The sequence below is a fragment of the Sphaeramia orbicularis genome, chromosome 8 (assembly GCF_902148855.1).
Source record: "Sphaeramia orbicularis chromosome 8, fSphaOr1.1, whole genome shotgun sequence".
Lineage (NCBI taxonomy): Eukaryota > Metazoa > Chordata > Actinopteri > Kurtiformes > Apogonidae > Sphaeramia > Sphaeramia orbicularis.
Genome location: NC_043964.1, coordinates 8,758,576 through 8,879,581, shown reverse-complemented (window position 1 = coordinate 8,879,581; position 121,006 = coordinate 8,758,576). Strand labels below are relative to the sequence as shown.

At 36.1% G+C, this 121,006-nt stretch overlaps 10 protein-coding genes, 4 pseudogenes and 3 gene segments (V, D, J or C); 12 read left to right on the top strand and 5 right to left on the bottom strand.

Moving 5' to 3' along the window:
- Window positions 1-5,840: 5,840 nt before the first annotated feature.
- LOC115424020 (immunoglobulin lambda variable 3-21-like) lies at window positions 5,841-8,475 on the top strand. The segment is given in 3 exon segments: window positions 5,841-5,917; window positions 7,879-7,948; window positions 8,039-8,475. Coding segments are annotated over 2 exon segments (378 nt in total).
- A 1,641-nt stretch (window positions 8,476-10,116) lies between these two features.
- On the top strand, window positions 10,117-10,634 carry LOC115424194 (Ig kappa chain V-VI region NQ2-6.1-like). The segment is given in 2 exon segments: window positions 10,117-10,206; window positions 10,297-10,634. Coding segments are annotated over 2 exon segments (378 nt in total).
- Window positions 10,635-12,496: 1,862 nt separating this feature from the next.
- On the top strand, window positions 12,497-41,788 carry LOC115424015 (immunoglobulin lambda-1 light chain-like). Of its 6 annotated transcripts, XM_030141086.1 has the most exons (5): window positions 12,497-12,601; window positions 12,692-12,778; window positions 26,329-26,558; window positions 40,401-40,434; window positions 41,285-41,788. In XM_030141086.1, exons 1-5 carry the CDS (start codon window positions 12,562-12,564, stop codon window positions 41,611-41,613), a joined length of 720 nt encoding a protein of 239 aa, XP_029996946.1. In that variant the 5' UTR covers window positions 12,497-12,561; the 3' UTR covers window positions 41,614-41,788. The 6 variants fall into 6 exon arrangements, with proteins under 6 accessions (XP_029996946.1, XP_029996942.1, XP_029996939.1 ...); XM_030141082.1 differs by lacking the exon at window positions 26,329-26,558 and having other exon boundaries at window positions 12,692-13,017; XM_030141079.1 differs by lacking the exons at window positions 12,497-12,601; window positions 12,692-12,778; window positions 26,329-26,558 and adding exons at window positions 14,741-14,855; window positions 14,946-15,271.
- On the top strand, window positions 20,266-22,810 carry LOC115424019 (immunoglobulin kappa variable 3-15-like). The segment is given in 4 exon segments: window positions 20,266-20,332; window positions 20,423-20,744; window positions 22,510-22,579; window positions 22,670-22,810. Coding segments are annotated over 3 exon segments (429 nt in total).
- LOC115424013 (targeting protein for Xklp2-like) lies at window positions 28,432-38,645 on the top strand. 2 transcript variants are annotated; one of them, XM_030141077.1, is made up of 15 exons: window positions 28,432-28,653; window positions 29,644-29,772; window positions 30,363-30,480; window positions 30,684-30,746; window positions 30,886-31,002; window positions 31,079-31,188; window positions 32,629-32,777; window positions 33,724-33,895; window positions 34,210-34,348; window positions 34,526-34,748; window positions 35,015-35,185; window positions 37,176-37,322; window positions 37,417-37,528; window positions 38,235-38,401; window positions 38,485-38,645. In XM_030141077.1, exons 1-15 carry the CDS (start codon window positions 28,545-28,547, stop codon window positions 38,593-38,595), a joined length of 2,037 nt encoding a protein of 678 aa, XP_029996937.1. In that variant the 5' UTR covers window positions 28,432-28,544; the 3' UTR covers window positions 38,596-38,645. The 2 variants fall into 2 exon arrangements, with proteins under 2 accessions (XP_029996937.1, XP_029996936.1); XM_030141076.1 differs by having other exon boundaries at window positions 38,217-38,401.
- A 768-nt stretch (window positions 41,789-42,556) lies between the features above and the next one.
- On the bottom strand, window positions 42,557-44,881 carry LOC115424017 (immunoglobulin lambda-1 light chain-like). The gene is made up of 4 exons (XM_030141088.1): window positions 44,773-44,881; window positions 44,367-44,689; window positions 43,917-43,950; window positions 42,557-43,047 (listed from the first exon to the last, which is right to left on the bottom strand). Exons 1-4 carry the CDS (start codon window positions 44,810-44,812, stop codon window positions 42,719-42,721), a joined length of 726 nt encoding a protein of 241 aa, XP_029996948.1. The 5' UTR covers window positions 44,813-44,881; the 3' UTR covers window positions 42,557-42,718.
- A 1,209-nt stretch (window positions 44,882-46,090) lies between these two features.
- LOC115424193 (immunoglobulin lambda-1 light chain-like) lies at window positions 46,091-48,463 on the top strand. The gene is made up of 5 exons (XM_030141310.1): window positions 46,091-46,208; window positions 46,302-46,570; window positions 46,998-47,006; window positions 47,048-47,078; window positions 47,951-48,463. Exons 1-5 carry the CDS (start codon window positions 46,169-46,171, stop codon window positions 48,277-48,279), a joined length of 678 nt encoding a protein of 225 aa, XP_029997170.1. The 5' UTR covers window positions 46,091-46,168; the 3' UTR covers window positions 48,280-48,463.
- Window positions 48,464-49,315: 852 nt separating this feature from the next.
- Window positions 49,316-51,727, bottom strand: LOC115424016 (immunoglobulin lambda-1 light chain-like). The gene is made up of 4 exons (XM_030141087.1): window positions 51,619-51,727; window positions 51,213-51,535; window positions 50,761-50,794; window positions 49,316-49,819 (listed from the first exon to the last, which is right to left on the bottom strand). Exons 1-4 carry the CDS (start codon window positions 51,656-51,658, stop codon window positions 49,491-49,493), a joined length of 726 nt encoding a protein of 241 aa, XP_029996947.1. The 5' UTR covers window positions 51,659-51,727; the 3' UTR covers window positions 49,316-49,490.
- A 3,021-nt stretch (window positions 51,728-54,748) lies between these two features.
- LOC115424023 (immunoglobulin lambda-1 light chain-like) lies at window positions 54,749-57,111 on the top strand. The gene is made up of 4 exons (XM_030141091.1): window positions 54,749-54,857; window positions 54,941-55,263; window positions 55,683-55,716; window positions 56,605-57,111. Exons 1-4 carry the CDS (start codon window positions 54,818-54,820, stop codon window positions 56,931-56,933), a joined length of 726 nt encoding a protein of 241 aa, XP_029996951.1. The 5' UTR covers window positions 54,749-54,817; the 3' UTR covers window positions 56,934-57,111.
- An 853-nt stretch (window positions 57,112-57,964) lies between these two features.
- Window positions 57,965-60,327, bottom strand: LOC115424014 (immunoglobulin lambda-1 light chain-like). The gene is made up of 4 exons (XM_030141078.1): window positions 60,210-60,327; window positions 59,790-60,116; window positions 59,340-59,372; window positions 57,965-58,468 (listed from the first exon to the last, which is right to left on the bottom strand). The coding sequence occupies exons 1-4, from the start codon at window positions 60,247-60,249 to the stop codon at window positions 58,140-58,142; spliced, it is 729 nt and encodes a 242-aa protein (XP_029996938.1). The 5' UTR covers window positions 60,250-60,327; the 3' UTR covers window positions 57,965-58,139.
- Window positions 60,328-65,733: 5,406 nt separating this feature from the next.
- On the top strand, window positions 65,734-68,081 carry LOC115424018 (immunoglobulin lambda-1 light chain-like). The gene is made up of 4 exons (XM_030141089.1): window positions 65,734-65,842; window positions 65,923-66,245; window positions 66,665-66,698; window positions 67,569-68,081. The coding sequence occupies exons 1-4, from the start codon at window positions 65,803-65,805 to the stop codon at window positions 67,895-67,897; spliced, it is 726 nt and encodes a 241-aa protein (XP_029996949.1). The 5' UTR covers window positions 65,734-65,802; the 3' UTR covers window positions 67,898-68,081.
- An 851-nt stretch (window positions 68,082-68,932) lies between these two features.
- LOC115424189 (immunoglobulin lambda-1 light chain-like) lies at window positions 68,933-71,363 on the bottom strand (annotated as a pseudogene).
- Window positions 71,364-73,990: 2,627 nt separating this feature from the next.
- On the top strand, window positions 73,991-76,352 carry LOC115424188 (immunoglobulin lambda-1 light chain-like; annotated as a pseudogene).
- Window positions 76,353-77,386: 1,034 nt separating this feature from the next.
- On the bottom strand, window positions 77,387-79,673 carry LOC115424021 (immunoglobulin lambda-1 light chain-like; annotated as a pseudogene).
- Window positions 79,674-80,937: 1,264 nt separating this feature from the next.
- On the top strand, window positions 80,938-83,340 carry LOC115424022 (immunoglobulin lambda-1 light chain-like; annotated as a pseudogene).
- A 5,973-nt stretch (window positions 83,341-89,313) lies between these two features.
- Window positions 89,314-95,483, top strand: mpv17l (MPV17 mitochondrial membrane protein like). The gene is made up of 4 exons (XM_030140323.1): window positions 89,314-90,177; window positions 91,489-91,559; window positions 94,084-94,113; window positions 94,877-95,483. The coding sequence occupies exons 1-4, from the start codon at window positions 89,871-89,873 to the stop codon at window positions 95,090-95,092; spliced, it is 624 nt and encodes a 207-aa protein (XP_029996183.1). The 5' UTR covers window positions 89,314-89,870; the 3' UTR covers window positions 95,093-95,483.
- Window positions 95,484-98,956: 3,473 nt separating this feature from the next.
- Window positions 98,957-118,179, top strand: crlf3 (cytokine receptor-like factor 3). The gene is made up of 9 exons (XM_030140322.1): window positions 98,957-99,072; window positions 104,741-104,868; window positions 110,005-110,212; window positions 110,939-111,026; window positions 111,116-111,293; window positions 111,531-111,759; window positions 112,790-112,922; window positions 113,790-113,902; window positions 114,526-118,179. Exons 2-9 carry the CDS (start codon window positions 104,752-104,754, stop codon window positions 114,789-114,791), a joined length of 1,332 nt encoding a protein of 443 aa, XP_029996182.1. The 5' UTR covers window positions 98,957-99,072; window positions 104,741-104,751; the 3' UTR covers window positions 114,792-118,179.
- The last annotated feature ends 2,827 nt before the right edge of the window (window positions 118,180-121,006 follow it).

Here is a 121,006-nt window from a genome sequence, read left to right as displayed (position 1 = left end):
ATGTCATTAGAATCATGAAATGACATTCACCTGATTCATTAGTGACATTCCATTTTATCAAACGATCAGTTTTGTATCATAAAATAGTTCATTTATCTTCAGCTGACGATTCATTTCAGTGATGCTTCATCTTCACCTAACAAGTCATTATATTTACCCAGAGTCTCCATTATTTTTAATCAAGTCTATGATGTGACCTGAAGAAAATACTGGACACACAAAACAGCTAAAAGGTGATGTATATTCCATATATTTACTTATTTATTTTTATTCATTTATTTCAAAAATGCAAAGAAACAAAGTAAAACAAAACACAGCAAAATAAGACAACAACAAAATAACATTTCAATGAACAGAATCTATCTTCAAGTACGTGTATGAATGTGCATGGTCCAAAAGGAGTAGGAAGAAGTATAAATTTATTTAATCCTAACCCTCAAGTGCTTTTACACCTTTATCAATAACTTAATACATGAATCAAACAATACATTTTGCTAATTTAGCATTCAACCCACAACTAATACATATTACAGTAACTGAATTATGCACAACACTGTGATCATGGTAGTACAGTCATACAAACAAACATCAACAGTTCAACAATTTTCTTCAATAATTACAGCATATTTCTATTTTTTTCTTCTGGGTACTTCTTCTCAGTTAAACTGGACTGGTTCAGGTCTTTTGAAAACGTTTCATCTCTCATCCACGAGACTTCTTCAGTTCTCTTGGATGAGAGATGAAACATTTTCAAAGGAGCTGAACCAGTCCAGTTGAACCGAGAAGAACTACCAAGCAGAATGATGACCTGAGCAAATGAGAAACTACACAGACATTCTATTTATTCAGTCCCTTGGACCATATCAAACATGAGTAATCCCCCCTAAAAAAAAAACAAATTGTATAAATGTAATAAATAACTTGAGAAGTATTTAAGACTTTTTGACCTATGCAAAAAAACACAAGGTGAATCTGCATAATTTACATTATTTATGGGTGGTAATTGTTGAAATGTGAAACTCCTCCTTCTCTGCTTCTCTCTTTATAAGTTTCACTCTCCATCCTTTTGTCTCATCTGAACAGTAAAGGACATTTATTCCACATCCTGACAAGATGTTGGTGACCCTCTGCACTCTCATCACTGCTCTAACATGTAAGGAGTCTGATTTACTGCAGCTTTGACCTCATATTGGATCCATCAGTGTGTGTTTATCTTCACTTCATGTCATGTTGTTGTTTCCAGGTGTGAGTGGTGTGACGGTGGTGACACAGAAACCTCCTGCTGTGACGGTGGTGAAAGGAGAGACAGTCACCATGGACTGTAACTTAGGCAGTGTTACTGGCGATAGTTCTCGCTGGTATAAACAGAGTCCAGGAGGAGTTCCTCAGTATATACTCTCAAATTATCATGGCTGGAGCAACCCAAGATATGGCTCTGGGTTTTCATCACCAAAATTCACATCTAATCATCAATCTCAATCAGATTATCGATTGATCATCAACAATGTGCAGGAGGGGGACTCTGCAGTTTACTACTGTAAAACATGGGATAGCTCTGTTGATGAGTACATATCACCGTGATTTACACCATGACAAAAACCTCCTCACTTCAACTTCTGCTTTTTGGTTTTTTTCACTCTCTCTGAGCATGAGTTAACCACAGATAAAGCTGCTAGGGTATGGCTTACTCATGTCTGTCTGTGTCATCAATTACATATTTACTTATGTTTCCAAACTAATTTTATTATTTTTGCTATTTTAATTATTATTATTCCAGTTGTATAACTGTTGTTATTTCTATAATTGCTTTTTATTGTAATTGCAAATCTATACTTTGGCATTATTATCCATTACATTCCTTGCAAAGAAAGACAGTTGTAGGCCTATATCTCACCAACAAATAAGTCTATATCAATCTTTATCAAGCTTGTTTTTCCAACATCAGATTAAATTGAAATCCACTGTTTGTGAACCTTAGATCTTGCAGTAGCTCATTCAAGGAATCTATAGTTTATAGCTATACTATTGGATGAGACTATTTATGACATTATATAATCACGTTCATATATATATATATATATATATATATATATATATATATATATATATATATATATATATATATATATATATATATTTGGACTGTAGCACAAATTTTGTAATTTCACCTCTGTATGCCACTAGAGTCAATCTGAAATGAAGCAATAACACTGTGATGAAAGTGTGGACTTTCAGCTTTAATTTGAGGGGTTTAATAAAAACATTGCATTAATTGTTTATGAATTACAACCATTTTTATAATGATGGATCTGCCTTTTATCTCATTAGAATCATGAAATGACATTCACCTGATTCATTAGTGACATTCCATTTTATCAAACAATCAGTTTTGTATCAAAAAATAGTTCATTTGTCTTCAGCTGATAATTCATTTCAGTGATGCTTCATCTTCTTCTAACAAGTCATTATATTTACCCAGAGTCTCCATTATTTTTAATTAAGTCTATGATGTGACCTGAAGAAAATACTGGACACTCATACAACAGCTAAAAAAGGTGATTTATATTCTATATATTTATTTGTTTTTATTAATGTATTTATTTCAAACATGCAAAGAAAAAAAATAAAACAAAACAAAGCAAAATAAGACAAAAACAAAATCACATTTAAATTAACAGAATCTATCTTCAAGTACATGTCTGAATGTGCATGATCAAAAAGGAGTAGGAAGAAGTATAAACTTATTTAATCCTACCCCTCAAGTGCTTTTACACCTTTATCAAAAACTCAATACATGAATCAAACAATATATTTTCCAAATTTAGCATTCAACCCAAAACTAATACATATTACAGTAACTGAATTATGCATAATACTATTATCATGGCAGTAAAGTCACACAAACAAACATCAACACTTCAACAATTTTCTTCAATAATTACAGCATATTTCTATTTATTGTTCTTGGTACTTCTTCTTGGTTCAACTGGACTGGTTCAGCTCTTTTGAAAATGTTTCATCTCTCATCCAAGAGACTTCTTCAGTTCTCTTGGATGAGAGACGAAACATTTTCAAAAGAGCTGAACCAGTCCAGTTGAACTGAGAAGAACTACCAAGCAGAATGATGACCTGGGCAAATCAGAACCTACACTGACATTCTATTTATTCAGTCCCTTGGACCATATCAAACATGAGTAAGTCCCCCTAAATACAATAAATTGCAAAAATGTAATAAATAACTTGAGAAATCTTTAAGACTATTTGACCTATACAATAAAACACATGAAGTGAATCTACATAATTTACATTATTTATGGGTGGTAATTGTTGAAATGTGAAACTCCTCCTTCTCTGCTTCTCTCTTTATAAGTTTCACTCTCCATCCTTTTGTCTCATCTGAACAGTAAAGGACATTTATTCCACATCCTGACAAGATGTTGGCGACCCTCTGCACTCTCATCACTGCTCTAACATGTAAGGAGTCTGATTTACTGCAGCTTTGACCTCATATTGGATCCATCAGTGTGTGTTTATCTTCACTTCATGTCATTTTATTTCCAGGTGTGAGTGGTGTGACGGTGGTGACACAGAAACCTCCTGCTGTGATGGTGGAGAAAGGAGAGACAGTCACCATGGACTGTAACTTAGGCAGTGTTACTGACAGTGCTGGTCGCTGGTATAAACAGAGTCCAGGAGGAGTTCCTCAGTTTATACTCAAGTATTATCACAAGATGGACTCCCCAAGCTATGGCTCTGGGTTTTCATCACCAAAATTCACATCTAATCATCAATCTCAATCAGATTATCGATTGATCATCAACAATGTACAGGAGGGGGACTCTGCAGTTTACTACTGTAAAACATGGGATGACTCTGCTTCTGAGCACGTATCACAGTGATTTACACCATGACAAAAACCTCCTCACTTCAACTTCTGCTTTTTGGTTTTTTCACTCTCTCTGAGCATCTGTCTGTGTCCTCTTTCACATATTTACTTCTATTACTAAACTAATTTTATTATTCTTTCTATTTTAATTATTATTATTCCAATTGTAATACTATTGTTATTTCTATAATTGCTTTTAATTGTAATTGCAAATCTATACTTTGGCATTATTATCCATTACATTCAAGACAGACAGTTGTAGGCCTTTATCTCACCAACAATTAAGTCTATATCAAACTTTATCAAGATTGTTTTTCCAACAGTAGTTTAAACTGAAATCCACTGTTTGTGAACCTTAGATCTTGCAGTAGCTCATTCAAGGAATCTATAGTTTATAGCCATACTATTGGATGAGACTAATTATGACATTATATAGTCAGATTCATATATATATATATATATATATATATATATATATATATATATTTGGACTGTGGCACAAATTTTGTAATTTCACCTCTGTATGCTCCTAGAGTCAATCTGAAATGAAACAATAACACTGTGATTAAAATGTGGACTTTCAGCTTTAATTTCAGGGGTTTAATAAAAACATTGCATTAACTGTTTATGAATTACAACCATTTTTATACTAATGGATCTGACTTTTATCTCATTAGAATCATGAAATGACATTCACCTGATTCATTAGTGATATTCCATTTTATCAAACAATCAGTTTTGTATCATAAAATAGTTCATTTTTCTTCAGCTGACGATTCATTTCAGTGATGCTTCATTTTCACCTAACAAGTCATTATATTTACCCAGAGTCTCCATTATTTTTAATCAAGTCTATGATGTGACCTGAAGAAAATACTGGACACTCACAAAACATATATGAAAGGTGATTTATATTCTATATATTTACTTATTTAGTTTTTATTTATTTATTTCGAGCATGCAAAGAAACAAAATTTAAAAAAAAATACAGCAAAATAAGACAACAACAAAATAACATTTAAATGAACAGAATCTATCTTCAAGTATGTGTCTGAATGTGAATGGTCAAAAAGGAGTAGGAAGAAGTATAAACTTATTTAATCCTACCCCTCAAGTGCTTTTCAACCTTTATCAATAACTTAATACATGAATCAAGCAAGACTTTTTTCCTAATTTAGCATTAAGCCACAACTAATACATATTACAGTAATTGAATTACGCTCAACAATATGATCATGGTAGTTCAGTCATACAATCAGACATCAACAGTTCAACAATTTTCTTCAATAACTGCAGCATATTTCTATGTATTCTTCTTGGTAGTTCTTCTCGGTTCAACTGGACTGGTTCAAGTCATTTGAAAATGTTTCATCTCTCATCCAAGAGACTTCTTCAGTTCTCTTGGTTGAGGGACGAAACATTTTCAAAAGAGCTGAACCAGTCCAGTTGAACCGAGAAGAACTACCAAGCAGAATGATGACCTGGGCAAATGAGAACCCACACAGACATTCTATTTATTCAATCCCTTGGACCATATCAAACATGAGTAATTCCCCCTAATTAAAATAAACCGTAAAAATGTAATAAATAACTTGAGAAGTCTTTAAGACTTTTTGACCTATGCAATAAAACACATGAAGTGAATCTGCATAATTTACATTATTTATGGGTGGTAATTGTTGAAATGTGAAACTCCTCCTTCTCTGCTTCTCTCTTTATAAGTTTCACTCTCCATCCTTTTGTCTCATCTGAACAGTAAAGGACATTTATTCCACATCCTGACAAGATGTTGGCGACCCTCTGCACTCTCATCACTGCTCTAACATGTAAGGAGTCTGATTTACTGCAGCTTTGACCTCATATTGGATCCTTCAGTGTGTGTTTATCTTCACTTCATGTCACGTAGTTGTTTCCAGGTGTGAGTGGTGTGACGGTGGTGACACAGAAACCTCCTGCTGTGACGGTGGAGAAAGGAGAGACAGTCACCATGGACTGTAACTTAGGCAGTGTTACTGGCAGCAATTGTTACTGGTATAAACAGAGTCCAGGAGGAGTTCCTCAGTTTATACTCGTGTATTATCACAGCTGGGGCTCCCCAAGCTATGGCTCTGGGTTTTCATCACCAAAATTCAATTCTAATCATCAATCTCGATCAGATTATCGGCTGATCATCAACAATGTGCAGGAGGGAGACTCTGCAGTTTACTACTGTAAAACATGGGATAGCTCTGCTTCTGTATCACAGTGATTTACACCATGACAAAAACCTCCTCACTTCAGCTTCTGCTTTTTGGTTCTTTCACTTTCTCTGAGCATGAGTTAATCACAGACAAAGCTGCTAGGGTATGGCTTACTCATGTCTGTCTGTGTCATCAATTATATATTTACATATCTGACTGAAATAATTATATTATTTTTGCTATTTTAATTATTATTGTTCCAGTTGTATTACTATTGATATTTCTATAATTGCTTTTTATCGTAATTGCAAATCTATACTTTGGCATTATTATCCATTACATTCAAAAAAGACAGTTGTAGGCCTATAGCTCAACAAAAAATAAGTCTATATCAATCTTTATCAAGCTTGTTTTCCAACAAAAGATTGAATTGAAACCCACTGTTTGTGAACCTTATATCTTGCAGTAGCTCATTCAAGGAATCTATAGTTTATAGCTATACTATTGGATGAGACTAATTATGATATTATATAGTCAGGTTCATACATATATATTTGGACTGTGGCACAATTTTTTTAATTTCACCTCTTTATGCCACTAGAGTCAATCTGAAATGAAGCAATAACACTGTGATTAAAGTGTGGACTTTCAGCTTTAATTTGAGGGGTTTAATAAAAACATTGCATTAACTGTTTATGAATTACAACCATTTTTATACTTAGGGATCTGACTTTTATCTCATTAGAATCATGAAATGACATTCACCTGATTCATTAGTGACATTCCATTTAATAAGAGTTTTGTATCATAAAATAGTTCATTTGTCTTCAGCTGACGATTCATTTCAGTGATGCTTCATCTTCACCTAACAAGTCATTATATTTACCCAGAGTCTCCATTATTTTTAATCAAGTCTATGATGTGACCTGAAGAAAATACTGGACATTCACACAACAGCTAAAAGGTGATTTATATTCTATATATTTACTTATTTATTTTTATTCATTTATTTCAAACATGCAAAGAAACAAGGTAAAACAAAACAAGCCAAATAAGACAAAAACAAAATAACATTTAAATGAACAGAATCTATCTTCAAGTACGTGTCTGAATGTGCATGGTCGAAAAGGAGTAGGAAGAAGTATAAACTTATTTAATCCTACCCCTCAAGTGCTTTTACACCTTTATCAATAACTTAATACATGAATCAAACAATAAATTTTCCTAATTTAGCATTCAACCCACAACTAATGCATATTACAGTAATTGAATTATGCTCAACAATATTATCATGGTAGTACAATCGTACAATCAGACATTAACAGTTCAACCATTTTCTTCAATAATTACAGCATATATCGATTTTGTCTTCTTGGTTGTTCTTCTCAGTTCAACTGGACTGGTTCAGGTCTTTTGAAAATGTTTCATCTCTCATCCAAGAGACTTCTTCAGTTCTCTTGGATGAGAGACAAAAAATTTTCAAAAGAGCTGAACCAGTCCAGTTGAACCGAGAAGAACTACCGAGCAGAATGATGACCTGGGCAAATGAGTACCTACACAGACATTCTATTTATTCAATCCCTTGGACCATATCAAACATGGGTAATTCCTCCTAAATAAAACAAATTGTAAAAATGTAATAAATAACTTGAGAAGTATTTAAGACTTTTTTACCTATGTAAGACAACACATGAAGTGAATCTGCATAATTTACATTATTTATGGGTGGTAATTGTTGAAATGTGAAACTCCTCCTTCTCTGCTTCTCTCTTTATAAGTTTCACTCTCCATCCTTTTGTCTCATCTGAACAGTAAAGGACATTTATTCCACATCCTGACAAGATGTTGGCGACCCTCTGCACTCTCATCACTGCTCTAACATGTAAGGAGTCTGATTTACTGCAGCTTTGTCCTCATATTGGATCCATCAGTGTGTGTTTATCTTCACTTCATGTCATTTTGTTGTTTCCAGGTGTGAGTGGTGTGACGGTGGTGACACAGAAACCTCCTGCTGTGACGGTGGAGAAAGGAGAGACAGTCACCATGGACTGTAACTTAGGCAGTGTTACTGACAGTGCTGGTCGCTGGTATAAACAGAGTCCAGGAGGAGTTCCTCAGTTTATACTCTCAAATTATCATGGCTGGAGCAACCCAAGCTATGGCTCTGGGTTTTCATCACCAAAATTCACATCTAATCATCAATCTCAATCAGATTATCGGTTGATCATCAACAATGTGCAGGAGGGGGACTCTGCAGTTTATTACTGTCACACATGGGATAGCTCTGCTTCTGAGGACGTATCACAGTGATTTACACCATGACAAAAACCTCCTCACTTCAACTTCGGCTTTTTGTTTTTTTTCACTCTCTCTGAGCATGAGTTAATCACAGACAAAGCTGCTAGGGTATGGCTTACTCATATCTGTCTGTGTCATCAATTATATATTTACTTCTATTACTGAACTAATTTAATTATTCTTGCTATTTTAATTCTTATTGTTCCAGTTGTATTACTATTGTTATTTCTATAATTGCTGTTTTATAGTAATTGCAAATCTATACTTTGCAATTATTATCCATTACATTCCTGGCAAAGAAAGACAGTTGTAGGCCTATATGTCACCAACAAATACGTCTATATTAATCCTTATCAAGGCTGTTTTTCCAAGAGAAGATTAAATTGAAATCCACTGTTTGTGAACCTTAGATCTTGAAGTAGCTCTTTCAAGGAATCTATAGTTTATAGCTATACTATTGGATGAGACTAATTATGAAATTATATAGTCAGGTTTATACATTTATATTTGGACTGTGGCAAAAATGTTATAATTCCACCACTGTATGCCACTAGAGTCAATCTGAAATGAAGCAATAACACTGTGATTAAAGTGTGGACTTTCAGCTTTAATTTGAGGGGTTTAATAAAAACATTGCATTAACTGTTTATGAATTACAACCATTTTTATACTTATGGATCTGACTTTTATATCATTAGAGTCATGAAATGACATTCACCTGATTCATTAGTGACATTCCATTTTATCAAACAATCAGTTTTGTATCATAAAATAGTTCATTTGTCTTCAGCTGACGATTCATTTCAGTGATGCTTCATCTTCACCAAACAAGTCATTATATTTACCCAGAGTCTCCATTATTTTTAATCAAGTCTGTGATGTGACCTGAAGAAAATACTGGACACTCACACAACAGCTAAAACAGGTGATTTATATTCTGTAAACATTTATTTATTTTTATTTATTTTTGTCGAACATGCAAAAAAGCAAAATAAAACAAAACAATGCAAAATAAGAGAAAAACAAAATAACATTTAAAGAACAGAGTCTTACCTCAAGTATGTGTCTGAATGTACATGGTCGAAAAGGAGTAGGAAGAAGTATAAACTTATTTAATCCTACCCCTCAAGTGCTTTTACACCTTTATCAACAACTCAATACATGAGTCAAACAATACATTTTTCCTAAATTAGCGTTCAACCCACAACTAATACATATTACAGTAAATGAATTATGCACAACAGTATCATCATGGTAGTACAGTCATACAAAAAGACATCAACAGTTCAACAATTTTTTTATATAACTACAACATATTTCTATTTATTCTTCTTGGTAGTTCTTCTCAGTTCAACTGGACTGGTTCAGGTCTTTTGATAATGTTTCATCTCTCATCCAAGAGACTTCTTCAGTTCTCTTGGATGAAAGATGAAACATTTTCAAAAGAGCTGAACCAGTCCAGTTGAACTGAGAAGAACTACCAAGCAGAATGATGACCTTGGCAAATGAGAACCTACACAGACATTCTATTTATTCAAACCCTCGGACCATATCAAACATGAGGAATTCCGCCTAAATAAAAGAAATTGTAAAAATATAATAAGTATTTTGAGAAGTCTTTAAGACTTTTTCACCTATACAATAAAACACATGAAGTGAATCTTCATAATTTACATTATTTATGGGTGGTAATTGTTGAAATGTGAAACTCCTCCTTCTCTGCTTCTCTCTTTATAAGTTTCATTCTCCATCCTTTTGTCTCATCTGAACAGTAAAGGACATTTATTCCACATCCTGACAAGATGTTGGCGACCCTCTGCACTCTCATCACTGCTCTAACATGTAAGGAGTCTGATTTACTGCAGCTTTGACCTCATATTGGATCCATCAGTGTGTGTTTATCTTCACTTCATGTCATGTTGTTGTTTCCAGGTGTGAGTGGTGTGACGGTGGTGACACAGAAACCTCCTGTTGTGACGGTGGAGAAAGGAGAGACAGTCACCATGGACTGTAACTTAGGCAGTGTTACTAACAGCCCTGGTCGCTGGTATAAACAGAGTCCAGGAGGAGTTCCTCAGTTTATACTCTTTCATTATCATGGCTGGAGCAACCCAAGCTATGGCTCTGGGTTTTCATCACCAAAATTCACATCTAATCATCAATCTCAATCAGATTATCGATTGATCATCAATAATGTGCAGGAGGGGGACTCTGCAGTTTACTACTGTCAAACATGGGATAGCTCTGCTTCTGAGGACGTATCACAGTGATTTACACCATGACAAAAACCTCCCCACTTCAACTTCTGCTTTTTGGTTTGTTCACTCTCTCTGAGCATGAGTTAATCACAGACAAAGCTGCTAGGGTATGGCTTACTCATGTCTGTCTGTGTCATCAATTATATATTGGCCTATATTACCGAAGTAATTATATCAATCTTGCTATTTTAATTCTTATTGTTCCAGTTGTATTACTATTGTTATTTCTATAATTGCGTTTTATTGTAATTGCAAATCTATACTTTGGCATTATTATCCATTACATTCCCTGCAACGAAAGACAGTTGTAGGCCTATATCTCACCAAGAAATATGTCTATATTAATCTTTATCAAGCTTGTTTTTCCCAAGAGTAGATTAAATTGAAATCCACTGTTTGTGAACCTTAGATCTTGCAGTAGCTCATTCAAGGAATCTATACTTTATAGCTATACTATTGGATGAGACTAATTATGACATTATATAATCAAGTTCGTATACATATATATATATATATGTATATATATATATATATATATATATATATATTTGGACTGTGGCACATATTTTGTAATTTCACCTCTGTATGCCACTAGAGTCAATCTGAAATGAAGCAATAACACTGTGATTAAAGTGTGGACTTTCAGCTTTAATTTTAATAAAAACATCGCATTAACTGTTTATGAATTACAACCATTTTTATACTAATGGATCTGACTTTCATCTCATTAGAATCGTGAAATGACATTCATCAGATTCATTAGTGATATTCCATTTAATAAAAGACTTTTGTATCATAAAATAGTTCATTTTTCTTCAGCTGACGATTCGTGTCAGTGATGCTTCATCTTCACCGAACAAGTCATTATATTTACCCAGAGTCTTCATTATTTTTAATCAAGTCTACAATGTGACCTGAAGAAAATACTGGAAACACAGAACTGCTAAAAGGTGATTGATATTCTATATTTTTATTTATTTATTTTTATTGATTTGTTTATTTCAAAGATACAAAGAAAAAAAATGAAACAAAACAATGCAAATTAAGACAAAAAAAAGAAATAAATAAATCAACAGAATCTATTTTAAAGGACATGTCTGAATGTGCATGGTCGAAAAAGAGCAGGAAGAAGTATAAACTTATTTAATCCTACCCCTCAAGTGCTTTTACACCTTTAGCAATAACTTAATACATGAATCAAACAATACAATTTCCTAATTTAGCATTCAACCCACAACTAATACATATTACAGAAACTGAATTATGCACAACAATATTGTAATGGTAGTAAGTAAGTAAGTAAATTTTTTTTATAGAGCACTTTTCACAGACAGAGTCACAAAAGTGCTTTATCAATTCAAATCAGAATCAAATTAAGTTTACAGAGAATGGTAGTACAGTCATACAATCAGACATCAACAGTTCAACTTTTTTTTTTCAATAATCACAGTGTATTTCTATTTATTCTTTTTGGTAGTTCTTCTCGGTTCAACTAGACTGGTTCAGGTCTTTTGAAAACATTTCATCTCTCATCCAAGAGACTTCTTCAGTTCTCTTGGGTGAGAGACGAAACATTTTCAAAAGAGCTGAACCAGTCCAGTTGAACCGAGAAGAACTACCAAGCAGAATGATGACCTGGGCAAATGAGAACCTACACAGACATTCTATTTATTCAATCCCTTGGACCATATCAAACATGAGTAATTCCCCTAATTAAAATAAATTATATAAATGTAATAAATAACTTGAGAAGTCTTTAAGACTTTTTCACCTATACAATAAAACATATGAAGTGAATCTCCATAATTTACATTATTTATGGGTGGTAATTGTTGAAATGTGAAACTCCTCCTTCTCTGCTTCTCTCTTTAAAAGTTTCACTCTCCATCCTTTTGTCTCATCTGAACAGTAAAGGACATTTATTCCACATCCTGACAAGATGTTGGCGACCCTCTGCACTCTCATCACTGCTCTAACATGTAAGGAGTCTGATTTACTGCAGCTTTGACCTCATATTGGATCCATCAGTGTGTGTTTATCTTCACTTCATGTCATGTTGTTGTTTCCAGGTGTGAGTGGTGTGACGGTGGTGACACAGAAACCTCCTGCTGTGACGGTGGAGAAAGGAGAGACAGTCACCATGGACTGTAACTTAGGCAGTGTTACTGGAGATAGTGGTCGCTGGTATAAACAGAGTCCAGGAGGAGTTCCTCAGTTTATACTCCGTTATCATCACAGCTGGGGCTCCCCAAAATATGGCTCTGGGTTTTCATCACCAAAATTCACATCTAATCATCAATCTCAAACAGATTATCGGTTGATAATCAACAATGTGCAGGAGGGAGACTCTGCCATTTACTACTGTCACACATGGGATAGCTCTGCTTCTGAGCACGTATCACAGTGATTTACACCATGACAAAAACCTCCTCACTTCAACTTCTGCTTTTTGGTTTTTTCACTCTCTCTGAGCATGAGTTAATCACAGAAAAACCTGCTAGGGTACGGCTTACTCATGTCAGTCTGTGTCATCAATTTCATATCTACTTATATTAACAAACTAATTTTATTAATCTTGCTGTTTTCATTACTATTGTTCCAGTTGTATTACTATTGTAATTTCTATAATTGCGTTTTATTGTAATTGCAAATCTGTACTTTGGCATTATTATCCATTACATTCCTTGCAAAGAAAGACAGTTGGAGGCCTATATCTCACCAACAAATATGTCTATATTAATCTTTATTAAGGCTGTTTTTCCAACATAAGATTAAATTGAAATCCGCTGTTTGTGAACCTTAGATCTTGCAGTAGCTCATTCAAGGAATCTATAGTTTACAGCTATACTATTGGATGAGACTAATTATGACATTATATAGTCAGGTTCATACATATATATTTGGACTGTGGAACAAATTTTTTAATTTCACCTCTGTTTTCCACTAGAGTCAATCTGAAATGAAGCAATAACACTGTGATTAAAGTGTGGACTTTCAGCTTTAATTTGAGGGGTTTAATAAAAACATTACATTAACTGTTTATGAATTACAACCATTTTTATACTTATGGATCTGACTTTTATCTCATTAGAATCATGAAATGACATTCACCTGATTCATTAGTGAGATCCCATTTTATCAAACAATCAGTTTTGTATCATAAAATAGTTCATTTGTCATCAGCTGACGATTCATTTCAGTGATGCTTCATCTTCACCTAACAAGTCATTATATTTACCCAGAGTCTCCATTATTTTTAATCAAGTCTATGATGTGACCTGAAGAAAATACTGGACACACAAAACAGCTAAAAGGTGATGTATATTCCACATATTTACTTATTTATTTTTATTCATTTATTTCAAAAATGCAAAGAAACAAAGTAAAACAAAACACAGCAAAATAAGACAACAACAAAATAACATTTCAATGAACAGAATCTATCTTCAAGTACGTGTATGAATGTGCATGGTTGAAAAGGAGTAGGAAGAAGTATAAATTTATTTAATCCTAACCCTCAAGTGCTTTTACACCTTTATCAATAACTTAATACATGAATCAAACAATACATTTTGCAAATTTAGCATTCAACCCACAACTAATACATATTACAGTAACTGAATTATGCACAACACTGTGATCATGGTAGTACAGTCATACAAACAAACATCAACAGTTCAACAATTTTCTTCAATAATTACAGCATATTTCTATTTTTTTCTTCTGGGTACTTCTTCTCAGTTAAACTGGACTGGTTCAGGTCTTTTGAAAACGTTTCATCTCTCATCCACGAGACTTCTTCAGTTCTCTTGGATGAGAGATGAAACATTTTCAAAAGAGCTGAACCAGTCCAGTTGAACCGAGAAGAACTACCAAGCAGAATGATGACCTGAGCAAATGAGAACCTACACAGACTTTCTATTTATTCAGTCCCTTGGACCATATCAAACATGAGTAATCCCCCCTAAAAAAAAACAAATTGTATAAATGTAATAAATAACTTGAGAAGTATTTAAGACTTTTTGACCTATGCAAAAAAACACAAGGTGAATCTGCATAATTTACATTATTTATGGGTGGTAATTGTTGAAATGTGAAACTCCTCCTTCTCTGCTTCTCTCTTTATAAGTTTCACTCTCCATCCTTTTGTCTCATCTGAACAGTAAAGGACATTTATTCCACATCCTGACAAGATGTTGGCGACCCTCTGCACTCTCATCACTGCTCTAACATGTAAGGAGTCTGATTTACTGCAGCTTTGACCTCATATTGGATCCATCAGTGTGTGTTTATCTTCACTTCATGTCATTTTATTGTTTCCAGGTGTGAGTGGTGTGACGGTGGTGACACAGAAACCTCCTGCTGTGACGGTGGAGAAAGGAGAGACAGTCACCATGGACTGTAACTTAGGCAGTGTTATTGGCGATAGTTCTCGCTGGTATAAACAGAGTCCAGGAGGAGTTCCTCAGTATATACTCAGATTTTATCACAGCTGGGACTCCCCAAGATATGGCTCTGGGTTTTCATCACCAAAATTCACATCTAATCATCAATCTCAATCAGATTATCGATTGATCATCAACAATGTGCAGGAGGGGGACTCTGCAGTTTATTACTGTCACACATGGGATAGCTCTGCGTCTCAGTTCGTATCACAGTGATTTACACCATGACAAAAACCTCCTCACTTCAACTTCTGCTTTTTGGTTTTTTTCACTCTCTGAGCATGAGTTAATCACAGACAAACCTGCTAGGGTATGGCTTACTCATGTCTGTCTGTGTCATCAATTATATATTGGCCTATATTACCGAAGTAATTACATCAATCTTGCTATTTTAATTATTATTGTTCCAGTTGTATTACTATTGTTATTTCTATAATTGCTTTTATTTGTAATTGCAAATCTATACTTTGGCATTATTATCCATTACCTTCCTTGCAAAGAAAGACAGTTGGAGGCCTATATCTCACCAACAAATAAGTCTATATCAATCTTTATCAAGCTTGTTTTTCCAACAGAAGATTGAACTGAAATTCACAGTTTGTGAACCTTAGATCTTGCAGTAGCTCATTCAAGGAATCTACAGTTTATAGCTATACTATTGGATGAGACTAATTATGACATTATATAGTCAGGTTCATACATATATATTCAGACTGTAGCACAGATTTTGTAATTTCACCTCTGTTTTCCACTAGAGTCAATCTGAAATGAAGCAATAACACTGTGATTAAAGTGTGGACTTTCAGCTTTAATTTGAGGGGTTTAATAAAAACATTGCATTAACTGTTTATGAATTACAACCATTTTTATACTTATGGATCTGACTTTCATCTCATTAGAATCATGAAATGACATTCACCTGATTCATTAGTGAGATTCCATTTTACCAAACAATCAGTTTTGTATCATAAAATAGTTCATTTGTCTTCAGCTGACGATTCATTTCAGTGACGCTTCATCTTCACCTAACAAGTCATTATATTTACCCAGAGTCTCCATTAGTTTTTATCAAGTCTACGATGTGACTTGAAGAAAATACTGAACACTCACACAACAGCTATAAAAGGTGATTTATATTCTATATATTTACTTATTTATTTTTATGTATTGATTTCAAAAATGCAAAGAAACAAAATAAAACAAAACAAAGCAAAATAAGAAGAAACCAAAATAACATTTAAATGAACAGAATCTATCTTCAAGTACGTGTCTGAAGGTGCATGGTCGAAAAGGAGTAGGAAGAAGTATAAACTTATTTAATCCTACCCCTCAAGTGCTTTTACACCTTTATCAATAACTTAATACATGAATCAAACAATACATTTTTTTTAATTTAGCATTAAACCCACAACTAATACATATTACAGTAATTGAAGTATGCACAACAATATTATCATGGTAGTACAGTTATACAATCAGACATCAACAGTTCAACAGTTTTCTTCAATAATTACAACATATTTCTGTTTATTCTTCTTGGTAGTTCTTCTCGGTTCAACTGGACTGGTTCAGGTCTTTTGAAAACGTTTCATCTCTCATCAAACAGACTTCTTCAGTTCTCTTGAACGAGAGACGAAACATTTTCAAAAGAGCTGAACCAGTCCATTTGAACCAAGAAGAACTATCAAGAAGAATGATGACTTGGGAAAGGTAGAACCTACACAGACATTCTATTTATTCAATCCCTTGGACCATATCAAACATGAGTAATCCCTCCTAAATAAAACAAATTTTAGAAATGTAATAACTTCAGAAGTCTTTAAGAGTTTTTGACCTATGCAATAAAAAACATGAAGTGAATCTGCATAATTTACATTATTTATGGGTGGTAATTGTTTAAATGTGAAACTCCTCCTTCTCTGCTTCTCTCTTTATAAGTTTCACTCTCCATCCTTTTGTCTCATCTGAACAGTAAAGGACATTTATTCCACATCCTGACAAGATGTTGGCGACCCTCTGCACTCTCATCACTGCTCTAACATGTAAGGAGTCTGATTTACTGCAGCTTTGACCTCATATTGGATCCATCAGTGTGTGTTTATCTTCACTTCATGTCATTTTATTGTTTCCAGGTGTGAGTGGTGTGACGGTGGTGACACAGAAACCTCCTGTTGTGACGGTGGAGAAAGGAGAGACAGTCACCATGGACTGTAACTTAGGCAGAGTTACCGGCAGTAGTTGTTGCTGGTATAAACAGAGTCCAGGAGGAGTTCCTCAGTTTATACTCCATAATCATCACAGCTGGGGCTCCCCAAACTATGGCTCTGGGTTTTCATCACCAAAATTCACATCTAATCATCAGTCTCAAACAGATTATCAGTTGATAATCAACAATGTGCAGGAGGGGGACTCTGCAGTTTATTACTGTCACACATGGGATAACTCTGCTTCTGAGAACGTATCACAGTGATTTACACCATGACAAAACCTCCTCACTTCAACTTCTGCTTTTTGTTTTTTTCACTCTCTCTGAGCATGATTTAACCACAGACCAAGCTGCTAGGGTATGGCTCACTCATTTCCGTCTATGTCATCGATTACATATTTACTTATATTACTGAAGTACTTTTATTAATCTTGCTATTTTAATTGTTATTGTTCCAGTTGTATTACTATTGTTATTTCTATAATTGTTTTTTACTGTAATTGCAAATCTATACTTTGGCATTATTATCCATTACATTCCTGGCAAAGAAAGACAGTTATAGGCCTATATCTCACCCATAAGTCTATATCAATCTTTATCAAGCTTGGTTTCCCAACAGAAGATTAAATTGAAATCCACTGTTTGTGAACCTTAGATCTTGCAGTAGCTCATTCAAGGAATGTATAGATGTATAGCTATACTATTGGATGAGACTAATTATGACATTATATAGTCAGGTTCATACATATACATTTGGACTGTGGATCAAATTTAGTAATTTCACCTCTGTATGCCACTACAGCAGTGGTTCTTAACCTGGGTTCGATCGAACCCTTGGGGTTCGGTGAGTCAGTCTCAGGGGTTCGGCGGAGGTCAAGACACACTCGACTCATTAGTCGGGTGTGTGTGTCGGGCTAGGTCCGTGTATGTAAACCAACGGCTTCGGAGACTCTGTTTCTGATTGACATCCAATATACGCGGTGTATTATTGTTGCTTATAGCACTACAACACATCCAGAAGTGTTTATAATCTCTTCCACTCGTCTGATGATGAATTATTTGAGTATTTTCCACATCGTTGTTATGACTTTTGTTACTTCCTGTTAACGACGGAGGCAGCCATGTGTAGCGTTTGTTTACATTTTTCGGTCACCGCACTGGTCAGTTACAATCATGTGACGGCCGACGCACCGTCGCGGATGGAGAAATCGTATTACGCTAAAGCCGAGCTAGTGCCGTAATAAGGATGCTGGACATGAAAACGAAGAAAAGGAACAGACTTTGCTGTGAAAATGACATGAGAGTGGCACTTGCCAAGGTGAAGCCACGCATTTCTGAACTGGTCTCTCAAAGGCAACAGCAGAAGTCACACTGATTTGCAGTACATATTCATTATTATTGTAGCCTGATGGAAATTAGGTGATGGGTGTGTGTTAAAATGTTAAAAATGATAAATAGCATAAATACAAAAAGTTCATTATTGGAATACAAAAATTAAAACCATTTCAGTGTGGTAGTATTAAAGAAGGTCATGTCTTTGTGAAAAGGTATGTAATTTGTTGTGAGTTCATGCATTGTATTGGTTTTGTTCTTTGAACACAGTGATGTTAATGCACGGTTCATTTTGTGCACCAGTAAAACATATACCTGTGTCTTGAATTTGGAAAAAAATCATATTTTATTTTTTTAATAAAGAAGGGTTCGGTGAATGCGCATATGAAACTGGAGGGGTTCAGTACCTCCAACAAGGTGAAGAGCCACTGCACTAGAGTCAATCTGAAATGAAGCAATAACACTGTGATTAAAGTGTGGACTTTCAGCTTTAATTTGAGGGGTTTAATAAAAACATTGCATTAACTGTTTATGAATTACAACTATTTTTATACTGATGGATCTGACTTTTATCTCATTAGAATCATGAAATGACATTCACCTGATTCATTAGTGACATTCCATTTTATCAAACGATCAGTTTTGTATCATAAAATAGTTAATTTGTTATCAGCTGACAATTCATTTCAGTGATGCTTCATCTTCATCTAACAAGTCATTATATTTACCCAGAGTCTCCATTATTTTTAATCAAGTCTATGATGTGACCTGAAGAAAATGCTGGACACTCACACAACAGCTATAAAAGGTGATTTATATTCTGTAAACATTTACTTATTTTCATTTATTTGTTTCGAACATGCAAAGAAACAAAATAAAACAAAACAAAGTAAAATTAAGACATAAAACAAAATAACATTTAAATGAACAGAATCTATCTTCAAGTACGTGTCTGAATGTGCATGGTTGAAAAGGAGTAGGAAGAAGCATAAACTTTTTCAATCCTACCCCTCAAGTGCTTTTAGACCTTTATCATTAACTTAATACATGAATCAAACAATACATTTTTCCTAATTTAGCATTCAACCCACAACTAATACATATTACAATAACTGAATTATGCTCAACAATATTATCATGGTAGTACAGTCATACAATCAGACATCAACAGTTCAAAAATTTTCTTCAATAATTACAGCATATTTATATTTATTTTCTTGGTAGTTCTTCTCGGTTCAACTGGACTGGTTCAGCTCTTTTGAAAATGTTTCATCTCTCATCCAAGAGACTTCTTCAGTTCTCTTGGATGAGAGACGAAACATTTTCAAAAGAGCTGAACCAGTCCAGTTGAACCGAGAAGAACTACCAAGCAGAATGATGACCTGGGTAAATCAGAACCTACACAGACATTCTATTTATTCAATCCCTCGGACCATATCAAACATGAGTCATTCCCCCTAAATAAATCAAAATGTAAAAATGTAATAAATAACTTTCGAAGTGTTTTAGACTTTTTGACCTATGCAATAAAACACATGAAGTGAATCTCCATAATTTACATAATTTATGGGTGGTAATTGTTGAAATGTGAAACTCCTCCTTCTCTGCTTCTCTCTTTATAAGTTTCACTCTCCATCCTTTTGTCTCATGTGAACAGTAAAGGACATTTATTCCACATCCTGACAAGATGTTGGCGACCCTCTGCACTCTCATCACTGCTCTAACATGTAAGGAGTCTGATTTACTGCAGCTTTGACCTCATATTGGATCCATCAGTGTGTGTTTATCTTCACTTCATGTCATGTTGTTGTTTCCAGGTGTGAGTGGTGTGACGGTGGTGACACAGAAACCTCCTGTTGTGACGGTGGTGAAAGGAGAGACAGTCACCATGGACTGTAACTTAGGCAGTGTTACTAATGGTAGTGCTCGCTGGTATAAACAGAGTCCAGGAGGAGTTCCTCAGTTTATACTCAGATTTCATCGCAGCTGGAACTCCCCAACCTATGGTTCTGGGTTTTCATCACCAAAATTCACATCTAATCATCAATCTCAAACAGATTATCGATTGATCATCAACAATGTGCAGGAGGGAGACTCTGCAGTTTACTACTGTCAAACATGGGATAGCTCTGTTAAAGAGTACGTATCACAGTGATTTACACCATGACAAAAACCTCCTCTCTTTTACTTCTGCTTTTTGCTTTTTTCACTCTCTCTGAGCATGAGTTAAAAACAAACAAAGCTGCTCGGGTATGGCTTACTCATGTCTGTCTTTGTCATCAGTTACATATCTACTTATATTAACAAACTAATTTCATTAATCTTGCTATTTTCATTACTATTGTTCCAGTTGTATTACTATTGTTATTTCTATAATTGCTTTATAATGTAATTGCAAATCTATACTTTGGCATTATTATCCATTACATTCCTTGCAAAGAAAGACAGTTGTAGGCCTATATCTCACCAACAAATAAGTCTATGTTAATCTTTATGAAGCTTGTTTTTCCAACAGAAGATTAAATTGAAATCCACTGTTTGTGAACCTTAGATCTTGCAGTAGCTCATTCAAGGAATCTATAGTTTTTAGCTATACTATTGGATGAGAGTAATTATGACATTATATAGTCAGGTTCATACATATATATCTGGACTGTGACACAAATTTTATAATTTCACCTCTGTATTCCACTAGAGTCAATCTGAAATGAAGCAATAACACTGTGATTAAAGTGTGGACTTTCAGCTTTAATTTGAGGGGTTTAATAAAAACATTACATTAAACAGTTTATGAATTACAACCATTTTTATACTTATGGATCTGACTTTTTTCTCATTAGAATCATGAAATGACATTCACCTGATTCATTAGTGACATTCCATTTAATCAAACAATCAGTTTTGTATCATAAAATAGTTCATTTGTCTTCAGCTGACGATTCATTTCAGTGATGCTTCATCTTCACCAAACAAGTCATTATATTTACCCAGAGCCTCCATTATTTTTAATCAAGTCTACGATGTGACCTGAAGAAAATACTGAAAACACAGAACCTCTTAAAGTTGATTTATATTCTGTATTTTTATTTATTTTTATTTTATTTATTTATTTCGAACATGCAAAGAAAAAAATTAAACAAAACAATGCAAATTAAGACAAAATTTTTTTTAAATGAACAGAATCTATCTTCAAGTACATGTCTGAATATGCATGGTCGAAAAGGAGTAGGAAGAAGTATAAACTTATTTAATCCTAACCCTCAAGTGCTTTGACCCCTTGAGCAATAACTTAATACATGAATCAAACAACACATTTTTCCTAATTATGCATTCAACCCAAAACTAATACATATTACAGTAACTGAATTATGCACAACAATATTATCATGGTCGTACAGTCATACAAACAGACATCAACAGTTCAACAATTTTCTTCAATAATTACAGCATATTTCTATTTTTTCTCCTTGGTACTTCTTGGTTCAGCTGGACTGGTTCAGGTCTTTTGAAAACGTTTCATCTCTCATCCAAGAGACTTCTTCATTTCTCTTGGATGAAAGATGAAACATTTTCAAAAGAGCTGAACCAGTCCAGTTGAACCGAGAAGAACTACCAAGCAGAATGATGACCTGGGCGAATGAGAACCTACACTGACATTCTATTTATTCAGTCCCTTCAACCATATCAAACATGAGTAATTCCCTCTAAATAAAATAAACTGTGTAAATGTAATAAATAACTTGAGAAGTCTTTAAGACTTTTTGACCTATGCCATAAAACACATGAAGTGAATCTGCATAATTTACATTATTTATGGGTGGTAATTGTTGAAATGTGAAACTCCTCCTTCTCTGCTTCTCTCTTTATAAGTTTCACTCTCCATCCTTTTGTCTCATCTGAACAGTAAAGGACATTTATTCCACATCCTGACAAGATGTTGGCGACCCTCTGCACTCTCATCACTGCTCTAACATGTAAGGAGTCTGATTTACTGCAGCTTTGACCTCATATTGGATCCATCAGTGTGTGTTTATCTTCACTTCATGTCATGTTGTTGTTTCCAGGTGTGAGTGGTGTGACGGTGGTGACACAGAAACCTCCTGCTGTGACGGTGGAGAAAGGAGAGACAGTCACCATGGACTGTAACTTAGGCAGTGTTACTGGCAGTAGTTGTTACTGGTATAAACAGAGTCCAGGAGGAGTTCCTCAGCTTATACTCAAGTATTATCACAGCTGGGGCTCCCCAAGCTATGGCTCTGGGTTTTCATCACCAAAATTCACATCTAATCATCAATCTCGATCAGATTATCGACTGATCATCAACAATGTGCAGGAGGGGGACTCTGCAGTTTACTACTGTAAAACATGGGATAGCTCTGCTTCTGTATCACAGTGATTTACACCATGACAAAAACCTCCTCACTTCAACTTCTGCTTTTTGGTTCTTTCACTCTCTCTGAGCATGAGCTAATCACAGACAAAGTTGCTAGGGTATGGCTTACTCATGTCTGTCTGTGTCATCAATTATATATTTACATATCTGACTGAAATAATTATATTATTCTTGCTATTTTAATTATTATTGTTCCAGTTGTATTACTATTGATATTTCTATAATTGCTTTTTATCGTAATTGCAAATCTATACTTTGGCATTATTATCCATTACATTCAAAAAAGACAGTTGTAGGCCTATATCTCAACAAAAAATAAGTCTATATCAATCTTTATCAAGCTTGTTTTCAAACAAAAGATTGAATTGAAACCCACTGTTTGTGAACCTTATATCTTGCAGTAGCTCATTCAAGGAATCTATAGTTTATAGCTATACTATTGGATGAGACTAATTATGACATTGTATAGTCAGGTTCATACATATATATTTGGACTGTGGCACAAATTTTTTAATTTCACCTCTGTATGCCACTAGAGTCAATCTGAAATGAAGCAATAACACTGTGATTAAAGTGTGGACTTTCAGCTTTAATTTGAGAGGTTTAATAAAAACATTACATTAAACAGTTTATGAATTACAACCATTTTTATACTAATGGATCTGACTTTTATCTCATTAGAATCATGAAACGACATTCACCTGATTCATTAGTGAGATTCCATTAAATAAAAGAGTTTTGTATCATAAAATAGTTCACTTTATCTTCAGCTGACGATTCATTTCAGTGATGCTTCATCTTCACCTAACAAGTCATTATATTTACCCAGAGTCTCCATTAGTTTTAATCAAGTCTATGATGTGACCTGAAGAAAATACTGGACATTCACACAACAGCTAAAAGGTGATTTATATTCTATATATTTACTTATTTATTTTTATTCATTTATTTCAAACATGCAAAGAAACAAGGTAAGACAAAACAAGCCAAATAAGAAAAAAACAAAATAACATTTAAATGAACAGAATCTATCTTCAAGTACGTGTCTGAATGTGCATGATCAAAATGGAGTGGGAAGAAGTATAAACTTATTTAATCCTACCCCTCAAGTGCTTTTACACCTTTAGAAATAACTTAATACATGAATCAAACAATACATTTTCCTAGTTTAGCATTCAACCCACAACTAATACATATTACAGTAATTGAATTATGCTCAACAATATTATCATGGTAGTACAGTTATACAATCAGACATTAACAGTTCAACCATTTTCTTCAATAATTAAAGCATATATCGATTTTGTCTTCTTGGTAGTTCTTCTCGGTTCAACTGGACTGGTTCAGGTCTTTTGAAAATGTTTCATCTCTCATCCAAGAGACTTCTTCAGTTCTCTTGGATGAGAGACGAAAAATTTTCAAAAGAGCTGAACCAGTCCAGTTGAACCGAGAAGAAGTACCAAGCGGAATGATTACCTGGGCAAATCAGAACCTACACAGACATTCTATTTATTCAATCCCTCGGACCATATCAAACATGAGTAATTCCCCCTAAATAAAAAAAATTGTAAAAATGTAATAAATAACTTGAGAAGTATTTATGACTTTTTGACCTATGCAATAAAACACATGAAGTGAATCTGCATAATTTACATTATTTATGGGTGGTAATTGTTGAAATGTGAAACTCCTCCTTCTCTGATTCTCTCTTTATAAGTTTCACTCTCCATCCTTTTGTCTCATCTGAACAGTAAAGGACATTTATTCCACATCCTGACAAGATGTTGGCGACCCTCTGCACTCTCATCACTGCTCTAACATGTAAGGAGTCTGATTTACTGCAGCTTTGACCTCATATTGGATCCATCAGTGTGTGTTTATCTTCACTTCATGTCATGTTGTTGTTTCCAGGTGTGAGTGGTGTGACGGTGGTGACACAGAAACCTCCTGCTGTGACGGTGGAGAAAGGAGAGACAGTTACCATGGACTGTAACTTAGGCAGTGTTACTGACAACAGTTGTCGCTGGTATAAACAGAGTCCAGGAGGAGTTCCTCAGTTTATACTCCATTATCATCATAGCTGGGACTCCCCAACCTATGGCTCTGGGTTTTCATCAGCAAAATTCACATCTAATCATCAATCTCAATCTGATTATCGCTTGATCATCAACAATATGCAGGAGGGAGACTCTGCAGTTTACTACTGTAAAACATGGGATGGCTTTTTTTCTGAGCATGTATCATAGTGATTTACACCATGACAAAAACCTCCCCACTTCAACTTCTGCTTTTTGGTTTTTTCACTCTCTCTGAGCGTGAGTTAATCACAGACAAAGCTGCTAGGGTATGGCTTACTCATGTATGTCTGTGTCATCAATTATATCTTTACTTATACTACTGAACTAATTTTATTATTCTTGCTATTTTAATTATTATTTTTGTTCCAGTTTTACTACAATTGTTATTTCCACAATTGCTTTTTTTTGTAATTGCAAATCTATACTTTGGCATTATTATCCATTACATTTCCTTGCAAAGAAAGACAGTTGTAGGCCTATATCTCACCAACAAATAAGTCTATATCAATCTTTATCAAGCTTGTTTTTCCAACAGAAGATTAACTTGAAATCCACTGTTTGTGAACCTTAGATCTTGCAGTAGCTCATTCAAGGAATCTATAGTTTATAGCTATACTATTGGATTAGACTAATTATGACATTATATAGTCAGATTCATACAAATATATTTGGCCTGTGACACAAATTTTGTAATTTCACCTCTGTATGCCTACTAGAGTCAATCTGAAATGAAGCAATAACACTGTGATTAAAGTGTGGACTTTCAGCTTTAATTTGAGGGGTTTAATAAAATCATTGTATTAACTGTTTATGAATTACAGGCATTTTCATACTTAGGGATCTGACTTCTATCCCATTAGAATCATGAAAGGACATTCACCATATGAAGTGAATCTGCATAATTTACATTACTTATGGGTGGTAATTATTTGAATGTGAAACTCCTCCTTCTCTGCTTCTCTCTTTATAAGTTTCACTCTCCATCCTTTTGTCTCATCTGAACAGTAAAGGACATTTATTCCACATCCTGACAAGATGTTGGCGACCCTCTGCACTCTCATCACTGCTCTAACATGTAAGGAGTCTGATTTACTGCAGCTTTGACCTCATATTGGATCCATCAGTGTGTGTTTATCTTCACTTCATGTCATGTTGTTGTTTCCAGGTGTGAGTGGTGTGACGGTGGTGACACAGAAACCTCCTGCTGTGACGGTGGAGAAAGGAGAGACAGTCACCATGGACTGTAACTTAGGCAGTGTTACTGACAGTGGTGGTCGCTGGTATAAACAGAGTCCAGGAGGAGTTCCTCAGTTTATACTCACATATTATCGCACCACAGCCTATGGCTCTGGGTTTTCATCACCAAAGTTCACATCGAATAGTCAGTCTCAATCAGATTATCGATTGATCATCAGCAATGTGCAGGAGGGGGACTCTGCAGTTTATTACTGTCACACATGGGATAGCTCTGGTTCTGAGAACGTATCACAGTGATTTACACCATGACAAAAACCTCCTCACTTCAACTTCTGCTTTCTGTGTTTTTTCACTCTCTCTGAGCATGAGTTAACCACAGACAAAGCTGCTAGGGTATGGCTTACTCATGTCCGTCTGCGTCATCAATTACATATTTACTTAAATTACCAAACTAATTATTTCAATCTTACTATTTTAATTAATATTGTTCCAGTTGTATTACTATTGTTATTTCTTTAACTGCGTTTCATTGTAATCGCAAATCTATACATTGACATTATTATCCTTTACATTCCTTGTAAAGAAAGACAGTTGTAGGCCTATATCTCACCAACAGATACGTCTATATTAATCCTTATCAAGGCTGTTTTTCCAAGAGAAGATTAAATTAAATTAATTGCCACGCTGGTAAGCATTAAGTTTTCATCAACGGTGAAAGTGTCGATATTAGTTATTGTTCGGCCATTTTGAACTGAAAGCTACTGAAAGAATATTTCGGAGTTTGATCATTTTACCTACTACTACTCTTTGATTACATGTTTACGTCACCGGAAGTTTCTTTGTTTCCGGTTTATTTGAACCAATAGCTGGTGAGCAGATGAATCCGGCCTCAGCTATTGGCTAGTTCAAAATTCAGCAAGTAATTGAACGCTGGTTAAAAAGAGAAAAGGCGTTGGCGATTTCAACGGTGACTGGAAATAGACGGTTGTGGTAAGCGAACAACTATTATATAATACTGCTGTGGGTATTAAGTTGCTAAGTTAAGTTGCTAACTGTTATGATGGGGCTGCATTGGATGTTGTTATATTTTAGCATTATGTCACTACATTAGTGTTTATCCCAAACATACTTAAATAATCTAGACTTCCATTTGTTTTTTTTTAATGACAATTTATTGTAACATTATCCTCTGTATTTCAAGTGAAAAACGAGCTTTTTCTGATGGTAATATTCACAAAAATCTTCAGTAAATTCAAAGGTCATTATCAAAGAACCAAAAGTGACTGCAAAATAAATCCTTAACTGAACATAAAACCAAGCATTTACACCACTGTCAACTACATCCATGTTTGTGATGGATTATTGTGGAACATGGTGGTTTTTCCATGTTGACCTCAGAGCTTCCAAATGAGGCACATAATACTGCTGAGAAACTGCATTTCATCTGAATTATTTAAGCATTATTGATGGTACTTCAACTTTCAACTTTATTTATCCTTAGGAAAGGAAATTCGGTGTGCAGCAGGGGTCATAAACACATACACAGAAACAGCACCCCTATAAAATTACACAATACAGGACAACACACAATGGAGCCACTCCCCTTCCCAACACAAGTTAAAAAAAAAAAAAAAAAAAAAAAAAAGGTCCAATAGGGCAGTACACAAGTTAATTGCCATAATGGCCATGAGCCTTAAAAAATAAATAATCACATAAAAAGATTTTAAAAATTGACATATGAAGAAGGAAAAAAAAAAAAATCTAGATATCAGCTACGTGAATTCAGATTCCTAATAGCTGCAGGAATAAAGGAGTCCATAGCCCGTCTGGTTTTCAATTGAGGAAGCCTTAAACGGTGACCAGAGGGGAGAGGGAGTACATGTAGATATTTGTAGACGTTTGCAGTTGCTTGGGTCTTTGAAGGTTAGCAATACTCTACCAGGTATTTTACATTTCAAATAATGGGCTCTATGCACAGCCCCACTACTTCCTGAACTTAAGGCAGCTCCTTTATTTCCTGTCTTTCATTATTGGACACACTGATTAATCCAGGTGTGTCTGCTACGTCTTGTTGTGACTACTGTGGTCAGACACACCTGGATGAATCAGTGTGTCAGTTAATGAAAGACAGGAAATAAAGGAGCTGCCTTAAGTTCAGGAAGTAGTGGGGCTGTGCATAGAGCCCATTGTGCAAGAAAAATAGGTTTACCTGGTGGACGTGTCCATTAAGGTGAGTTTCAGCAGTTACTTGTTTAGGGAGTTCCTGAAATTATGGCAGAAAACGACATGGGTGATGCAAACCTCTACGAGTTCGACGCCCCCTCCCATGTTGTGGACCTCAAAGAACTAGAAGATGACAAGAGTCAAGACAAATGGTTTGGTACGTGTACAAATTAAATATAACAGACTGATGTTAGTTACTCACTCTTTTTCTTGCACTTACATTTGGTTAATATTATCATTTATGTTAAATGTTTTCAGCAGCCCATCATGAAATATCAGGGTTTTAGATGTTGCTGTGGTGAGATTATTTTCATGTTAAGGTTACTGGTAAAATCGTGAATGTAGCCTACTCCTCTGAAATCATGGGCTGTGGTGTTTTGTATTGGAGAGAGCCTCTTTATCCTCTATATCTTGGTTTGTCCTTCAGAATGCCATTATATCAAGTTTTAATAATAATCCAAACCCAGAATTACTACATTACACTTTATTTCTTTTCATACAGTAGATAAATGTTTACAAGATAATGCAATGAAACGCCTCAAATGAAAATGCTGTATACAGTCATGGAAAAAATTATTAGACCATCAAAAGTCATCAAAAGCAATGGTTACGCAATCAAGTACCAACTCCTGTGTGTATCATGTGACTAAAACGGACAGAAAAGAAAACATGGAATGCCTAAAAGCACTGTTTTTTGCAGTACAAGGCCATAGATATTGATGTAAGAACTGAAGTGATTTTGGTTATCAAGAAAACCATTGGAAATGGATAGATATCAGCTCTTAAATTAAACTCTAATGAGCTATTTTTGTTGTTGTCATTATATTTAGCCAAACAAATGTACCTTTAGTCGTACCAAGCATTAAAATGAACAAGAAGCTGAAGAAAACAAGGGTGGTTTAATAACTTTTTCCGTGACTGTATGTGCATTGTTTTTCTGTACATGGTGACAACTCTCAGGGCTATTATAAAATTTAATTTGCTAGTCTTCAACCAGATTACAGTCCATTTACTGCATGCAAAACAATTCTTGCCCAAGAGGCAAGATATAGTGTACCTTTCTTTTTGCTGACACGAGATTGTATTATTTTGTAATTTAAATCTACGTCTTTTTTTTTTTCTTTTTTTTTTTTTTTTCTATAAGCAGAAGAGCAGGCTGCCAGAGATTGTCAGCTCTTCACACCTTTAAGACCTGACCCACTGTTTGTGAGAAATGATAAGGACAAGTTGCCAAGAGCTGCTGTACCCCCTCATGTGAAGAGAGATGTGGAATCTGGTTAGTTTAAGTGGATATGGCACTGCCACGATACACCAAAGCTTCTCATGAAGGCTGTTTAACTGCTGCTTCAAGAAATTATAAGGTCTCATCAGTTATAATTTGTGGTATTTTGCCCATAAATAAGGCCTTGTTCAGACTGCCAGACCAATTTTTTTTTATATTTATATACTTTTTTTTGTTTGTTTTTTTGTTAGAACCACATTAATTTTTGAAGTCTGTACAGTGAAAGCTTTGACTTTTTGCACCAACTGGATTTCTGGATGACATTTGCATCATGTGTGCAACGATAGTGTCATTTTCCAGAGTGATAGAAGTGCTGAGCAGAATCCATGCAGCAACTTGCAGAGCTTAATAAAGATGCAGCATAAATCGTTTGCTGTCATGTTAGGGACAGTTTCTGCATGAGGAAAGTTGGGTCGCAATGATGTGACCAGTGATTCAAGTAGGAAGTATTATCTGAGCACTTAAAAATAAGAGCATGGAAAGTCAAAAGATCTAATTTGACAGACATTCAGTTTATCGACTGTCTATTTGTTAATGCTTCACTTCTCTTCAAGGTAAAAGTGTGAGTGTAACTGCTCTTGCAGGTCCTTCCACGTCTCCACTTCCAAACATAGTCACATCATGGGGCACTGGTGCTTCTGTTGATGTTGCTGGTGCCCGACCAAAGCAGACCACTGGTCAGCCCCCTGCCCAACCACGCAGGTACAGTCCTAGTCCAGTGTGACATCAGAGTAAAATACAATAAACAAACATGTACAAAGTGGAAGTCTTTTAAACTGTACATTGCATCAAAGCTCTTGTGTATTAGTTCATATTTGTCACTTAGGTCTCTGTTACTTAAAGAGAAACCCATGTTTTTGTAGGTGAAATTAGAAAAAGTTTGTTCTTTATTTTTTTATATTTAGGGTTTCAAAACGTAAGAGTGCATCCAGTGTTCCAGCTGCTCCGCCTGTCAAAAAGTACAAAAAGTATGTGATTTACCAGGGTTTGCTTCTCAAATGAGTAACTATTATAAGGTAGTTCTGTATTCCTGGTCTTGGTTGGCACCGTGCTATCGAATGTATTGTTGTACTGTGGTGTTTTGCTAACTCTAGCAGTCTTCTCTAGGACTCCAGTCACACAACGAGCCAAGAAGTCTACTGTTGCCTCCAGGAATGGACAGCCAGGTCAGACTACCAGGAACCCCTCTAGAAACAGAGCGGTGGCATGTTCCACTAACACAGGGTGAGTCTTCTGCTGTTGATTAGAAACCAGTGTTGTGACATGAATTAAAACTTGGCTGTTTGTCATCTTCTAACAGGCAGAGTACCTCTGAAGAACAGGAGCTTGAGAGGATCCGAAACCTCCAGAGAGAAGTTGCTTTACATCGCAAGAAGAATGAAGCCAGTTACAAAGCAGCACTGGCTGGAAGTAAGTGTGGTTCATCTGAGTTTATAAAGAAACTGAACACACTAGATACTAGGTTTAAAATGGATGACAGTGTAGAATCAGACTCTTGAGACATGGGTGAGAGGAACCAGGGTAAAGATGTGTCCACTCAGTCATCATTTGAATGTATTTTCAGAGTTTAGATTTGAAACTCATGACCTAAGATGACAGTAATCCAGCACTACTGTTAATAATCCGCTCTACTATGTACTTCTCCTTTTTGACAGTCTGTGGAGTTAGGCCACTAGCTACCTTCTATTTTAAGACGTAGAAATTAATTCAATAATCTTTAAAGCTGCAGGAACTGAAATCACAGGGATGAACACCAAGTCTGGAAATACACACCTTCACTCTGAAGCTCTCTCCTCTCAGACAAAACCTAGACCAGGGGTAGGCAACCTGTGGCTCCAGGGCCACATTGGGCTCTTGGGCCCTCTTTTCTTTTGGCTCCATGTGGCTTTGTCAAAAAAAAAAAACTTGGAAAAGAAGAAAACTAAGGCTTTTTTTTTTTTAACACAGTTTGCTATTATTGTCAGAACCATGAAGTCAATCTGACATTATGCAGCTGTAAAAATGTAAACTATACTCCAAATTAATTGAAAAATGGAAGTAGTAATGGTAGAGTACTTTTTATTTTATGACACTGATGGTATTTTCCATTGCAAAGAAAGTATTCGCATACCAGCAAATTTTTGCTACACAACAATAGCATTTTCTTTAGTGTAGTTCTGAAAATGCACCAAAACTTTGATTTATTCTCAACGTATTTCATGCAAGCTAATCCTAAAGAGCTTCTTAAACAGTCACCACTTTGAGGTAAAACATATACAGATATGTTTTGGCTCAAGACAATTTTGTTTTTCCATTCCTGTTCTAAAATGGCTCTTTAGATAGTAAAGGTTTCCGACTCATGACCTAGACTCAGGGACTTCCTGACACTTATTGCAGAGACAAAACTTTCCAAACCCCACAGTAGAGGAGCACAGTCATGTAGCTGAACAATAGGTTCATTTTTATTGTCATTTATCTTTTTATTGTTCCGGACACATCATCTGTCCTTATTGAGAATTCTGGTGAAAATAGCTGCAACAAATAATTTGGAAAACAGTTTCACATATAAAATGAATATAAACTCCACATAAAAAGATAGGAACCAGTGAAATCCATAATTCACACATTCTAAAGAGATTACAGCTTTTAATTATGTATTTAACTGGACTACCTGCCTGAAAACTAATTATTGGCCAACATCTGGATCATTGGTTCTTCTCACTGCTTGATTTGCAAAATGCTGTCAGGTAGTTGGAGAATTTCTTTATGTTGACATAATTTTTCTATCAGGAAATTTAAATGCTTCCATATATGTAGCATCTTTTGCCTCTGTTATGAAAGACAAAGAGGTTGCTCCTATTTTCTTTTTAGACCCTCCACCAAAGAAGACGGCCATGTCCACTACTGTGCCTAAAGAATTCCGTTTCAACACAGACACTCGTGTAAAAGCATCCTCTGCAGCAAGTAATGACCACAAGGAAGTGGACTTCATTAATCTGCTTCGCAAGCCCTCCTCCCCAGTGAGTAAATGCAGGCAAAGATATGGTAGAGCTGGTGGGAGAAAGCAGAAATACCAGTGTTTGAGTTTCTGTATGAGGGTGGTTAAATGAGATCAGCTGGACTACTGTAAAGATGTTTCACTAATGTAATGGTGAGCTGAAAGGAAGTATTAAATTTGAGTCAAAAGTAGCTAAATGGAAAGAAATTGAGTGTAAGACTGATGGAATCATTCAGGAAATGGTCAAAATTGGTTAAAGACAACAAGGAATCCTGCTTGAGGATTAGATGGATAGCATATGATAAAGATTTTATCCCAAAGAAAGTGGATAAAAGAAAAATAGAAATGTGGATCGAAAAGTTTAGTATAATACAGTGACTTATACCTTAAAGGTTGTCTGAGAAGCTTCGAAGATATAAAACAGATTTACAATCTTGATAATAAAGATTTCTCTAGGTTTTTACAAATCTGTCATTATTTAGACAAAACAAAGAATGAAGATTCAGACAGTCCTATATCCTGAATCATCCAAATTTTCCTAAAATCATACCAATCAAGTCCAACTAATGAACTAATCTCAAAACTGTATAATGAGTTGCAAAACATTTTGGGGGGGGGGAGACACAGTGTATATCAAAGAAAAGTGGGAAAAGGAGGGTAATATCTTGCTGCATATTGATAATTGGGTTAAAATCCTAGAGAAGGGAGAAGAAATCAAGAGGTGAAAACACTGGAGATATAAACAGGAAAACGATTGTAGAGATAGCTTGTTTTGCTCTTTTCTGAAAAGAAATATAGAAAAACAGCACTGAAAAATGTTATATGTGAATGTAAAACATGTAAATTCTCCAAAATACAAAATCAAATAAAAACTTGAATTGTAAATTTGAGTCAAAAGTTCACAATGTGCAGGTGAACCATATGCAGTAGAAATCTCTTGCATTTGTTAAGCTTTGAATTTTTCTTAGGCCAAAGCTGCAAAAGGTGCCACAGTGCCCAAGCCTTTCAACTTATCAACGGGCAGTAAAAGAAAGCTGGAGGAGCCGGGCACTTATGTACCAGTGGCACAGCAGGTTGAGCTCTTCTACAGAAAAACACCCGAGCGCTACCATTTGCGCAGTCGCCAGCATCAAGAGAGAGGTGAGTTGGGAGGGTGATGGTGAGATGGTCACTAAATGATATCTTTGAAGGAAATGTCTACAATCAGGAGTGGGATATGGGGGGCATTTCACCTGGAAAGAATTATAATGTAACATATCTTGTATATCAAAATTGACAGTACTCTATTGTTTTTGTAATTTTTAGTTTTTTGTGAGTGTGTTTTTGTGGGGGGTTTTTAACATTGACTTTTCATATTTGTATTGATGATGTTTTAATGGGTGAAAGGAAAAAACAAAAAGTGAGTTATAAAAAAGGAGTGGGATATGGGGTCACTCCTCAAATGTGTTTGTCAGGGCCGTCCCCAGTGAAGAGGGAGAATCCAAAGCTCACCCAGCCTCAGATGCCTCACTTGCTGACCCAAAAACGGAGCCGTCTCTCCACTGCCAAGAGCAGCACTGACCTGGAGGCTGAAGAGGCAGAAAAACTTAACCAGTAAGAGTTCAAGTATTCTGGGTACAACACAACTGGCCGACTGTCACCCTTTAAGTTCTTGTTTTGTTACTAGTATTGAATATAAACGTCTGCTCTAGTCACTGGTTTTCATCATCCACTCATGTTCAAGGATGACCGTGGAAGCGGGTTGACCCTGATGTCCTGTATAAATTACAGGTTTAAGTTCAAGGCTCTGGAGCTCAACAGGAAGATTCTGGAAGGCACAGAGACTCTGAAAAAGCCAGCAGTGAAGGAACCAACTGTACCTGAAGGCTTCGAGCTGCAGGTGGTAAAAAGGCTCAAAGAGAAGCAGACCACCAAGAAATCTCAGGATACCGAAGAGAAACTGCACACTTTCCACGCACAGCCACTGCCCAAGAAGATCCTGGAGGGAGTCGTAGTGAGTTGTGTTACCAGCAGAGAATGTGTGTCTTTGTAAATGTGAATGTACACTGATATCTTCTGTTTGCAGGGTTTGCCAGAGAAGAAAGTAGTGCATCCAACTGTACCAGAGTCCCCAGATTTTGTTCTAAATAAAAGAACTGGTACCGAGCCCAAAGCTGAAGTAGTCAGGATACTTGTGTTTAAAATTGCCACCCTTCCAGTGCGTAACTATACCAAGAAGTGTTACAATCGTACCTTTTTATTTTTGCGTCTCCACCCTAGGAAAAGCAACCATCACCAGTTAAGGCCCCACCGGTCCCTCACTTTGGCCTGCCCTTTCAGCCCCTGCTTTCACCGAGACACCATGTGGGAGTTTGTCCCTTCTCCTTTGAGGAGAGGGAACGAGAAAAGAGAACACTAAGAGAGAAGAGGCTAGAGGAGGAGAGAAATGAGGTGAAGCCACTGATTTAAAATGAATCTGCACAATTGTTGACTGTCGGTAGGATAGATCTGCACGTATGCCATTATCTAAGTCAGAGAGATTACATTTAGCTCTGATGGTAGACTTAATTGTAGATACTCAAAGTATTTATTTGATACCATACTGTATGACTAAATTGTGAAATGGGATGAAATTGTGGTTTTGAATGACATTTTCCAGGTACGACGCCAATTACATGTACAACAATAATTGATTGTCATAGGGGTGTGTATTGGCAAGACTCTGGCGATACGATATATCATGATACTGTTAAAAAGGCAATTTTTTTCTTTCTTTCTTTTTTAAAATGATTATTTCCTTGAAGAACTGAATTACACCTGAAATCTGCACAAATACTAAACACATTTTTATTTGATCACAACAGGATCTGATGCTATATTACAAAATTTTCCTGTTAAAACTTAAATTCTATTTTACAGACATTACAGTTTAAGATCCTGCTCAAATGTTCATATTGTATTAGTTCATAACTAACATCATAACATTATTTTTGTGCAATCCCAACAAAGGAACTAACATCTGCCTCTCACACAATAAAACATGCTTTTAGGATGCTTCAAATAGCCATTATTTATTAAAGCGGTGTTAAATAATAATAAATAAAATATTAACAAAAAGAAAAATGAACTTTCGCAATATCTGTGTTTGAATAAATACCTAAAAAAACTACCAATACAGTACTTTCATATATCGATGCAGTATCATGAAATGAAATACCGCGATATATTGCAGAACCAATATTTTCTAACACCTCTAGACTGTCAGTAAGATAGATATGCACGAATGCCATTATCTTAATATTTCTTCATTTGAATTGGTGTATACATCCTGACTCGCTAGTTACTTGTGATTGTACAGCTCAAATACTCCAATTTAATCGGCCCCACATTAAACATGCAGCTGTTTCACACATGGCATGTGTTCAACCCTTCGCCCAGGTGATCAAAGCACCTTTCATGTGAACTCTTTTCTCTTAAATTAGTAGTTCAGCCTCAGATCTCTACAGAAAAGTGACCTGTCAAACCTATAAAACTGTACAAGTTTGAGTTGCAGATTTCTCTAGAATACAAAAATGAATATTAGAAAATGCTAATATTAAGATTTAAGGAAGCCTATTACCATTTTGTTTTCTGAAACCAGTCCTGAATTACTTTTGGAGCGTCCTTAAAGCTGTTGGATCCAAAATCAGGGGGGCAAAATCCCAAGAAATTTGAAAATGCACTCCTTTCTGTGGCACTCCTCTTAGTCTAAGACTAAATATAAAGGTACATCTCAAAAAATTTGAATATCATGAAAAAGTTCAATGTTCTTTGTTACTCATTTTACAAAGTGAAACCCATATATTATATAGATTTATTTGACAGAGTGAAATATTTCAAGCCTTTATTTTTTGAAATTTAGATTATTGTGGCTTACAGATGATGAAAGCCCAAAATTCAGTGTCTAATGAGTCTATATAATACATGGATTTCACTTTAAATGAGTAACAAAAAAACGTATTTTTTCATGATATTCAAATTTTTTGAGATGTACCTGTAAATGCAACTAATCTGACAGTTCATGCTGCTGGGGGGTAGAGGTGTTGCATCCACTCAGACCCCTTGAGTGACTATGGATAATGTTGCCTTAAAAAAAAAAATATTGAGCACGACAACTATAACCTGCAGATACGTGTCATATCTGAGCTGTGGAGGGAGAAATTTTAATGTAAACGGTGAATAATATTAAAACGGTTGATTTAGGACCTTAAGGACAATTCCTTCATGTCTGAAGAGAGTAACTCCTCCGCTAACCACTGCCTTTTCATCACTGAGTAAAGGATGAAATGTTACTGCAAAATGTGGTGCAGCTAATTTGTATTAAATATTTAATCTCCACTCAAATCTAAAAATATTTCCTCATTACCTCGTGTACTGGTAAATGGATTACTGAACTCAACAGGCGCCAAAATTCAGGGCCCAGCCGCTGCCAGACTTCAGCGTAGTGGTCCTACCAGAGAAGAAGAAGCTGGAGCCCACAAAACCAGAGCCCTTCAAGCTTCTCGTGGATGAGCGAGGAGCGATGAAGAACCGTCGCTTGGAACAGATAGTATGAACTGATCACCAACCACAACTTCTGTTATTACAAACACCAACAGGCTTTGTATTTCATGTTGGAACATTTCACCTCAATTCCCTTGCAGATACAAGAGGAGAGGAAACATCAGGAGGAAGTGGCGCTGTTTAAAGCCAGACCCAACACTGTGATTCACAAAGAACCGTTCCAGCCCAAAAGAGAAGGACGCAGCACAGTGGGTAAGACTGAGCTCCACCACTGAGCACTCTGAACATTTCACCTACCCATCCAAAACTCATACATTTAAAGTCTCCTTTCTGTTATCACACTGCAAAAATCAAAATCTTACCAAGTGTATTTTTCTCATTTCTAGTCCAAATATCTCATCACATTTAAAATAAGACGATCACTTAAAGAGCAACTTTTCAGTGAGATATAAGAACTTATTTTTAGACACCAGGTCTAGAAAATCATATTTCAAGAAATCTTACTAAGATATTTTTCACTTGTTCCATTGGCAGATTTTTTTTGCTTGAATGAAGCAAAAAAAAAAAACTGACTTAAAATTACAATGTCAGTTTTTTCCAATATCGTGCAGCCCTAGTTTATAGCGTAATACAATGTACATCGTTGTGTTGAAAAGTGAAAAAATAATCCTGAGTATATGTATTCCTGTAGATATGCATTTTACCCCAGCAGTAAGGTGCTGTGCTGGGAAAAATTTGAAAACGACCCATAAAAATGCTTGAATTTGACCTTGAAAAAAATGTGTATGAACCCTGTAGACCTGTTCTCTGCCTGTATGTTCAGTTTTCCCCCTGAACCACGCTCCAGCCTTCATCTTGAAAAGCTGAAGCGTTCATCAGGATGTGTGACTAGTTCTTCACCTCTTGCTTTCTCTACATCTGTCGTGGCACTTTCTGGAAGGTCTTCATTCTTCCACAGCCGTAGAGGCGTTCGAGCTGTCCACAGAGCGGAGGGCCCAGGAGCGGCAGGAGTTCGAGCGATTGGCCAGCGAGAAGGAGGCGCTGAGGGCACTAATGGAGGAGGAACAACGGCGTGAAGAAGAACAACGGGAGAAAGAGGAGATCGCCAGACTACGACAGGAACAGGTGACTGTGAAACGTCACCTGACTGCAGAGAACTGTCACTGTCAAAGCTTTTATTTATTTTGATTTGTTTTTGTCTTCTGCAGGTCCACAAGGCCCAACCAGTCAGACATTATAAGACTCTGAAATTAAAGAAGAGTGAAGTTCCTCTCACTGTTCCACTGTCACCCAACTTCTCTGACCGTTTCCGCTTGTAATTATTTTATTATGTAATGCATTTTTACACTTGTTTATATTTTACTAATTGTCTGTCAATAAAGCTTTTATTTTACAATGAAGCTTTTCATCCATGTTGGGTTTAATCTTTCTCAGGCCTTTTTTTTTTTTTTCTCCCTCAAAGGTTTTAAACCCAGTCAATGCATGTGAAATATAAAATACAAAGTCCAAAAGATGTCACTACAACTGGTGTTGACTATGTACACTGCAAAAATCTAAATCTTACAAGTGTGTTTTTCTCATTGCTAGTCCAAATATCTCATCACACTTAAACTGACAATCACTGAAAGAGTAACTTTTCAGTGAGATGTAAGAACTTATTTTTAGACAATACATCTTCAAATCTTACTGCAAGCAATCTTACAAGATCATTTTCACTTGTTCCATTGGCAGATGTTTTTGTTTTTGCTTGAATTAAGCAAAAAAAAACAATTCCATGAAATGCATCTGCTTTTTTCAGACTCATCTATGTTCTAAGGTATACAACAGGCAACTCCTCACCAAGTTCATGCTTTTTCCAAGATTCCCACTTGAATCTTAATCATTAAAAAATAAAAGTAAAACGCAAAAACATAAGAAAATAGATATGTATATGGAAACTATTTTCAATATCAAAAAAGGAATTATTGGAAGAATTGTGATGTTCATTTAATAATAAAATGACAGGCTTAAAAATATTAATGAGGCCTCAAGTGACATAAAAAGAATATAAACAAAGAACTATTTAAATATAAATGACTGAAATGAAAGAATGATACTTAAGTCATGTATTTGTAAAAGATGATGTAAGTCAAATAAATTGTAATGGGTTGTTGTAACTCCTCCTCCTCCTCCTCAGTCTCTTTATAAACTTCAGTCTCTGTTCTCCTCACATCTCTGTTGTCGTCTCATCTGGACAGTAAAGGACGTTTACTCCACACACTGACAACATGCTGGTGACCCTCTGCACTCTCATCACTGCTCTAACATGTAAGATATTCTCCTGCTTCTGTCATTCACACATTATCAAATTTCAACCATTCATTCATGTATTTTTCTATTATTTGACAGATGCTGATGCAGTGAAAGTGCTGACTCAGACACCTGCTGTCCACACAGTTTCTCCAGGACAAGAGGTTGTTCTGAAATGTAACGTTCAGACAGATTATGACTATGTCAGCTGGTATAAACAGGTTCCTGGTGAAGCTCCTCAGTTTGTTCTGAGATTTTATCATAGTCACAGTTCACCCAGCTATGGAACAGGATTCTCATCTGATCGATTTAACTCTAAAACTACATCAAACATCGATTACCAGCTCATCATTAAAAATGCAGAGGCAGGAGACTCTGCTCAGTATTTCTGTGGGGGATGGAATAATTCTCCTCGTGTAGCTGTATCACAGTGAATCACACCATGACAAAAACCTCAGTGACAGAGTCAATACAGTTCGGAGCAATTATGAAAAAAGGAAAAAGCTAACCTTCCACAGATTAAGAAAAGTTACTTCAAACATTGAAAATGAAAGTAATTAACAATTTAATGAACTCTCCTGGACTTTCTGAATGATGAACATATGCAGACCAGTGTCACTACAATCACACTGAATTCAATGGTCATTAAACATAAGAGTTAAATTCAAACAAACTGTCAAATATTCACAGTCAGTCCTCATGTGGATCAGTGTTATGGATCATAAACACACAGGAAACACAGAAATGAGATGTTTTGAGTGAAAGTTTGTCTTTAAAGGAGGTTTCAGTTTCAGGAGGTTTTTGTACGAGCGTGTACACAAACTGAATCACTGTGGTATTCGGACCAGGCACCAAGCTGACTGTGACAAGTAAGTACCTTTAAAATCACAACTAAATCACAGAGATTTTATCTTTTTTTGTCTGTAATGTATTAGGCGAAAAAATATACATTTCGAATATATTTAATACCATGTTAATGATAAGTTTGTACTTTTGAGTCTATGTTGAGTTTTCAATACAAGAAACATTTTCCACAATTCATTTCATAACATGTACTTTTATAATTTCGTATTCATAAGTTTTTCCTCTTCATTATTACTTTTGGATTAATGACCTTTTAAAAGTTATGTTTATTAATTTTCACAATTTCTACCAAGTTTTTTTAATTCCGTAAAAATATCTGCCAAATTTTATTGTGATGTTAATTTACATTATTCTACTAAAACTTATTCCAAATCATTATATGTTTTAAATTCATGACATGTATGAGGTGATTGAACACATGTTTTTAGTTTTAGTCACTATAACCTGTACAGAATACTGGTACTGATATAAAGAAATTGTAATGTTTATATTAATCCTTTTTACTGGGGATATGAAAATAGAATAGTGTGAATTCATAGAGTAAAATGTTTACGAAGATCTTTTTGTCTAATACTGAAATTAAATGAAATTCACTGATTATATTTCTTTAAACGTTAAGAAAAAAGTCGTATAATTACATCTGGTTTGTACTAGTAAAATAAATGAGGCAAATAAATGTACAAACAAAGTAAATAATCATGAGTAAACTTATTTGTTCAATAAACACCAGTGAGTTCAAATAAGTAAACACAACCATCATCCTGTTGATGTTTGTCTCCTGGTTCCTTTATGTTTTTCATACATGTCATTGTTGTTCATGTATGATGTATGTTGGTGTGGTGGGTGTATTTTCAGGCTCCAGCGTCCCTCCTCCTGTCCTGACAGTCTTCCCTCCGTCCGCTGCTGAGCTCCAGTCCAACAAAGCCACTCTGGTCTGTCTGTCCAGTCAGTCTGGGCCTTTTGCACATGTGACCTGGTTGTCTGCTGGGAGTCCGCTGAGCACTGGGATCTCTACCAGCACCGCTGTTCAGCAACCAGACCAGACTTTCCAAATCAGCAGCTACCTGTCCATCCAGACGTCAGACTGGAACACAGATCAGGTTTACACATGTAAAGTGTCTGTGGGCTCCCACACTTCAGAGAAACACATCAACAAGTCAGCGTGTCCCACTGAGCAACAGTAGAGGACCAGAAGCACCATCTGAAACCTGCTTGTGCACTGTTTGAGCTGTGTGGTCTGAACAAGGTTTAGATGATACACAACATGTGTCTGCATGCTTACAATCAATGTTGGAACAGATGGAGAGATTTACATTCTTTGTATTAAATGATGCATTCAATAAAACTGCTTTGATTCAGCTTGTTTTGTATTTATTTTTTCCCATGAAAATAACACTGTTATATACAGACAGTCAGGACATAAATGACATGTTTCCTAAATTCTTAATATTTTTATGCTGTTTAGGTCTCCAGGTCTCCCCTCATTACTAATAACTTCATGTAAATGAAGGGGTCAAAGGTCAACTCTTTATGAATGAAAAGGTAATGCTACTTGTTCTGTCAAAACATTGTGCATTTGTGATGTCAATGATATCTTGGTTTGGAAACTTTATACCGGACCAAACTGGACAAAAATAATATGATTTAACAGTGTTTTATAATCAACACAGATCAGATTCTCTTGAAGTTGTGGTTCTGAAAATGTTATTTTATTTCATACATATAATATAAGAGATAATCACCTAATGACAGTTTATTCTCTGTCCAAAGATCAGACATATTATATTTAAATGCAGTTCATTTACATAGAGTTAAATATAAAGTCAGGCGTGCAGGTGCATCCTGGGAAAGAAGAGAGGGCGGAGCAGAGAGGAGACGCTTCACTGATGAAGGATGAAAATACAGTTTCATTTCATACAGTTCATTTGAACTGACTTGGATTCAAGTCACATCAATCACTTTTCTTTAATGTTTTTATTGTTGTGATTCTGAAATGTGAGATCCTTTGACTATCTATAAATTCATATTTTATTAGATTATTTAAATTTCAGGAAATGAGATTCATTTCATTTACTCACTTTATAAATAAACAAACTCAAACTATATTTGATCACAAAGATTTTATTGGATTGAAAATGTAGCGATATCAAAGCTGATACAGTATCTCCATCTAACTGTTCCAACATTGATTGTAAGCATGCAGACACATGTTGTGTATCATCTAAACCTTGTTCAGACCACACAGCTCAAACAGTGCACAAGCAGGTTTCAGATGGTGCTTCTGGTCCTCTACTGTTGCTCAGTGGGACACGCTGACTTGTTGATGTGTTTCTCTGAAGTGTGGGAGCCCACAGACACTTTACATGTGTAAACCTGATCTGTGTTCCAGTCTGACGTCTGGATGGACAGGTAGCTGCTGATTTGGAAAGTCTGGTCTGGTTGCTGAACAGCGGTGCTGGTAGAGATCCCAGTGCTCAGCGGACTCCCAGCAGACAACCAGGTCACATGTGCAAAAGCCACAGACTGACTGGACAGACAGACCAGAGTGGCTTTGTTGGACTGGAGCTCAGCAGCGGACGGAGGGAAGACTGTCAGGACAGGAGGAGGGACGCTGGAGCCTGAAAATACACCCACCACACCAACATACATCATACATGAACAACAATGACATGTACGGAAAACATAAAGGAACCAGGAGACAAACATCAACAGGATGATGGTTGTGTTTACTTATTTCAACTCACTGGTGTTTATTGAACAGATAAGTTTACTCATGATTATTTCCTGTATTTGTACATTTACATGCCTCATATATCTATTTTACTTGTGCAAACCGGATTTAAATACATTACTTTTTTCAGAACATTTAAATAAATTCAAATAATCTGTGAATTTCATTTCATTTCAGTATGAGACAGAAAGACCTTTGCAAACATTTTACTCTATAAATTCACACTTTTGTGTCTATTTTCATATCCCCAGTAAAAAGGATTAATATAAATATTATAATTTCTTTCTATCAGTACAAGTATTCTTTATAGGTTAGGGCAACAAATGCTACAAACATGTGTTCAATCCCCTCATAATGTGGTGAATTTAAAACTTGTAATAATGATTTGGAATATGTCTTTGTAGAATAATGTCAATTAACCTCAAAATAAAATTTTGCAGACATTTTTAAGGTATTAATTTAGTATAAATTTTAAAAAATGAAAAACATAACTTTGAAAATGTCTTAAATCCTAAAGGAATAATGAAGAGGAAAAACTCTTAATTATTGAATGGGAAATTATAAAAGTACATGTTATGAAATTACTTGATGAAAATGTTTCTTGTACTGAAAACTCAACATAGACACAAATGTAAAAACTTATCATTAACATAGCATTAAATACATTGAAAATGCAGATAGTTTTTCTTCTAATACGTAAGACACAAAAAAATAAATGAATCTCTGTGATTTAGTTGTGATTTTAAAGGTACTTACTTGTCACAGTCAGCTTGGTGCCTGGTCCGAATACCACAGTGATTCAGTTTGTGTACACGCTCGTACAAAAACCTCCTGAAACTGAAACATCCTTTAAAGACAAACTTTCACTCAAAACATCTCATTTCTGTGTTTCCTGTGTGTTTATGATCCATAACACTGATCCACATGAGGACTGACTGTGAATATTTCACAGTTTGTTTGAATTTAACTCTTATGTTTAATGACCATTGAATTCAGTGTGATTGTAGTGACACTGGTCTGCATATGTTCATCATTCAGAAAGTCCAGGAAAGTTCATTAAATTGTTAATTTTTACTTTCATTTTCAATGTTTGAAGAATCTTTTCTTAATTAATGGAAGGTTAGTTGCTTACTTTTTTAATAAATGATCCAAACTGTATTGATTCTGTCACTGAGGTTTTTTTCATGGTGTGATTCACTGTGATACAGCTGCATTAGCAGAACCATCCCATGTCCCACAGAAATACTGAGCAGAGTCTCCTGCCTCTGCACGTTTAATGATAAACTGGTAATCAATGTTTGACGTAGTTTTAGAGTTAAATCGATCAGAGGAGAATCCTGTTCCATAGCTGGGTGAACTGTGACTATAATAAAAGTATAGAACCAATTGAGGAGCTTCACCAGGAACCTGTTTATACCAGCTGACATAGGTATTATCTGTCTGAACGTTACATTTCAGAACAACTTCTTGTCCTGGAGAAACTGTGTGGACAGCAGGCGTCTGAGTCAGCACTTTCACTGCATCAGCATCTGTCAAATAATAGAAAAATACATGAATGAAAGGTTGATATTTGATAATATGTGTGAATGACAGAAGCAGGAGAATATCTTACATGTTAGAGCAGTGATGAGAGTGCAGAGGGTCACCAGCATGTTGTCAGTGTGTGGAGTAAACGTCCTTTACTGTCCAGATGAGACAACAACAGAGATGTGAGGAGAACAGAGACTGAAGTTTATAAAGAGACTGAGGAGGAGGAGGAGGAGGAGGAGGAGGAGGAGGAGGAGGAGGAGTTACAACTATCATGAATAACTTACTTGACTTAAATCACTTTTTACAAATCCATAGCTGAAGTTTCATCCTTTTAACTTCAGTCTTTTATATTGAACTAGCTGTTTGTATATGTTTAATAAATTTTTCTAGTAGTTTTATCTGTCTTTGTACTATTCTCTGTAAGTTTTAATATGTTTCTTGGGCAAAATTAATATCTTTATAGAAATTTTACTTCATCTGTATTAAAAATGAACCACTGTATAATGACAATAATTTCTTATCCTACTTAATGAACTACCTTTGCACATCAGGCAGGCTGACTTTTTAAATCCTCTCTTAAAACATATTTTTTTTTCTAATTGGCTTTTAACTCTGTGAGAGGTTGGCTTTTATTTTTTAATGTATCATTACTTTTATTGTTCTTATTAATTCTTTTTTGTGCTTTATTTGATTTCATTTGTTTTTATGTCAACTCCAGCTTTGTTGTCCAGCTCTTTTAGCAGAAGTTGAACCCGTATCTGTTTATAAACCAGTTCCAGTCTGTGGTCCACATGTTTATTCCATCTCCACTGGATTACTGGAATTCTTTGTACTACAGGTTGGACCAGCTCTCTGTGAACCAGCTACAGATGGTCCAAAATGAACCAGAACCAGAACCAGACCACAGGAGCACATCAACTTCTTATCTATGTTATTTTTTGCATCTGTTTTGTTTTTCTTCAGCTTTAGTACATTTTTATATTTTACCATTTTATCATATTATGTAGTTTACTTTCTCTATACATCACTTTGGGCAGCTTGTGGTGTTTTAAATGTGTTATATAAATAAACTTTTCTTTGACGTTCATAGTCTAAGTAGGAAATGGGTGAATGAATCTTGTTCAGTTCACATTAGAACATAGACATCACTTACAAAAGGATTTATTTAATATTAGACAATATTTACTGCAGGAGCACAGATGAGTTTATAACACACTGAAGTAGATGAAAAAAGAAATTAAAGAGGAGGAAGCAGCAAAACATAAAGGATTTACTATGAAACAGAAGAATATCATTTATGTACAAATGTGTAATGAATAGTGAAACTCCTCCTCCTCCTCCTCCTCCTCCTCCTCCTCCTCCTCCTCCTCCTCCTCCTCCTCCTCAGTCTCTTTATAAACTTCAGTCTCTGTTCTCCTCACATCTCTGTTGTCGTCTCATCTGGACAGTAAAGGACGTTTACTCCACACACTGACAACATGCTGGTGACCCTCTGCACTCTCATCACTGCTCTAACATGTAAGATATTCTCCTGCTTCTGTCATTCACACATATTTTGAAGCAGGAAGATGTCATGATTTCTCATCCATTTATTTTTGTGTTTGTTGACAGATGTTGATGCAGTAACAGTCCTGACTCAGACGCCTGCTGTCCACACAGTTTCTGCAGGACAAGAGGTTGTTCTCACCTGTAAAATGGACAGATTCGAGTCATATGTTGTCAGCTGGTATAAACAGGTTCCTGGTGAAGCTCCTCAGTTTGTTCTGTACTTTTTTCATAGTCACAGTTCACCCACCTATGGAACAGGATTTTCCTCTGATCGATTTAACTCTAAATCTTTATCAAATATGGAGTACCAATTGATCATTAAACGTGCAGAGGTAGGAGACACTGCTCAGTATTTCTGTCAGAGATATGATGCTTCTATTAATGGAGCTGTATCACAGTGAATCACACCATGACAAAAACCTCAGTGACAGAGTAACTGAAGTTAATAGAAATTAAAATGACAATTAACCAATGAACCTGCAGTAAATTAAAGAAAGTTATTTCAAATATTGAAAACAAAGGTAAAAACTGGCAATTTAATGAACTTTCCTGGACTTTCTGAATGATGAACATATGCAGACCAGTGTCACTACAATCACACTGAATTCAATGGTCATTAAACATAAGAGTTAAATTCAAACAAAATGTGAAATATTCACAGTCAGTCCTCATGTGGATCAGTGTTATGGATCATAAACACACAGGAAACACAGAAATGAGATGTTTTGAGTGAAAGTTTGTCTTTAAAGGATGTTTCAGTTTCAGGAGGTTTTTGTACGAGCGTGTACACAAACTGAATCACTGTGGTATTCGGACCAGGCACCAAGCTGACTGTGACAAGTAAGTACCTTTAAAATCACAACTAAATCACAGAGATTTTTTTTTTGTGTGTGTCTTACGTATTAGAAGAAAAACTATCTGCATTTTCAATGTATTTAATGCTATGTTAATGATAAGTTTTTACATTTGTGTCTATGTTGAGTTTTCAGTACAAGAAACATTTTCATCAAGTAATTTCATAACATGTACTTTTATAATTTCCCATTCAATAATTAAGAGTTTTTCCTCTTCATTATTCCTTTAGGATTTAAGACATTTTCAAAGTTATGTTTCTCATTTTTTTAAATTTATACTAAATTTATACTTTAAAAATGTCTGCAAAATTTTATTTTGAGGTTAATTGACATTATTCTACTAAGACATATTCCAAATCATTATTACAAGTTTTAAATTCACCACATTACGTATGAGGGGATTGAACACATGTTTGTAGCATTTGTTGCCCTAACCTATAAAGAATACTGGTACTGATATAAAGAAATTATAATATTTATATTAATCCTTTTTACTGGGGATATGAAAATAGACACAAAAGTGTGAATTTATAGAGTAAAATGTTTACAAAGGTCTTTCTGTCTCATACTGAAATGAAATGAAATTCACAGATTATTTGAATTTGTTTAAATGATCTGAAAAAAGTAATGTATTTAAATCTGGTTTACACAAGTAAAATAGATATATGAGGTATGTAAATGTACAAATACAGGAAATAATCATGAGTAAACTTATCTGTTCAATAAACACCAGTGAGTTGAAATAAGTAAACACAACCATCATCCTGTTGATGTTTGTCTCCTGGTTCCTTTATGTTTTCCGTACATGTCATTGTTGTTCATGTATGATGTATGTTGGTGTGGTGGGTGTATTTTCAGGCTCCAGCGTCCCTCCTCCTGTCCTGACAGTCTTCCCTCCGTCCGCTGCTGAGCTCCAGTCCAACAAAGCCACTCTGGTCTGTCTGTCCAGTCAGTCTGTGGCTTTTGCACATGTGACCTGGTTGTCTGCTGGGAGTCCGCTGAGCACTGGGATCTCTACCAGCACCGCTGTTCAGCAACCAGACCAGACTTTCCAAATCAGCAGCTACCTGTCCATCCAGACGTCAGACTGGAACACAGATCAGGTTTACAAATGTAAAGTGTCTGTGGGCTCCCACACTTCAGAGAAACACATCAACAAGTCAGCGTGTCCCACTGAGCAACAGTAGAGGACCAGAAGCACCATCTGAAACCTGCTTGTGCACTGTTTGAGCTGTGTGGTCTGAACAAGGTTTAGATGATACACAACATGTGTCTGCATGCTTACAATCAATGTTGGAACAGTTAGATGGAGATACTGGATCAGCTTTGCAATCGCTACATTTTCAATCCAATAAAATCTTTGTGATCAAATATAGTTTGAGTTTGTTTATTTATAAAGTGACTAAATGAAATGAATCTAATTTCCTGAAATTTAAATAATCTAATAAAATATGAATTTATAGATAGTCAAAGGATCTCACATTTCAGAATCACAACAATAAAAACACTAAAGAAAAGTGATTGATGTGACTTGAATCCAAGTCAGTTCAAATGAACTGTATGAAATGAAACTATTTTCATCCTTCATCAGTGAAGCGTCTCCTCTCTGCTCCGCCCTCTCTTCTTTCCCAGGATGCACCTGCACGCCTGACTTTATATTTAACTCTATGTAAATGAACTGCATTTAAATATAATATGTCTGATCTTTGGACAGAGAATAAACTGTCATTAGGTGATTATCTCTTATATTATATGTATGAAATAAAATAACATTTACAGAACCAAAACTTCAAGAGAATCTGATCTGTGTTGATTATAAAACACTGTTAAATCATATTATTTTTGTCCAGTTTGGTCCGGTATAAAGTTTCTAAACCAAGATATCATTGACATCACAAATGCACAATGTTTTGACAGAACAAGTAGCATTACCTTTTCATTCATAAAGAGTTGACCTTTGACCCCTTCATTTACATGAAGTTATTAGTAATGAGTGGAGACCTGCAGGTGCATTCTGGGAAGGAAGGCGAGTAGAGACGTGATGTTTCACTGATGGAGGATGAGACATCAGTTTCAGTTACTGTTTATTCAAACATCTCTTAATGATTCATTTAATTTTAAACAGCATAAAAATATTAAGAATTTAGGAAACATGTCATTTATGTCGTGACTGTCTGTATATAACAGTGTTATTTTCATAGGAACAAATAAATACAAAACAAGTTGAATCAAAGCAGTTTTATTGAATGCATCATTTAATACAAAGAATGGAAATCTCTCCATCTGTTCCAACATTGATTGTAAGCATGCAGACACATGTTGTGTATCATCTAAACCTTGTTCAGACCACACAGCTCAAACAGTGCACAAGCAGGTTTCAGATGGTGCTTCTGCTCCTCTACTGTTGCTCAGTGGGACACGCTGACTTGTTGATGTGTTTCTCTGAAGTGTGGGAGCCCACAGACACTTTACATGTGTAAACCTGATCTGTGTTCCAGTCTGACGTCTGGATGGACAGGTAGCTGCTGATTTGGAAAGTCTGGTCTGGTTGCTGAACAGCGGTGCTGGTAGAGATCCCAGTGCTCAGCGGACTCCCAGCAGACAACCAGGTCACATGTGCAAAAGCCACAGACTGACTGGACAGACAGACCAGAGTGGCTTTGTTGGACTGGAGCTCAGCAGCGGACGGAGGGAAGACTGTCAGGACAGGAGGAGGGACGCTGGAGCCTGAAAATACACCCACCACACCAACATACATCATACATGAACAACAATGACATGTACGGAAAACATAAAGGAACCAGGAGACAAACATCAACAGGATGATGGTTGTGTTTACTTATTTGAACTCACTGGTGTTTATTGAACAGATAAGTTTATTTATGATTATTTCCTGTATTTGTTCATTTACATGCCTCATATGTTTACTTTAACTACACAAACTACATTTACTTATTTACTCATATTATTGCAATTTTGCATGTTTAAACAGAAAAAAAATATTCAGTGACTTTTATGTTTCTACCAAGAGACAAAAAGACATAAATAAATATTTCATCCTTTATAAATGATCCATTTATTTATATTTTCTTGTTCCCAACTTTAAAAAAAAAAACAAAAACAAAAAAAAAACATTAATATAAATATGACCTTTACTTTATATCAGTACCAGTATTTGCTTGAGGTTAAAGTGACTAAACAGTAAAAAGATGTTTTCACTCACCTCATACATTATGCCAAGAATTTCAGTCATTTATGATATATAATATGTAAATCATAAATCACATATAATAATGATTTGAAATAAGTTTTGGTAGAATAACGTAAATTAACGACATAATAAAACTTAATAGATGGTTTTCAGGTGTTAAAAAAAGTTGTTATAGATTGTGAAACATTATGAACATAAGTGTGAAAACCTGTTAAATCCAAAAAACATATTACTACGTAAAAAAAAAATCTAATTAAATAATGACTGTGAAATTATTAATGGTATATGTTATAAAAATGAATTGAGGAAAATTAATCTTGTATATAAAACTCAACATTAAAGTAAATATACAAACATACCATAGTATCAAATATATCAATAATTCAAATATTTTCTCCTCTAATGCCTAAAAGACAGAAAATCTGTCTGATTTAGTTGTGATTTTAAAGGTACTTACTTGTCACAGTCAGCTTGGTGCCTGGTCCGAATACCACAGTGATTCAGTTTGTGTACACGCTCGTACAAAAACCTCCTGAAACTGAAACATCCTTTAAAGACAAACTTTCACTCAAAACATCTCATTTCTGTGTTTCCTGTGTGTTTATGATCCATAACACTGATCCACATGAGGACTGACTGTGAATATTTCACAGTTTGTTTGAATTTAACTCTTATGTTTAATGACCATTGAATTCAGTGTGATTGTAGTGACACTGGTCTGCATATGTTCATCATTCAGAAAGTCCAGGAAAGTTCAATAAATTGTTAATTGTTACATTCATTTTCAATGTTTGAAGTTACTTTTCTTAATTTATGGAAGGTTAGTTGGTTACTTTTTTTAAATAAATGCTCCAAACTGTATTGACTCTGTCACTGAGGTTTTTGTCATGGTGTGATTCACTGTGATACAGCTACACGAGGAGAATCATTCCATGTCCCACAGAAATATTGAGCAGAGTCTCCTGCCTCTGCACGTTTAATGATAAACTGGTAATCAATGTTTGATGTAGTTTTAGAGTTAAATCGATCAGAGGAGAATCCTGTTCCATAGGTGGGTGAACTCTGACCACGATAAAAGTACAGAACAAACTGAGGAGCTTCACCAGGAACCTGTTTATACCAGCTGACAACAGCATAATCGGTCTGAACGTTACATTTCAGAACAACCTCTTGTCCTGGAGAAACTGTGTGGACAGCAGGCGTCTGAGTCAGCACTTTCACTGCATCAGCATCTGTCAAATAATAGAAAAATACTTGAATGAAAGGCTGATATTTGATAATATGTGTGAATGACAGAAGCAGGAGAATATCTTACATGTTAGAGCAGTGATGAGAGTGCAGAGGGTCACCAGCATGTTGTCAGTGTGTGGAGTAAACGTCCTTTACTGTCCAGATGAGACGACAACAGAGATGTGAGGAGAACAGAGACTGAAGTTTATAAAGAGACTGAGGAGGAGGAGGAGGAGGAGTTACAACTTCTGAGAATAACTTACTTGACTGTAATCACTTTGTACTAATACGTAGCTGAAGTTTCATCCTTTATATTTCAGTCTTTTTTTTTTTTTTCTTATTCTTGTTTCTGTTTATTATCTGGAAATCTAGTTTTATCTGAACACCGCTGAACTGTTTTGTTCTACTCAGTATTAGTCTGGTGTGTTTCTTCAGGCAACATTAATACCTTTACATAAATTTCACTTCATCTGTATTATGGCAATAATTTCTTATACATGTCTTATTTTCTTAAGCTCGCTCAACATATGAAACTGGTTTGTGGGTCTGTGTGCTTGTTGTTTATTTTTAGCTACTAATTAGAAAAATTCAAGTGGAAATCCCAGATAAAAGTATTTGTAATAAACAATAAATGGCTGAACATCTGAACCTACCCCAGATCATAACACTGCCCTCACAACTGGAGCTGGATGAATTATGTTTTTATGTTTATGCATTTGGCATTTGGCAGACGCTTTTTTCCAAAGTGACTTACAGGGGAAAACCAATCAAATCACTCAATCAATCAAATTTTATTTATATAGCACCAGATCACAACAAAAAAGTTATCTCATGACACTTTATATATAGAGTTGGTCAAAACCAGACTCTAAGCCAATTTACAGAAACCCAAAAGAATCTCTGAAAAAACACATACTTCGTTTATCTTTATCATACATGTGACCACTGATTAAATAGTGGTCAGAAATTTAGTAAAGAATGACTTTTTAATCAATCTTTTATATTAAAAAATAACCATGCCATGTGTCATGGCCAGTGAGTCAGTCAGTTGCCATGACAACATCTATGCCCAGGTACAAGAAGGTGAGAGCAGTTGTCAGTTAATTGGAGGCATCTGGGCCCACATCTTCCACTGGTGTTTAAAAGAACTGCTGTTCCTCATTTCAATGGGACTGTCTGATGCCACATCCAGACATTTCGCTTTCTTGTTGCAGACCTCAATCCAAATATAAGATCTGTTAGCTTGTATTGTATAGACTCTATGCATACATTTACATAGTCTATACTATAGAGAATGTAAATAAATAGTGAAACCAGCATTTCTCATCTCTTTTGCTGCGTCATGAGCCAGATGTAACAACATGCTTTTTTGATCATGCTTTTAAATTTGACATACAGATTTCTTCTGTTGTCAGCTCCAGCTTCACCGTCCAGCTCTTTTAGCAGAAGGTGAACCCATACCTGTTAATAAACCAGTTCAAGCCTGTACACTGCAAGAAATGATTTCTAAGAAACTGAAAAAAGCCTTATTTCTCAAACATTTGTCTTTTTTTTTTATCTAAATAGAAAAAAAGCTTGCCAAGAAATTTTTACATATGCTTTTAAAAAAAAAATCTAACTTTTTCTTGATAAGATTTTATAGCTAATATCGAGCCGGATGTTAGTAACAAGGTATGACAATATTTAGCAAATTATCCCAGCAAAGCATGCAGATTGTTTTCCTTATTTAAGACTTAAATTGAGAAATTGTGTAAGTGCTTTCAACGTCTCAAGAAATGACTTCAGCTAACTTTAGTTTTTACCATTTATTGTTATTTACAGGCTTAAAACATGACAAAAACGATAACACAGTTTAATATCATCATTCACTCCTTTGAAAAATAGCTGAAAAATTCCTACAGCGAGTTGGAATGTCGTTGAGACATGGAACCAAAGCCATTTATGTATTTGTTTATTTATTTATTTTTTAATTTTTAAGACTTAAATTCTTACAGCCAACTCTGTCAGAAACCAAAATTCCTCATTTAAAGTAATTTTGTCTTAAATGAGCATGATTTTATTTCTTGTTTGAAGGACTGTTTGCAAAAATTCTAGCAGTTTTGTCTGGTTTTAAGGCTTATTTCATAGTTGATAGAATTCTAGTCAAGAATTTTTCTCTTACCTCATTGGCAGATTTTTTTCTTTGCTGTATATAAGCCAATTTAACTGGATTTAGGAATATTAGTCTTGTTTCTAGCAGGACATTTTTTGCAGTGTGGTCCACATGTTTATTCCATCTCCACTGGATTACTGGAATTCTTTGTACTACAGGTTGGACCAGCTCTCTGTGAACCAGCTACAGATGGTCCAAAATGAACCAGAACCAGAACCAGACCACAGGAGCACATCCACCCCTGTGCTGGTTTCCCTTCACTGGCGTCCTGTCACTTACAGGATCCAGTTCCAGATTTGACCGTATGTTTTGAAGTGGCTCAATGGTTTGACATCCCTGTACCTTTAAGAGCTTTTAACTCTGCTCACTCACACTAGAAAAATGCAGTCCTCAAATCACCTGATTTTAGACGTTCTGTAGCAGGTTCAAGGTTCTGGAACACAGTCCACTGAGCACTTTAAATGTCTTTGACAGATGCAACGATTTGAACTGGATTTTAATATCATGTGTGCCTTTAATTTATGTTTTTATCATATCTATCTCATTTTTTGCCTCTGTTTTTTTTTTTCTTCAGCTTTCGTATATTTTAATTTTTTTACCATTTTATCATATTATGTAGTTTACCTTCTCTATACATCACTTTGGGCAGTTTGTGGTGTTTTAAATGTGCTGTATAAATAAACTCCTTTTGACATTCATAGTTTGAGTAGGAAATGTGTGAATGAATCTTGCTCAGCCTAGTTCACATGAACATACATTAGAACATAGACATCACTTACAAAAGGATTTATTTAATATTAGACAATATTTACCTCAGGAGCACAGATGAGTTTATAACACACTGAAGTAGATGAAAAAAGAAATTAAAGAAGCGGAAGCAACAAAATATAAAGGATTTACTGTGAAACAGAAGAATATCATTTATTTATAAAATGTTTATTGAAAAGTGAAACTCCTCCTCCTCCTCCTCCTCCTCCTCCTCCTCCTCCTCCTCCTCCTCCTCCTCCTCCTCCTCCTCCTCCTCCTCCTCCTCCTCCTCAGTCTCTTTATAAGCTTCAGTCTCTGTTCTCCTCACATCTCTGTTGTCGTCTCATCTGGACAGTAAAGGACGTTTACTCCACACACTGACAACATGCTGGTGACCCTCTGCACTCTCATCACTGCTCTAACATGTAAGATATTCTCCTGCTTCTGTCATTCACACATATTATCAAATATCAACCTTTCATTCATGTATTTTTCTATTATTTGACAGATGCTGATGCAGTGAAAGTGCTGACTCAGACGCCTGCTGTCCACACTGTTTCTGCAGGACAAGAAGTTGTTCTGAAATGTAACATTCAGACAGATTACACTGATGTCTACTGGTATAAACAGGTTCCTGGTAAAGCTCCTCAATATGTTCTGAGATTTTATCATAGTCACAGTTCACCCAGCTATGGAACAGGATTCTCCTCTGATCGATTTAACTCTAAAACTACATCAAACATTGATTACCAGCTGATCATTAAACGTGCAGAGGCAGGAGACTCTGCTCAGTATTTCTGTGGGACATGGAATAATTCTCCTCGTGTAGCTGTGTCACAGTGAATCACACCATGACAAAAACCTCACTGACAAAGTCAATACAGTTTGGAGAATTTATGATAGAAAATAAACAACTATCCAGGCATGAATTAAAAAAACTAACTTCAAATGTTGAAAATGAAAGTAATACTTAACAATTTAATGAACTTTCCTGGACTTTCTGAACGATGAACATATGCAGACCAGTGTCACTACAATCACAGTGAATTAAATGGTTATTAAACATAAGAGTTAAATTTTTTTTTAAAAAGTGAAATATTCACAGTCAGTCCTCATGTGGATCAGTGTTATGGATCATAAACACACAGGAAACACAGAAATGAGATGTTTTGAGTGAAAGTTTGTCTTTGAAGGATGTTTCAGTTTCAGGAGGTTTTTGTACGAGCGTGTACACAAACTGAATCACTGTGGTATTCGGACCAGGCACCAAGCTGACTGTGACAAGTAAGTACCTTTAAAATCACAACTGAATCACAGAGATTTTCTATCTCTGAGGCATTAGAGGAGAAAATATCTGCATTATTATTGTATTTAATACTATGATATGTTTGCAAATTTGCTTTAGTGCTGAGTTTTTCTTACAAGATTAATTTTCCTCAACTCATTTTTATAACATGTACCATTAATAATTTCACAGTCATTATTTAATTAGATCTTTTTACTCAGCAGTATGTTTTTGGATTTAACATGTTTTCACACTTATGTTCATAATGTTTCACAATCGTTAACAACTTTTTTTTAACACCCGTAAACCATCTATTGATTTTTGTTTTGAGGTTAATTTAAATTATCACACCAAAACGTATTCCAAACTATTATTATATGTGATTTAAATTCTTGGCATAATGTATGAGATTACTGAAAACATCTTATTACTGTTTAGACACTTTAACCTCAAGAGAATACTGGCACTGATAGGAAGTAATGATTATATTTATGTTAATGTTTATTTTTTAAATTGGGAATAAGTAAATAGAAACAAATGGTTCATTTATGAAGAGTGAAATATTTATTTAAGTCTGTTTGTCTCTTAGTAGAAACATAAAAGTCACTGAATATTTTTTATTCTCTTTAAACATGCAAAATTGCAATATTATGAGTAAATAAGTAAATGTAGTTTGTGCAGTTAAAGTAAACATATGAGGCATGTAAATGTACAAATACAGGAAATAATCATGAATAAACTTATCTGTTCAATAAACACCAGTGAGTTCAAATAAGTAAACACAACCATCATCTTGTTGATGTTTGTCTCCTGGTTCCTTTATGTTTTCCGTACATGTCATTGTTGTTCATGTATGATGTATGTTGGTGTGGTGGGTGTATTTTCAGGCTCCAGCGTCCCTCCTCCTGTCCTGACAGTCTTCCCTCCGTCCGCTGCTGAGCTCCAGTCCAACAAAGCCACTCTGGTCTGTCTGTCCAGTCAGTCTGGGCCTTTTGCACATGTGACCTGGTTGTCTGCTGGGAGTCCGCTGAGCACTGGGATCTCTACCAGCACCGCTGTTCAGCAACCAGACCAGACTTTCCAAATCAGCAGCTACCTGTCCATCCAGACGTCAGACTGGAACACAGATCAGGTTTACACATGTAAAGTGTCTGTGGGCTCCCACACTTCAGAGAAACACATCAACAAGTCAGCGTGTCCCACTGAGCAACAGTAGAGGAGCAGAAGCACCATCTGAAACCTGCTTGTGCACTGTTTGAGCTGTGTGGTCTGAACAAGGTTTAGATGATACACAACATGTGTCTGCATGCTTACAATCAATGTTGGAACAGTTAGATGGAGATACTGGATCAGCTTTGCAATCGCTACATTTTCAATCCAATAAAATCTCTGTGATCAAATATAGTTTGAGTTTGTTTTTTATAAAGTGAGTAAATGAACTCCATCTCCTTTCCTGAAATTTAAATAATCTAATAAAATATGAATTTATAGATAGTCAAAGGATCTCACATTTCAGAATCACAACAATAAAAACACTAAAGAAAAGTGATTGATGTAACTTGAATCCAAGTCAGTTCAAATGAACTGTATGAAATGAAACTGTATTTTCATCCTTCATCAGTGAAGCGTCTCCTCTCTGCTCCGCCCTCTCTTCTTTCCCAGGATGCACCTGCACGCCTGACTTTATATTTAACTCTATGCAAATGAACTGTATTTAAATATCATGTGTCTGATCTTTGGACAGAGAATAAACTGTCATTAGGTGATTATCTCTTATATGTATGAAATAAAATAACATTTACAGAACCAAAACTTCAAGAGAATCTGATCTGTGTTGATTATAAAACACTGTTAAATCATATTTTTTCATCCAATCTGGTTCAGTGTAAAGTTCCCAAACCAACAAGTCATTGACATCACAAATGCACAATGATTTGACAGAACAAGTAGCATTACCTTTTCATTCATAAAGAGTTGACGTTTGACCCCTTCATTTACATGAAGTTATTTGTAATGAGTGGAGACCTGCAGGTGCATTCTGGGAAGGAAGGCGAGTAGAGACATGATGTTTCACTGATGGAGGATGAGACATCAGTTTCATTGTCTGTTTATTCAAACATCTCTTAATGATTCATGTAATTTTAAACAGCATAAACATATTAAGAATTTAGGAAACATGTCATTTATGTTGTGACTGTCTGTATATAACAGTGTTATTTTCATGGGAAAAAATAAATACAAAACAAGTTGAATGAAAGCAGTTTTATTGAATGCATCATTTTATACAAAGAATGGAAATATCTCCATCTGTTCCAACATTGATTGTAAGCATGCAGACACATGTTGTGTATCATCTAAACCTTGTTCAGACCACACAGCTCAAACAGTGCACAAGCAGGTTTCAGATGGTGCTTCTGGTCCTCTACTGTTGCTCAGTGGGACACGCTGACTTGTTGATGTGTTTCTCTGAAGTGTGGGAGCCCACAGACACTTTACATGTGTAAACCTGATCTGTGTTCCAGTCTGACGTCTGGATGGACAGGTAGCTGCTGATTTGGAAAGTCTGGTCTGGTTGCTGAACAGCGGTGCTGGTAGAGATCCCAGTGCTCAGCGGACTCCCAGCAGACAACCAGGTCACATGTGCAAAAGGCCCAGACTGACTGGACAGACAGACCAGAGTGGCTTTGTTGGACTGGAGCTCAGCAGCGGACGGAGGGAAGACTGTCAGGACAGGAGGAGGGACGCTGGAGCCTGAAAATACACCCACCACACCAACATACATCATACATGAACAACAATGACATGTACGGAAAACATAAAGGAACCAGGAGACAAACATCAACAGGATGATGGTTGTGTTTACTTATTTGAACTCACTGGTGTTTATTGAACAGATAAGTTTATTCATGATTATTTCCTGTATTTGTACATTTACATGCCTCATATATTTATTTTACTTGTACAAACCAGATTTAATTAAATTACTTTTTTTAACGTTTGAACAAATATAAATAATCGGTGAATTTCATTTGATTTCAATATTAGACAAAAAGACCTTTATAAACATTTTACTCTATAAATTCACACTTTTGTGTCTATTTTCATGTCCCCAGTAAAAAGGATTAATTTAAACATTACAATTTCTTTATATCACTACAGACTTTCTGTATAGGTAATAGTGCCTAAAACATATGTTCAATCACCTCATACATAATGTAGTGAATTTAAAACATATAATAATGATTTGGAATCAGTCTTAGTAGAATAATGTAAATTAACATCATAATAAAATTTGGCAGATATTTTTACTGAATTAAAAAAACTTGTTATGAATTGTGAAAATTAAACATAACTTTTAAAATGTCTTTAATCCAAAAGCAATAATGAATAGGAAAAACTCTTGTTAATTAATGAATGTGAAATTATAGAAGTACATGTTATGAAATGAATTGTGGAAAATGTTTCTTGTATTGAAAACTCAACATAGATGCAAAAGTATAAACTTATCATTAACATATTATTAAATATATTGAAAATATAGATATTTCTTGTTCTAATACATTAGAAATAAAAGCATTATATAAAATCTCTATGATTTAGTTGTGATTTTAAAGGTACTTACTTGTCACAGTCAGCTTGGTGCCTGGTCCGAATACCACAGTGATTCAGTTTGTGTACACGCTCGTACAAAAACCTCCTGAAACTGAAACATCCTTTAAAGACAAACTTTCACTCAAAACATCTCATTTCTGTGTTTCCTGTGTGTTTATGATCCATAACACTGATCCACATGAGGACTGACTGTGAATATTTCACAGTTTGTTTGAATTTAACTCTTATGTTTAATGACCATTGAATTCAGTGTGATTGTAGTGACACTGGTCTGCATATGTTCATCATTCAGGAAGTCCAGGAAAGTTCATTAAATTGCCAGCTTTTACCTTTGTTTTCAATATTTGAGATTACTGTCTTTAATTTACAGCAGGCTTGGTGGTTAATTTTCATTGTAATTTCTATAAACCTCAGTTACGTTGTCACTGAGGTTTTTGTCATGGTGTGATTCACTGTGATATGTCTACCTTAGCAGCATTGTCCCATTTCTCACAGAAATACTGAGCAGTGTCTCCTACCTCTGCACGTTTAATGATAAATTGGTACTCCATATTTGATACAGATTTAGAGTTAAATCGATCAGAGGAGAATCCTGTTCCATAAGTGGGTGAACTGTGACTATGATAAAAGTACAGAACAAACTGAGGAGCTTCACCAGGAACCTGTTTATACCAGACGATATTTTGAGTATCTAATCTGTCCATTTTACAGGTGAGAACAACCTTTTGTCCTGCAGAAACTGTGTGGACAGCAGGCGTCTGTGTCAGGACTGTTACTGCATCAACATCTGTCAACAAACACAAAAAGAAATGGATGAGAAATCATGAAATCTTCCTACTTCAAAATATGTGTGAATGACAGAAGCAGGAGAATATCTTACATGTTAGAGCAGTGATGAGAGTGCAGAGGGTCACCAGCATGTTGTCAGTGTGTGGAGTAAACGTCCTTTACTGTCCAGATGAGACGACAACAGAGATGTGAGGAGAACAGAGACTGAAGTTTATAAAGAGACTGAGGAGGAGGAGGAGGAGGAGGAGGAGGAGGAGGAGGAGGAGGAGGAGGAGGAGGAGGAGGAGTTTCACTATTCAATACACATTTTATACATAAATGATATTCTTCTGTTTCATAGTAAATACATTTTGCTTCTTTCTCTTCTTCAATTTCTTTCTTTTTTTTTTATGAACATACATTAGAACGCACACATCACTTTCAAAAGGATTTATTTAATATTAGACAATATTTACCTCAGGAGCACAGATGAGTTTATAACACACTGAAGGCAAGGCAAGTTTATTTGTATCGCACATTTCAGCAACAAGGCAAATGAAGGTGCTTCACGCAGGACATTGAAATACAACGACAAGGGAAAAAGAAACACATTTAAAACATTATAAAACAAACATGTAAAAGGTGATTAAAAACAGCAAGTAAGAAAACAACACATAAAACCCACAAATATAAAAACACACACATATTAAAGTAAGAGTTGCAGTGCAGAGTTTCAAAAGAGAATATATGATTTAAAAAGTCAATATCAAATCAAGTTAAATATTATTTATATAGCGCCAAATCATAACAAAAGTTATCTCATGACGCTTTACATATCGAGTTGGTCAAAACCAGACTCTTAGCCAATTTACAGAAACCATCAGAATCCTCCAGGAGCAAACAATAGTGAGTGGTGACAGTGGAAGGAAAAACTTCCCTTTAACAGCAGAAACCTGGAGCAGAGCCAGACTGAGGAGGATGGACGACTGCCTTGACCAGTTGGGGTTAAAGAGAGAGAGTAAAGGAAGAGAAAAAGAGAGAGCAATAGAGATAGAGAGAGACTGGGGGAGAGGGGGAGAAGGGGGGAGGTAGGGTAGACACATGGATGCAGTTGATGCACAGAAAACTGAACTAGAACTGACAAAAGTAGATCAGCTGGTGTTAGAATAAGTACTAGAAACCACAACAAAGGTCCACGACTGTTAATACTACTACTGCAAATACAAGTACTAACAGTGGATATACTACTACTACAAATACAAGTCCTAACAGTGGATATACTACTATTACAAATACAAGTACTAACAGTGGATATACTACTACTACAAATACAAGTCCTAACAGTGGATATACTACTATTACAAATACAAGTACTAACAGTGGATATACTACTACTGCAAATACAAGTACTAACAGTGGATATACTACTACTGCAAATACAAGTACTAACAGTGGATATACTACTACTGCAAATACAAGTACTGACAGTGGATGTACTACTACTACAAATACAAGTACTAACAGTGGATATACTACTACTACTGCAAATACAAGTACTAACAGTGGATATACTACTACTACAAATACAAGTACTAACAGTGGATATACTACTACTACAAATACAAGTACTAACAGTGGATATACTACTATTACAAATACAAGTACTAACAGTGGATATACTACTATTGCAAATACAAATACTAACAGTGGATATACTACTACTGCAAATACAAGTACTAACAGTGGATATACTACTACTACAAATACAAGTACTAACAGTGGATATACTACTATTACAAATACAAGTACTAACAGTGGATATACTACTACTACAAATACAAGTACTAACAGTGGATATACTACTACTACAAATACAAGTACTAACAGTGGATATACTACTACTACAAATACAAGTCCTAACAGTGGATATACTACTACTACAAATACAAGTACTAACAGTGGATATACTACTACTACAAATACAAGTACAAACAGTGGATATACTACTACTACAAATACAAGTACTGACAGTGCATATACTACTACTACAAATACAAGTACTAACAGTGGATATACTACTACTACAAATACAAGTACTAACAGTGGATATACTACTACTACAAATACAAGTACTGACAGTGGATAGACTACTACTACAAATACAAGTACTAACAATGGATAGACTACTACTACAAATACAAGTACTAACAGTGGATAGACTACTACTACAAATACAAGTACTAACAGTGGATATACTACTACTACAAATACAAGTACTAACAGTGGATATACTACTACTACTACAAATACAAGTACTAACAGTGGATATACTACTACTACAAATACAAGTACTAACAGTGGATATATTACTACTACAAATACAAGTACTAACAGTGGATATACTACTACTACAAATGCAAGTACTAACAGTCGATATACTACTACTACAAATACAAGTACTAACAGTGGATATACTACTACTATAAATACAAGTACTAACAGTGGATATACTACTACTACAAATACAAGTACTAACAGTGGATATACTAATACTACAAATGCAAGTACTAACAGTGGATATACTACTACGACAAATACAAGTACTGACAGTGGATATACTACTACTACAAATACAAGTACTGACAGTGGATAAACTACTACTACAAATACAAGTACTGACAGTGGATATACTACTACTACAAATACAAGTACTGACAGTGGATATACTACTACTACAAATACAAGTACTAACAGTGGATATACTACTACTACAAATACAAGTACTAACAATGGATATACTACTACTACAAATACAAGTACTAACAGTGGATATACTACTACTACAACTACAAGTACTAACACTGGAAATACTACTACGACAAATACAAGTACTAACAGTGGATATACTACTACTACAAATACAAGTACTGACAGCGGATATACTACTACTACAAATACAAGTACTAACAGTGGATATACTACTGCTACAAATACAGGTACTAACAGTGGATATACTACTACTACAAATACAAGTACTAACAGTGGATATACTACTACTACAAATACAAGTACTAACAGTGGATATACTACTGTTACAAATACAAGTACTAACAGTGGATATACTACTACTACAACTACAAGTACTAACACTGGAAATACTACTACGACAAATACAAGTACTAACAGTGGATATACTACTACTACAAATACAAGTACTGACAGTGGATATACTACTACTACAAATACAAGTACTAACAGTGGATATACTACTGCTACAAATACAAGTACTAACAGTGGATATACTACTACTACAAATACAAGTACTAACAGTGGATATACTACTACTACAAATACAAGTACTAACAGTGGATATACTACTGTTACAAATACAAGTACTAACAGTGGATATACTACTACTACAAATACAGGTACTAACAGTGGATATACTACTACTACTACAAATACAAGTACTAACAGTGGATATACTACTACTACAAATGCAAGTACTAACAGTGGATATACTACTACTATAAATACAAGTACTAACAGTGGATATACTACTACTACAAATACAAGTACTAACAGTGGATATACTACTACTATAAATACAAGTACTAACAGTGGATATACTAATACTACAAATGCAAGTACTAACAGTGGATATACTACTACTACTACAAATACAAGTACTAACAGTGGATATACTACTACGACAAATACAAGTACTGACAGTGGATAAACTACTACTACAAATACAAGTACTGACAGTGGATATACTACTACGACAAATACAAGTACTGACAGTGGATATACTACTACTACAAATACAAGTACTAACAGTGGATATACTACTACTACAAATACAAGTACTAACGATGGATATACTACTACTACAAATACAAGTACTAACAGTGGATATACTACTACTACAACTACAAGTACTAACACTGGAAATACTACTACGACAAATACAAGTACTAACAGTGGATATACTACTACTACAAATACAAGTACTGACAGTGGATATACTACTACTACAAATACAAGTACTAACAGTGGATATACTACTACTACAAATACAAGTACTAACAGTGGATATACTACTGTTACAAATACAAGTACTAACAGTGGATATACTACTACTACAAATACAAGTGCTAACAGTGGATATACTACTACTACAAATACAGGTACTAACAGTGGATATACTACTACTACTACAAATACAAGTACTAACAGTGGATATACTACTACTACAAATGCAAGTACTAACAGTGGATATACTACTACTATAAATACAAGTACTAACAGTGGATTTACTACTACTACAAATACAAGTACTAACAGTGGATATACTAATACTACAAATGCAAGTACTAACAGTGGATATACTACTACTACTACAAATACAAGTACTAACAGTGGATATACTACCACGCCAAATACAAGTACTAACAGTGGATATACTACTATTACAACAGTTAGTAAAAACAATAGAAACCTCTACCATCTATGGAATTATATAATAAACACTATCATAACTATATAGATAAGCGAGTGATGACGATGAAGGCAGGAGAGAGGCAGGACCACAGCAGCAGGTGTTGGAAAAAAAAAGCCTTTTAGTCAAAGGCAGCAGTGAACAGGTGAGAGTTTAACCTTGACTTAAAAGAACTCAGACTCTCAGCAGACCTGATATTTTCTGGTAGTTTGTTCCAGATGTACGGAGATTAGAAACTGAATGCTAATTCTCCATGTTTAATTCTGACTTTTGGAACACAGAGCAGACCTGCACCAGATGACCTGAGTGGTCTGGATGGTTCATACTGAACTAGAAGGTCTCTGATGTATTTTGGGCCTGAACCATTCAGTGCTTTACATGCTAGTAAGAGAATTTTAAAGTCTATTGTCTGAGAGACAGGGAGCCAGTGTAGAGACCTCAGAACTGGACTGATGTGGTCCACTCTCTTGGTCTTAGTGAGGACTGGAGCAGCAGCATTCTGGATCAGCTGCAGTCATCTGACTGACTCTTTAGGCAGACCAGAGAAGATACTGTTACAGTAGTCAACTCGACTAAAGATAAATGCATGGACAAGGTTTTTAAGGTCCTGCTTCCACATCAGTCCTTTAATCCTAGAAATATTCTTGATGTGGTAGTAAGCTGACTTTGTAACTGGTTGTACTGAAGTAGATTAAAAAAGAAATTAACCTCCTAAGACCCAGGAAATGTCAGCAAAGTACAAGTTTTTTTGTGTGTAATATTAAATAAGTGCCTATATTGAAAACATCATAATGCAACAGTTTTTTCAGATGCAGTTTTATAAAATTTTTATGGAATGTCCTTTGTGGTGGACAGTTTTCTTTTCTTTTCTATTCTTTTCTATTTTTTTCTTTCCTTTTTTTTCTATAAAATTTTGAAACTCTTGTCCACAAATGTGGACAGAAAACCCATAGCTGGGTCTTAGGAGGATATACAAGAGGAAGCAGCAAAATATAAAGGATTTACAATGAAACAGAAGAATATCATTTATGTATAAAATGTGTTATGAATAGTGAAACTCCTCCTCCTCCTCCTCCTCCTCCTCCTCCTCCTCCTCCTCCTCCTCCTCCTCAGTCTCTTTATAAACTTCAGTCTCTGTTCTCCTCACATCTCTGTTGTCGTCTCATCTGGACAGTAAAGGACGTTTACTCCACACACTGACAACATGCTGGTGACCCTCTGCACTCTCATCACTGCTCTAACATGTAAGATATTCTCCTGCTTCTGTCATTCACATATATTAAATATGAACCTTTCATTCATGTATTTTTCTATTATTTGACAGATGCTGATGCAGTGAAAGTGCTGACTCAGACGCCTGCTGTCCACACAGTTTCTCCAGGACAAGAAGTTGTTCTGAAATGTAACGTTCAGACAGATTATGACTATGTCAGCTGGTATAAACAGGTTCCTGGTGAAGCTCCTCAGTTTGTTCTTAAATTTTATCATAGTCACAGTTCACCCGGCTATGGAACAGGATTCTCCTCTGATCGATTTGACTCTAAAACTACATCAAACATCGATTACCAGCTGATCATTAAACGTGCAGAGGCAGGAGACTCTGCTCAGTATTTCTGTGGGACATGGAATAGTTCTCCTTATGCAGCTGTATCACAGTGAATCACACCATGACAAAAACCTCAGAGAAAGAGTCAATACAGTTTGGAGCAATTAAGAAAAAAAAGGGAAAAAGCTAACCTTCCACAGATTAAGAAAAGATACTTCAAACATTGAAAATGAAAGTAACAATTAACAATTTAATGAACTCTCCTGGACTTTCTGAATGATGAACATATGCAGACCAGTGTCACTACAATCACACTGAATTCAATGGTCATTAAACATAAGAGTTAAATTCAAACAAACTGTGAAATATTCACAGTCAGTCCTCATGTGGATCAGTGTTATGGATCATAAACACTCAGGAAACACAGAAATGAGATGTTTTGAGTGAAAGTTTGTCTTTAAAGGATGTTTCAGTTTCAGGAGGTTTTTGTACGAGCGTGTACACAAACTGAATCACTGTGGTATTCGGACCAGGCACCAAGCTGAGTGTGACAAGTAAGTACCTTTAAAATCACAACTAAATCACAGAGATTTTATCTTTTTTTGTCTGTAATGTATTAGACAAAAATATCTATACATTTTGAATATATTTAATACCATGTTTTTGATAAGTTTTTACTTTTAAGTCTATGTTGTGTTGTCAGTACAAGAAACATTTTTCACAATTCATTTCATAACATGTACTTTTATAATTTCATATTCATTAATTAATAACAATTTTTCCTCTTCATTATTGCTTTTGGATTAAAGACCTTTAAATGTTATGTTTGTTAATTTTCACAATTTCTACCAATTTTTTTTTAATTCCGTAAAAATATCTGCCAAATTTTCTTATGATGTTAATTTACATTATTCTACTAAAACTTATTCCAAATCATTATATGTTTTAAATTCATGACATGTATGAGGGGATTGAACACATGTTTTTAGTTTTAGTCACTATAACCTGTACAGAATACTGGTACTGATATAAAGAAATTGTAATGTTTATATTAATCCTTTTTATTGGGGATATGAAAATAGACACAAAAGTGTGAATTTATAGAGTAAAATGTTTACAAAGGTCTTTTTGTCTAATGCTGAAATTAAATGAAACTCACAGATTATATTTCTTTAAATGTTAAGAAAAAAGTTGTATAATTACATCTGGTTTGTACTAGTAAAATAAATATATGAGGCAAATAAATGTACAAACAAAGGAAATAATCATGAATAAACTTATCTGTTCAATAAACACCAGTGAGTTCAAATAAGTAAACACAACCATCATCCTGTTGATGTTTGTCTCCTGGTTCCTTTATGTTTTCCGTACATGTCATTGTTGTTCATGTATGATGTATGTTGGTGTGGTGGGTGTATTTTCAGGCTCCAGCGTCCCTCCTCCTGTCCTGACAGTCTTCCCTCCGTCCGCTGCTGAGCTCCAGTCCAACAAAGCCACTCTGGTCTGTCTGTCCAGTCAGTCTGGGCCTTTTGCACATGTGACCTGGTTGTCTGCTGGGAGTCCGCTGAGCACTGGGATCTCTACCAGCACCGCTGTTCAGCAACCAGACCAGACTTTCCAAATCAGCAGCTACCTGTCCATCCAGACGTCAGACTGGAACACAGATCAGGTTTACACATGTAAAGTGTCTGTGGGCTCCCACACTTCAGAGAAACACATCAACAAGTCAGCGTGTCCCACTGAGCAACAGTAGAGGACCAGAAGCACCATCTGAAACCTGCTTGTGCACTGTTTGAGCTGTGTGGTCTGAACAAGGTTTAGATGATACACAACATGTGTCTGCATGCTTACAATCAATGTTGGAACAGTTAGATGGAGATACTGGATCAGCTTTGCAATCGCTACATTTTCAATCCAATAAAATCTTTGTGATCAAATATAATTTGAGTTTGTTTTTATAAAGTGAGTAAATGAAATCCATCTCATTTCCTGAAATTTAAATAATCTAATAAAATATGAATTATAGATAGTCAAAGGATCTCACATTTCAGAATCACAACAATAAAAACACTAAAGAAAAGTGATTGATGTAACTTGAATCCAAGTCAGTTCAAATGAACTGTATGAAATGAAACTGTATTTTCATCCTTCATCAGTGAAGCGTCTCCTCTCTGCTCCGCCCTCTCTTCTTTCCCAGGATGCACCTGCACGACTGACTTTATATTTAACTCTATGTAAATGAACTGCATTTAAATATTATGTGTCTGATCTTTGGACAGAGAATAAACTGTCATTAGGTGATTTATCTCTTATATTATATGTATGAAATAAAATAACATTTACAGAACCAAAACTTCAAGAGAATCTGATCTGGGTTGATTATAAAACACTGTTAAATCATATTTTTTCATCTAATCTGGTTCAGTGTAAAGTTCTCAAACCAACGAGTCATTGAGATCACAAATGCACAATGATTTGACAGAACAAGTAGCATTACCTTTTCATTCATAAAGAGTTGACCTTTGACCCCTTCATTTACATGAAGTTATGAGTAATGAGTGGAGACCTGCAGGTGCATTCTGGGAAGGAAGGCGAGTAGAGACGTGATGTTTCACTGATGGAGGATGAGACATCAGTTTCATTTACTGATTATTCAAACATCTCTTGATGATTCATTTAATTTTAAACGGAATAAAAATATTAAGAATTTAGGAAACATGTCATTTATGTCGTGACTGTCTGTATATAACAGTGTTATTTTCATGGGAACAAATAAATTCAAAACAAGTTGAATCAAAGCAGTTTTATTGAATGCATCATTTTATACAAAGAATGGAAATCTCTCCATCTGTTCCAACATTGATTGTAAGCATGCAGACACATGTTGTGTATCATCTAAACCTTGTTCAGACCACACAGCTCAAACAGTGCACAAGCAGGTTTCAGATGGTGCTTCTGCTCCTCTACTGTTGCTCAGTGGGACACGCTGACTTGTTGATGTGTTTCTCTGAAGTGTGGGAGCCCACAGACACTTTACATGTGTAAACCTGATCTGTGTTCCAGTCTGACGTCTGGATGGACAGGTAGCTGCTGATTTGGAAAGTCTGGTCTGGTTGCTGAACAGCGGTGCTGGTAGAGATCCCAGTGCTCAGCGGACTCCCAGCAGACAACCAGGTCACATGTGCAAAAGGCCCAGACTGACTGGACAGACAGACCAGAGTGGCTTTGTTGGACTGGAGCTCAGCAGCGGACGGAGGGAAGACTGTCAGGACAGGAGGAGGGACGCTGGAGCCTGAAAATACACCCACCACACCAACATACATCATACATGAACAACAATGACATGTACGGAAAACATAAAGGAACCAGGAGACAAACATCAACAGGATGATGGTTGTGTTTACTTATTTCAACTCACTGGTGTTTATTGAACAAATAAGTTTATTCATGATCATTTCCTTTGTTTGTGCATTAACATGACTCACATATTTGCTTTAACTGCACAAATTACATTTACTTATTTACTCATATAATCGCAATTTTGTATGTTTAAACAGAAAAACAATATTCAGTGATTTTTATGTTTCTACCAAGAGATAAAAAGACACAAATAAATATTTCACTCTTCATCAATGAACCAGAATGTGAGAGTGAATGAATAATGGATCAATAATGTAAAGCGCTTTGGGTGTCTAGAAAAGTGCTATATTAAAAAAATGTAATTTGTTTGTATTTTCATATTCCCAATCAAAAAGTTTTGTTATAAATATAATCATTACTTTATATCAGTACCAGTATTCTCTTGAGGTTAAAAACAGTAAAAAGATGTTATCAATCACCTCATACATTATGCCAAGAATTTAAATAATATATAATATAGAAATCATAAATCACATATAATAATGATTCGGAATAAGTTTTGGTATAATATCAACTAACGTCATAATAAATCTTAATAGATGGTTTTCAGGTTTTAAAAAAATTATTATACATTGTGAAACATTATGAACATAAGTGTGAAAATATGTTAAATCCAAAAAACATATTTCTGAGTAAAAAAAATCTAATTAAATGATGTCTATGAAATTACTAATGGTATATGTTATAAAAATGAACTGAGGAAAATTAATCTTGTAAGAAAAACGCAACATTAAAGTAAATGTACAAACATATCATAGTATTAAATACAATCATAATGCAGATATTTTCTCCTCCAATGCCTCAGAGATAGAAAATCTCTGTGATTTAGTTGTGATTTTAAAGGTACTTACTTGTCACAGTCAGCTTGGTGCCTGGTCCGAACACCACAGTGATTCAGTTTGTGTACACACTCGTACAAAAACCTCCTGAAACTGAAACCTCCTTTAAAGACAAACTCTCACTCAAAACATCTCATTTCTGTGTTTCCTGTGTGTTTATGATCCATAACACTGATCCACATGAGGACTGACTGTGAATATTTGACAGTTTGTTTGAATTTAACTCTTATGTTTAATGACCATTGAATTCAGTGTGATTGTAGTGACACTGGTCTGCATATGTTCATCATTCAGAAAGTCCAGGAAAGTTCATTAAATTGTTAGCTGTTACTTTCATTTTCAATATTTGAATTTAGTTTTCTAAATTTATGGAAAGTTCATTGTTTAGTTTTATCATAATTCCTTCAAACTGTATTGACTCTGTCTCTGAGGTTTTTGTCATGGTGTGATTCACTGTGATACAGCTGCATTAGCAGAACCATCCCATGCCCCACAGAAATACTGAGCAGAGTCTCCTGCCTCTTCACGTTTAATGATAAACTGGTAATCAATGTTTGATGTAGTTTTAGAGTTAAATCGATCAGAGGAGAATCCTGTTCCATAGGTGGGTGAACTGTGGCTATGATAAAATTTTAGAACATACTGAGGAGCTTCACCAGGAACCTGTTTATACCAGTAGATATAGCCAGAATCTGTCTGAACGTTACATTTCAGAACAACTTCTTGTCCTGCAGAAACTGTGTGGACAGCAGGCGTCTGAGTCAGGACTCTCAGTGCATCAGCATCTGTCAAATAATAGAAAAATACATGAATGAAAGGTTGATATTTGATAATATGTGTGAATGACAGAAGCAGGAGAATATCTTACATGTTAGAGCAGTGATGAGAGTGCAGAGGGTCACCAGCATGTTGTCAGTGTGTGGAGTAAACATCCTTTACTGTCCAGATGAGACGACAACAGAGATGTGAGGAGAACAGAGACTGAAGTTTATAAAGAGACTGAGGAGGAGGAGGAGTTACAACTATCATGAATAACTTACTTGACTTAAATCACTTTTTACAAATCCATAGCTGAAGTTTCATCCTTTTAACTTCAGTCTTTTATACTGAACTAGCTGTTTGTATATGTTTAATATATTTTTCTAGTAGTTTTATCTGTCTTTGTACTATTCGCTGTAAGTTTTGATATGTTTCTTTGGGCAAAATTAATATCTTTACAGAAATTTTACTTCATCTGTATTAAAAGTGAACCACTGCATAATGAAAATAATTTCTTATCCTACTTAATGAACTACCTTTACACATCAGGCAGGCTGACTTTTTAAATCCTCTCTTAAAACATTTTTTTTTCTCATTGGCTTTTATCTCAGTGTGATGGGTTGGCTTTTATTTCTTATTGTATAATTACTATTTTGTTCCTATTATTTCTTTTATGTGTTTTTTTTTAAATTTCATTTGTTTTTATGTCAACACCAGCTTTGTTGTCCAGCTCTTTTAGCAGAAGGTGAACCCATACCTGTTTATAAACCAGTTCCAGTCTGTGGTCCACATGTTTATTCCATCTCCACTGGATTACCGGAATTCTTTGTACTACAGGTTGGACCAGCTCTCTGTGAACCAGCTACAGATCAAGGTTATAATAGTTTTGGATTTTTAATTATAGTTTAGTTTTAATTAGTTTTGACTTTTTTTTCTCTTATTCAGTTAGTTTTAATTAGTTTTTAGAGCAGGTTTGTTAGTTTTTATTAGTTATCGTTTTTTTCTGAATGCTTAGTTTTAGTTTAGTTTAGTTTAGTTTTAGTATTAGTTTTAGTTATTTCATATATTTTATCTTCCTCATCATCCTATTCAAAGAAATTAGTGAGGCGTGGATATGTGTTACCCTGGACACTTTATTTGGGGGTCGGGTTAGGGCGGCTCATGGACTGAGCAGAGACACAATGTACCGTACAATGTATAAATTCCCTATAGCAGGTTGAGGTGGGGTGCAATCCATACACAACGTCACTTACGTGAAACAATGCGAAGATGTGCAAAGCATGAGAGGAGATGCACAAAGCAGCCAGCAGTTAAAGCAGATAGAAACATATATAAACCAGCTAACCAGCAGTTAAAGCAGATAGGAACATATTATAAACCAGCTAACCAGCAGTTAAAGCAGATAGAAACATATATAAACCAGCTAACCAGCAGTTAAAGCAGATAGGAACATATTATAAACCAGCTAACCAGCAGTTAAAGCAGACAGAAACATATATAAACCACTTATAAACATATATAACCCAGTTCCTCATCAGTCAACCACACCTTAGCAGATCTCTCATCTCTTAATCCTCTCCAGTTTCATTATTAGCCAACTTTGCTTCAGTTCAGTTCAGCTAGCTGTAGCTAGTAACATCAAACGTTTTTTAACATTATAACAGGTTCCATACCTCTGTAATTGGATTAGTTTTCATCCTCCTCTTTTCTCCTCTTCTAAACTGTGCAGTTCAGGGCTTGGAAGGCCTTTTCATGGTGATAAACTCTCCAGTGTTAACCTGGATGCTAGTTCAACACTGACTCTGTCCTTTAGCTCAGCTCTGTCTGTCACTCACGCGCACACACAAGGTACGCCAAAAAAAAAAAAAAAAAAAAACCCGACCCATGTATCACTACAGTAAACCCCAGACAGGACAGTGCTGCTGTGTCCCAGCTTTAGTCTGTATGTTCCAGGTAGAGTGGGGACCAGAAGACAACTGGAAACCACAAATGACCAGACATGACAGACTGTGAAGTGTCGTATGGTGTCACCAGCTCAAACTGCTGAAGTGAAATAAATTAATTTCATATCAATCCGACATTGACAGAGACGAAAACGAAGGGAATTGTATCCATAATTTTTATACGTTTTAGTTAGTTTTGTAAGCTCACAATACAGTTTCAGTTAGTTATCGTTTTTTTCTTTTAATTAGAGTTTTTATTTATTTCAGTTAACGAAAATGTTTTTTCAATTTTAGTTTTCGTCATTTCGTTCGTTTTCGTTAACGATAATAACCTTGCTACAGATGGTCCAAAATGAACCAGAACCAGAACCAGACCACAGGAACACATCAACCCCTTATCTATGTTTTTTTTAGCATATGTTTTTTTTTTTTTCTTCAGCTTCAGTATATTTTAATTTTTTACCATTTTATCATATTATGTAGTTTACTTTCTTTATACATCACTTTGGGCAGTTTGTGGTGTTTTAAATGTTCTATATAAATAAACTTGTCTTTGACGTTCATAGTCAGAGTGGGAAATGGGTTAATGCATCATGTTCATGTTCACATTAGAACGTAGACATCACTTACAAAAGGATTTATTTAATATTAGACAATATTTACCTCAGGAGCACACGAGTTTATAACACACTGAAGTAGATGGAAAAAGAACTTAAAGAAGAGGAAGCAGCAAAATATAAAGGATTTACTATGAAACAGAAGAATATCATTTATGTATAAAATGTGTAATGAATAGTGAAACTCCTCCTCCTCCTCCTCCTCCTCCTCCTCCTCCTCCTCCTCCTCCTCCTCCTCCTCCTCCTCCTCCTCAGTCTCTTTATAAACTTCAGTCTCTGTTCTCCTCACATCTCTGTTGTCGTCTCATCTGGACAGTAAAGGACGTTTACTCCACACACTGACAACATGCTGGTGACCCTCTGCACTCTCATCACTGCTCTAACATGTAAGATATTCTCCTGCTTCTGTCATTCACACATATTTTGAAGCAGGAGGATTTCATGATTTCTCATCCATTTATTTTTGTTTTTGTTGACAGATGTTGATGCAGTAACAGTCCTGACTCAGACGCCTGCTGTCCACACAGTTTCTGCAGGACAAGAGGTTGTTCTCAACTGTAAAAAGGACAGATCAGATTCATATAATATCTACTGGTATAAACAGGTTCCTGGTGAAGCTCCTCAGTTTGTTCTGTACTTTCATCATAGTCTCAGTTCACCCACCTATGGAACAGGATTCTCCTCTGATCGATTTAACTCTAAAACTACATCAGATATTGATTACCAGCTGATCATTAAACGTGCAGAGGTAGGAGATTCTGCTCAGTATTTCTGTAAGAGATGGGATGCTTCTACTAATGGAGTTGTATCACAGTGAATCACATCATGACAAAAACCTCAGTGACACAGTAACGAAAGTTTATCGGAATTACAATAAAAAATAACCACCAAGCCTGCTGTAAATTAAAGAAAATAATTTCAAATATTGAGAACAAAGGTAAAAACTGGCAATTTAATGAACTCTCCTGGACTTTCTGAATGATGAACATATGCAGACCAGTGTCACTACAATCACACTGAATTCAATGGTCATTAAACATAAGAGTTAAATTCAAACAAACTGTCAAATATTCACAGTCAGTCCTCATGTGGATCAGTGTTATGGATCATAAACACACAGGAAACACAGAAATGAGATGTTTTGAGTGAATGTTTGTCTTTGAAGGATGTTTCAGTTTCAGGAGGTTTTTGTACGAGCGTGTACACAAACTGAATCACTGTGGTATTCGGACCAGGCACCAAGCTGACTGTGACAAGTAAGTACCTTTAAAATCACAACTGAATCACAGAGATTTTCTATCTCTGAGGCATTAGATGAGAAAATATCTGCATTATTATTGTATTTAATACTATATGTTTGTACATTTACTTTAATGTTTAGTTTTATAATCAAGAATAATTTCCGCCATTCAAATTTTTAACATATTCCATTAATCATTTCACAGTCATTATTTAATTAGATTTTTTTTTTAAATCTGTAATAAATGTTTTGGATGTAAGACATTTTCACACTTATGTTCATAATATTTCACAATCTCTAACAACGTTTTTAACACCTGAAAACCATCTATTAATTTTTGTTTTGAGGTTAAATTATTACACCAAAACTTATTCCAAATCATTATTATATGTGATTTATGATTTATATATTATATATGAGTTAAATTCTTGGCATAATTTATGGGATGATTGAAACATCTTTTTACTGTTTAGTCACTTTAGCGTCAAGAGAATACTTGATACGATATAAAGTAATGATTAAATTTCTATTAATGCTTTTTTTAAATTGGGAATAAGAAAATAGAAACAATTAGTTCATTTATGAAGAGTGAAATATTTACTTATGTTTTTTTTTTTTTTTCATGGTAGAAACATAAAAGTCACAAAATATTTCTTTTATTTTAACATGCAAAATTGCAATATGTTTTAATTGGGAATAAGAAAAAGAAACAAATGGTTCATTTATGAAGAGTGAAATATTTATTTATGTCTTTTTGTCTCTTGGTAGAAACATAAAAATCATTGAATGTTTTTTTCTGTTTAAACGTACAAAATTGCAATATTATGAGTAAATAAGGAAATGTAGTTTGTGCAGTTACAGTAAACATATGAGGCATGTAAATGTACAAATAAAGGAAATAATCATGAATAAACTTATCTGTTCAATAAACACCAGTGAGTTGAAATAAGTAAACACAACCATCATCCTGTTGATGTTTGTCTCCTGGTTCCTTTATGTTTTCCGTACATGTCATTGTTGTTCATGTATGATGTATGTTGGTGTGGTGGGTGTATTTTCAGGCTCCAGCGTCCCTCCTCCTGTCCTGACAGTCTTCCCTCCGTCCGCTGCTGAGCTCCAGTCCAACAAAGCCACTCTGGTCTGTCTGTCCAGTCAGTCTGGGCCTTTTGCACATGTGACCTGGTTGTCTGCTGGGAGTCCGCTGAGCACTGGGATCTCTACCAGCACCGCTGTTCAGCAACCAGACCAGACTTTCCAAATCAGCAGCTACCTGTCCATCCAGACGTCAGACTGGAACACAGATCAGGTTTACACATGTAAAGTGTCTGTGGGCTCCCACACTTCAGAGAAACACATCAACAAGTCAGCGTGTCCCACTGAGCAACAGTAGAGGACCACAAGCACCATCTGAAACCTGCTTGTGCACTGTTTGAGCTGTGTGGTCTGAACAAGGTTTAGATGATACACAACATGTGTCTGCATGCTTACAATCAATGTTGGAACAGTTAGATGGAGATACTGGATCAGCTTTGCAATCGCTACATTTTCAATCCAATAAAATCTTTGTGATCAAATATAGTTTGAGTTTGTTTTTTATAAAGTGAGTAAATGAACTCCATCTCATTTTTTAAATGTAAATAATCTAATAAAATAAATTTATAGATAGTCAAAGGATCTCACATTTCAGAATCACAACAATAAAAACACTAAAGAAAAGTGGTTGATGTGACTTGAATCCAAGTCAGTTCAAATGAACTGTATGAAATGAAACTGTATTTTCATCCTTCATCAGTGAAGCGTCTCCTCTCTGCTCCGCCCTCTCTTCTTTCCCAGGATGCACCTGCACGCCTGACTTTATATTTAACTCTATGTAAATGAACTGCATTTAAATATCATGTGTCTGATCTTTGGACAGAGAATAAACTGTCATTAGCTGATTTATCTCTTATATTATATGTATGAAATAAAATAACATTTACAGAAACAAAACTTCAAGAGAATCTGATCTGTGTTGATTATAAAACACTGTTAAATCTTTTTTTTTTTTCTAATCTGGTCCAGTGTAAAGTTTCCAAACCAAAAAGTCACTGACATCACAAATGCACAATGATTTGACAGAACAAGTAGCATTACCTTTTCATTCATAAAGAGTTGACCTTTGACCCCTTCATTTACATGAAGTTATGAGTAATGAGTGGAGACCTGCAGGTGCATTCTGGGAAGGAAGGCGAGTAGAGACGTGATGTTTCACTGATGGAGGATGAGACATCAGTTTCATTTACTGATTATTCAAGCATCTCTTAATGATTCATTTAATTTTAAACGGAATAAAATTATTAAGAATTTAGGAAACATGTCATTTATGTCGTGACTGTCTGTATATAACAGTGTTATTTTCATGGGAAAAAATAAATACAAAACAAGTTGAATCAAAGCAGTTTTATTGAATGCATCATTTTATACAAAGAATGGAAATCTCTCCATCTGTTCCAACATTGATTGTAAGCATGCAGACACATGTTGTGTATCATCTAAACCTTGTTCAGACCACACAGCTCAAACAGTGCACAAGCAGGTTTCAGATGGTGCTTCTGCTCCTCTACTGTTGCTCAGTGGGACACGCTGACTTGTTGATGTGTTTCTCTGAAGTGTGGGAGCCCACAGACACTTTACATGTGTAAACCTGATCTGTGTTCCAGTCTGACGTCTGGATGGACAGGTAGCTGCTGATTTGGAAAGTCTGGTCTGGTTGCTGAACAGCGGTGCTGGTAGAGATCCCAGTGCTCAGCGGACTCCCAGCAGACAACCAGGTCACATGTGCAAAAGCCACAGACTGACTGGACAGACAGACCAGAGTGGCTTTGTTGGACTGGAGCTCAGCAGCGGACGGAGGGAAGACTGTCAGGACAGGAGGAGGGACGCTGGAGCCTGAAAATACACCCACCACACCAACATACATCATACATGAACAACAATGACATGTACGGAAAACATAAAGGAACCAGGAGACAAACATCAACAGGATGATGGTTGTGTTTACTTATTTGAACTCACTGGTGTTTATTGAACTGATAAGTTTATTTATGATTATTTCCTGTATTTGTACATTTACCTGTCTCATATATTTATTTTACTTGAACAAACCAGATTTAATTAAATGACTTTTTCTTAACATTTAAACAAATATAAATAATCTGTGAATTTTATTTGATTTCAATACGAGACAAAAAGACCTTTGTAAACATTTTACTCTATTAATTCACACTTTTGTGTCTATTTTCATATCCCCAGTAAAAAGATTAATCTAAACATAACAATTTCTTTATATCACTACCAGCTTTCTGTATAGGTAATAGTGACTAAAACATATGTTCAGTCCCTTCATACATAATGTAGTGAATTTAAAACATGTAATAATGATTTGGAATCAGTCTTAGTAGAATAATGTAAATTAACATCATAACAAAATTTGGTAGATATTTTTACTGAATTAAAAAAACTTGTTATGAATTGTGAAAATTAAATATAACTTTTAAAATGTCTTTAATCCAAAAGCAATAATGAAGAGGAAAAACTCTTATTAATTAATGAATATGAAATTATAGAAGTACATGTTATGAAATGAATTGTGAAAAATATTTCCTGTATTGAAAACTCAACATAGATGCAAAAGTACAAACTTATCATTAACATGGTATTAAATATACTGAAAATGTAGATATTTCTACTTCAAATACATTAGAAACAAAAAAATTAAATAAAATCTCTGTGATTTAGTTGTGATTTTAAAGGTACTTACTTGTCACAGTCAGCTTGGTGCCTGGTCCGAATACCACAGTGATTCAGTTTGTGTACACGCTCGTACAAAAACCTCCTGAAACTGAAACATCCTTTAAAGACAAACTTTCACTCAAAACATCTCATTTCTGTGTTTCCTGTGTGTTTATGATCCATAACACTGATCCACATGAGGACTGACTGTGAATATTTCACAGTTTGTTTGAATTTAACTCTTATGTTTAATGACCATTGAATTCAGTGTGATTGTAGTGACACTGGTCTGCATATGTTCATCATTCAGAAAGTCCAGGAAAGTTCATTAAATTGTTTATTTTTACTTTAATTTTCAATATTTTAAGTGTCTTTTCTTAATTTATGGAAGCTTAGTTGCTTACTGTTTTTAATAAATGCTCCAAACAGTATTGACTCTGTCTCTGAGGTTTTTGTCATGGTGTGATTCACTGTGATACAGCTGTATAAGGAGAACTATTCTATGTCCCACAGAAATACTGAGCAGAGTCTCCTGCCTCTGCACGATTAATGATCAGCTGGTAATCAATGTTTGACGTAGTTTTAGAGTTAAATCGATCAGAGGAGAATCCTGTTCCATAGCTGGGTGAACTTTCACTATGATAAAATCTCAGAACAAACTGAGGAGCTTCACCAGGAACCTGTTTATACCAGCTGACATGGGTATAATCTGTCTGAATGTTACATTTCAGAACAACTTCTTGTCCTGGAGAAACTGTGTGGACAGCAGGCATCTGAGTCAGCACTTTCACTGCATCAGCATCTGTCAAATAATAGAAAAATGCATGAATGAAAGGTTGATATTTGATAATATGTGTGAATGACAGAAGCAGGAGAATATCTTACATGTTAGAGCAGTGATGAGAGTGCAGAGGGTCACCAGCATGTTGTCAGTGTGTGGAGTAAACGTCCTTTACTGTCCAGATGAGACGACAACAGAGATGTGAGGAGAACAGAGACTGAAGTTTATAAAGAGACTGAGGAGGAGGGGGAGGAGGAGGAGGAGGAGGAGGAGGAGGAGGAGTTACAACAATCATGGATAACTTACTTGACTTAAATCACTTTTTACAAATCCATAGCTGAAGTTTCATCCTTTTAACTTCAGTCTTTTATGTTGAACTAGCTGTTTGTATATGTTCAATATATTTTTCTAGTAGTTTTATCTGTCTTTGTACTATTCGCTGTAAGTTTTGATATGTTTCTTTGGGCAAAATTAATATCTTTATAGAAATTTTACTTCATCTGTATTAAAAGTGAACCACTGTATAATGACAATAATTTCTTATCCTAATTAATGAACTACCTTTGCACATCAGGCAGGCTGACTTTTTTAATCTTCTCTTAAAACATTTTTTTTTTTCTAATTGGCTTTTAACTCTGTGAGAGGTTGGCTTTATTTTTTAATGTATCATTACTTTTATTGTTCTTATTAATTCTTTTTTGTGCTTTATTTGTTTTCATTTGTTTTTATGTCAACTCCAGCTTTGTTGTCCAGCTCTTTTAGCAGAAGTTGAACCCGTATCTGTTTATAAACCAGTTCCAGTCTGTGGTCCACATGTTTATTCCATCTCCACTGGATTACTGGAATTCTTTGTACTACAGGTTGGACCAGCTCTCTGTGAACCAGCTACAGATGGTCCAAAATGAACCAGAACCAGAACCAGACCACAGGAGCACATCAACTTCTTATCTATGTTATTTTTTGCATCTGTTTTGTTTTTCTTCAGCTTTAGTACATTTTTATATTTTACCATTTTATCATATTATGTAGTTTACTTTCTCTATACATCACTTTGGGCAGCTTGTGGTGTTTTAAATGTGTTATATAAATAAACTTTTCTTTGACGTTCATAGTCTAAGTAGGAAATGTGTGAATGAATCTTATTCATGTTCATATTAGAACGTAGACATCACTTACAAAAGGACTGACTTAATATTAGACAATATTTACCTCAGGAGCACAGATGAGTTTATAACACACTGAAGTAGATGAAAAAAGAAATTAAAGAAGAGGAAGCAACAAAACATTAAGGATTTACTATGAAACAGAAGAATATCATATATGTACAAATGTGTAATGAATAGTGAAACTCCTCCTCCTCCTCCTCCTCCTCCTCCTCCTCCTCCTCCTCCTCCTCCTCCTCCTCCTCAGTCTCTTTATAAACTTCAGTCTCTGTTCTCCTCACATCTCTGTTGTCGTCTCATCTGGACAGTAAAGGACGTTTACTCCACACACTGACAACATGCTGGTGACCCTCTGCACTCTCATCACTGCTCTAACATGTAAGATATTCTCCTGCTTCTGTCATTCACACATATTTTGAAGCAGGAAGATTTCATGATTTCTCATCCATTTATTTTTGTGTTTGTTGACAGATGTTGATGCAGTAACAGTCCTGACTCAGACGCCTGCTGTCCACACAGTTTCTGCAGGACAAGAGGTTGTTCTCAACTGTAAAATGGACAGATATGATCGCATTAAAATCGTCTGGTATAAACAGGTTCCTGGTGAAGCTCCTCAGTTTGTTCTGTACTTTTTTCATAGTCACAGTTCACCCACCTATGGAACAGGATTCTCCTCTGATCGATTTAACTCTACATCTGTATCAAATATGGAGTACCAATTGATCATTAAACGTGCAGAGGTAGGAGACTCTGCTCAGTATTTCTGTCAGAGATGGGACAATACTGCGAAGGTGTACGTATCACAGTGAATCACATCATGACAATAAACCTCAGTGACAGAGTAACTAAAGTTTATAGAAATTACAAGGAAAATTAACCACCAAGCCTGCATTAAATTAAAGACAGTTATTTCAAATATTGAAAACAAAAGTAAAAACTGGGAATTTAATGAACTTTCCTGGACTTTCTGAATGATGAACATATGCAGACCAGTGTCACTACAATCACACTGAATTCAATGGTCATTAAACATAAGAGTTAAATTCAAACAAACTGTCAAATATTCACAGTCAGTCCTCATGTGGATCAGTGTTATGGATCATAAACACACAGGAAACACAGAAATGAGATGTTTTGAGTGAAAGTTTGTCTTTAAAGGAGGTTTCAGTTTCAGGAGGTTTTTGTACGAGCGTGTACACAAACTGAATCACTGTGGTATTCGGACCAGGCACCAAGCTGACTGTGACAAGTAAGTACCTTTAAAATCACAACTAAATCACAGCGATTTTCTATCTCTGAGGCATTAGAGGAGAAAATATCTGCATTATTATTGTATTTAATACTGTAATATGGTTGTACATTTACTTTAATGTTGAGTTTTACAATCAAGAGTAATTTTCCATAATTCATTTTTAAAACTTATATCATTAATAATTTCACAATCATTATTTAATTAGATTTTTTTAAGTCTGCAAAATATGTTTTGGATTTAAGACATTTTCACACTTATGTTCATATTATTTCACAACCTATAACAACTTCTTTAATACCTGTAAACCATCTATTAAGTTTCATTATGAGGTTAATTTATATTATTCTACCAACAGTTTTTCCAAATCATTATTATATGTGACTTATGATTTAAATATTACATATGATTTAATTTTTTTGCATAATGTATGAGATGATTGAAAACATCTTTTTAGTGTTTTTTTTTTTTTTACCACAAGAGAATACTGGTACTGATATAAAAAATGATTATATTTATAACAATATTTTTTAATTGGGAATAAGAAAATAGAAACAAATGGTTCATTTATAAAGAGTGAAATATTTATTTATGTCTTTTTGTCTCTTGGTAGAAACATAAAAATCACTGAATATTTTTTTTCTTTTTAAAAGTGCAAAATTGCAACATTTTGAGTAAATAAGTAAATGTAGTTTGTGCAGTTAAAATAATCATATGAAGCATATAAATGTACAAATACAGGAAATAATCATGAATAAACTTATCTGTTCAATAAACACCAGTGAGTTCAAATAAGTAAACACAACCATCATCCTGTTGATGTTTGTCTCCTGGTTCCTTTATGTTTTCCGTACATGTCATTGTTGTTCATGTATGATGTATGTTGGTGTGGTGGGTGTATTTTCAGGCTGCATCGTCCTTCCTCCTGTCCTGACAGTCTTCCCTCCGTCCGCTGCTGAGCTCCAGTCCAACAAAGCCACTCTGGTCTGTCTGTCCAGTCAGTCTGTGGCTTTTGCACATGTGACCTGGTTGTCTGCTGGGAGTCCGCTGAGCACTGGGATCTCTACCAGCACCGCTGTTCAGCAACCAGACCAGACTTTCCAAATCAGCAGCTACCTGTCCATCCAGACGTCAGACTGGAACACAGATCAGGTTTACACATGTAAAGTGTCTGTGGGCTCCCACACTTCAGAGAAACACATCAACAAGTCAGCGTGTCCCACTGAGCAACAGTAGAGGACCAGAAGCACCATCTGAAACCTGCTTGTGCACTGTTTGAGCTGTGTGGTCTGAACAAGGTTTAGATGATACACAACATGTGTCTGCATGCTTACAATCAATGTTGGAACAGTTAGATGGAGATACTGGATCAGCTTTGCAATCGCTACGTTTTCAATCAAATAAAATCTCTGTGATCAAATATAGTTTGAGTTTGTTTTTTATAAAGTGAGTAAATGAACTCAATCTCATTTCCTGAAATTTAAATAATCTAATAAAATATGAATTTATAGGTAGTCAAAGGATCTCACATTTCAGAACCACAACAATAAAAACACTAAAGAAAAGTGATTGATGTGACTTGAATCCAAGTCAGTTCAAATGAACTGTATGAAATGAAACTGTATTTTCATCCTTCATCAGTGAAACGTCTCCTCTCTGCTCCGCCCTCTCTTCTTTCCCAGGATGCACCTGCACGCCTGACTTTATATTTAACTCTATGTAAATGAACTGTATTTAAATATAATGTGTCTGATCTTTGGACAGAGAATAAACTGTCGTTAGGTGATTTATCTCTTATATTATATGTATGAAATAAAATAACATTTTCAGAACCAAAACTTCAAGAGAATCTGATCTGTGTTGATTATAAAACACTGTTAAATCATATTTGTTTGTCCAGTTTGGTCCAGTGTAAAGTTTCCAAACCAGCAAGTCACTGACATCACAAATGCACAATGATTTGACAGAACAAGTAGCATTACCTTTTCATTCATAGAGTTGACCTTTGACCCCTTCATTTACATGAAGTTATGAGTAATGAGTGGAGACCTGCAGGTGCATTCTGGGAAAGAAGGCGAGTAGAGACATGAGGTTTCACTGATGGAGGATGAAACATCAGTTTCAGTTATTCAGACCTCTCTAATACTAGACATGAAGTATTGACCTACAATCTTATCTGTGGTGACTTACATTTTATGTACACTTTATAAAAATATTAAGAATTTAGGAAACATGTTATTCTTGTCATGACTGGCTGTATATAACAATTTTATTTTCATGGGAACAAATAAATACAAAACAAGTTTAATTAAAATATTTTTATTGAATGCATCATTTGATATAAAGAATAGAAATATCTCCATCTATTAAGTGTCCTGTTGTGTGAACTGCAGAGGTGGATCATTATCTTATACAGGGGTTGGACAAAATAATGGAAACACCTTCACCTCAAGATGATAATGCCCCAATCCATACAGCTAGAATTGTTAAAGAATGGCATGAGGAACATTCTAATGAAGTTGAGCATCTCGTATGGCCGACACAGTCCCCAGACCTCAACATTATTGAGCATTTATGGTCAGTTTTAGAGATTCAAGTAAGACGTCGATTTCCACCGCCATCGTCTCTAAAAGAGTTGGAGGGTATTCTAACTGAAGAATGGCTTAAAATTCCTTTGGAAACAATTCACAAGTTGTATGAATCAATACCTCGGAGAATTGAGGCTGTAATTGCCGCAAAAGGCGGACCTACACCATATTAAATTATATTTTGTTGATTTTTTAAGGTGTTTCCATTATTTTGTCCAACCCCTGTAGAGGTCAACATCCCGGGAGCTGAGGATCTGCTGGTCTGCTGGAGTAGATGTAAGACCCAGTATCCTCACCTCTACAAAATGAAAGATAGGTTCACCTGCATCCTCAGTGCCAATGCGAGAGGGTGTTTTCCTAAAAAACAAAGACAGGAACCGTCTCAACCCAGGAACAATGGAGAAACATGTAATTGTGTATAAAAATGAATGGAAGGGCAAACTTTTGTTTTGCTTTTATTGTAAGTTTAATTAAGCACAAAGCCAGGTGTCTGCATGGGTGTCCACATTCATACACATACTGTAGAATTTACTTGTTAAGCCCCTTGAGGGTTTTTGGTAACCATTGTGATTGTCTGGGAGGAATGGCTCCAAGAAATCCCAGTCACTAGTGACACCTGGGCCTTGAGTCACCAGTCTATAAAGCTGTGGCTATTTTAACATTCTCTCTCTCTCCTTCCCTGCAGATGCATCAGACTGGTGATATGGTCTGTTTGAGTTTTTCCTTTGTTAATGCATCCCACCACTTTTACACATATACAACTTGATTTCAGACTTACAACATGCACCACATACTTACTTACTGATACTCACACCAAATACTTTTGTCTTTGTTATTGTATTATTTAAATTATTTGTTTTGTATCATTTAAATCATTTGCTTATAATAAACCACATTTGTTAACTTTACACAATGTATTCTTATTGTTGTCATGGCTGTGATACCATGTATTATATTTATTACTATGTGAAAATTAAATAATTCATTCATTTTCTGAACCTGCTTTATCCTCACTAGGGTCACGGGGGTCGCTTGGAGCCTATCCCAGCTACTTATGGGTGAAGGCGGGGTACACCCTGGACATGACGCCAGTTCATTGGAGGGCTGACCTATAGAGACAAACAGTCACTCTCACATTCACACCTATGGGCAATTTAGATTAACCTATCAGTGCATGTCTTTGGTTGGTATGAGGAAGCCGGAGTACCCGGAGAGAACCCCATCAACTGGTGTTGGAATCGAACCCAGGACCTTCTTGCTGTGAGGCACAAGTGTTATCCACTAGTGATGTGATGTTCATGAACGAATCGAATCTTTTGAACGGCTCTTTGAAATGAACGATGGGAACCGAGTCTTTGTACAGAGCCGTTCATTTATTTTTTGTTTTAAGGAGGGAGTGTCCGATTGCCTGTCAATTTAGCATCACTGGGGAGGCATTGCGCAGGAGGAGAATGTTGGAGCAGAAAAAAAAGAGTGCTTGTGCACTGCGTATGTCTCATGGCAAGAAGTTAGCAAAAAAACAACAGTTTGAAGCATGAGGTCAGCATACTGGAGGAGGTGGAGATGGAAGACAGGTCAAAACTGGAGAAAAGTTTGAGAGTGAGTGAGTGACCACCTGTGAGTCATGAGCCAAAGAAAAAGGAGTATTTGGATGCACTTTTCAGAAAGAAAAGATGGGCATGCAACTTGCAATATTTGCAAAAAAATATATATCTACAAACTTTTTTTTTCTTTTATCTACACACATTTATTGTTCTTGTTTTGAGAAGAATTAAATGTTATTTCATAAGAAAATATTTTATTTTCTTCTTCATTTTTAAGCTACAGAGAAGTCCACATTATGTACCGTGATGTTTTTTGTCAAATTCCAGCATTTGCCTAATGTCATGTATTTAACCCACACATTTTAACTAACTATTCTTTTTTACGGTAAGAAAATATTTACTGCCGCGCCAATTAAACACCTTTAAAATGTAATGTCAATCATCACATGTAGCCTATTTAGTCATTAAAACACTGGTGTTTCAAAATAATGCAAAAAACATAAAAGAGCCAGTCTTTTCAGTGAACGGCTCCTGATTGAACAGCTCCCTTCAAAGAGCCAAAAGTCCCATCACTATTATCCACTGCACCACCATGTCACCTAAAAATTAAAAAAACAAAATAAGTATCTGATGTTTATTGTTCGTGCATACCAGAGTTATTCATACATGTCAGCTCAGGTCATGGTAACAGGGTGATGCCTGTCGTATTTTCATTTGAACAGCAGATGGCAGCATTCACCGTTGCTGTGAGACTTTGAGCAGTTAACCTTTTGGTGAACTAATGTGCTGGGAAGCCTTGATGATTCATGGGGCTTCATTTGACCATCACTAGGGAACAGTGTTAAGTAGAGAACACTGTTCTGTAGTGGCCAGTACAATGAACAACAACAGAGGCTGAATATCAGTAGTTCCGTACATAAAATTTCCTCAATAAAATGTGAAAAAAGCATAACATGATATTATAAAGTGTAAAACTGGGCTGTAAATATGTGTTATGTGACTGTAATGATTGAACTGTTTTATTCTCCAGTGCCATGTGGACATTAGTTGGATGCAGATGTTACAGATGTTAATCAGATATAACACACATTAATGAAAAGATGGAGGAAAAAAAACAGAGGCAACATATCTGAACGCTACTGATTGGTGGTTTTAGGTCAAAAATAAGTGAAAGTTATGAGTCACTGATGTAAAATGATAAAATATTTAAAGTAAAAGTGATTAGTAAATTCCCTGTAATGTCACTGAGGTCAAAAGACTCCAGCTGATCTGCTTAACACGTGTTTTTTAGACTTTTTTTTAAACCCAGATATGAAGCAAAGTGGAAATGATTGTGTGTGTGAGAGGCGGCTTTATGCTCCAGTGATGGTGGATTAACCAGGATCAGATCGGCTCAGTTAATCCCTCTGGAAAGGACAGAATTGACCCAGTGCAACCTCTGACCCCGCTAACAGGAAGTGAAGCTGTCCAATCAGGGAGCAGCATGCTGTCAGGTGCACACCAGAGTCTTTCCTGGTCTAAAAGTCAGACACGTCAATGTGATGCAGGTTCTGAACCCTTCCAGATCCTGCAGAGGATGAGGGTTTAAAGATGTCCTACTGTTACATCATCTATTACGGGGATGTCAAACATAAGGCCCAGGGGCCAAAACAGGACTGTCAAATGGTCCAGTCCAGACAAAAGTGGGATAAATATGTGAAATGCAAAAATACACTGAGGATGTTAACAATCAAGGATATCAAAACCATTTTAGGTCAGGTTCCACACACAGACCAATACGTGTAAAAAGTTAAATATCCTTTTTCATGTGAACAATCATGAAAAACCTGAATTTTCTTAATACAAATAATTGGAATTTTAACAATATCATGCCTCAGTGTATCATTTACACATGTGGATTACAAATTAGAGGCCACAATGGATCTACAAATACACAAAACATTTATTTATAGATATCTGGAACTGAAGAATATAACATTTAACTTTATGATCAAAACAACTTCTCAAGACTCAGTGATACCTTTGATTGACTGCACTGTAAAAAATGACTGTAGAATTAGCACCAAGAAGTTGTAAAATTGCAACATAAAAAAACTGTAAATGACAATACAGAGCAAAGTTGTTTATTTGAAAAGATTTTTGTGTTAACGATTGAATCAAATATAGCTGTAGTTTTTACAGGGAGAGTATGTGAACAAAACCAGATTTGTATTTACAAATTATGTATTTCTATAATTTTTTAGAAAATAAAACTGTAAATTGAAAAACAATGTGGTGCCGTTTAAATTGCAAAGACCATAATGTTGAAATAACAGCCTTTTGCTTTTTTTAAAAATAAAATTAAAAAAAAAAAAAAAAAAAAAAAAAAAAGGAAACATTTAACAATTCAACACTTTACACTTGTAAATTAATGAGTTGGTAGAGTTGGTAGAGTGGCTCGTCCAATAACCAAAGGGTTGGTGGTTCGAATCCTGGCACCGACTGTCCATATGTCAAAGTGTCCGTGGAAGACACTGAATCCTAAATTGCTCCCAGTTGGACCTGGTGGATTTGGAAAATGCTTTTGACACCACGAAGGTGTATAAAATGTGCTAAATAAGTGCAGTCCATTTAAATCTAGATGTTTAAAATGTTAAATCTACATATTACTCCGTAAATATGTTTACAGTTGGATGTGTTTTTTACAGTAATGTTCTGGAAACCACAGCTACCAGTTTTTTTCTGTAAAAACAACAGGATTTTTTTTTACAGTGTGTGTAATTCTTTTGCTTTGCAAATTCATCTCCCAGGCCAGACTGGACCCTTTGGAGGGACAGTTTTGGCCTGCGGGCCCTATGTTTGACACCCTCTGTTTATGAGATGTGCCTTCCTAAAGTAAATAGTTTAGTGTTAATGTCCACAGTCAGGTCATGTCTTTGTCCTTCACCTTATCTTAAAGTTTCTCAAAATAACATACATGGTCATTTTCCAGCAAATCTAAGAGGAAGACAGGATTGAAAATCTGTAAAAGGAACAAAAAATTTAGAAAAATATAGTTCAGTAGAAAAAAAAATATAGGTATTTGCCTTTGACTTGTAGTGCAGTAGAAGGATAAAGGTGCAGAAAATTGAAAAACTCAAGTAAAATACAAGTGCGCCTCAGGAGTATTTAATTACTTTATTCATTAGGATATTAAAGGCGTGTGCACTGATCTACCAGCTCATGGATCGGTTTGTGCGCCTCAGACCTGAGCTCCGGGTGTCTTTCAGATCAGTGTGTCATTCCACACGTGTGCAACGTGGGACAATCCATCAGATTAGCGCTTGGCACGCAGGATTTGTCTGAGGGGAATCTCAATCACCGGGAGAGAAACGCCGAGATAGACCAGACAGACTGATCCAGATCCACATTCACGTCCAGGTGGAGCCTCACCGTGGTCCTCCTTCTTCTGCTGTGTAACATGTAGGACTTTTACGCACGCGTAAAACCAGGACGCGCAGTTTTTCAGACCAATCTTGTAACCAAAGTGGGATGATGGCAGGTGGAATTGGGTTTGATAAACTTTCCTGGTGGAGTTTTTATTTCTGCAGTCATCTTAGGTCTGATAATAGCTTGTGTGATATTCATCCTGCCGGTGGAAACGTCTAATCCTCCCTGATTACCGCGCACGGATGGATTGCGTCGTGTCGGCCACTCGGCTGACATCAGGACCATGGGGAAATTAATTTAACCGTTATGCGTGCGTCCTGATCACCTAAACGACACCTTTTAATTCAGGACACCATCCTGTTTTAGCGCACACGGGACAGTGAGGTTTCCCCCCAGTGCCAAACATGAGGAGAGCGGTGCTAAAAGAAGCGGCCAAGCGCTTCCCCTGGCTGGCCAACGTCACTTTGTACGGCTGCCTGTTCGCCGGCGGAGACCTGGTCCATCAGCTCTTGGCGCAGAAGGAGCGCATGGACTGGAAACACACTCGGAACGTGGCCATCGTGGCGATCAGCTTCCACGGAAACTTTAATTACTTTTGGCTGCGAGCGTTGGAGCGGCGTTTCCCCGGGAAGTCTGCAGGGATGGTTTTCCGCAAACTGCTGCTGGACCAAAGCTTCGCGTCGCCTTTGGGCACCAGTGTCTTCTACACGGGTGAGTAGAAGGGACTGAGGCTCAGGAAAAAGGAGTTGGATGAACTGAGTCATGAAAATAGCTCAAGCTTTACAGGTTAAGGCAGTGTTTTTCAACCTTGGGGTCGGGACCCCACGTGGAGTCACCTGGAATTCAAATGGGGTCGCCTGAAATTTCTAGTAGTAATTTAAAAAAAAAAAAAAAAAAAACTTTCTAATAAAAAATATGGTGAGATGAGAGAGACAATCCCAATCCATAAAAGACATGACAAACTGAAGCTGAAACTGCAGTACTGTGGTTCTGTTTAGCTTTCAAATGTTCACTGTGGTCAGTTTCAGATGCTGCAGCTCTTTCATAATTCATAGTTTGAGTTCTTGTTTGTTCAGTATTAATATTAATTGTCAGCCTTGTAAATCCAAGCTGGACTGACTGTACATATCCTGACCAAGGAAAATAAAATTCTCACTTTGTGCAGTAATCTACACCTGGCTTTTCTGCCTCCGTCCATAAAAATATACATTATATAGACTAAATGTATAATAAAATTAACATTTATTTGTAACATAGTATAGCAAACTATTACATGATCAAAAAAACAATTTATTTTAGAAAAAAAAAAAAAAAAGTCTCTGTTTTGAATGTCTGGGGTCACCAGAAATTTGTGATGTTAAAATGGGGTCACGAGTCAAAAAAGGTTGGGAACCACTGGGTTAAGGTGTAATGTGCTGCAAAATAAAGAAAGGTATCAAAGATAACAAGACAGTGACAATAATATGAGTGTTATTGATGTTCATTTTATTTATGCCACTTTTTCAGATCTTGACAGTGATGAATAATCTGTAGGTAAAGAATGATTTGTATGTTAATAAATGGAAGAATAGCCTACACTAAAAAAGGCAGTTCAGCATAAAATAAAACGACTAAAATAAATTAACTTAATTCAGGAAGTTTAATTAAAATAAGCACAAGCAAGAGCAGCAAGGGGTAAAATTTACAACTGCCCAGTTTGGGTAAAAATTGCACAATCTCAATATTGTCTGTGTGCTGTCATGTTATAGACGCACAGAGGATGGAACTGGATTTTCAGAGTTTAGCAGAACCAGCCTTTACCATAATCCTATAATTTGTGTTGGAGTCATCTGAAAACATCTGTACTGTCATGTCTCTGTTTAAGTGAAACAACTTCAGCACGTGAGGACAGAGTAAAATACTATCAGATGATGATGAGGTCAAACATTAAGATGAGAAATCACCGGTCAGGTTTTTAATTGCTGCGTAATTACGCACAACTGAAGCCAAACCCGTGCGTAAACAGTGTCCTGTGCCCTGCAGGAGTGAGCTTCTTGGAGGGAAAAGAGGACGTCTTTGAAGACTGGAGGGAGAAGTTCTTCAACACCTGGAAGGTAAGGCCGCCAGGTAGACGCACAGACGGGCACCGAGCGGAGGAAAGTCACCTTCCACTCACGCCTCTGCGAGCTCACAACCAGATTAACCTAGATTGCGCCGCTGCTGCTTTTGCGCAGTGGGCAGGATGCCGGGAGCAACCGGGGTAATGCACTGGTGAGACTGTCAGCGGATAAAAAAGTCAGCAAGTTTCAGTGCGTTTAGCGGCGGAAATCCTGCCTCAGTCTGATACGTCTGCAATGAAGGAGACTCCATGTGTTTGTCTTTTACCAGAGGAGATTATGTAAAGGCTGAAACAGGCTGATTGAATGAAAACTAAAGAATGAAGACATGCTGCTAAAAAAATACAACCAGTTTATGTTTTCTAAAACGTTATTTCTTAACCCTTAAAGGCCCAGAACTACAGTGGAGGCCAAAATTATTATAACACTTGACATATTTAAGAGGTATCATCTGTTTTTTTTTTTTTTTAGTTTTGTTTTTTTTTGTTTTTTTTTTGGGGGGGGGGGGGGGGGGGGTTGGTCATTTTTTTACCATTAAAGACCCAGTGCTACTTTTGTGGCAGTTCCCAAATTATTTTTTTTACTCTCTATGTAACCTATCAATGTACCCTTAAACGATTTATATCTATTTATTCTAATATTAAGTGCTGTACAGTGCATTTTTCAGTGAAAATCAGGTATTTCCCTGTATTTCACTCACTGATCATCTAGATCAATGTTTTTCAACCTTGGGGTCAGGACCCCAAGTGGGGTCGCCTGGAATTCAAATGGGGTCACCTGAAATTTGTAGTAATTGATTAAAAAAACAAAACAAAAAACAAAACAAAACTTACTAATAAAAATATATGTTGAGTTGAGAGAGACAATCCCAATCCATAAAAGACATGACAAACTCTGAAGCTGAAACTGAAGCACTGTGGTTCTGTTTCTTTCAAATGTTCATTGTGGTCAGTTTCAGATGCTGCAGCTCTTTCATAATTCATAGTTTGAGTTCTTGTTTGTTCAGTTTTAATTGTCAGCCTTGTAAATCCAAGCTGGACTGACTGTACATATCCTGACCAAGGAAAATAAAATTCTCACTTTGTGCAGTAATCTACACCTGGCTTTTCTGCCTCCGTCCACAATAATATACATTATATAGACTAAATGTCCTCCAAAATTAACGTTTATTTGCAATATAGCGAACTATTACATGATCAAAAGCACATTAATTTTAGCAAAAAAAAAGTCTCTGTTTTGAATGTCTGGGGTCGCCAGAAATTTGTGATGTTAAAATGAGGTCACGAGCCAGAAAAGGTTGGGAACCACAGATCTAGATGTTCATAAAAGCTAAGTAAAGTTATGGGTTATTATATCAGAAGCAGAGAAAACTCAAAAAAAAAAAAAGACTTTTTCAGCAAAGATGTCATTAATTGAACATAAAACAGTTGTCTATCCACTGTCATTGATCCAACGCCATGGGTTTTACTGATGATTTAATGTTGTGGAAGATGATGGTGTTTCAGTGTTCACTATTGAGCCTCTGAACATCCAAATGGGTCATATCTGATGACCATGAAAAGATGAAAAACTGCATTTTACATCAATTATTGACATGTATTGATAGAATTAGTGGATCAACAGGTATCAAACAGTTTAGATCATTGGATGCGTTTGGTAAGCAGTGGTTGTCTAGGTGTTTGAGGGTTAAAAATAAGTCAAATAAGCAGTGGATCAGAACATTAGCTACATTGCCTGGTGTTCACTTTCCTAATATATTTCAGAACTGGAAAGATAACATCAGGTTTCAGATTTCTGTTAAAGTGTAAGAAGAAAAGATGCTCTTATTTAATATTTGATCACTTTAAAAAAAAAAAAAAAAGTTAAACTGGACAATAAAACCTTAAAAGCATAAATACAGACCTCATAACTCAAGTCATATTGAATTAAAATTAAAAGCATCAAAACAAATAGCTATGTTCTACATCTTCATCCAATTTTATGCATTCATCATGCATTTTAACAAAATTAAATTATATTCAGATGTAACTCCTTTCTAAACACCAGCACATTTGTCCTATTAACTATGATAGGGTGCAATTAACTGTATAATTTAATATGTAATATTCATTTGATGTAGAAAGTGTAGCTCCTTTTGATCCAGTTGAAAATTTAATGACTATTTTGCCCACTTTTCAGATCCAGATGAATGACATTAATGTCTGTATGATATTAAAAGTGTATTGAATTAAAATACACACTGCGCTTCATTATGTAATATGAAGTTATTCACTCCATTACTACAAATCAGTGGCTTGTTTTAAGAATTTCATGTATGAAATGTTACATTTGTGACACCTTACAAACTTCTTTTATTCCATGCGTCATTATTTACTGCTAAGACTAAATTACATTTACACATCATTTTAGTTAGACCAGAAAGATGCACTTTAAATCATCATTGTTTCCACTGTATGTACTTTGATTCAGTTATGTTGAGGTGTCTTCTGAACTTTTCTAATGTCCTGTTTTTCTCTTTCAGACCGGTCTCATGTACTGGCCATTCATGCAGGTAAATAAAACAGAAATGTCTTATATATACACACAGGCTTTTGTTTGAAGTCTTAGTAAACTGACCATAGGTATGGTATGGTATGGTATGGTATGGTATGGTATGGTATGGTATGGTATGGTATGACTACTGGTTTTTCATATTTACATGTGTCCTGGTCAGCTCCACAGTCTTCTACAGGGGACATAAAGATTAGAGAAAGTGTCTTAATAGGAGGTAAAAGTAGTATTCACGTCTTCTGAGTGCAGGATGAATCACAGATCACTGATCCTTAGTCACAGATCTTTATTCTAAACACTTTCTTTATAAAGAGAATTAATGCATTACAATTAGAGACAGAGGGTGGGTGCATCCCATCAAGCAGCTTTACGTAGCAACTCTTGGCATTTCTAGCACTGAAAAGAAAAACAGACTTTATATTGTTATTTAAATGTCTAGAACAGCTCTAAATGTAAAGTGTGATGAGATAACTTTTGTTATGATTTGACACAATATAAATCAAATTTTATTGATTGATTGACTGATTTATATGTAAAGACTGTACTGTAAATATTTCATGTTGGCATAAAGAAAATTTGGTCATTTTCATGCAAACAAAGTAGCTTTTGGGGTTTTTTTTTTGTTGGACTGTCTTTTCTATGTGGCACTTAGAGATTCCGTTGGATGAAAAGGGCTTTATAAATGCAACTTATTGTTATTATTATTATTAGGAAAATGTAAAGGTAAAGTGAGTTCAAATGTGTATTTTTTGTGCTCCACACAGTTTCTGAACTTCGCCCTGATGCCGTTGCACATGCGAACCGCCTTCATGGGCTGCTGTGCGTTCCTCTGGGCCACCTTCCTCTGCTTTTCACGACAGAATGGTGACGGTACCGCCGCCGTGGCTCTGGCCTTCATCATGGATCCCCGCAAGACCCTGGAGGAGATGCGTGAGGCCCGACTGGCCCGTAAAAAGAAAAAGATCCAGAGGGAGAACTGAAGGAGGGACTCTGTGTCTGTCTGAGCTGGAGGGAAAAATCCACACAGTGAGAACATTAAAATGTCACATACGCACACAACAGTTTGACGCATGGGTTTTTAAACAGTGACATGATAATGACAACAGACAGAGGGGTTACAAATGAAAGGAAAACCCTGATGTTGGTGGTGTCATCCAGGATGTTCCCATTTATAAGCCACAAGGAATCACTTAATGACACTAAGACACTTAATGGTTTGATGAAAAATCATGTAAACATGTCACAGAACATGGGTGTTAAACTCATTTTAGTTCAGGGGCTATTTTTTCCAGTGCTGAGCATTGGTTCATTTGTATTTTTCTACACTAAAACCATGCCATAATGCTATACAAAGCAGGGAAGCAATAAAAATAATGAAAAACAGGTTGAAACACTTGAATTAGAGGATGTAGAGAAACAAAAGTAGGGTTCAACTTTACCCAAACAAAAGTCTAAAAGTCAGGATATCTTCACCTTTGACTATTTATGTTAGTTTTTACCTGTTAGTTCAACTTTTTTCTTAACCTTCCTCTTGTGTTAGCTTTCTGTTACCATCTCTTATGTTAAGCGGTCGGTTTTGACCCATGTCTTAAATCAGCTGTAAAATACACTAAAAACAATTATCTATCATCTAATTTGTTTCTCATCTCTTGGTTACCTTGTTAGACTTTCTTATCCACAAAAATATTAGTTTTAATATTTTTGGTGTGAGCCTCTGGGCCTTTTTTTTGTCACTATACCCCTCGATGTGCACTCTGCAAGTCACCAACTCTAAACTGAATTGACCTCACGTGTGGACATGCCCGTCTTTGCTTGTTTTGTTTTTGTACAGATGTACTGGATAACAAGGCAAAATGAGAATCCCCAGAAGCTCACATGATTGGCAGAGGAGCTGACTGTCAGTGTGTTGGCTGACAGTGCACTTAGGATTTCAGTTTTGACTCTAATTATTGCTTCATAATCTTATTTTTTATAACAGGGTTGAAGCCGACCCTAACAACACAAAGATCATAATTTCAATCAGAGCCTTTAATAATTTAGTGAAAAAAAATTTTTTTGGATTATTTTGTTCAAATAGAGATCCCTGACAAAGTCAAAAAGCCTTGATGCTATGAACAAATTTTATATGGTTAATTTATACATTTAAAACCTGAATTGTGTCGGTGCCGACCCTAACACAAGAGGAAGGTTAAGTATTGATCATCTGTCCACAGGTAGAAATGTCACTGCAGGATTAAAATGAAGAGGATAAAGGTGCTCAGTCACTATCGTATTCTTAGGTTTGGATATTTTGCATAAATAGTAGTACAACATACAAACGTAACTCATGACATCATTTTTATTTTGGAGTTCTGTTGTGGTGGATCATGGCTGGTTTTGCTGGTGATTCATCTGAGCCCACATCCCAGTACAGCTCCCCTAAAACCAGCTCAATGGACTCAGTATTTCGACTTTACACCAATCGTGCCTTATTTTGGTGATAAGACTGCACTCATCATCATTCAGTCATTAGTAATATTTAACACAATGAGATATGATGTGGGTTTTTTTGTTTTATTTTTTGTTCACTTTTAAATGCAGTTCTTGTACATTTTTGGGATGCACTGATGTATCAGGATGTTAGCTGTGTTTACATGGACCATAACAGTCCACTAATAGTCCAGACAGAATAAAAAACAGCCCATGTAACCACTTCAACCATTAGAGATTTTTCAGCTGGGTTGAGTAAACCCTGAACCCTGACTTTGAAAAGATGAACAAAGCTATGGTAAATTCAAGATTTCTCAGCAAGGGGGACCATATTGCACTTGACAGAAAAGGTTTATTCTGATTAAAACTAAAGAAATCAAGAAAAACACTACAATAGTTAGTTGTTTCATGCTACTGTGGAACGTGAAACCTAATTACAGTGATGGGAGCTGCCATGTTGCTTCTGCAAAGTTAAAGAGAAACATTGTTGTATCTGACAGAATGTAAGCAATAATCAGAAGTCCTGATTTGTCTCATGTCACCTAAAGAACACTATGCAGAATAGTCATTTTTGCCCGGTGGCGGCAAAATCTATCATACACTGAAGCTTTAAATGCTTTGGGGCCTGTAACCACACATCTAATTCACCGTCCATGTATACAATTATGGTCTGATGTCTAATTAGAATGATTTCAGTCAGGTTGCAACCACCAATCTGTAGGACTGTGATCTGCATCTCAGCTGAAGGTTCCATTAGTTCTGTTGTGTGTGCATGTAATGTTTATTTTCTATGCTCTTGTTTTTACCAACAAACCATATGGAAAGATTAACACTTGCAATTATTTCATCCTATAAAGTGTCTGTGTACCACTCCCTTAATGCTGTAGAGTTCCATTGTTGTCTGAAAAAGATGAAAAACACATCATTGTTGAGCCTTGAGTGACATGTTTACTTGTTTACTCTCACTCTGACGAGAACTCAAAAACAGCTAAAAAAGTTGAATAAAAAGGATTGTACGCTGGAGATGACACCATGCAGCCTCCAAGATGCTTTCTCAGCCTTTTTTTTAATGTTCTCAGACAGATGATGGACTCAGTGTGGTACATATCAGTGCATCCCGTGTGCTATGTCTCATAGTTTGACCTGTAAATCTACTCAGTCTTAATCCTGTCCTCTTACTTGAAACATCACATAGGTTGCCATCAACCCAGGGACCTTATCATTACCTCCCAAACCAGAGTTATTATTAGCAAAAAGCTGAAGAACATATTTTTATTTTGATTTCTCAAAAACAATAAGAATATCTCAAAATGTTATGAATATATATATGATTTTATAGGATGAAAGTTTATGCATATAATTACACAGTTTCTCTTTAGATGTTCACCCTTCTGTAGATGAATGCAATCCTCATGGATGTATTTAAGTGAAATATTCTGTAATTATTGTGTTTCTGCTTGCACAAAATGAAATAAAGTGACAAAAAAGTGGATCCATGTCAATTTTATGATATTACAATAACTGGTTTGCAGCACATTATGGTGTTCTTTGACATTTGTACAAATACATACCTAAAAGTAACATGAAAAAAAAACTAAGGAGATCATGAATCTGAAGGTAAACAAGATCACAAGAGTCAAGGGTCATAAACTATACATGTTTGGCAGGATCTTGAGAAATGCTTCAAACACAATATACATATACATGTAAACATATATAAAGTGGAAAAAAAAAAATACAAAAAACAACAACAACAATAATAAAATTCTATAGGATATATACATATTTACATTAATAAAATTGCAGTACATCAGACAGTACAGATGATCAACAACAACACTCTTACACTCTCCACATCTCATGTTGTACTCACTATAACCCACCAGAAGGAGACATAACTCCTCTGAACTCATGCGAATTCTACTGGTAGTTATGTATTGTTTTATGGAGCATACCAGATAGCATTAACCAGGACAAACGTTAAAATAAATAAATAAATACATAAACAAATAAATAAATAAATAAATAAATAAATAAATAAAATACATATACTTTCAATGACAAAAAAGAGCCAGCAGTAGAGGCTGGTACAGAGAAAAATGGATTTTACTTTAATTAAATGGTCAACACGATAAGTGGATTATAAACACCATTCAAAAACATATTACTTATTTTTTTAAACAGTCTTTAGGCTTAATTCTATTTTATGAAAAAAATGCATAAATGTCCAGATTTGGCCAAACTCCAGCTCATTTCATCAGTTCTACTTTCATCTGTGAGTATGTCTGGGGATAACGGTGCAATTCACACTCCTATTGGCTAAGGTATTTGTCCGTCAAAACATGTAGTCTGTGATTGGCTCCTGCCCTTAAACCCTCGGAAATGTCATTTTTGGACTTGAGTGAAAACTTGAGCATATCGAGCTGTAGCGGTGGAGCGGTTTAGAGTTGAAATTTAGGGACGGAATGGCCATAAGAAAGCACTAAAACAGGTAGGATATATCATTTATCCTCACATTTAGTCTGAGATGTTGAAGCTAATCTTTTGGCAGCTGTTCCTTCTCAGCTAAAGAGAGGATGTGCCGAGTTTTCATTGTCTTTGACAAGCTAGCAACAACTTTTCTGTCTTAATGTTAATACGACAACGAAGCATTAAACTCAGAGAAAACGACACTAATGTCGTTTAAAGTAGTTTATTTCATAAGTGGCATCTTTTCTGATCAGATTCACATTCTTCTGGGTGTAGTGTTTCCACTATAGATATAGCAAAACTGACAACTTTCAGGCTAGTCGATCTGCATCATCTTGACCAAAATACGCCGCAACAAGCAGCGGCAACTGTCTGTTAAAGGCTACATGTTATGGATAAATATTTTATTTGGGAAAAGAATCAAAACCGAATTAATACACATATATTATAAATCAGGAAATCGTGCTTGAACTGTAAATTATTGGTAATATTCATGCTCCAAGGCGAATGCAAACCTAAAAATGCCCATTTTTCCAAGCAAGTTTGGTGGGTTTTGGTTCCACGCGCAAGAAACTCATAAATAATGAAATAACAAGGCGTTTCAGGAAGAAGACAAGAGAACTAAAGTGGGGTGAATTATAGTGTAAATATGGATTTAATATTCGAATGGCTGATGGAGATTTCAGCACTGTGGGCGAGGGGTTAAAAACGCGTAAATAACTCAAAATACGGAAGTTGTTGTGGGCGAGTGTAGACATGTCTGATGCCTCCTGCTGTGTCTTTTTCTCAGTGGTCTGCTCTAATAATAATGATAATGTGGGTTTGCATTTGAGTGCCTTTCATAACTTTCCTCTTAGTCAGAGCATGTGCTGCATTGTTGCTTGAAGGCACTGCATGCATTGAAAAGTGAAATTATGAAAACTCAAAGTGCATTAACATTCAGGGCAGGGTTACTGGTCAGTGTCCTGCTTGATCTTCTTATCAATCTGGGATAAATTTGACAGTTAAGTGAGTAGTTTGGGTTTTGGTGTATTGGGTGAACTAGAAATAACTAAGTTACATAGGTGAAATTGAAATTATTTCATATTTGCTATTTTTTCCCCCTCACAAGTATATAATTTGTAATTTGGTAAAATACACAACAGTGAAATTATCATTAGTCGCAGCCCAAAAAGAGAAATACAAATGTATAGAGCAGGGGTGGTAAACATACAGCCCATGAGGCAAAACTGGGATGGATCACAAAAATTACGCTGAAGATATTAACAATCAGGAGCGTCAAAATCATTTTTTTGTTCAGGTGCCACATACAGACTAATTTAATATCAAGTGTGTCGTACCAGTAAAATAGTAGCATAATAACATAGAAATAATAATGACAACTCCAAGTTTTTCTCTTTGTTTTAGTGTAAAGTAAAGCCATCCTTCACAAAAAAATGTGAATAAACTGAAAAAATATGAACAACATGAAATGTCTTTAAAGAAGTAAGTGCAATTTTATCAATATTCTGCCTGTTACAAAATGTTTTGTGTATCTGTGATGTGTAAACTGTAATGCACATGTGTAAATTATAAACTGAGGCATATTATTGTTAAAATTGATCTTATTTTTCTTAATAAATGTCAGGTTGTTCGTGTTATTCACATTTTATAAAGGATAGTTTGTAGATGTAAGCAATTTCATCATGTTATTATACTTTTTTCACTGTTATTATTTTGCTGAGGTCATATTGGTCTGTATGTGGGCCCTGAACTAAAATAAGTTTGACATCCATGGTATAGAGTGAAAATCAGGGTAATAAGTGACATTTTAGTCGGTAGTTACATCTGATTCAGGCAAAGTTTCTCTGACACAGTGCACAGCTAGACAGACAGATGTAAAAACAGGACAATAGGACATATTGTCTCATGCAGGTTGACCTAAATACTTTGAAAAGCCTGCTGATGCTTATTCTCTGCATGTGTACACCCAAAGCATAAAAGACAATAACAAGATTTCTGAGTTTATTCGTAGCCACACCCGTATCATAGAAATGAGCAAGAGAGTTAGTGCATGTTGTCATTTGCTTCAGTCTGAGTCTCCAGCAGGTTTTGCAGAGAAACTGGGATTATAAACGGCAGGATTTAAGAGATTAAAGGACCAAAAAGAAAACTGGTTTGGTTAGTGGTTAATGGCCAGGCAGAAGGCTGCTGTTTGACGCACTTTGTAAAGAGAAAAGAAAAGAGTGCGTGAGTGGAGGACGGGTTGGCTGATGGTGGGTGTTGTTTATGTCAAAGTGAGTGAGATGGTGCATGCCTGCATAAATCTGCAGGCTCATATTTGCATTCACATCCATAAACTGTAATTGTCTGAAAATATTTCACACAAATGAGCTGAATTATTGAAGTTGTAATTAAAATGTTTAGCAGCAGTGAACTAATTGATTATTGACCTACAATACAATAACAGTTTAATTAACAAATGTACATTTTTACTGTTTTTTGTATGACATCTTTTAGCGTTGACTTTGCGCCAGTAAGGTTTGGGCCATTGGCCACAAGAGTCTATGATCTAAATCATGATCTTCTCACCTCTTAAGAGATGTAGTCTAGACAAGTTACCACCAAATTATCACCAGCACTCTGGTTTCCGGAGGGTTAGTCTGTATGGGATGCTTTGTGTTGCATCTGACTAGAAACTCTGCATTTTTGCATTATTTTGAATGTTTAAACCCACATAAGTCCACATTTTTCTGAACATACAGTTGCTGTGTTTGTGTTAATTACATAAACTCCGGCCTAATTTTGGCTTAATTTTTCACCTGGGTTTTAAAATGAATCAAAATTGAAACATAAATCTAAAATATCTGTGTAAATCAGGCTAATTTGACATCATTCAGTGGACTTACAACAATTCTTTGTCATCATTTCATTAGCAGAAAAACAACACATTTCACAAACTCTGCAGGTTAATGGAGACTAAACTTTAACACTTTAGTGCAGACATTAAAGTTTCACTATATTTGGACTGACATAAATTCACTAGCCTAGAAGCTGTGTTAGTCACATTAATGGTACAAACCCATAGGTTAGTGCAACACTGTAAAATACTGTAATTACACAGATAAATGGACCATTTGAAACACATTAGTCAAGTAAGAAAGTTCTGACAGCACTGTTACATTTTTATGACACAATCTGTATGATCTGTGCGTATACACACATACAGAAGTTACATAATATGATAAATATAACATGTATAACAACTTGATGATGAGATCACCCGGCTCCATACCGAACAATCCATGTTATATCTGCCTCTAAAACCACACTACTGACCTCTAATTTCAATCACGTTAAATTTAAAGAAACTGGTAGGATCAGCTATTTCCAGATTAATCAATACTTAAAATGATCAACTTAAGTCTTTCGGGAATCTTACAATGACAGTAAATGTCATTTTATTGTTTGACTTTATTTATTCCACAGTTAACACAATTTCCTCTAACTTGTCACCTTTCCTGTACACTGAGGGAAGGTTTGGGGCAGAACTAAGGGAAAAATTATACAGATATAGGCCAAAAAGGGTTGAAATCCTCACCACCCATTAAATCTATCAAAAGGATAGACAAAAAACAAAAGGTTCAAGCAAAACCTAGATGTTTTCTTCATTGGTAATTGACTAAATTACCTGTTTAAGCAAAACTGTGTTGGAGAGTCTGATTTAACTCATTCACAGCATGTGATACAGAGATGCAACGTTTTTTAGTGACTTCCTTTTAAGATGCTGTTAAGGAAGCAAAGTCAACCACAGTGGGAGGCCATGTTGTGCCACTACTGATGGCAACAAAGCATTCACTTATTTGTGACATTCAGGTTTGCAATGACTTTCTGGGTAAAGCATAAAGGTTGAATGATACACTAATACAATATGTTGGAGCAGGAGCATCAAGTGGTACCAGGCACAACAAACCCTGCCCCTTGCACGTATTTCACCCATTATAAGTAAATGGGAAATTAAAAAAAAAAACCAAAAACATAAAACATTTGAACTTTGACCTACCATTCCCAAAATGTAATGACATCTATTCTGGGTCACTGGCAATCTATAAACCTAATTTGGTAATGACTTGAACTAATAGTTTTGCTGCTAAAGTGTTAACACACAAATAAACAAACCGAACCAAAAACAATCCCCCTTGCCTCCCCTTTCGGGGGGCAGGTAGTACATCTGGAGCTGAGCATCAGAGTAACTCTTGGTGTCATCTCTAGCAGACCTTTGGCACCAAGAGTATAGTGTTATTAGGATTAAACCAGTGGCTTTGCATCTGTATTATGGTGGGAAGGTACTTCTGTTAATGTTTTAAAACCACTCTTGACCTTTTGGAGACTTTTCTTTAATACATGAGTACAGGAGTGAATTTGCTGATATTACAGCAGACAGAGCTGTGTTATCAGTTTTCCCATACACCCACAGGCCAGAATAATCACAGCACAGCATTATTTTAGTGATCCTTGATAATAGACACTGAGGTCACAGGAAGCTGCTCATTGAACTGACTGTACGTTATCTGCAGAACAACCCCATTTAAGTCTGGACAGAATAATACCTGCACCTATTCTGTTTAAAGGTTAGCATCAGTCTGATCCTGCATAAACAGTCAGGTATAAGAGTATGTGCAGACTGCTCGACTGTATTGGTTGTAGGAAGTGGTTTTTGTGTTGCCACACATCCTCTGTCAGTTTAACTGTGTGTATGTTATTAATATCCTCTGACGGTGCATTACTCTGCCACAAAACTAATTTGTTTGTTAAAATTGCCTTTATTTTTAAGGGTGATTTTCCTGTCTACAGCATTAAGGAACAGTAAAAAGTATAGACTGTTGTTAGACTTTGGGGCTGTTTTGTTAAAATCTATTCTATTCTGTAGAAACATACCACAGAACACACTGACAAGGCTTGGTCATGTGTTTTTAATTGTTTTTTGTGGAAAATCTGAAAATATGATTATGTAGAAATTTAATTCAAGGGCAATTTCCACATTTTTCTGATCAGTCTGGTCAATATCTCCTCTGGTTGGTGATGGCTTTTTCCCTGATTTAGCTTCAGTTATTTATGAAATATTAGGACCTGTCAGCTATGATGGAAGGAGACAAACGCGTAGATGAAGTTCAGAGATATTTATATACTGTTTGTCTGCTTCCCATGGCTAAAGCTTCATATCATCATCAGATAAACTTAGACAAGGAAAGGGAGTTTATTTCATCCACTGTGAACAAGAGGAGTGATTACAGAAAACAGAACCTTGTTTCAGTGTTTACATGGACAACTGACAGGCCTGGAAAAGGTGATCCTGCCTTTGTAAAGTTTGTAGACGTACCATATTCTGCACAATCTATACAACAGTTCACATTTTTGTTTTATTAACCGTGTCTTCTGAGGCTGTGTGTTTTCTGGAACAGAGCTTTAAAACCTTTTTCATTTTCCCTGTAAACTACTCTACTGTGAGTGCACTTTATTCTTCTCTGTACTTTCCTGCTATTGCAAAATTCCAGTTTCCCTGTTATAAGACAATAAAGGCTGTATCTTATCTTATTGTACTATTCTGCTGTCAATGCAAACAGATTAAACCAACATCACTAATCTTTCTTATTGAAAACTGTCTGACCTCACACATGTTCTTGTGTATATTTCTCTCATGTCTACATCAGGAGGCGGGAGGATGTCTGTGGAGGTAGACTTGTTGCTGCAGGAGGCCAAAGAAAGCATCGAGGCGGCCCAGAACTATCGCAGTGAACTCCAGCAGAGGCTTCATGGCCTCAACCAGGCCCGCAAACAGGTACTACAACCACTACACCTTCCACTCCCACAGATTTAAGGTGAAGGTAGCATCCAAGTCAGTTCTTTAGGGATACTTTTTACAGATTTTTATGGACATGCATGATAGTGAAATTATGCCTTACAATATATCTTTACTGAAAAATGTTCAGTCAAAGTTTTCTTGTGAAGGACTCCAGACTCCATAACTATGCACTTAAATCTTTAACAAACTTCATGAAATTCCTAAAATGCAAACAGCATTAATCCTCCCAAAACCAAAGGAAAACACTGTTCTGTACTGCAATAATAGCTGGATCAGGCAGTTAATCTGGCATCATAGGGACCAGTCTAGAGACGACTTTTTGAAGGTCTGGGTCTTGTATTGCTTAGTTTTGTCTTGATGACCTACAAAGAGCACCCAGGATTTTATTTCAAGACCATGGGATGAACTGCCTTTGTATTGTCTGATTTATCTGTTAACTTTGCAACTGATTTGATGTAAAACTTAACATGCAACCAAGCTATTCCCAGATATTCCCATAATGCACTACAACATGGTTCATAGTCGTTACAGGTATCAAGCTCTGATGAGACCAAATCATTCCTTTTTCTCAAAAAAATCTGCCATTTTACATAGAAATATAGCGTATATCACCATTATCTAATGTTAGTAGATAATGTTGTTTATTATTTTTTTAACTCTTTATTTAGTTTTGTATATATTAACATGTGCAAGAAATATTATCCAAAATTAACAAACAACAAAAAAAAGGGGGGGAAAGAAAGATGGGGCAGAAATAATCATGTAGTTGAGTGAGCACTGTCCATGTCTTTGAATAGTGTCCATTTCCTCCAGTTTTGCTCAGTCACCTGCTTTGATTCACAAGCAGAAAGTCATTTTCTCCATACTGAAGATCTCATCCATAATGTCCATCTGATAATGTTGTTGATTTACTTGAAACACGTATGCGGTATTTTCTTTTTGTGTCTTTTTTCACTTGACATTTTATGGAAACAAGCTTTGTAACTACTGATGTTAGCAAAGTTTGCAAGCTGATGTTAACAATCTGCGACCCAACCAAGACTCTACGGAAATATCTTCACCACTCACCTAAAGCTATTGGAATATTTTTGGTGAATTGGTGAATATTAGCTCCATATTACTGTACGTTTGTTGCACTGCATGTTTCAAGGTGCTAGTTCCAGTTGTATTTATTTAGCGTATATTTAGGAACATAGCTAATACAGTCTTTGGGGACAGGATGCTTAGAGACAAACTGTTGTTCCTGTGCCATTTGTGTTTGTGATAAACATACGAGACACACAGGACATAATGCCCCTCTGTGTCTTGTGTTTTATACACTCTGGTCTTAGTCGTGACTTTGTGTCAGTTTAATGTCCTTGAAAACATATTTCTCTGGTCGTATCCCCAGCTGTAACATATTCTGCCTGTATAGTTTCTGACCTCTGCATCTTTTCCTCCGTCTTTCTCTGTAATAACCTCAAACGGTCCAGTGTGATGTGAAGTTTATTAGCCTCTGACCTGGTGTATTCCCAGCAGACTATATTCTCTCTGTTATCTTTTCCTTCCTCTTGCTGTGTAGATTTACCCTTCCAGCTGCTCACATGTAAACAATGCTGCTATTTCCTGTAGTTATGGATGACAGTACATCCAACAGCAGGGAGGAAACATGGACTCATCAATAACAGTCATATCAGTATCAAATCACATGAACATACATGAAGTCAAAGGTACATATCTGCCTCTGACATATACTGGAGTAGAAAGATAAAGTAATATGAAATAGAAGAACTCGTGAAGTACACGTTTGAGTAAAAGGAGTTCCACCACTTCCTGGATTGTTTAAATGGGTTAATTTGTTGACATTTACAGATGTATAGATAAATACCAGACTAATCCATTAAATGTGTTTGTAGGTACTGTATTAAATGTCACTCTGAGTAGTTTGTAGAACGTTCAGATGAGACTCTGGGCTCAGAACCAGCTGTTCTTTGTACATTATCTTGGATGGGATTCAGAGCGGAGTGGGATTTCTTTCTCTCCTATTAACGTCGTCTTTCCCACAGTAAGGACCAGCTCACCACAGTCCAGACATTCAGGAAGGATTACACACAATGAGGGAAGCAGATAGCACACAATACTATCACTGCTGCATCTCGTCCTGGTAACAGAGGAGTCCAAACATTTGGAAAGGCTGCGTCTCCTCCCATGTTCCACTGAGCCCGAGTATTTTTAGTCCCACTGTTATTTTACCAATCCCTAAATACTGATGATCAGATGTCTGCACTGTACTGATAGTCATTAGTTTTCCATCCTCCTGGTCATAATGTCGCTGTTTTATCTGTGGAACAGCTGTCAATCTGCTCGTCTTCCGTTTCCTGATATCTCCGTTGCCCTCTTTGTATGCTCATTGTGAAATCCTCATGTGTATGAAAGTGTGTTCTGCAAAGAGGAACTGAAACACGACCGCCAATGATGAACCTCTAGACTTCCTGACGAGCTGAGGGCAGCCTAAGCTGGTAGGACAGTTTGTCTGATACGAGAGCAGATGTTGGGGCTGTGCATATTTACCTGGAGGGGCTACAGGTGGAGAGATCTTACACTTAAATCCATAAAGACCCAGCGGGACTTTTGTGGCAGTTCCCAAATGGATTTTTCCTCTCTATTTAACCTTTCTTAAGTGATTTAACACCATTTATTGTAATATCCTCTTTATTTTAAGGTTTTTCTGTGTAAATCATGTATTTTTCTATATTTAATTCACTTATCATGTAGATGTTCATAAAAGGTCAGGGTAAATTCAGAGGTTATTAGCCTATATCAAATCAGAAAAAAATGGAAAAAGTTACTTTTTCAGCAAAAATATCATTAACCAAACATAAAACAAATGTCTCCATTCGCTGTCATTGATCCAACTCCATAGGTTTTACTGGTGAATCAGTGTTTTAGAAGATGACGGTGTTTCCGCATTCACTATGGAGCCTCTGAACGTCCAAAAAGGTCATATCTGATGACCATGAAAAGATGACAAACTGCAGTTTACACAAATTATTCACATGTATTGATAGGATTAGTGGATCAACAGGTATTCAACATTTTAGATCAGTAGATGCTTTTGGTCGATGGTATGTGTTTGGGCCTTTATGGGTTAAATCCATAAATCCTATGGAAAGACTAACACCTGCTAAGAACAGTGTGGTGTGTGTGTCTGAAAGCTGATTTATCTTATTAGTCTGTGATGTAGAACTCCACTGTTCTCTGAAAATGATGAAGTACACATCACTGAACCTTGTTGTTTTGACATGTTTGTTCTTAATGAAACAGAAGGGAACACTAGATTATTACAGACTTCAAAGATGGGGCTAAAACATAAGTGTTTTCTTCTCCATTGGATACATTTGTTCACCTTACATTTACACCAATCAGCCATAACATTACAACCACAGACGGTAGAAGTGTTGATAATAATAAGTATTTTATTACAGTTCCACATTTCACTGGGTTGGACATGCAGTCGTGGAAAAAATTATTAGACCACCCTGGTTTTCTTCAATTTCTTGTTCATTTTAATGCCTGGTACAATTAAAGGTACATTTCTTTGGACAAATATAATGATAACAAAAATAACTCATAGTAGTTGAATTTCAGAGCTGATATCTATCCATTTTCCATGGTTTTCTTGATAATAACCCAAATCACTTCAGTCCTTACATCAATAGCTGTGGCATTGTACTGCCAAAAACAGTGCTTTTAGGCATTCCATGTTTTCTTTTCTGTCTGTGTTAGTCACATGATACACACAGGAGTTAGCACTTGATTGCATAACCATTGTTTTTGATGACTTTTGATGGTCTAATAATTTTTTCCAGGACTGTATTAGACATCAAGTGGATATTTAGTCCTTAAAGCTGATGTGTTGGAATTCATAAGCTTGTTGTTTTTATTCTGCTTGTTTTACATTTGAGTAGATATATATAACATTCATCTTTATTTCCTTGTGTTTAATTTCACCTGCTCTCATTCATCTGATTTCTCAATGCATCGGGTGATTGCTTGTGATTGGATCTGACATTCTGGCTCCATATTAAAATAAATTAGCTTGCATAACTGTCTGAAACATGGTGTAATCTTTCATTTCAAGTTAAACTGGCTGGATCTATGATGCTGCTTTGCTGATTTTCTACTGTGGCGTGTTCAGGCAGCTCTTTAAGCATTCCTAAAACACCTCAGAGGAAAATTACAGACGTCATTTACACGCTGTGATATGATGCTTTTGGTATTCTGAGTTTCACCTGTGTAGAATGTGTCAGTTGAGTATTCAGTCCTTCCATCTGTCCCAGGATGTATCTGTGAACATAAGATACATTCTGATCTTTTAGGGTGGATGTCCAAAACTTAGCTTATGTTCACACTGCAGGCAAAAAGTGGCCAAAATCAGATTTTTTTTTTTTCCTATCTTTGCCCTTTATCTGATTTTCTTTGACAGTCTGAGCAGCATACTTTCATACTTGGTCCTAAATTGGATACATATCTGATGTTTTGCAATGTGGCTTCAGCCTGAGCGGTCATGTTTTATTTCAGTGATGTGGGGGATGATATGGAGGAGCAGTTTTACTCCGAACTCCTCACCCTATCTTTAATGCTGTGATCACACTGCAAGTAGAAGTGGCCCAAATCTGCCTTTTTTGCCCATGTGTGACTATATGTGATCTGATTTTTTAACAGCAGAAATCTGATGGTACTTTCAGATGTGGTCCTAAACTGGCTAAATATCTGATGTTTTGCAATGTGTCTCCAGCCTGAGCAGTCATGTCGCATTTCATCTTGCTTTTACATCATTGAAATGTGACAGATGCCAAAATTGTATGCTGGAGGAGGCAAGACCCAACAAGATCCATATTCACTTCCTTAAACACAGTGTGATGTGTGTGATGCCACGTCTTTTTCTGCGGATGTGGGTCACTTCAGGATCGTAGACTGTTCACACAAGTCTGATGGAAGTCAAATTTAAATTATAATATGAACAAACTCACAAAAAAATCTGACCTGAGCTTTCAAAACCTGCAGTGTGAGCGTAACTAAAGACAGCCCCCTGTCTGAACCCCCGTTACCATCTTCACCCTCTGGTTGCAGGTCCGGGGCAGTTCAGGTCAGGCCCGTGAGAACCTCCGCAGACACTTTGCGGAGCTGCAGGTGGCAGCGACTCGGCTGCTGAATGAGCGCCTGGCCGTCCTCCTGGCTGAGGTGGACGCCATCGAAGCTGACAGCATCAAGCCACTGGACGACTGCCAGAGCCTCATCGAACATGGCGTGGGCCAGGCTGACGAGCTGCTCAGAGAAGGTACAGAGACCACCCACATCTGTAACACATGGTTTACTCTGCTCTCAAAGCTGACCTTTACTCACACACTTCATCGTCAGTTTTAATGGTTTGAGGGTGGAAAAACCAAGGGCCTTTGACCTGTGACAAGTTACAACACACAAGTCTCACAGCGTAAAAAGTCTGAGCCTTAGTGTTACATCGGAGTTAACCCTCAGAGCCCCAAGGGTACTTTCTTGATTTCTACATACTTTCTGAAATTCATCTTGCAAATAATAAAGTACCCAAGTGTTTTATATCAGATTGTTCAGCACAATCTCAGCTTTCTGTAAACTGAGGCCTGTTTTAGTCCTAGAGCATTGTAGAAATAGATAATTCAGACCAAATGCTCTTGGTTTGAAGTCTGATTTGTGAAACCATTCAAATCTCTTGTGAAAACACACCTTCGCTCATGTGGACGAAGTGTTTTTTAGCTTGAAATAGTTTTACCAAAATCTTAGCTTCACAAAAGTAGTGGAATATATTAATAAAATAATGGGTAAATATGGAAAACATGTCTGAAATGAAATTTTGTAATGGTGCCTTTTGAGCATAAATGTTGTCATTTTCATCAAATGTCTCAAATGTGAGATAAATGAGGCTGAATAATGACTTGATATTACATATCTGTAGTTAGTATATAGTTGTATATTCTTTCCCCTGCCATTTACCAAAGGTTAAACATAGTCTCTGTCTCCTGTGTCTCAGGGGAAGCAGCCTTACGTTGTGGTCTGGGGGAGAAGGAGGACAAACTGGGCAGTTTCACCAAGAAGGCACTCCACATCCAGCTGGACAGGTACAATTACCACTGAGCGACCCCCCCCCCCCCACTAACTCCTGATCAGGTGTAAATGTCCAGACAGTAACTGTGGTGATGTTTTCCAGTCTGCCTGAGGTTCCGGCGCTGGTGGACGTGCCCTGTGTCTCCGCCCAGCTTGATGACTCCCTGCTGGTCCTGCTCAGGGACCGGGTGTCCCGCCATGGCTCCGTCTCCTCCCACCCTCCGGTTCAGATTGAGGAGCTGCAGGAGAGACCAGGCGGCATCCTGGTCCGCTGGTGTAAGGTCAGCAAGGGGTGGTAAACAGATAATACACTGATTGAAAACAGTTTTTGTTCATTTTTTGTTTTGTTTGTTCAGTTTTTGTCGTTGAACTCTGCCCAGTATTGGTCCATTCACCAAACTTACATGCTTCTTCTGCACATGCTCTGTTGCACTGACGTCAAAACTGAATGTTTCAGCGATAATGAAACACATCCAGGAGAAGACGTGTAAATTAAAGTGTGATCTCATGTGCATCAGGTGGATGAGGACTTCGCTGCAGCTGATTATCGGCTGCAGAGCCGGCGGTCGGGCAGCGGGGGGAGCCAGTACGAGGACGCCTACATTGGCCGAGACACTGAGTTCCTGGTCCTCCATTTAGACCCCCACACAGATTATCTGTTCAGGGTCTGCGCCCGCGGGGAGGGTCGCACCGAGTGGAGCCCCTGGAGCATCCCCCAGACGGGGTACACCACCCTGGCAGCACATGGTAGGTGAATCCAGTCCGCAATGGGAACCATATGTTACAGCTGATGAAAAACTAAAATAAGTACTGATACAATTTTTATGCATCCATGAATTAATAACAAATATGTTATTATTGTTTAACAGAAAAGAAAAGCAAAGAATCAGAATCTATTTTGCATTTAATGCTTTAATTGTGTTGTACTACGTTACCATGGATAAGCACTTAAATGGTCCAATATGTAAACCAGTCTAAGTCTGAGACCAGCATATGTCATGAATAATTTAGTAAAACTACAGACCAGTGAGACAAACTTTGTAGCACTAAGCAGATCCAACAGTACAAGTATTATTTATCTACCAATAAAACTCACTTAATGAGACAAAGAGAGCAAAAATAAAGGTGTTATTATGAAGAGATGATTATGTATTTTGTCTTACCTTTGCTTTTTTCTGATCATAATTTGTTTTCAATGAATGAAGCTTCTGCTATCGGCAAATCCATTGGTTTGTGTTACATTGAAATGATTCCAACTGGAAACAAATGACTTAGGGTTTAACAGGTTAAAATAATACAGGATGTATTTCAGTGTTTTACAGATGACTAAGCACTTTATGGAGAAAATAATCCAGTAATGAACTGACAGTTACGGTGATGACGAGGATGATCTTTAGTTTCCTAAAATAGTTGTTCTATGCACAACTTGAAACATTAAACTGGAGGGAAACACATGCAGCAGGGTTCACTTCCTCCTCTAGTTTGTCCATTTTTCCACTGTTACGTTGCATTACTGTTTTGTGTGAGTATGGACCAGAGGTTTTTCCATTTCATTAAAAGGCCTGAAATGGACACAACAAACCCTGGGTGTTTAAAGGGGACTCTCTGGACTGTAGTGGCCACAGTACTGCCAAGCTGAAGGTGACTAGATGTCACTGCAGATTCCACATTGAACCTTTAATGAGACTGAGATGTTGTTGATCTTCAGCCTCTGTGTTGGTGTAGATCTAAACTCCATATTAATCTGTTTTTGTGTCTTTGTCTCCTGTCCACCCAGAGTGGAGTCCTGGTACTGATGGCTTCATCCTGAGCAGCCGGAGAAACATCGCGCTGCGTAACGATTCGTCGCGCTGCTCCGTCCTCTACTCCAAAGCTCCCACCTACTTCTGTGGCCAAACACTCACCTTCAAGTACGTACGCCACTCTGAATATTCATGCATTATCCTCCACGTCTGGGATTTTCAACCTCAGAGATGCTAGACTTTGTTTCACATTTAATATAAAAATAAGTGATTAAATATTCTATTATTTATTTATTTTTTTAACTTTTCCTGTTTCCTAAAGAATAAATATATCTCCTATGGTAATGAGTTGTGCATTTTTAATCCTTTTCAGACAACAGTAAAAAAAAAATAAATCAGCAGACTGATCCTTTAACCCAGGGGTGTCAAACATATGGCCTGTGGGCCAAAAAACAGGTCAATAACAACCCATGGGATAAATTTACAAAGTGCAAAAATCCCACAGAGGAATATATATTAAATAATGTCAGCTCCAGATGCCTGTTACTAAATGTTTTGTGTACTTCTTGATCCACTGTGATCTATAAGTTGTAATGTACATGTGTAAATGATAATCTGAGGCAGAATATTGTTAAAATTCACTTATTTTTCTTAAGAAATTTCAGGTTGTTCATGGTTGTTCATGTTATTCACATTTTGTGTGAAAGGATAGTTTGTAAATGTAAATATTTTCACAATGTAATTCTACTGTTTTTGCTCTAAAACAAAGAGAAAAATCTCGAGTTGTCATTATTTATATGTTATTATGTTAATATTTTACTGGTCTGACCCACTTGAGCTCAAATTGTGGTGAATATGGCCCCTGGATTAAAATAACACCCTTGCTTTACCCTAATCTAAAACTAAACTTTGTGCTTTAATGATTGTTTCAAGGCAAACATTTTCACACATCTAGATCAACAATAGTATTTTCTAGATGTGGATGTTACTTTGGAAAGTGCATAAAGCAGTGAACAGATGCTTTTCCTTGTGCAGGATCTCTGCCGCTGGTCAGATGGATCGCAGAGACACTCTAGGCGTGTGCGTGGACAACGAGAGGGGGGCGGAGTCACTGCAGAGAGACCAGGCCGTTTGCATTTCCACCAATGGTACGCACGCAGGGGTGGAGTCTGAGGACCATGATCACACAAGAAATTTGGATTAATCAGAAGGGACATGATTGACTATGAAAACTTGTTTTTTGTAGGAAAATGACCTAAATCTTCTTATGATGGCTATATTCTATGGTTTTTAGGGCATAATGATTACAGTACTTTGTTGATATAGAATTTGTTTTATGGGTATTTTAATGGCCAATTAAAGAAAAAGACAGATAAAATGTCTTAAATACCCCTCAAGTGTTCCAATAACCAATACAAAATTTTGCTAAATCATCAGAAAATCGTCCAAAAACTTGTTAAAGAATCATCTTAAACGTTTCCTCACAACAGTTTTCTATCTCTACACATGCAGTTTTTACACATGAACTGCTTCTATTAAAACACAGTCAACTTTAGGAAAAGGAACTAATTTTCTTTTTTGGAAGAAATTAATGATTTTATTCAGGATTTTCACATAAAAGAGTGACTAACAATGTAAACAAAAAACAGCAGTGGACTAAAAATATGGCCACATTCTTACCAACTTCCAACTTTTCATGTGCGTAAATCAGTTGAAGGTTGAAATAATAATCAGACTAATGGATGAGTGAGTAATCGGTGTTGTCCTTCAGGTGCTGTGTTTGTCAACGGTAAAGAGATGACCAATCAGCTGCCGGCGGTCACCGTGGGCTCCTCCGTGACCTTTGACATGGAGGTGGTCAGTCTGTTCCCCGTCAGCAACAACAACCTGAGCGACGGCGCCACCTTCAAGCTGAGGGTGACGATCGGCTCAGGGAACCGGGAGGTGGTGTTCGACTGGCTGCTGGACCAGGCCGTGGACTGCCTCTACTTCGGCTGCTCCTTCATCCACTCCGGCTGGAAAGTCCTCGTGTTTTAGGGGATCCGTCGCAGATCGGACACCCTGGCGTTTGGCTCAGAAATCTGTGGCTTAAAACCTAGAAACAAAACATTTTCTCCACATTGGCAGTTCCCAAAACCAGACACAGAAACGGGACGAACGTGAGGTGCGTCTGGAAAACGAACAGATCAGTCGTCTCAGACCCAGATACCACGCTTTAATCCAGACAGCCCCAAAATGTGATGCCATCAGGTCACTGCCATCATTCTATATCCGTCAGATCCACACGGGTTGATCAGAAATTCATGACAAAACAAAGGACTAAACCAAGATACATCCACATGTGTTTCCTTAGTTTGTGTCTTGGACCCAGCAATGTCTTTTCCTCTAAACGTTTCTGATTGAAATGTCACCCTTAGGCTGAGTGGAGGAACTTTAGTTTGGTCATTAAATGCAAAGTTCACACTGCAGGTCTTACGCTGCCTTTATGTGCTATGGGAATTGTCATAACTACTACTTATTTTTGACCCATGAATTCCCCCTATTTTCCACTGGAGAACTGGGAAAAAACGTTAATACACAAGTTGCAGAGATGAAAATAACCTTTGACCTTTTCAACATAGTGGAGAGCAATGAGGGATTTATCGCAAATGATAAACAGTGCTGTTGTTAATGTTCTGCTGCTGTTAGCTGATGGTTTGGCATATGTATAGCATACACAGTTTGCAAAAAAATGCTGGAGCAGATGAATTAACACATCCAAATCTGTTTTACCCGAGTAGCAGGTCACGATAAATTGTGTGTCAGCCATTTTTCATTTCTTTTCAACAACAAAAACACTTGAACACAACACACTCATAATTTGGAATTCTCAAGTGGAAAGGATCATCTTCCCGATAGCACCTGAAGGCAGCATTAACACTCAGTTCCAATTTTTTGCTGAAATCCCTTTTTTTTTTTCCGGGGTTGTTCACATTAGAATGTAAATGTGATGCCATCAGACTCATATGTGAACAGTCTATGGTCCTGAAGTGACCCATATGCATCACACTATGTTTAAGGAAGTAAATATAGATGTTACAGAACCGGGTCCCGCCCCCTCCAGTGCAGAATTGTGACTTTTGTTGCATTTCCATGATGTAAAAGTGATTAAAATGTGACATGATCGTTAAGACTGAAGTCACATTGCAAAACATCAGATATGTATTTGATTTAGGAACACATAGGAAAGCGTCCTCGGTCTGATTTGGAAAAAAAAATTGGATTTGTGTTGTTTAGACTGTCATAAGAAAACAGATAATGAGCCATATATGGGCAAAAAAAGTCAGATTTGGGTTATTTTTACCTACAGTGTGAACATAGCATAAGAGATGTGTCTTGGTCAAAAAAATCCCTTGTCAAAAACTCTTGTATTTTGGATCCCTGTTGATGGGGATTATGTCCTAAAAAAAAATTCTTGTTGTTTTAGGTCAAAGGTCAAGCTCCGAAAAATTTTTACATAAGGTGGGATTTGTTGATATGAAAAAAAAAAAAATCATACTGTGGTTAAACCTCATCTAATTTTATTCTAATGTAACTCGTTCATGTACAGTGTTTGTACAAAGTTTGACACTGAAAGGTCAAAGGTCAGTTTTTCCTCATATTTACAGATTTCCGAGGAATCTCTAAACAGCACGAGGTCTGACAGTGACATTTCAATCCTAAATGTTAAACAAGGATCATCAGGACTCCCAGTAGATTCTGTTTTTTGTTTTTGTTTTTTTTAACCGTAGATGAATCTCAGTTAGCAGCGGCTCTGTTCTCCTTGTTGCTATGGTAACGGAGGATGCCCAGAAACTTTCTCAGGTTCCCATTGAAAGGTTTTTAGTTTGTACGTCTGTGTAGACTCCTGATTAGAACTGTACCTCCATGCTGACATCTAGACATAATTTTACATTTCTAGGCTCAGATTATGGCTGAGTCATTATTTTTGGCAGCGTGAGTTGATAAATGTTACGTCATTATTTCATTCTGGTTTAAAGGCTGAATTTTGGTCCATATATCATCATATTTTGGGCCAAACTGTGATATCTACATACAATGAAGCAGCAGTGTTAGGGGAGTAAAGTCAAGCAGATATCACAATTTGGCCAAAACTTTGATTCAGGCAATTGTTCTATGAGGCTAACAATATGTAGGTGATGTTGTGATGTTTAGAACTCGAGTGTTAATCGAGTTTCATCGGCTCAGTCTGACAGGGAAAAAGTAACCGATGTTTCTCGAGCCGTTCAAGTTAAAACCAGCCTTCGGTTCAGTTTCATGAAGACTCAGAGCAACGACAAGGCTCACAGATGTGTTTTTAGTCGATTTCAGGCGACAGATAAGCTCCACGGATCAGATAAATTAGATAAACCGGGTTCCAGATGGTGTCTTTTGGATGAATTCCGCTGTTTCTTTTTCTTGACGACAACAAAATGATACTAAAATTCTTCAGTATCATCTCAGACTGGTTCATCCTGCTGCTGCTGAACCCGTTTCCTCCGGAGTAAAAAAAAAAAAAAAAAAACTGCAGCTTTGATTTGCGAAGCTGCAGTTCCTGGTACAAGACGAGGATGTAAAACGGATCAGATGCCGCTGCAGTAAATGAGGACACACAATTTCCTGCAGCAGATGAAAAACCAGTCTCCTGATTGGTTCATTGTTCACGTCCATGTGTGATTCTTTTGCGAGAAATACCTACGATGCTGCGTCTTTGTAAACTGTATCAGAGTGAAATGTTTGGATCTTCAGGGAGCGTCGCTGGAGGATTTTTACATCTGTTGCATCTTTGGTTTGATTCCCAGAATGTCTTAGACTCTGTTTACAGCTTTATCTATGCAACCTGTAACTCACTTTGATGCCTTACAGAAGGAAAACACAACATATCACTGTCTCTAATTCACATGTTTGTTTTAGTTCTTTAGCCACAGCCTCTTTAAATGTTGTTATTATTATTATCTTAACAAAAATCCTGTCACTGTGAACAAGATGTTGTATTTTTTTTGGCAGGTAACAGACATGTTTCTGCCTGTTTTTCCGGGGTTATTTTGACATTTTGAGGGAATTTCTGAGCCTTAATATCACCCTGTTTGAAGCTGTTACGATGAACGTTTCCCTTTTTGCATCGACAATCCACACAGTATTCCCTAACGCTGCTGTTCGAGCAGGATTTTATGTGTTTGAGCTGTAAATTGAAATGAGGTGATTCCGCTGATCCTCGAGTGTCATGTAGTCCCGTTTACAACGACTCGTATCGTTATGTGGCCGATTTTCACTCTGTTCAATAAGAATGGGATTAAAGTGAGGACATGGTTTAATCTGGTTTGTGGTGGTTTTAATAGAACGTATAAATTAAGATTAAACCGTTATTTATAGTGTTAAAATCTAATAAACAGCAACTAACTGCTCACTTTTAGATTTATGTCTTTCTTTTATTCTATGGTTTATTAAGACCTGCTTTCTGAACGTAACCTAAGTGAAGTTTCGGGGCAGAACTAGTGAAAAGTAACAAAAAACACCAAACAGATATGGACCAGAAAGGGTTTTAAAAGGTGGTTTGGGTAGAAACCATCACCACCCACTAAATCTATTAGAAGAATACATTTAAAAAGCAAAAACAAAGAAGTCATTAGACCCACAAAACTACAGTCTAAATGGAAATCAAATGAATGGGGTAAAAAAAAAAAAAAAAATCAAAATGTAATGCTGTTGTCTTTTAAGGGCAACATGGGGATGAAAATGTAGACGCTGACTCCTCAGAAGTCACAACCAAACTGAACAGTGAGTGTCAGCCTCCTGAAACCCACACCCACTCAGGACAATGACCCTCAGCTGTAGTGGGAACACAGGTGCATCTGCTCACATCTAATCGACAGAACCTGAAGGATCTACCTGGAACAGAAATAAGTCAAGTGGTTCTAGATCTGGGTCTGGTCTAATGTTTTTTCGCTTTTGCATTTCCATAAATCAGGATATTCAAAGCCGGTATCCTGCATGTCTTAGATGTTTCCCTCTTCCATCACACCTGGAAGCCATTACATCATTATCAGGCCTCTGCAGAGCATGATGATGAGTTGATCGTTAATTGAACCAGGTGTGCTGGAAGAGGGACATATTTAAAACAGGCAGGATACCGGCCCTCGAGGACCGGATTTGAATACCCCTGCCATAAAAAATCTTGAATCTTTCCACACTTTTACACCTGCATCTGGTCTGATATGGAAATAAAACTGTCTTTCACATTTTCACAACTACATTCAACATAAATATAAATGCAACACCTGTTTTTGCTGTAATTGTAAGTAACACTGGGTTACAAAAAAATGTTTTTTTGCAAGTTGTCTAGGTTTTTTCAACTGAATTAGGACCATTTTGCACCGCTAAATCCAAAAATGACATCTGTTTTTCTCAATCAGGTCAGGTTTTTTTGCTAATTTGATTTTGAAAAATTTGATCTTCTCACAAAATATAATAATTAATACCAAAATAAGATTGGTAAGCACACTTTATGAAACTTGTGACGTGATCCTGTTAGGTACAATGGTGTATTCACTGCAGATGTAGCAGAATACGTCAGGCTTATTTTTGCAAGATCTTCTAGTCGAAGCCATTTCATTCACCTGTAATATTAAAAAAAACAATCATAAATTGGCAAAAGTAAAATCTTCAGAACTCGTTTATTGCAAGAAATATGAAAGAATTTTGTATCATATGTGAAAATGCCCATAAATGTAAGCAAAAATGTTAAAAAGCCAATATGTAGCATAGTTCAGAAAGTTGACCTGATTGAGCAAAATTAATGTGATTTTTGGATTCAGCACACCAAAATTATCCTAAATCAGCTCAAAACACTTAATAAATTTGTTGTTGACCAGTGTAATCGTTCAGTATCTGGTAACATCTGAAGTTTTCTGACCCCCAAACCGTTGCATTTTTCATAGTTCAGAGCCTGATGAATATCTCTTCTCAAGATAAAACTATTTCAGAGTCGTGTTACTGTGACCGGCCTCATGCCAATGTAAACACATAGTCCCGTATGTGGAAAAACTGAGATTTTCTCATGCATTTCTGCCTTTTATCCATATGAAAACTCCAGTTTAGGTCACTGAAATAATTTCTGAAAACTCATATGTACAGGTAGATGAGTATCTCAGCAAAACAGAAGAATCGGTAACAGACAGACCTAGGGAAGAGGATTAGGGCCACTGGAAAAGCAAAAAAAAAAGTCTACTAGAAGCACTCGGAGAACGCAGACCTCCACCAAGGCTGATCAGTGGCCCCCCCTGTGGGCCCCCCCCCACGCCAAGGTGGTTATGTTTTTGCCAGGGTTTGTTTGTTTGTCTGTCTGTTAGTGTGCAACATAACTCAAAAAGTTATGGAAAGATTTTGATGAAATTTTCAGGGTTTGTTGGAAATGGGCCCCCCCGTGGGCCCCCCCACCCCCGATCACCACCAAAATTTAATCATTTCTTCCTTATCCCATTTCCAACAAACCCTGAAAATTTCATCCAAATTTGTCCATAACTTTTTGAGTTATGTTGCACACTAACGGACAGACAAACAAACAAACAGACAAACAAACCCTGGCAAAAACATAACCTCCTTGGCGGAGGTAAATATTGTTTTTTTTTTATTTATTATTATTCTGAGAAAAAAGCCAGAATTCTGAGATCAAAGTCAGAATTCTGAGAAAAAGGTCTATTTTTTCAGAATTCTGACTTTTATCTCAGAATTTTCAGAACAATAATAATAAAAAAAATAAAATATTAGACCTTTTTTTTCAGTGGCCCTAATCCTCTTCCATATAGACCATTTTGAGGAACAGGATACAAAAAGTGTTACATCCTTCAGATCATCAAAAATCTGAGGAAAAACAAGTGATTTATATTTATATCTTATTTCAATGAAGTTGTTATTGTCCAGTTTTGGGCTTTTCACAAAGAAAAAAACTTGAATCTCAAACCTTTCTGGGAAAATTCAAGTGTGGTTTTACATCTGCAGGTTTTGGAAACCAAACTGAAAAGTCACTTTTTGCAAATAGAAAACAAGTTTAGGATCAGATCCAGATTAGACTGGTCTGAGTACAGTGGGTTTAGATCCAGAACGGGCCTGTGGTCTTGAAAACCCCTGGGGCAAATTTATACAACTATGGGAATTGTGGTCTGAGAAATTTCCCTTTAAAGATTGAGACAGAAGCAATTCACAAAGCATGAAGGAGGAGCTGAGGTGAAAACTGA

Coding starts and splice junctions, on each gene's coding strand:
- LOC115424193 (XM_030141310.1), top strand. CDS start 46,169: ATGCTGGTGACCCTCTGCACTCTCATCACTGCTCTAACAT. Junction 46,209..46,301: donor TCTCATCACTGCTCTAACAT/GTAAGATATTCT, acceptor GTTTGTTGACAG/ATGTTGATGCAGTAACAGTC. Junction 47,079..47,950: donor CACCAAGCTGACTGTGACAA/GTAAGTACCTTT, acceptor GTGTATTTTCAG/GCTCCAGCGTCCCTCCTCCT.
- LOC115424014 (XM_030141078.1), bottom strand. CDS start 60,249: ATGCTGGTGACCCTCTGCACTCTCATCACTGCTCTAACAT. Junction 60,117..60,209: donor TCTCATCACTGCTCTAACAT/GTAAGATATTCT, acceptor GTTTGTTGACAG/ATGTTGATGCAGTAACAGTC. Junction 59,373..59,789: donor CAATGCTGCTAAGGTAGACA/TATCACAGTGAA, acceptor GAATCACTGTGG/TATTCGGACCAGGCACCAAG.
- LOC115424016 (XM_030141087.1), bottom strand. CDS start 51,658: ATGCTGGTGACCCTCTGCACTCTCATCACTGCTCTAACAT. Junction 51,536..51,618: donor TCTCATCACTGCTCTAACAT/GTAAGATATTCT, acceptor ATTATTTGACAG/ATGCTGATGCAGTGAAAGTG. Junction 49,820..50,760: donor CACCAAGCTGACTGTGACAA/GTAAGTACCTTT, acceptor GTGTATTTTCAG/GCTCCAGCGTCCCTCCTCCT.
- mpv17l (XM_030140323.1), top strand. CDS start 89,871: ATGAGGAGAGCGGTGCTAAAAGAAGCGGCCAAGCGCTTCCCCTGGCTG. Junction 90,178..91,488: donor CACCAGTGTCTTCTACACGG/GTGAGTAGAAGG, acceptor TGTGCCCTGCAG/GAGTGAGCTTCTTGGAGGGA. Junction 91,560..94,083: donor AGTTCTTCAACACCTGGAAG/GTAAGGCCGCCA, acceptor TTTCTCTTTCAG/ACCGGTCTCATGTACTGGCC.
- LOC115424013 (XM_030141076.1), top strand. CDS start 28,545: ATGGCAGAAAACGACATGGGTGATGCAAACCTCTACGAGTTCGACGCC. Junction 29,773..30,362: donor GAAGAGAGATGTGGAATCTG/GTTAGTTTAAGT, acceptor CTGCTCTTGCAG/GTCCTTCCACGTCTCCACTT. Junction 34,749..35,014: donor AGATCCTGGAGGGAGTCGTA/GTGAGTTGTGTT, acceptor TCTCCACCCTAG/GAAAAGCAACCATCACCAGT.
- LOC115424023 (XM_030141091.1), top strand. CDS start 54,818: ATGCTGGTGACCCTCTGCACTCTCATCACTGCTCTAACAT. Junction 54,858..54,940: donor TCTCATCACTGCTCTAACAT/GTAAGATATTCT, acceptor ATTATTTGACAG/ATGCTGATGCAGTGAAAGTG. Junction 55,264..55,682: donor ATAATTCTCCTCGTGTAGCT/GTGTCACAGTGA, acceptor TGAATCACTGTG/GTATTCGGACCAGGCACCAA.
- LOC115424015 (XM_030141082.1), top strand. CDS start 12,562: ATGTTGGCGACCCTCTGCACTCTCATCACTGCTCTAACAT. Junction 12,602..12,691: donor TCTCATCACTGCTCTAACAT/GTAAGGAGTCTG, acceptor TGTTGTTTCCAG/GTGTGAGTGGTGTGACGGTG. Junction 13,018..40,400: donor ATAGCTCTGCTTCTGAGCAC/GTATCACAGTGA, acceptor TGAATCACTGTG/GTATTCGGACCAGGCACCAA.
- crlf3 (XM_030140322.1), top strand. CDS start 104,752: ATGTCTGTGGAGGTAGACTTGTTGCTGCAGGAGGCCAAAGAAAGCATC. Junction 111,760..112,789: donor CACCACCCTGGCAGCACATG/GTAGGTGAATCC, acceptor CTGTCCACCCAG/AGTGGAGTCCTGGTACTGAT. Junction 113,903..114,525: donor CGTTTGCATTTCCACCAATG/GTACGCACGCAG, acceptor GTTGTCCTTCAG/GTGCTGTGTTTGTCAACGGT.
- LOC115424017 (XM_030141088.1), bottom strand. CDS start 44,812: ATGCTGGTGACCCTCTGCACTCTCATCACTGCTCTAACAT. Junction 44,690..44,772: donor TCTCATCACTGCTCTAACAT/GTAAGATATTCT, acceptor ATTATTTGACAG/ATGCTGATGCAGTGAAAGTG. Junction 43,951..44,366: donor ATGGTTCTGCTAATGCAGCT/GTATCACAGTGA, acceptor TGAATCACTGTG/GTATTCGGACCAGGCACCAA.
- LOC115424018 (XM_030141089.1), top strand. CDS start 65,803: ATGCTGGTGACCCTCTGCACTCTCATCACTGCTCTAACAT. Junction 65,843..65,922: donor TCTCATCACTGCTCTAACAT/GTAAGATATTCT, acceptor ATTATTTGACAG/ATGCTGATGCAGTGAAAGTG. Junction 66,699..67,568: donor CACCAAGCTGAGTGTGACAA/GTAAGTACCTTT, acceptor GTGTATTTTCAG/GCTCCAGCGTCCCTCCTCCT.